This window comes from Opisthocomus hoazin, chromosome 6, assembly GCF_030867145.1.
Source record: "Opisthocomus hoazin isolate bOpiHoa1 chromosome 6, bOpiHoa1.hap1, whole genome shotgun sequence".
NCBI lineage: Eukaryota > Metazoa > Chordata > Aves > Opisthocomiformes > Opisthocomidae > Opisthocomus > Opisthocomus hoazin.
In genome coordinates, this window is record NC_134419.1 from 61,760,643 (window position 1) to 61,882,538 (window position 121,896).

The 121,896-nt window shown below is 38.9% G+C and overlaps 5 protein-coding genes across 10 annotated transcripts; 2 read left to right on the forward strand and 3 right to left on the reverse strand.

The window, feature by feature from the left end:
• Window positions 1-5,198: 5,198 nt before the first annotated feature.
• Window positions 5,199-36,352, reverse strand: LGI1 (leucine rich glioma inactivated 1). 4 transcript variants are annotated; one of them, XM_075423443.1, is made up of 9 exons: window positions 36,261-36,352; window positions 17,402-17,850; window positions 16,950-17,021; window positions 12,948-13,019; window positions 12,773-12,844; window positions 8,867-8,938; window positions 7,449-7,618; window positions 6,862-7,026; window positions 5,199-6,777 (listed from the first exon to the last, which is right to left on the reverse strand). In XM_075423443.1, the coding sequence occupies exons 2-9, from the start codon at window positions 17,590-17,592 to the stop codon at window positions 5,960-5,962; spliced, it is 1,632 nt and encodes a 543-aa protein (XP_075279558.1). In that variant the 5' UTR covers window positions 17,593-17,850; window positions 36,261-36,352; the 3' UTR covers window positions 5,199-5,959. The 4 variants fall into 4 exon arrangements, with proteins under 4 accessions (XP_075279558.1, XP_075279559.1, XP_075279560.1 ...); XM_075423444.1 differs by lacking the exon at window positions 12,773-12,844; XM_075423445.1 differs by lacking the exon at window positions 36,261-36,352 and having other exon boundaries at window positions 17,393-17,480.
• Window positions 36,353-36,816: 464 nt separating this feature from the next.
• On the forward strand, window positions 36,817-63,942 carry LOC104330478 (protein FRA10AC1 homolog). The gene is made up of 14 exons (XM_075423447.1): window positions 36,817-36,992; window positions 41,057-41,133; window positions 43,135-43,227; window positions 43,311-43,356; window positions 45,273-45,349; window positions 46,046-46,129; window positions 46,620-46,704; window positions 52,539-52,584; window positions 57,066-57,179; window positions 58,189-58,231; window positions 59,639-59,763; window positions 60,380-60,418; window positions 61,744-61,828; window positions 62,289-63,942. The coding sequence occupies exons 1-14, from the start codon at window positions 36,960-36,962 to the stop codon at window positions 62,329-62,331; spliced, it is 990 nt and encodes a 329-aa protein (XP_075279562.1). The 5' UTR covers window positions 36,817-36,959; the 3' UTR covers window positions 62,332-63,942.
• Window positions 63,943-65,460: 1,518 nt separating this feature from the next.
• PDE6C (phosphodiesterase 6C) lies at window positions 65,461-95,052 on the reverse strand. Of its 2 annotated transcripts, none has more exons than XM_075424191.1 (22): window positions 94,573-95,052; window positions 83,967-84,119; window positions 83,763-83,852; window positions 83,395-83,535; window positions 82,772-82,846; window positions 82,619-82,683; window positions 82,441-82,507; window positions 81,647-81,694; window positions 81,293-81,442; window positions 80,480-80,623; window positions 80,328-80,396; window positions 77,082-77,228; window positions 76,593-76,700; window positions 76,376-76,485; window positions 74,222-74,309; window positions 72,413-72,513; window positions 71,223-71,330; window positions 70,868-70,931; window positions 69,755-69,829; window positions 69,533-69,616; window positions 68,332-68,485; window positions 65,461-65,519 (listed from the first exon to the last, which is right to left on the reverse strand). In XM_075424191.1, the coding sequence occupies exons 1-22, from the start codon at window positions 95,050-95,052 to the stop codon at window positions 65,461-65,463; spliced, it is 2,580 nt and encodes an 859-aa protein (XP_075280306.1). The 2 variants fall into 2 exon arrangements, with proteins under 2 accessions (XP_075280306.1, XP_009933972.1); XM_009935670.2 differs by having other exon boundaries at window positions 65,461-65,531.
• Window positions 95,053-101,893: 6,841 nt separating this feature from the next.
• RBP4 (retinol binding protein 4) lies at window positions 101,894-110,763 on the forward strand. 2 transcript variants are annotated; one of them, XM_075423449.1, is made up of 6 exons: window positions 101,894-101,913; window positions 104,278-104,413; window positions 105,064-105,200; window positions 105,360-105,466; window positions 107,132-107,344; window positions 110,224-110,763. In XM_075423449.1, the coding sequence occupies exons 1-6, from the start codon at window positions 101,909-101,911 to the stop codon at window positions 110,235-110,237; spliced, it is 612 nt and encodes a 203-aa protein (XP_075279564.1). In that variant the 5' UTR covers window positions 101,894-101,908; the 3' UTR covers window positions 110,238-110,763. The 2 variants fall into 2 exon arrangements, with proteins under 2 accessions (XP_075279564.1, XP_009933973.2); XM_009935671.2 differs by lacking the exon at window positions 101,894-101,913 and adding an exon at window positions 104,009-104,104.
• A 48-nt stretch (window positions 110,764-110,811) lies between these two features.
• On the reverse strand, window positions 110,812-117,852 carry FFAR4 (free fatty acid receptor 4). Its single transcript, XM_075423448.1, has 3 exons — window positions 117,287-117,852; window positions 116,441-116,569; window positions 110,812-111,871 (listed from the first exon to the last, which is right to left on the reverse strand). Exons 1-3 carry the CDS (start codon window positions 117,821-117,823, stop codon window positions 111,464-111,466), a joined length of 1,074 nt encoding a protein of 357 aa, XP_075279563.1. The 5' UTR covers window positions 117,824-117,852; the 3' UTR covers window positions 110,812-111,463.
• Between the last annotated feature and the right edge of the window lie 4,044 nt (window positions 117,853-121,896).

Consider the following 121,896-nt stretch of genomic DNA (forward strand, 5'->3'; position numbering starts at 1 on the left):
ATTTTAAGTACTAATAGAAAAGAGAAATGCAATTTTAATGTAGTTTGTCCATGTTTGACTGTTTTCTGAATGCCAGGTTCTTGTTCTCAACAATGGCCTATTGCAATGAATGCCACAGTTTAATTTGGGGAGGGAAAGTATTTTGGTTCATGGCCTGCTGTTTGCTAAAGTGCCATCTTGTTCCACACCTTCAGTGAGCTTTACCACATTTCTCTGAGTCCTTAATAATTCTTCAGTGTGTTTTTTGAGAAGGCTACATTAGTACTGCATGCAATAGCTCAGATAAAGCGACAGCATTGGTTTGTTATAACATGTAGCATTGTATTCTCCCTACTATCCTGCACATGTTGTAACATTATTTGCTTTCTCCTGTAGCTGTATCTTGATCAGTGTCTTGCTGAGTTGTTCACAACAATGTCAAGTTGCCTTTCTTTACTGCTAATTTTAAACCTTGCGAGCATTGCTCTCCTGTGTATACTATTTTGTGTTTCTGGACCCTGAACTGCACTAGTCAGCCTGTCCCGTGTGTTTAGTTACCTACTTTCTCCTGCAATTTTACACTTCCATTTTCGATTGTCATTTCAGATACTCAACCAGATATAAATGTGGATCCTACTGGTCTGAAACTCCAGTAATTATCCCATGAACTTTTATAAAAATAGATACGATATTTGTTACATCCAGTTCTTTTGCACATAAATGGTTTTTAATGAAGAACTGTGTATTCTGAAGCTCTTTCAGCATTCTTGGATATTTACCATCTGGGCAGGTTGACAACTTGCTAACATACTGCTGTCGCTATCCCGGCCTTCGAACAGGAAGTGAGAATGGGTCAGAAAGTCCTTTTTCAATTGAAATAATTCAGTAGGAATCATAAAGTAAGGCTGAGTTGAAAACAACTTTTGCGAATTCAAAAATTGATTTGATGAATAAGAGATTGGGAACAGTAACATAATTATTGCCATCATCCACTCCAGCTTATTTGGAGAATAAATAAACAATTATGTGAATATAAATGTGCATATTTGGAGGCAAATATTGCTTTCTACTGTAGCCAATTTGAAGACAGAAGTATAACACTAGCATAACTAATTGGAGAAATTCGAAGTCTCAAAGCAGAAATACAACACCACTTCTGTATAGCACACTGGAGGTCTTTGTAGCTATAGTTGACTTCAGGAAAATTCCTGAATAGGGATAGGGTTAGGTTGGCCTCTGAGCGCTTTGTTTAAGTGAACTATAAACAGAGGCATGCCTTTAACACCAGCCACTAGAATTCAGAGTCATCGGCGATGAAGAAAAGTTGCCGTTAGCAGTAAGTCAGGCAGCACACCGCAGCTCGGTCTGGAGGAATCGAACTCCCCAAGACCTCCACATTTATCGGTTAGTTCCCGACCACAAGAACACATTTAGCCGTTCTAATCAATAGGAGTCTGAATCACAGCCTTACTACCTGGCTCAGGTCTCCAGATCAGCAAGCACGAGAGGCGGCGGCTTGCAGGCCTGTGGAAGGGAGCTGCAAGTGTTTGCGATGCTTGTTAACAAACCGGCGACGAAGCCTGCTGGGCGGCGGGGCAGGCGTTAACAGCCGAGCGTACTGCGTGCTTGGGTTTGCCTTTTCCACCTGCTGAACCTGAGCTGCTGTCCTGCCCCAGCAGGGCCCGGGCCCCTTCAGTGGGCGGTAGCCTGCTTGCCGCTCTGTTCGTGTCGCCGCTGTTGAGGCCGATGTAATGGGGAGGTGTCAAAAGGAAAAACTGCCACAAACTGAGATCATGGATGTAGCGCATGAAGTTTGTAAGCCTCTTGCTATATTTTCCAGGAACAAGGTGATCATCTGGATTTTCAGGGGACCCCACTGAGGAGGAACACATGGTGTGTTTCATGGTGGGGAAAATATTTCCTTGAGAGGGAAGACTCCCGGCCTCTTGAGACTTGCTGAGGGCTTATATTCTGTCCCTAGTTGTAACATTGTGGGCCTGCTGACTTCTCTGCTTTCTCTTGGTGCTATTACCAGTAGTGTTCATCAACAGTCTGAAGACTGTTTGTTACTTCTGTGGTTTAAATGTTCTTTATTTTCCACTGAATACTAACACAATATATTGTAATACTCATATACATAAATACAGCTATTAGACATTTAGCTAGAACATATCAAAGCATGTCACACATATTATTAACTATGCTAATCATTGTTTCCCACCCTCAAGTGTACTGTGAATGGCTGTTATCACCCCTTCAAATAAAGTTAAAAAAATAAAAACAAGATAATTAAGACAAGTTATAATTAAAATGCAACTCCAAACCAATAATACAATTTGTCACTATTTCCGTTTGGTTTGTTACCTTACAGAATGAGAATTTTCCTTACTGAATTCTTTTCTCAGTAGGAAGAGTGCATTTTGGAATAGTTTTTCAATGGAAAATAAGTAGAAACAAAAAACCTGCAAGTCCTGGACATTATAACAGAAAAAGAAAAAAAAGCTACACATGGTGTAATATAAGATATTCTGAACGGATTTTATATACCCCTTCCAGAGTAGAGAAGTGTATATTCTTTTATATTTGTGTTCCACTGAAAATATAATGAAGGAGTTGTAGGAATACAATACAATTCCATTAATAGTTTTTTCAGTCTTAGACATTTACATGACTAAGCAGCATCAAGGATCAGCAGTATCCATTAATAACTTCCAATACTGTCTTCTGTAATACTTTTAGTACTTTACAAACTCTGTCAGTCATAAACAAAACAATTGGGGAGTTCAGAAAATCCAGTACAACCACAGAAGACAACCAGTCAGCCGCAAGTAACATAGAGTTTGCTGAAAGAAATGGATTTTTTTAAACAACAATGAAAAGAAGTATCAATGTATATATGGTAAAAGGCTCTATTTTAGTTTTTGTCTGGGACTTCCACTAATACCAGAAGGAATCCTGAGGAGGACAGAACACGGCCTCATGCTCAGAGGAGCTGTTAAAATGCCCAGTCTCTGAAATGAGGAAGAGACAGCATAGGGAGCCACCTAACGAGCCTTTATGCTCTTCTATGTTAAGGATTATGAGTTCTGTTCTAAAAATACCCCAGTTCCTTATGTGGTGCAATGAAATGCTATACTTGCACAATAAGAAGTCAGCTGTAGTCCCTGCGAATCTCTCCCTGACACAAACTGACTAGAGAAAGGGACTTTCAAAAGACAACAGATTTAGATTCAGCATTTTACAGTGATTAGCCGACCTTCCAGAAATGACATAGGCATTAAGAACTTCCCAAATCATTAATGCTTGGCTACAGGTAAAATTTCCTGAAGGAACAACCAAATGATAACCCAGTTGCGTACTTCAGCAGATTAACCCTGCGCATTAATCCCTCACCACCCTCCACCGTATCGTGGCTAGTTTTACAGGTATTAAGAATGTAAAATTCTAGTAACTCACACCCTTGCAGGCTTTTAAACTCTTCCTTTAAATCAAGGAGTAACAGTGAATTCCTCTAAGTCCGTCGTATTATTTCAGAATAAGTTAACTCAGGAAAACAATCATAGCACTACTATAGCACTACTATAGCACAGGGCATGTACCTGGGTGGCTCTGAAATATAATTCCATGAAACACAACCTTCTCAAGGTACAATTGTGAGGGAATATATGAGGGAATATTGTTTTTAAAGAAATGCTGTTAGCAGATTAGCAAGGTTATCCAACCCCACTGAAGCTCCATCAGATGTCCCTAATATGTCCATAATGAGAAGGACACATAGCCATTACTTATATAATTTGATACAGAGTGTATGTAGGCAAGTGTAATGGGAGAAATCAGATCAAAATTAGTGCACATAATTCAACAGGGCCTTAAGTGAAAGACTGAAACAAAAGACAAGATGAAGTAGAAAACAGTTCATGATTTGCTGCTGGATTGGAGATCAGCTCATGACTTTCCACTTCATTCCTTTGCCATGCGAAGTGAATTGAAGAAGAGATGGACAAACTGCGTTGGCAATCACAGCTGTGCACCCAACATAGAGAAATAATAAGAGATAATTTGGCTTCATCTGGGATTTGAAATCATGCTCATATAAAAGTTAAACATTCATAAAGGAAACCTGTCAAGCAAGTGATGATTTATCAAGATGATTTTTGGAAATGTGTTTATCAAGAAAAAATTTGGAAGTTTCAACTGTGAAACATAGTTTAAAATCTTTCTAGTCACACAGTAAATACTTATGGAACAGGTAGATATTAAGCCAAATACTGACCAGAGCATAGGCAGCAATGGATAAGAAGGCATCAGAAAAATTAACTTATTAGAGTAGTATTGTTCACATGTGATTTTTTTCTTTTCATCTATTAATTTAGTATAAAAAATCTATATTCTTTATTACAGAAGCATACGTCTCTTTTTTTTTAATTGTTATTTTTCTATTGTAGATGCTCTCAGCAGCATCATAATGCTCTGCCATTTCTGGGGTCTCTGTGAGTACAGGGAGCAGCCAGCCTGCAGAATCAGCTTGTGTCATTAGCTGCTATGCATAGTGTGATCAGTCTTATTTGCCAATCAATGTCTGTGAATGTTAGAAATTATAGAAATGTGTATAAACATCTACAGTATTCATGTGTATATTTTAATGATGACTCTGGAGCACAAGGCTTGATAACTTCAAGAGACGTGCAAAGGTGTCTAAAATCAACTTGAACTTTCTTCCTGAGCTGCACCAAATGATCTTCAGCGCAGTACAGGTGTCTCACAAGTGATGCACTACAAGTATGTAAAGAAAAAGACTATTTCAACTTTGAGTTTGCAGTAGATTTTCATGCCAAATTCAGAATTGGCATAATTTAACAGATACAGGTAGCTTTCCTGGAGTTGCATAACGCTACACCAACTGAGTTTGTCCTGCCACATTCAAAGTTCTCTGAATTTCAGAAGTATCCATTACTAAACTTCATTGTAGGATAGTGGAAAAAAAAACAACTTCACATTCACTAGCTTCATTCAGAATAATGAATAAATTAATTGAAAATTACAGGGGAAAGACTTGACAGGGACCTACAGTATCCATGCAAGCAATGTGTAACAGTTCGGATATAGAGATGATGCCAGCTGAGAAATAAGCTGTGCTGCTAGCTTTCAGCACAGTAACAGCCCCACTGTTATACCAGAGATTCGGGTTTTGGTGCTGCAGCAGGAGGCAGAGAAAGACAGACCTTTACATCATCTTTTATTCTGTTGATTTCTTTGTAAGTTTTTAGAAAATCGGGTACTTCCAGCTATACAGAGTACAAAGCCCCGTCCTACAACTGGATCTATATAACTGAACCCTCCATCCTACAACCAGATCTATACAATTGCTTTTTTCTGGGTGGAGTCCTGTTTAAATCAGCAAAGCTTCACATAAATGCAAGGATATGTCCAGGTGATAATTTATAGGATTGGGGTTCAATGCTGTATTTTTATCAAGAACTTGTTATACGTAAAACTCACCTGATCTGTGATATTGTGCATCTCCCATGCAGTACGACACTGCATTGGGCAATATGCTTTCTCGGGTTTATTTTATATGTGTATAATATATACACAAATAAAGAGTATCACCTGAAAATAATATTTGGAATGTGAAAGACACAAAAAGTAAACATTTTATTTGGCAGTTGTTTCAAACAGGTGAATAAATAAATGGAAAAGTACATCTTAATATTCTTTATAGCAACAGATGCAGTTGCACACATATTTACATACTGTGGATGCAAAGAACAGTTAATTTAATTTCTTTTTTGTTAAAAAATGCAACTTCCAACATCACTAGACTTGACAATTAAAGATGAAGATACTAGTAATACTTTGCTCTAGCAATCTCAACTTTTAAAGGCATTCATTTGGAAGTAAGATAAGAGAGTCATCATGCATTTAGTTCATTTTGTCCACTTATGGTAGAAAGTCTGATGTAATCTCAGCATTATGAGTGTCATGCGCTTAAGTCAACTATGACATGTGTATAAATCAATGTAGTTCCCTTAAAACTTGAAGCAAAGAGAAAATCTCGTTTATCGATGGAGACATGTATGAAAGATCTTGGTGCCTGTACGTTTAATTCTTGAAACTTGACAAATTTTGCCTTTTCAGCATCCCAATAATAGACTTGAGTGAAAGAATAATCACTTCCAAGAATGGCATATTGATAATTATTTATCTGAAGCGGCTGGAACACCATTGACCCTCGGGATGGCATCCTTTGTAAATCCAGAAATGCTGAACCACCCCATTTCATTACTTTAGAGTCCCCAATAAATCTTGTTAAGCAAATGTATACATCCTCTTTCACTTTGAAATGTTTCACTGCATATGCATCTTCCATATCTTGGATATCAAAACGCTTAACAAATTCATTTGTTCCTTTGTTCCACTGATATATTACAGGTCTTTGGGAACTACTTGACAGAATTAAGTGTGGTTTGCCAGATATTTCAAGATACTCCACATCAGTATCTCTGTACCAGGCGTGCAGAGACTGATGGGAATAAAATCCATTCCCATTCCATTTGTAAACTGTGGTGAAACCAGCCTTTGAGCTGTCTGCAACAACAAAATACCAGTCTTCAGCAATCCTGAAAGTTTCAATGTCATTGGGTTTTCGGATTTTAAGGATTTCGATATCTTGAATTTTTATAAACTTATTAGCAAAAATATCTCTTTTATATATGTGGGAGCCTCCAAACAGCTGTGCGACAATGACATACAGCTGACTCTCAATAACTATGGGTTTACACACAACAGTTGAAGTACCTATAAAAAGAAAAGTAGAAGACAGGGTTAGCACCACTTTTTGGATCAGCTGCTGTAATGTTATTTTTCGAGCAGTGTTCATACCTGTAATGTTGTCGTAATTCCTGAACATCACTTCTACATGGTCCCATTCCAGAAAGATGCATTTTCCGGTAAAAGGCTGAGCAATAACCACGTGTTCATCATTCATATATGAGAATGTATCTACTGACAGAGATTGGTATGGCAGGGACTGATAAACTTCAAATTCTGCAAAAGTGCACACAACATATGGTAATTACTGAGATGCTTTCCATACTGTACTGAAAAAACATCTGCTTAACAGATACCAATCTATTACAAATTACAGTATTTCATCACTAGTCCAATTTTCCCGTTGATAAAGGAGCGCTGCAACTTGTTTTTCAATCTTTCTCAATTAAAAGAGGTGGTGTTTTATGTTCCAGTTTTCCAAATCCTTATAGAGCATATTAAAGTCTGAGCCAAAGCTGCAATAGAAGACCCCACTCCCAAGTGATCTGCATGTCAGACTTAACACCTGCACAGAATTTGTAATGATTTTAGTAGAAGTTCCATCCAGTATGCAGACCCTGCAAAAATGAACCCTAGAATAAAAATGTATATAGCTGTGACTTTAATGTAACAAGATTAAATAATTTGAAGCACATTACCTGTAATAATGCAGTCAAATTCTTTCGGAGAGAGACTATTGATTTTGCGCTTCTTATATTCTGGTGGGCTTTCACAGTAAATGTCTTCAACTGTGGCATTGGTGCTGCCCAGCCATTCCACTAACCACTTCAGTTTGCAGTCACAGTTGAATGCATTGCCTCTAAGATCTCTACAACAAATAAATCATGCATTGAAAGTAAGTAGTCAGCTGATGTATTCCTCCTTGCAGGGCAACAACAAACTGGGCTCTTGTTAAATACGTGCCCTCTTCTTTATTCTCAGTTGATGCCTTCCTGCCTTCATTTATCCTGACCTGTAGTTATGTCTGCATACCAGAACCCACACAGATTTAATTATATTAAGGTAATCCAGGAGAACTTGATGATTAGTAGGAAATTTTTGTTGATTTCTCCAAGTTTACGGGTACACAAAAGCCTACCAAACTGTTGGCCACATATTTCAGGAGGTTGTTTCTTTTGGACTACTCTTTCTCAATAAGAGCATTTAGATAAGAAAACCGGAATGAATATAACCTGATGGTCAGCCAGTCAGTATTTGCTGTCTCCTTTAGCCATACTCATTTAGGGCTTTAGGAGACACAAGCAAAGGAGCTCTGTTCAAGTCTTTTACAGCTGTCTTCAGTCAGATTTCAGATGGTGTGTACAGGAACAGGCAAGCGCCAGGACCAGACTGTGTAACCACCTGGCCATGATCAGTCATGCCAAGGAACGCTACCAGACGGACTGAGCATCTCCACAGCTTGCTGCTGCAGCTCTACACTAGGAATTCAGCCTACCTTCATAATACAGGGAGCAGGCAAAGGATGTTCTGCGCTCATTGTCCCAAATCAGGTGAACCAGAATTTGGTGTGTTGTAAACAGGACATATTTCAGTGAAGCAACTATAGGATTTATCTGTTTATCTACACTGTGGATTTTTACTGGTATCTAAGTTACATATTTAAATAAGTTCATGTTTTGGTTTGGTTGCAATTAGATTTACTATGGGATATGGTACTTACTAAGACACATGATTTTGTGATAAAAGATAGCCTTCTCAGAAATTATTTTCACGTAGAAATGTTACTCCATTAAATTTCTCCCACCCTCCCCTCCCCCTCCATGCTCTCTCATGCATCCCTAAGGATACTTCCTTCTTATTCACTCTTAATGAATGTGCAGCTCTCTTACATAACTACTAAAAATATTACTTGTCTTTATAACTGGTGGAATATTCAAAACTAAAGCAAATTATCCACAACAGTAGACAAAAACCAAGCCTACCCATATTGGGTAGTCTCTACCCAGTAAAAAGTTCCATTGCTGGCTCTCAGTTTGAATCGTTACTCAGAATGTCCTCTAAAATAATCTCTTTATATTTTTAGTATAATTAATAGATTAATTAATTGTTTTCTTACACATTTGTTAAAGAATCCAAGCCTTTGAATATGTCTTTCGGAAGTGATTGGAGATTATTATTTGCGAGACTCCTGTAAAAGAAGATACTTCAGTATGAGTGCTAGTTCATGAAATCACACATTTTTGCAAGGTGTAATACTGTGTGGCTTTTTCTTCCTTAAGGTGAGGAACCCTGGTATTCCCCAGCACTTAGTTCTAAAAGATTGCATTTATGAATAGTTCATTGACTTTGTGATTTTTTCTTCCACTAAAATGCCATGCCTCCTTCTGCCTTTTCGCTCTTTGGCAGCCTTGCAGCATTTACAATACTTCACTTAGCAGTGTAAAAAGTGCAGTCACCTCTGGCGTTTTGCCAACACCATTATTTTAAAACAATTAGTCATGATTTGATCTACTGATGTTTTCCTTATGAGCTACCAATGCATGGTGTTCACATTACTGCAATTTCCCCACTTTCTTGTATCTCTTCTGCAAGAAAAATCTCAATACTAGGTTTCATTCCATGGGACTTAAGGTTTAGCTCATAGTTTTTGGAAATATGCAGTAATAGACAAGAAATTGCTGATCAGCATGAATCGCTTTCCTGGAATGTGCGTGTGTGTGTGTACGTATGTGTGTATGACAACAGCAAAAAACTGCCATTAATTCCCAGTTTTTAATGTTGGGAAAACTCCTTTAAATTCAGTGAATATTCTAACTAGTAAAAGTGATGAGGAAACGTGAGCAGGCTTTGAACGAGCTATATATTACATTTCAGCGAGACATGGCTGTATGAGTCCACCAAAGGTCTGGCTTCTCTGAGATATCACTGAGAGCATGACAGGAAAAGCATAACAGTGTAGAGGATAGCTTACGCTTCTTTCGATTAACAAAATTATTTATTACTTATGAGAAGAAATGAAAATAGAAAGAAATCATTCTAGTTTAAGATCCCAGTCAGAATCTGTAGCTAGTAAGACTTAGAACCTCTTCTGTTTTCGCTTGTAAACATCAAAGTTATTTATTAATCACAATTTCTCTGGCCAAGCAAAGCCACTTAGGCATATGCCTAAATTCAAGAACAGGCCCAGACGTACTAGGTCTGCTGCCTCATTTAAAATTAAGTATTTTCCTTATCGGGAATAGTAAGATGCCGTTAGTCCATTCTGAGCTCACCACTTTCAGCGTACATCTGATTGTAACACTGTTTGGTATACGTATCACGTGCTTAATTTTATGCTCAAGAGCAATTCCTTAAAAGTCAGGTAACTCACACTTGCAAGCTGAGGCAGGCCTAATGCCCTATATATTCTTTATATATTATTATATAGCAAACTGTGTATGATGATGTACTTAGAAGTAGGAGTGGTTCACCACTGCCATGGGAATATGACTGACAGAAAAATTTAGACAAGGTTTACGCATTTGTCAATTTTTGGATTAAAATTATGCATTTTATATTCCACTGTTAAAAAAGCATACTTATATATTAGAAAACACTGGCTTTCCTAGATGGTGCTGTATATGGTATTTGGTTTATAATAAGAGAGTAAAGGTTGAATCAAACATGCAGTTAAACTTATGGTCGCAGTTCTGAAAGAAATGTAATCAAAATTATATATTGTGCATAGAAATTATTGTCCAATCCTAACTGTAAGTTTTTGACATTATATTAGCAAATTAGTTTAAAAAGTGCTATTTTTCTTTATTTTTTCTGTTCTTACATCTACTCTGAGGAGAAGAAAAATTGTGTTGCATAACAATAAATACTAGATGTCTCTGTTTTACAATGAGGACACACTATAATTATCAAAGTTAATTGCATTATAAAAGTACAAATGTTTGGATAGCTTACTGCATGGCAAAGGTTATGTTGTGAAAAGGAAGTGAACAGAATACATAGAACAAAGTTAATCGTCTCCTCTAACTTCATGCAACTCACTTGTATGCTTATTTACTATGATTCTTTTAAATATTTTTTATGTCTGCAAGTACTCTCCTGTTTCTTAAATGAGAAACGCCTCAGGGTGCCAAATGATTATTCTTAACATGCATGTGCAATTTTCCCCAAAGGGTGGGGAGTGGCTCTGCGAGCAGATGAAACTAGTCCCATTTTGTGGTTAATGGACCTGCCTTTGCAGTTATTTTCTGAAAATTTCTCATTGTCCTTATGAATAGCACTCCATGCACAATAGCAGCATGATGCACAAATCTAGGTCCCAAAATCGTGCGTGCAACCACATGCAAACAGCAGTGGCTCCTCAAATGTGGTTCTAGCTTTTGTATGTGTTTTCTCTTGCAAAACTGCTGAAGCATCCCCAGAAACCAACATAACAGGCAAGACAAAATGTTACTCTTGGACTGTACGCTCTGTGGAGAAGAAACTGTGCCTTCCTCTGTGTTAGAGAAGCAATTTGCTCACTGACAGCAACAGCTACTAAATAAGTAAATGAATATGATAAATAATGTAGTGGACCCATTTGTGAATATAAAGCTATTCATGTGCATAAATATTCTGAAGATAGGGTCCCAATTACCAGCCTTATCCAATTATCTGCCTTTATTAACAATGCTACAATTACCCCTATACCTCTAACATGGATTTTTATGGGATGTGCACAGCCTGTTTATATGCCTTTTTCCCTCTCCTCTCTCTTTCCTCCTCCTCAGACCTAGAGCCATTCTATCAGTAACTTTATCTACATGAGTAGTCACAGTAGGCTGGGTTTCAGCCAGCTGTCAGTCTTGTCTGTTCTGACCAAAAAAGGGAAGAGTAAAGTGGCTTATGGTACATTTACTATGCGGTGAAGGATGTGGTGAATTGCAATTCAACTATTATATTTATGTATTAACTATTTAAAATGGAACCTTTACTTTCTCTCTTGTGTCAAAATATACAACAGAAAAAGTTAAATGACCCTGTTTCAAAACCCTCTTGGAGGTTATTACATTAAGGCCAAAAGGACAGAGTCCACTCCCCTGCCTGTGGCAGACCCCCCAGGATATATGCTTCAGAATGCAAATGCTCAGAGCTGGGTATAAACCCATGTCAGGCACACCCCAGATGTTTTAGCCTCCTTCTCTTACAGTATTTTTGTATTTTTTGTTTTCTCACAGTACATACTCTGTTTTCAATAAATTTATTGCTTACTAAAATAAAATTATTGCTAAATATAAACTTGATGTAAGGTAAGAGACAAAAGCCTGTCTAAAAACTGTCTCGCTAGCTCAGAGCATGAGGATGCGACTCTTGTGTTTGCAGGGAAATGTTCCAGGTGTTTGTTGGCAGCGTGCATTTCACCTGCTGAGCACAGCGTGAGAAATGCCTCTGCCGGGGCGAGCATAGGAAGCGCTGCTCCTTGCCGCTGCATTGGCATCCAGAGCACCTTTGACTATTTTCCCTCCTTGGCTGGTGCAGCGAGGGGGCTGCAGCATGCCCGAGGCTCCAGGAACGGCTGCAGTCTTCTCCCGGATCCTGGGCAGACTGGGGTACGTGGGGAGAGGTGTGCGCCCACCCCTCAGCCTCTCATCACCGTGGCACCTCAGCGCTGACCACGGCTCCCACCTTCCTCACCTCCAAGTCCCAAACTGGGACTCGCCTTGTCAGTGCCAAGCTTCCCGACCCATCCTGCTTTCTCACCGCTCCCACATGCTCAGTTGGAAATCCCCAGTGCTCTGAACAGAGAAAGTCAGGGAGCTACTGCCAAACATGTTCTGCTTGGAAGCTGTTTGGGTCCCGGCCTTTTACGCATACCACAGTTTGGAATCTTTGGTGGAAACACAAGGTCAACGTTCTAAGGAAATTACTATTAATACTGCCTAAACAAATGCAAACCAGCTATATATCAAAATGCAAAATTAAACAACACAGTGGTTCAGTTACTATATGAAATACACCAAGCAATATATTCAACCACTTTACTTACAGGTGAATTAAAGATTTCAGTCCTCTGAAAGTATTTCTTGAAATTGACTTAATGCTGTTGTTCTCTATGAACCTGTAATGGGTCGTAAAGTTATTCTGGTCAAAGCAATGCCTGGAACTTGGAAGCCCACCCACTCTACTCAGTAATGCCAGGAAATATACTTTTGTCCACTCACAAATATTCTAGATGAGGAAGGCCCATGAAAGCATCGTCACTAATAACATCAAAAGTGTTGGATGTAAACAACCTGCATAAAAAGATGCAAAACAAAAGAACATCAGGTTATTAACATCTTTAGGAAATGGTTCAGCAAACCATGGTAGGCGACATCTCCACTGACTGGTTTCATGCTTTTTGCCTGTGTGAGCACTACGGGATCGTAAGGCTGATAGATTGCACCGCAGTCTGGTGCAAAGGGAAGGACGGAACAACTCGTTGAGTTGCCTGCTAGGGCCATCTGATAAAATTCCATTGACTTCTGTGGGATGTAAACGTGGGTTTATCATGCCAGTAAAACAATGGGATTGTACAAGTGCCACTGGAGACATACTTGGACAACAATGAAATGTTCAAGTACTACAGAGGTCTAAAGTGTGTTGAAGAACACTTACTTTGGATGACAACAGGGGAAGCATCCAGCTGGTTAGCCAGACATCAGGTTGAATTGGCACCACTGATAGACTGGAAAATCCCTTAACTTACGAGTTAAACTTGTGAGCATATTTGACCTGAAGGTACTGAGAAGTTACTGAGAAAAAAATGGAAAATCTCTTAATTTAGCCAGTGTTCAAATCAGAACTATTTTTAAGACCATATTATACCTGCTGGAGATAGCTTTTAGTGCGTGCATGTATTTTTCATCCATCTAGCAGTAAAAATACCAGCAACACATTTAATTTTATGTAATGTTGTAAGCATTAAAAGTGGAAGAGCATTGATTTTTCTAGCTTTAGTTATGCTCACCAGCCATGTCCGCATTTGCCCATTTTAATTCAGCTCTGGACTGCCACACCCTTAATATGGTGACACATTGTCAAGTACGATGAATTTTACCTTACCCCAGTGGAATACTAGATGCACATCTAAATTTTATTCAGTTTGACCTGATGGATAAGTAGATTTACACTCTGACATTTTTAGGCATTCAGGAATTCAAGATTTCCAAGTATGAATTAATATACTTAATGACTTAATCTGTTATTTTGAAGTTTGCATTAAGAATAAATTGCAGGTGATATATTTTCTCACTTGTCTACTGCAGACTATGCTTCTTCCACTTTAAATAAGTTCCTATATATGTATGAAAAGTCTAAGCAGGAAATTCTTCCTTTTTGTTAGAAACAATGAATACTTCTCTCTCTTAGAGGAAGTAAGTATTTTTGTAAAATCTCTGAACGAGAAGAGCAAGTTAGTAAATCTGCTGCCTGCAACTAATTTTACTTTTCTGATGTGGTTTCACTGGATAATTTTTCCTTTCCTGCACTCTACCCTCCTTGTAATTTAAAGAACAGGGTGGTATCTCTTTAAATAGTATATCTATTTTAGATATTGCCAGGCTCATGGCATGGGTCTTGCACTTGGTGAGCTCCTTTGCCTCCTATCTCGTACCTGCCCCCGATGGCTGTATCATCCATATTTGATGCACAAAGTGGCTTTTCTCCCACTCTCTGACCTCAAACACCAGATTTGCTTGATCTGTGTCCCACCAGCTAGCTATTTCTGGGGACAGAGGCTGCACTGTGGCTAGGGACTGTACTGTTTAGCAGGAACTGTACACTGCTAGCAGGTACGGATCCCGGTGCCATGATTACCTCCCTTCTTTCTGTGGGCTTTCATGTCATCAGTTTATAAGGGCACCCTCAGGACATTGCTTATACAAAGAGTTACAAGTGCTGGAGATGAGAGCAGGAGATTTTCTCGACCTTTGGGGAATGCTCCTGCTGGTACTTCCCCATTGCTGTGTAGGTCCTTCGTATGCTTGCTGTCACATGAAGAGCACAGAGCCTATCATCCATACTATTCGAGAAGAAAAGCTCTCCTGGCCTGGGACTTATGAGCAGTGTTTAGCACAATGAGACCATGACTTTTCCAGAGACCATTGCCGCTAAAGTAAAAATAGTAGTAAATAATAATGGAGGCAAATATATTCCACCCTTAGAAACGTGTGACTGGCATACTGGAGATACCAAGTTACATTTGGACTCTAAAAATGTAATGCTGGAGACTATTATGTAAAAATACGTATAGGTTTCTAAATCTTGCTATTGGCTAAATTAAACCTACCAATATAGCTATAATCATGCAAAGCTAAAACTTACTTTAATTTTTAATTAACCTGAGTTCTCCATATTCTTATTTCCCTTGCTATCTTCTGCCAAAGGTGAAAATTTTTCGTTCCCAGTTACAGACTGGAGCACTGGCCCCACAGATACAATCCTGCTTCTATGGTCCATGTTTAAGGAGTCATTTGCCTTAGATCAGCGGCCTGACTTTCCAAAGATGGCAAGCAGCTCAGCTATCATGTTAGAAATCTACCTGGAAAAGTGTTCAGCAGTATTTTTTAGAAATGCTAGGTAGCAGAAGTAAGTAATCTGTCGATTGTTTGCACCATTTTAACAGATCTCTCATCAGAGCCTGTAATGGAACAAAACCTGCTTTTCTGGGGTCAGAGCTTTTGTTGCAGCATTGATTAGCAGCAGCTTAGAATGTGCATTTCGGTGAAGCATACATCAGATCATGCAAATTATCACCATGACTAAAACGCCAAAAGCCATTGCCAGAGACACAGACCTCACTGTAATAACTCAAAATAAAAAGACTGTGTCTGTCCTACTCCACCCCACGCAATCCTGCTTCCCCTGGCAGTGGGATGGCTAAGTGTAGGTGGTGTATCGTAGCCAAGAGAGATGATGTCCTACTCACTCTCTTCAGGTACAAGCTCCACCAGTGCTGCTATTTCTTTTTTTTGCTTTCCTTTGAAAGGTCCCTTGCAGGAATTATGTGAAATGTGTCCCTTTTGTGATCCGTGACCACCCGGGAAAAGCTTCTCAGGAATAAAGCACCATGGAAAAGCATTTAGGTTTCCATAGTAACTGCATTTACCTATTTACCCTGTATCCAAAATTGTACAGTATGTCTGCACCTCCTTATCAGCTCCACTTGAGGTAGCAGAGTACAGCTAGGGTCAGGGCTTCAGCTGTTGGCACCCCAGCAGTTTGATCTAACAGCCGTAGGGCTCCAATACACCAACATTTCACTTCTGACCACATCTAGCATGCACGGGAAGTCAGTCTGGGACAGACGTCCGATCTGGATTTTGATCACATCGGGGAGTCTGTCATGCCGGATTTCTGAGACAAATCTGGGTGTGTGTCAGGCTGGCAGCAGATCCACTATAAACAGTTCAGTTCACACCCCCTCTGCCTCTGTATAGCTCGCAATTACATAATCGCGTGCCCACATTTCTAGGAAAGCCGGTAAAAATCCTATATAGAAATGCATCTAATATTTAAACAGCCCAAATTATTCTTTTCCTGCGTATACCTCATCGCAGCATTTCATTTTGAAATAACTGCTTAAATTTTTTAATTGGAAGAAAAGCTTCATTACTTTCGTAGTTTTTTCCAGAGAACGTGAAATAACAAATAAGGTCAAATCCAGGCGCTACGCAGGCAAAACTCCCACTGAAGTGACTAAACTTCCACAGAAGTCAATGGCAATTTTACATGAAAAGGGACTTCAGGACCTGCCCCACTGCAATGAAGGGCCTGATCTGAGGGGTTCTGAGCTCGCAGTCCATGGGAGTTGCAGCTTTATATTGGGATCAAGCCCCAGGACTGCAGAAAAGAAACATGAATAGTTGTTGCATGCCCAAGTCCCCACTGTAATGTTAATTAAAGTATAATGAAGACAGCGTACGTTCTGTCATGGAAAGCTTCAGCATGTAATCATTCAAAGTAACACTGACAACAGATAGGCTCGCAAAATACTAAGTAGATACACTTTGAAAAAATTAAACATGCACTATCTTTCAAATTGCTAAAAAGTCTTGTATTTTGTCACCTAATTAATCTTCTCTTGCTGTTTCTTATGAAATTCATACTGAGACCCTTTCTAAAATATTTATGGATACATATACATTTCATAACAAAAATCGTATCATATAAATATTTCTCACAGAAGCTGCAGAGATGGTGTGAGCAAAAAACTCCCTTCTGGGATTTTAGTAAAAGCAGATCTCACAAAGGATCTGGAAAGAAGAAAAAAACAACCTTATATTAATGTAGTCTCATATATCCATGGCTATAATACTGATCTGGTCATCACAGAGAAATTTATTTATATATGTAAAAAAAAAATAAAAACCAAAAAAATGAATGTTACAGGTTTCATGTAGTATAGAAGAAGGTATAAAATGGTATGTGTGCACATACACAGACAGACAGACAGATGAAAGAGATGTAAAAATCAGTATTCAAGGATGCAGCACAATTTTAACACATTAGCCGATGATTCTGAATGCTGGAGGTACTCCCTGCAGCAAGCATCCTTCCGTATGCACTGAAAACACCACACATCCTAGTTAATTTTAAATCATAAATTAAATAACCAAATGCTTACAGCCCTTACAGTGAGATAACATCAGGCGGCACGCTGCGAGGAATAGATCTGGCATTTTCACATAAAGCATTATCTTTGGTACAAGTACACCAGGCAGGACATTTTGGCTTCACTGGTTTCTTCCCTTCAGTCAGCAAAAGCACAGATAAAAGGCATAAGAAATAAGCAATTCTTCTAAGGGGTCTGCTGGCATTTCCCATTCTTTTGATCCGCTCTCGTTCCAGCCAGTTGAAAGAATATCCCAAAACATGAACGGGGTTCTTTATTCAGCCATTGGATGTCTTTCTATAAGTCCAGGTCAATATTTGTCTCTGCTTTCCCAACCCTTTTCTTTCTCTTTCACTCTGTTTTTGTAGACAGAAACCTGCAGCTGATCTGTATGTTTCCACTCACTCAGGCAACGTACTGCTCAGAGAAGAGACCTGCGAGGTGCTGTAAGATGGGGAAAATCCAACCGGCTGAAGGGGAAAAAAAAAAAAAAAAGAAAAGGAAAAAAAAAAGACTTGCATCACCACAAAAACACTGAGCACAACACAGCATTAGATCGCAAAGTGATGTAACTGAGAAATACACTGCTTTCTGTTTTCACAGGGAGGCCCTTTGCCTGTTACCAAAAATAGTACAGCATTCTGTTTTGCTGGTGGGTGGGTGAGTGGGTGTGGGGTGGAGTGTATGCGTGTGGGGGGAGAAATCAGTCATCTCCTACTGGATCCCTACAACCTCGTGAACCTTTGAGAATTATGCTTCACATATTGCAAGCAGCAGAACTAACGGCAGTATCCACAGGAAAATGAAATCGAGTGAAACCATCAAAAGCATTGCTGCGAAAGCTGTTAGATTAATTTTTATCCTTAGCCCTTATTGCACATATTTGTACCACTGAAAAACAAGCTGCCACACATGGAAAATATTACAATGTATGAGAGAATGCCTACAACTGTCATTCCTAAACAAAATATTTTCTCATGCAAAATAGACCCAACTGCTTTTTTTTTTTTTTGAAAAAGAACCCTTCTTATTTGTTACATGTTTTCTGAGTTGGTTAAATGAAGTTGATCAAGCACTGTTCAAAATGGACAACATTAGTTCAAGTTAAAAAATTTATTTGCTTGGATACTGGTTTGACCATTTTAGACAGAAAAAAAGAAAAATGTCATTTAAACACCAGCTATGTTAAACCTGTAGTTAAGAATGGACCTTCTTTGAAAAGTGACAGGGTAGCGACAGATCTTGATGGTAGTAACAAATCTCCACAATACTGCCTGGGGGCTGCCATTGAAATTAGTGCTAGGTACAGTACGAACACTCTGTAAGAAACAGTCCTCAGCCTGAAGACTTTACAGTAAACTACATTAAATATTTTATAGGGAACTTAAGCAGCACCTAAGCGTTGTTATATAAGTAATGGTAAGACAAAACTAAGGAATGCCAAATAGCTGGAAAGCCATATGGGACGATTTTATTTTTTCTGATACAGGATTGCTATTAGAAGAGTTCTGCAAACTTTTAATAGGTCTTGACACTTCCCCGTCAGACCAGCAGCGCTGTTTGCACCACACAGATCACAAAGCCTACTAGGGTCCACCCAACGGTACAGAAGTGTAACACAGCCATGCCCACTGTTGGCCTCTTCACGTAGGTGCTGTCTCCTCCCCAGGAGACACCTGTAAGCTGGAAGATGTCCCTTCACTCCTGGTTACTCCTGCTCTGATTCCACATGGCCACCTGGCTCTGGCCCATTGCTCCTGCTCCACAGGCCACGAAATCTCAAGACCAACACCAGGCCGTGTCTGTCTTCCTCAGGAACGATGCCAGCAAGGCCCAGTGCATACACACGTACAGGTGCCCAGCGGGAATTTCAGATGCTACACGTGGAACAGGGCAAAGGGGGACAACAGCCTGCTAAACTGCAAGAAACTCGGCGTACGGACACTAGGCAGGACCCCGACATTGCTGAGTCCTTGCCTGGGCGGTGGCTGAGGCCTGTCTCCCTGGGTTGAGAGGAGACCCCCGGAGCTCCCACCCCTTGGTGGGACTGGATCCTCCGGGCCACTGCAGATGGCCAGAAATGCCTGGAAAGCTTCCAGAGGCAGCAGGCCACCGGCGAGGGCCCTGCTGGGAGAGGGCTCTGGTGCTGGCGCATGGGCACGCACCCCGCCTGGCACCCGGGCCTGCGGAAGAGGGCAGCGCGCGCTGTCTCAGCTCCCTCGCTTTCTGCGGCATGGTTTTCTGAAAGCTCTTTATTAATTTAAGTGCAGGCCCGCCCATGCTTTTGCTCCTAAGGAAACCGTCCCTGTCAGCAGTCTCTCCTGAAGCAAGATTGACTTCAACTCGGAGTGACGCCGAGCTGCGTTATTTCTGAGCCCTTCCACCTTCTGTGAGAAAATGTAACAGAATTACAGTAACCAAAGCACCAAAACCATTATAAAGCAAATGTCGATGCCTTCCCCTGGGTGTAAAGGTTACTTCTTGCTCTGGAAAAGATCTAATGATACAACTGAGAAGGGAGCCGGATCTGTGGGACTTGCGTAAGCAGGGTACGCCGTCTTCTCCCCTCCGAGATGTCCAAAAGCACAGACTTTGGTGAGGCGAGAACAGAAAATTCTCTAACTTTTTGCTGAAAGAGGACTGTTGTTGTTTGTTTGTTTTTTCCTGGCAAAGCTACCCATTGCCATGGCAATATTTTGCCATTGATGGTGCAACCCCGTGTTTCATTTCCTTCGGCTCATTCACTGAAATCCACCATCAATTACTTAGGCATTTCTTTTCAGTTAATACTCCAGCCACATTATGAACCTCCTGAAAACTTTGCAGCGTAGCGGTTTTCCAGTAACAAAAGCACATTCTGCAGCAGGGCAGTAACCTGACTCCAGTTTCGTCCGTGCAGAGAACAGCCTGGAAGTTAGTTTTCTATTCCAAACTACATGCCAAAACAACCGCTTTTTCTAAAATTGCAAATATTATGAATATTTATGGAAGTTCTGTCAAAAGGGAGGCATAAATCACGTTTTCCAGGGCCATTTTGTGCCAAGCTCAGTATCTCATTTCTTCCCATGTAGTGGTTCCAAACCAAACTGGTTCAAGGGTTTTCAGTGGCGTAGCTTGTCTCCAGCCATCGCAACACTTGGCTCACCCTCTACCGAAGCCACCACTGTTTTCTGCCTAGCGGAGCGGGCGACGGCCTGCTGTGCCCACAGCCCAGCGCCTGCCTCTAGGTCCTCGCTAGCTTGCTCTCGCTGCCGTTTCAGGTACGGGTTAGGCACAATGTGATTCAAAACGCGTTTATTTTTCTTTCAGCGAGGTTTCAGCAGGAGTTGTGGCTCGTGCTATCCACTCTGCTTCCCGTCCTTTGACAACGTTTCAACTGAAAAATCTTCACCTTGCTGTGCAAGGGAGGTGCTCGCCAGCAGACATGTTCCAGCACAGGCAGGGACGTGCCGCGCTCCTGGCTGCCACCGCGGGCTCGGCTCTCTCGGGGTGCCGGTGCGAGGAGCAGCCCTCGCGGCCGGGAAGGCACGGCAGGAGGGCGGTGGGCGCCCCGGCTTCCCTTTGCCCTCCCTGCGCTCCACCAGTGCCCTCTCAGGATTTCTGCCCGCTTTGTAACAACGGAGGATGCTCCATTGCCGCACTGTGCAGAGTGGCTTGTAGTGGTTCCTGTGCTTAATTAACACGCTGTGGTATTTCGCTTCTTTAATGCTGAGCAGAGCTAAGTGAGAATTAGTGACTGATTATTTCCCACATACTTACTCAACACGGTAAGAATCAAATAGCCTGTTTCTTCCAGTGTATCCAAATTGTTTGGTAACAACAACTTTTTGTTATAATCAGCCATCTAATAACAAGCTTGGTGCAGGTAGATGATGGTCAGAATTAAAGATACCTTTGCTAGTTGTCATGGGAGGCATTCACCACCTAGCACTACTTCGGTTCTCTGGTCAGACTTGGCACGACCCTTGTGACTTGGTTTCTAGAGCACACACATGCATTCATTATTATTAATATTTACTAAAAATATATTTTTAGCAAGTATTCTCCAATAGTTGGTTAAAATGTGAACAATTCTATGAGTAAACCTGTTTGCTAAAATATCTGAGGAAAGCAAACACAAACGGTCAGAACACAGAGCCAGAAATTATTTTTAAAAATATTTGATACTTTTTTGAGGGATTAACTCTGCTCCACTGACTATATTTGCATATTTGCATTAGCCCAATATGTTTTCATTACCAACATATGACAAAATTTTAACAAGCTTCCTGTGGTTCCATGCTGACTACACTTCCCTTTGCAGCTACATATACTGTTACAGCTATCCTTTATTTCATCCTGCTTCTAGAAAATTGTGTTGCCTTTTCTATGCTCAGGATGAGCTGCCTGCACCTATGCGGCCTAATCCAAAATCCACTGATGGTGATGGCGACACTTCAGTGAACTTTACTGCGCTTGCTGTTAAGCCTGTAATATTATACCACGCTGAGGCACAAGAGCCCGAATCACACCCCTGTATTCATGAGTGCCCTAAAGAATGAAACATTGTCATTGCTATGTTACCACTGCGTCTGGAGCAGAAGGATTTTGAGATCAAAGGCTCCTACCAACATCTTACGAGTCCGAGTTTTTGCACTCCCAGTGCCACCCTGTTAACAAATTCTGCAGCAAATGGCAAATTTCAAGCAGCCGAGACCAAGGCTGTACTTTCAGTAAACAAAACGAAGTCTTGTGAATTCTAAACAGTTCTGAAAAGACTATGCTTCCTGATGGATCTGGCACCAAGAGCCATTGCCAGTAAGAGGCCTACTGCAGGTTAGGCATAATAAAACTCAAGATGCCTTTACAACAGCTCGTAGCACAGACTAGCTGGGGAATGCTCATAGGGCTGCCCAGAACTTTTTATTTGGAAAGTTCTTCTGACTTTGCCCTGTCCTGTCTATACTGGTCCGTATTACGGATATCTTTCTTTATTACTCCACAAGAGTTTCATTAAAAGCAGAACAACCAGGCCAGTCCCTGTGTCAAAAAGCTGAGGAAATGGCTACTTAATTGCTGCCAACTTTAGAGGAAAGAAAAACTTGGAGGGTGGTCTCCTTTCACTTGCATAAAGTAGCCCGTTCACACTGTGAAGTCAGCAGTGGAGTTTTTTCACGGTGGATTTAGAAGTGATCAACTCTGAAGAGAGTCAGGTCGTAGCTCTCATGGCCAAAATTGCCTGGCGATGCAGAACGCCTACTGCCCTGAGCATATCCTGGTGAGTGTGCCGGTGGCTCTAGGACTGCTTGCTGGCATAGCTACACCAGAATTTGACTAATGACAAAAAGCATGTCAGGAGAGATGTTTATCATTCTTTAAGAAAAACAGATGCGCAATGTGTTTCATCCAAATGACTTCCAACAATCTTTGTAATTCTTGATGCTTTATTTTCAACTGCAGGTTTTTAAATAGTAGAGACTATTAGAAATTACCTCAGAAGACACTTTAAAGCTATAGGATTTCCACTGCTTGTGATTTCTGAAAGGCTCTCTCAGGCTGGGAGGGACCTAGGGAGGATACCTCATCCAACTTCCTGGGTAACCAAGAGGGATAAAGGCTAAGAAGCTAAATACTAAGTATCCAAAGTTTTGATATCACATGACTTTTAAACCAGTATCACAAAATTTTAAGGACCTAATCCATCATCTTTGAACATCTGATATTGACAATACTGCTAATGTTAAATGTGTTTACACGTTCAGTGGGATAATGCTTCATTCCAGTCAGACCCTCTTTCAAGGCAGGCAGGGAAGTGCTGCAGCTCGGTAGCTTTACCTTATGTAAGTCAAGAAAAAGAACAGAACAAACTATCACACAGAAAAATCCATTACCTCCCCTTCAGGTCAGACATGGACATAACCTCAGCTACTGGACTGGCCCTTCACTATGAGAAAGAGCCCACAAACCCTATCGATCTTGTTTTGTATTGACCCCTAGTTTCCTCTGGGGTCGTCTATCCCTGCTCCTCCAAATGAGACTGGATGTCTGTATAAATCTCAGAGCTGGGATTCCTCAGCTCTTCCCTAGCTACTGCATTCTGGTTTCCAGCAGAGCAGGACCAGTTCACAGAATCACAGAATAGTAGCGGTTGGAAGGGACCTCTGTGGGTCATCTAGTCCAACCCTCCTGCCGAAGCAGGGAAAAGCAGTTGCTTTCTCAGATTTTGAAAAGGCTCGTAAGATTTGTTACAAAGCAGTATGCTTTGCAGCACACAATCCAGTAGCACAAAGTTAACTGCTCTGCTGAATACTACCTGCTTTTTCTCCAGACCTAAACAAATAGTTTCTGCTTTGTTTCTATTGTCTGTGTTGTACCTTGAAAATGCTGACAATGGATATTTAGAGATGGGGGGGAAATGAAAAGGGCAAGCACACACGCTCAAGAGAAAACGAGAGCCCTATTCAAAGATGCGTGAAGCTGAGCTACTTCATGGTTCACAGCAGGAACTGACACCACGCCTGACACAGAGGGAAGGTGTAAGAAAGGAAACAATAAAAAGACACCAGGTTTTCACTTGCTGTAGAAATCTGCACTTTCTCAATCATTCAAGAAAACTTTCAAGAAAATTTGCCAATAGTTAATTTATACTATAGGAAGATCAACATCTCATGTGCGCGAGGTTGGGAATGGGGACATTTTTCAGCCAGACAACATGCCCATCCACTTCAGTGGAATGAACACCAGACTCATCACCTAGTGTGCACCCTACTGTAAGATTAAAGTGCCCTCTATAGGAACCTCTCAGGGAGGAAAAGTCATCTTCAAATACACAAGTTACTTTTTTTGCCTTTTTTTTTTCTACAGAACCTGATCAGAAATTAAAAGAATTATACTACTGAGAAAATCTATGGTTAATTTATAACTAGAAGTGGTCTCCTGACTTCTGAAGAAACGGATGTGGTGATATCGAGAACGTAGTTCTGTGTAATGCTTTCCTTAATGGGATGGTTTCCCTCTTCCCCACTCTTCCATGGGCTCTTCGTTCTGCCCTCTTCCACAGCTCGCTACCCGTGTCTCTGTCTCTAATGCTATTCTATAAACTGGATTAAATAAATGATCTGGTAAAAGAACAACAACAAAAAAAACTCCACCCTAAATAAGCCCAAATCCTTCAATAACAAAACAAGAATTGCTAGAGCCAGAACAAGCAGCTGAGGACACAAGCGGGCAGGGAGTATTGGTTTTGCTGTTAGAGAAAACGTATAGGGAGCCGCAGGTTTGTGGGGCAGTTTCATATTACAAATGCCCACAAACATTTAAATGAACCGTAGGACAGAACTGGTGACTGGTGACCAGTTTGGACCAAACAGAACAAAATATGAACCTCACGAAATGCCCTAGTATTTATCTAGCATTATTTAAAAGTGACCATCTAACTGGAGGACAGACCCTCAAGAAGTGTATACAAAGAGACACTTGATAATTATGATATTCACTCTGCCAGCCCCTTGCACTATTTATTAATTTAGTAATTGTTCATAGGAGGTATCCTTCATGCCTATAGTAAAAACACAGAAGCATAGAAAACCCAGTCCAGTAAGAACCCTGTATCCGAAACAAAATGTCTCAGATTTTCTAGCATGAGCAAGTGCTTTCTGCAGACCCAAAACAACATACCACTGTCACTGTAGCTAAATGCCATTTAATTGGCAGCTAGAGAAGTCTATAATACATTTCTTCATGGAAAAATGTTTGAGCTCTTCCAGTTTGCCAAGATGCTAATTAAAAACAGACGGCATGTTATAAAATCCTTTCCTTGACCTGTGCTATCTTACATTGGCCTTCTGTACTTTTTTCATGGCATTGGCTCACTGCAGAATTATAAACTTCTATTTAATTTTCCTTGTCATTTTGCAGACAGAAAAAAAAGTAACTAAATGCTATTTATTTAAATGTACATAGGAAATTTATTTGTTACACAGCAGAGATAACAGGCTTTTGAGGGGAGAATCTTTACTCATTAAAAACAGAAGGTTTCTATGTCCTGAATAATTCACAATGAAAGAAATCTCAGTGCCACTGAAGTCACTGAAATAGTTCAAGTAAAAGCCTTGCTGGAGTGCCACTGACATAATGAATTGCACAATGAGAAGCATGTGCCTCATCAAACACATATTATTTTTTCATCATTGCTAATCAAAATGCTTTCCAAAGCTGGGATTTGGATCAGCGCTGAAACATTTTAAGGGTCATTGGTGATAGCTCCACAAGTGTGTTTTACTGACATTTTTATTGTTCTTAATAATTCAAGAAATTTGGAAAAATACCTTACTTCGGTAGGATTTAATCCCTTTTACCTCACGCAAATACCAGACCCGCCCGACACCCCACCCCACGCTCAGGTGGGCACACTGCCGCTGCGCAATGCCCAGGGCAGGTTCTCCGTCAGGTGAGATGCCACACCAAGCTGAACTCCCTGGTCCCTTTCCCTCGCGAACCACATCCCCCTGCGGAGGAGACTCTGGAGGGCTGAAGAAGTCCATCACGTCTGTTTGCTCACATGTCAACATGCTATTTACTCAGTACAGCTTTAAGAAAAGATACACTCTTTTGGCTGTTGGCTCTCTCCCTCTGCAGTGGGAGAGCAAAACCAACACAACGTTGTATCAAAGAACTGGCTGTAGTTTTTAATGTCGTTTTTGGCTCTCTAGCAAGAGAGAGATACATGTTTTACTTACGACTGCTCAGAGGCTAAAGCACTTTCCCTACCATGAGTATGGCAACCTTCACATTTTGAGCTTATAACGCTTCCTATATATCACTTTTCTAAGACAATAATCCAAATGCCATACAGATGACTTTCTTTCAGATATCAGTCATTTTAGGCATCTGCAAGTTTCCACTGATGCTGCCCTTGTGATTTAGGCAAAGAGTCATTAAAACTGGAGGGCCTAATTCCCAGCCTCTATGTAATACATCAGTAAGAAGTAATAAGCTCCTTCGTTAAGCAATATAGCTCCCCAGCTAAACAAATGGCACACACTACTGATTAAACAAAGGCGCATGTGGCTTCTTTTCCACAGCCTTTTTTAAAGCAAATGGATGAATATATGAGAGAAAGAGAGAAGTACACAAAAACAGGAGTGGGAACTCAGCGAGCCGTAGAAACATCACAGAAATGGAGATCTTGGACCCCAGGCATTGGAAAGGGGGTCCTGAGAATAGTCTCTAGACAACTTCTTGGAGCAAGTATTAGCTTAAAAGAGCTTGGAGCTGTAAATAGTCTCCTGCTGTTTAATTTGCTCTTCGCTAGGGGGAATGAATGTTGTATATTCTTCGCAAATAAAGACAGAATCAAAGATACCTGATTCCATTAACAATTTATTTTCCTAAACAGAACAATATGAAAGATAATGACTTTTTAGATAACTGCTCAGGTCAGAAGCCGTGATAATGCTCTACTCTATGTTTCTGACACTTCTGCCTCCCCTCAGGGAGGCATATCTCCCTTCATATACACATTAGATATATTAAGATCTCTCTCTCTCTCAAGAGCTATATATAGCTTCTATTCACAGGCGAGCACTACAACTACTTATTCATTCTTTTCATGCTTTACCTGCTGTTTTCAAGGCTGCCCTGATGCTAAAAATAGCTTCACATATTAGAGGAGTGTTGCTATAGATTCAGAATGGGTGATGTTAGGAAGATAGCTAAATCCCTCTTTGCCGGGGACATGGAGGATCCACATAGATGTGGCTGATGGGCAGCTGTACTACAGACATCTGTGACCCCGGCTGTGGTGCCCTGTCATAGAGACCCTCAGGCTCAGAGGTTGGGGTATTGTGTTGTTCTAAGACTGCACTTAACTGCAAATCAATACAAATAATGGATGTCACCATAAGTTTAAGGCTTTGTTTTTCATACTGTAGTGTTAGATCACAGTACAACAGTACCCTCGTATATTAATAGCACATTAGCTTCTTTTTAACTGGGAAAACAATTTAATATTCTGTTGTATGGGCGCATTTTTCTGCAGGCATTGATGTCTCTAAGTAAGCAAATATCAAAATGCTTCGCTAGTTGTTCTTACTACAGAGTTGAAAGGATGACAATTCATCATCTACTTGATTACTTTCAAGACAGCAATGAAACCACATAAAAAAATTGTACTACATAACGTTGTTTTGAACTTCTGGCAGTGTGTCCTCTGACAATGCTGACAAAGCTAATGATAATTTTGGAAGTTACCTCCCTGTCTACAATTTAATGGATAGTGCAAGTGAAAAACTGCTTATGCATAACTTCCCAACTCCTATGCCACATAAAACAGTGAAGTGTGCTACAGATAAGTGTTATTTGATTGTTAAGGTTATGAAACCTACATTTTCAAAATTTGTCTGGCAAAAATTTTGGAATCATAGGAAAGATTTTGTCAAGCTTGAACATGTGGAAGTTTTGAGGACTGTCTCTACAACATGGTTATCTCTATACTCTGAAATTAAAAGCCTCTTCAAATATTTTCCAGCTTTAGAAATCACTTTTCTACATTAAGAGAATATCACTGGTTGCATCCTTTCAGGATGATGAAGATCAGATTAATGTAGATAATCAAGTGTCTGAATAAGACTTTTCTTTCACAATGTAGTAAAATCCTTCCAAGCAGTAACAATCTGTTCGTGAATTCGAAGGCAAGATACATGACTTAAATGACAAGTTGCAAGAAAGAATGAATAGCAAAATATTGGTCATTAAAGTAACCCCTACCTAGAAACACAGGAATTATATTCCACAGTACACATAAGCTCTCAAACGTGTAATAAAACAGGTTCATTTCTGTATACAGAATACCTTAAACTTAGCTGCATTAACTTTTTAAAAAATTACGTTATTTTAGAAAATTACAATGAAAAATTAAAGCTTAACAGAAAATTGTATGAGAAAGATTATGCTTCAGGAGTCCCGTATTAGTAACTGAATTTAATGTTACATGTCCAAATAGCAGCCTTCCTAGTTCTTAAAACTTGTGGATGGATTATGACCATATCCAAGATAAATAAGGTAGTCAGAAGAATATTTTCATTTTGTTAGCAGACTCAGATTATAGAAACCTGCGAAATACTGACTCTGTTAAGGCTGACTTTCAACTAAAAGTTAGTTGTACAGGGAAAGAGTGGCATGGATTGACTAAAACAACATTATTAAAATATATTAAAACAGATTCTAATATAACTTTAAATAACACAATCCATCTTTTCAGAACTGTATATTTGAGGACAGAGTAATGCAAATTTGAGAGAAAATTCCATGATATGCTAAAGGAAATGTTTTTTCACTCAAATCTCACTTCATGTCCTAACCCTTATCTTTCCTGTGGTTATGTGGTTATTTCCATTCAAGAAATGCAGTCATCTAGCGATGTAACTTAACATTTTAACATATCACTCGCAAACTGAATGTGGTTTCAGCAAGTAGCAGGATCTCCCCCAAGGTACAAGCTGGAATATTTCTTTTTAAGCAGGATCTCCCCCCAAGGTACAAGCTGAAATATTTCTTTTTAATTGTTACAGATACTTTCCTCAGCAGCTTTTTGAGTCTGCCATTTGTACTTCAAGAGTTGTGGATATTGCACAGCTCAGTCTTGCTGGCTATAAGTAACTTAACTTGGTATTTGAAACTAAGGTAGCCTAATTGTTCCCTTCCCATTCCACTTAGGTGCCACAGAATGAAGAGTATCCTGGCAATACTCTAAACGGAAAGGTAGATAGTATTTCAGTACTTTATGTCTGAATGATATTGGTGATTAAGTAACACAAAATTGTGTTTAATTTGAAATATAATCCCTATTATTTCCAAAATCTGGCCATTGGTAGTATAGTTTTACTAATGAAAGGTCAGTTCTAGCAGAATGGCTAATGGTACTAATTAAATGAGGTCTCACAGTAGTACTCTATAAGCATGTTCATAAAAAAAAGTGAAATTGGAGTTTTTACTGATTCATCCTACTTCACTGCTCAGAGCAGCCTCTTTATATCCCTCTACCCTTCCATTTCCACTGAATAATCAGCTATTGATCACCTCAACCCAGATACCATCAGCCTCTACATGCAACTACTGTACGCCTTTACTACGTAAGTAATCCTACTGAAATCACAAGGTGGAATGAGGGTTGATTCTGTCCCCATTATTCCCTATTATGCCCTTTTACCTCATCTTTAAAAAATCTATCTGTGAGATTACAAACACTTGACTATGCCACTGTACATTGCAAATAATTTCTGCTATGACATAATTTCTTAGCTTTAGGACAACCAGTAGAAAACTCTGTGATGAACATGCCTGATCAGCTGCATAGTACAGTCTGCAGGACTGACCTTCGTGATTCCCAGATTAAGATCTCAACTTTTGGTTAAGCAACACATCTCTAAAAGCACAGGTGTTTTCTGGAACCTGCATGCAGGAATAAGACCTTATTTCTCTATTACATTATATCTTAGACTCGGACTCTGAGGCACCTTTCTTTTCCACGTTTTCTGTGCCACGTACATGAGCAGTGCTGAACTGCTTCTATGACTCACGATAGTGACCATCACTCACCTTTTTATATAGAAGACTTTAGGTTCCATACGTTCACCTGTAACTGATTTGTACCCTGCTCAATTCTCATCATAAGTGAATTATTCTGAAGATATATACATGGTAGTCATTATGCACAAAAATGTGTATCAAAGGGAATGCATATCTTTTCTACTATGATTTAAAAGTACACTGGACTGTAATTTTGCTCACATATTCTTTTTATTTGCACAAAACAAATCCAGTGGGAAACAATACAATTTAAAGAAAACAAGTACATTGCTTGTTTGTTGGTTGGTTGTTTTTTTTTATTTCCACTTTACTATATTTTCCTTGTCTCTTCCTTATTACTTTGTTTCATTTTTCCCTCATAACTCTGATCTCAAACTGTAAAAAACAGATTTCTCTTTTTCTTGGATTTATGTATTTGAATGCCATCAGTCGCTTTTCCCCATAACAGATCTAGACATAAAAATAGGATTAAACTTTCTTTGCTCTCTTAGGAAAATGTTCATACTCTGGGGAATTTAAGCATAATGCACTTCTTAAATCTCCTCAAATGAAAACTGGAACACACTGGAGGAGTTAATTTCTATATTCAATTTATTTCAACAGAGGTTGGTAAAACTAAAAAGTAGTATTTTGTGCATATTGATAATTACTTTTTAATTAAATTCTTGATAGGCTGAAGTCACTATACTTGTTTATGCATGCCTACTTGCATGTGTAATCTTTAGTAAGCTTTGTTCTCAGCAGAGCTGCCAGACTGAAAGCCCTAGACACCAAAATTACCTGCCACACAACAAACATGGCACTAGCAGTGACAGTTAAAGGACAATAGGCAGGATTCTACATAATATGTCTCTAGGGATTTATCAGGTAAAATTCTTTGCTTTTTGTCAAAACCGCCCCCCCCCAACTGTAGAGATGATATGGGTGGTTATTTCCATGAATTTTTTTTTGATGCAAGTCTGCTTTATTATTTCCAAAACTGAATCAGTCTTTATGGGGTCATACTGGCTTTATTTACAATACACATATTAACAAGGGCTTGCAGCTTAGTTTATTTTAATATTTTTTGAAGTTCACATAAATTTTAGGATCAAGGTTGTTACTATGAGCGTTCCCTTAATTGCAACAAAATGAATGAACATTCTGGTTTTCAAGCTACTATGATAAGATTCCTACAGAATTCTGTATTCATAGTCAAGACAACTAAAATAGATGTTAGAAATTAAAAGTTAGAAGTCTTTATTTATCTGTGATTCATTAGCATGTTAAGAGTGTAAGTAATATTACCACCAAATAAAGTGTTAAGCATGACTTAAACTAGCTCAGTCCATGATAATGAAGCAATTTCCCCATATTTTTCTTCTCGGAGATTTTCACATGAACTGAAAGTTTCAACTACATTTTTAATAAAAGCCTTTGGTATTTTTTTTCTCTTAGCACCAGAACAAGCTTAACCTGGAATTTGAGATGTCCACTGTCCTCTTCTTGAGCTTTGGATGTGTTTATAAAACTAATTCCCAAACTTTGGTCTCAAAGTGCTCTAGAGATGGCCAACAGAAGTGCTGCCTTCAGATAAAAGTCTGACACTGCACTAGGCAATAAATAGCTGTGGAGGTTTGGAGTGATTTGTTCATCCTAGAAGTACAAGAGTCTGGAATAAGAAAGGTCCATGGGTCAAATTCTACTTCACATGCTCTTCTAAAATTCCATCATCTGTTGGCTCTGCCCTTAGTTACACAGAACCAGGGCCAGACTGTCGAAAGAACCAAGTTTTCCAATTTGTGTATCATATTGGAAGCCTTAGTGTTCTGGTAATTCTGTCCCTACATGCTGTATTTGACATTGATTTCCAATGGTGTTAAATAGCAATAATGAAGAGGAAAATTTCCACCGATAATTGGAATTTAGGAAATTCTATACTCATATAATAGGATTAGATATCATATTATTATCTCTGTTTTATCCTATTAACAAATGCAATGCGATACAATGATTGTGGTTACTTGTAAAAAGATCTGGGATTTTGGAACAAGGGAGGAAACTGGTGAACAATCAGATGCTATTTTTTCAAAGGCACTTTTCTAACAATGATTACACACTGAAATGGTAATTGCAATTCCAAAACAGCATAAAACAACACAGCTGCTCTTGAAATAATGGACATAGCATGGGCTTGTCTATGATACTTTTTGTAACTGACTCTATACTGGAAAAAAAAATTAAATCCAGAAGTGCTTTCATTTAATAAATTACTTTATCAGCCAAACAAATAAAACTGCATTTGTCTTTTAGCACAGCAACATTGACATCTAGTGGCTAGTTAAACTCCACGTTTGATATCCTTTGTACAATAAAAAACGTGGAAAATACCATTTACCGAATTGGACCAAAAAAACCCCGCATTTCAACAGCCTGCTCTCTTTACATTACCTTTGGATGATTACAGAATGACACTAGTCTTTAATGACTAGGCTGGAGCAACTAGCCCCAGCGACAGGAACTTCTGAGTGTGAGCCACTGCCCCTCAGCACAGCCCCACTGGTTTTCCCTGTCTGTCAGGAGTCGTAGGCTTGGCAGTCAGCTGCCTGACTGAAGCGTATACCTTGCTTGGGGCTTGTCGGGAGGCATAGTGCATCCCTAAAGTTGGACACAGGTACATCTAAAAGAAGAAGAACTACACTTACTGAATGTGACATTACTGGCATATGTGAATGTCCATTTTTAGCTCTACTTGCTTTTCTACAAATTACTAGGAGACTTCAGATAGAAGGAGATGAAAATCAGGAACATGACAGATGCCACGAGACTGTTCGTACTATGAAGACATGAAAATAAATGATTTGGCAACTTACTTCATAGGCATGTAGAAGACAGGAAGGTGCCAATATCAAATAATGTTAGAAAGTCTGATTTCCTCATTTTTCAACAAAATAACTAGCTTAATGGAGAAAGATTACATGGGATAAATCTCAGTTTTACTAGCGTTCTTGATGGTTCCACATCACTTTCTCATAATCAAACTCAAATGTAGTCACACATGTACTCTGCAAACAGCTCTTATAATTAATATGGTTGTCAGTGACCACCTTGCCCTCACGCTCCGTACCACTGATAGCTGCCTCTTCTGGCCTGCTGTGAAAGCCGCCTGATTTGCTTCACTAAAAATTGAACCATTTTTTTAATTGGCTAACTAAACTAATTTTGACTGAACAAATCAGAGGCTGTTGAGTTTAACCAACTTTACCAGAAGATCTTAAAAGGCAATTATCTCCTGCAGTAAGGCTGAGGTATTTCTTCCTAACTGAATATTGATAAGAGCTAAACAGCTATGCTTAGTGTTTCTTAGAAATATAGAGAGAAATCCAAGTCTGAAGAAGAGCAATAAAACATGTAAGAGTTCTCAAAAATGTCACCTATATGGAGAGGCTGAAGTACTTTCATGTCTTTAGCTTCAAAAAGGGAAGACTGTGGGCATGTGTGTCTTCCAGTATTTAAAGATCTGTTATTCAAATGATGATTAGTTATTGCTTTCTGTACCAAGTAGTGTAGGGCATTAAGAAATTACCTCAAGCAGCCACAAAGAAGATTTATCTTGGATATTAGGAAAAAACTCCTATATACCTAAGAGGTTAATAGATTAAGCTATTTATGCTATGAAATCTCCTATACTTAAGGAACAGCTCAATAAGTATGTCAGGTATGATTCTTTGAATTCTGCATCTTCATGATTTAATACCTTCTTTTGGTACATAGGTACATACACATTGATAAAAGTACCCCCCATAAAAATATGAAGGAATTAAATAAATAAATGAACAGGTTACCTAAGCAAACATAACGCTACCCCCAAATGAAAGAGGTCTGTCCTGAACACACATCCCAGATGTGAACATGCACCTTTTACTCTCTGGTACAAATTACATGAGCCAATATGTATTCATAGATCTTTTGATGTCAGCAACAGTTTTAGCATCCACTTAATGAATCTGGATGACTATGAAGTGACAAATTCAATCAAATAATTTTTGCCTAGTTTTTTTGCATACTAAGGCTATCTCCATGGTCTACATAATATGATCTGAGATTACATAGGTGACTGGAAGAAAGACAGCATGAAGGTAAATACAGAGAAGCTGATGAACCTGGGGATTATTTCAGAATCGTGGTTGTTACCTTGTAGTATTAAGGATATCTCTTGGAAGAATTTATTCAGGAAGAATTTTCCATTTCTTCTTCCCAAAACTTTCTATGGAATTGCTACATTAAGTCAACACAAAACTGAGTGATTAAAGCTGAGTAAAGAGTATGCCGATGATTTGAAAACTTGGGAGAGAAAAAATTTACTTCCTGAGGGTTTTAAAACTATGTCTGACGCTAGCTTTCTGGATACACTAGATCTCATACTTGGCTCATTTCTAGATTTAGGGCAGGAGCAAAGTAAGAACTGCAGTGATGTTGTCTCCTTTGTGGGCCATGAAGTTCAGGGCTACTGTAAGAGAGTAATTTCACGTTACTGCTAAACTGATCTAAGAGAGCTGCTGCTGAAAGGGCCACCCTTGTTTCTCACCTCCCCATTCCCTCCTGTCCCATCCCTCCATCCTTAACCTTTTTGTGCACCACCACTGTTACTCATCGGACACCACAGCAGGATAGTCAGAGGAGCTAGACTGGCAGAAAATTAACTACTGCAGTTCAGCCGAAGTGGTCATGAGCACTAGTGCCAGTTCAAGAAGAGGAATGCTCTCTTCAGCAGCAGCTAACCCATAGATCGATTAACCTGCAATGGAAAACCGTGCTCCTCACGTTTGGCTGTACAATCACTGAAGTCCAGCCTAAAATCGTAGGACCTTCTGCCCTGCAAAGCGTTATGCCCACCTCTTCTTCTTTGTATCTTTCTGTATCTTTCAGTCCTGTGGCACTCAGATAACATAAATGTCCTTTTTGGTGTCTCAGCATATTGATGCTAGACTTAAACTATGGAGGTACTCCCATAGGATCAAACTATAATCCATACACCAAGGGCTAAGGACAGGTCCAGTTTCAACTCCCAATTTATTTAGGAGGCATTTCTGATCCGCTTCCCCAGCTGTAGCTTACTGTAGCCCTTCTATAAAAAGCAGTCAGGTTATGTTTGAAAGCAATAGTCAGACATCAGAAAAGCATCACATAGTAAAATGAAGTTATCTAGCTGCTATCCCAGAAAAGCTGTTTATAAAATAATCAGCATCTACAACAGTTGCTATAGTTGGACCTACTGCAGAATTTTCCTCTGTCCCAGAAAGTTTATTTTTTCTGTATGGAGGCTTTTGTGGACACAGCACAATGCCAAGAGACTCAACAATTGTAAATGTTCCCTCTACCTTTCCCACTTTTCTTCAAAGTGCATAATCAATGATACCTTGGCCCAGTCTCCAGAATCATGTCAGGATTCATTCACACTAAAGCAGCCTGCTATTTCCGTAAGAGAGGAACAACAAAAAGATGCCTGCTATTACAGCTTCGTGTGTATACATTATTTATTTTGAGATATTTAAATTATTAATTAGGATAATTCCATTTTTGCAACAGAATCTCTGCCCTTTAGAGGAAATGGGGCACATTCAGTAGGACTTCAGCAGAATACCACGTACACTCGAGTAAGCATATTGCTACTCAGTTCCTTTCCCCGGGACCCTTCAGCATCACCTTTACATCCCTTCAGGGCAATAATAACGAGTGACACAAATACTAGGTCAGGAGAAAAAATACTTTTGCTTTTAGAACTGAGATTCGGTAGCCAAGGAGGTACACTGTCAGCTATGGCGGGTGACTGCCTTACTGCACAACAGCAACTAGCTATAACTTGTATTTTACAACTTGCATATTACACTGACAGTAGTAGTATTGAAATTTTGAAAATTTCCTTGTATCTGTGTTTTAAGACTCCAGGAATCAACAACATGGCTGGAAACTCTGACACAGTCCAGAAGAAAAGATCTGTGATGGATTAAAGCATTTCAGACCTCGGTGGTCAAAAGGCTGGTTCAGGTACCGTGATGGGAAGCAGTCTCAACTCCTTGACAGCTACCTGCTGTATCTGCTGACTCAATGCCGGAGACCGGTATTTCCCGGCTAGCTCATGAGCAAAGAGTTTTCGTTCATAAAGCTCCTTTCTCTGCCGCAGCCCACAGGCTCCCCAACTCTGATCACCCGGCTGCCGCGGGTCCTCACAGAGAAACTGGGTCACGCACGGCCTTTGCTTCTTCTAACCGCCAGATGCGATCGGAAAGGAGAGAAATCGCTAAAACACGTGGAAATCAATGTTCCGCATTACCTTGCCGAGGCTGCCCGGGCGTTCGCGCGGCTCTGAAGGAGGTCCGTGCAGCGGCGAGGGCAGCACCCGCCTGCCGCCGAGCACCCCGCCGGGGCCCTCCCTCCGTCCCTCAGGGGCCTCCTCCAGCGCGACCCCCGCCCCCCCGAGGGACCTCTTCCGCCGGGCCCTGCCGCCTGCAGCCGGCTCTGAGCCGTTACGGCCCCCCCCGCTCAGCTCCCTCAACGGGGATTCCCGCCCCGAAAGCGCCGGTGCGGGGGCGAGGCGGGACGGGGAGAAGAGGGGCTGGCTGAGGGCTCCCCGGGAACCACTGCGGCCGCGTCCTACCTTCCCAGAGGCGGAGACCGCCGCAGCCGGGGCCGCGCACCGGGTTCCCGGGCGGGGAGGCTCCCCTCGCCCCTTAACATGATGAGCGGCTTTCCCCTCCCCTCCGCTGCCGGCGCGGCGCGGCGCGGCTCGGCTCGCCCTCCCCCGCCCGCCGGCGCCCCGCCGCCCTCCGCGGGCTCCCCGCGCCCCTCCGCCCTCCGCCCGCCCGCCGCGGCGGCAGGCAGCCCCCGGCGCGGCCCCGCTCCGCCTCTGCCCCCGGTTTCCGGGAGGGGCCCGCGGGAGCCGCGCAGCGGCCGGCGAGCAGGGCCGGGCGGCGGAGGAGGAGGAGGAGGAGGAGGCGGCCCTCGCCCGCGTTCCCAGCCGGCAGCCGCCGCCATGGTGCCCAGCCAGCTGCGCCTCTCCGCGGCCGTGAGTGGGGCCCGGGAGGGAGGGACGGGCGGAGGGAGGGGGCCCGGCAGGGGCGGGCGGTGGACAGGCCTCGGCGGAGGGGCCGAGCCGTGCCTGTGCGGGGAAGGGGCCGAGCCGCCCTCCCCGAGCGGCGGGCGGGCAGCCGGGGGGCCGCGGCCTGTGCCCCGCGGCCGTCCGAGGGCCGCGCCGGTGGCGGCGGGGGGGCTTGCGGGCCGCAGCAGGCCGGGACAGGGCCGGGCGGCTTTCGGGGCGTGAGAACGGCTTCGGAAGCCATGTCGGGGCCCCGCGGGCCGCCTTTCGGTGTGGCTTTGCTCCTTGGAGCCCCACAAAGCTCTAACCCTCGCCATTGCGGCCTGCCGTTACCTGCCCTTTACTCCTGCTTCTCCTTGTATAGTTTTAGAACTTTAATAAAGGGGAAGTATCTTGTGGGTGTCTTTTTGCTTCGTTAGGGTGTCTTCGTTTTTAATACGTTCACTGTACCGTGTATGCAAATACTTGTAATTGGTTTTACAAGGAAGAGTAGGTTTGAAGCTAGGTGTACTCACTCTCAGGTTTTTTCCCCCCAGGTGGGGGTTGCGCAGCATCAAAGATGTCATCCAGGTGGGAAGGAAGCCTGCTGACCCCCGGCATGGCACCCTTTTTCTAGCAAGGATGCTCCTCAAGCCCTGTCCTAGATCCTGTGCTCTCTTCAGGCCCTTCCAGCATAGTTTGGTTGTACCAGAATGAGCACTTGGATCTTTTTTGGGCTGCGTCCACGCTGTGAGCAGAGATGAGCGCAGCCCTGTGTGCTGGGCAGATAAAGCGAGGGGTGGGAGGGACGCTGGTGAGGCGGGTAGCGAGATTAGGGCTGAGGTCAGGAGCCACCAGTTCGGGTTTTGTGTGTGGGATTGTTTGTGCGTTTTGTTTTTTTTTCCAAACTGTCTTTCTGTTCAGCTGCATGTTGTGATGAGGAGTCAATGCATGATGTGTCCATTTCGCTGTGTGCGTTTACCCCAGTGGAGAGGGCTAAAGGAGGTGCCTTTTCTGGGTGTGCCTCCTGCAGGTGCAGTGCTGGGGAGTCCACAGTGACCTGTGTTGACATCAGCAGATGACATCTCCTCTCTCTGCTGTCAGTTGCGTCCAGCGTTCGTACACTTGCTGTGTTTAAACTGCCATTTTTTAGGAGCCCTACATTTGTGGGCTTGGTTCTGTCTCCAATTGTTCCACTACTAATTAATCCAGTGTTGGGATTACTTAAATGTCAGTGATTTAGATGTATCCCAAAGCATGTTGGTACTTGATCTAGTTTTGTGGTTTGGGGAAAAAAAAGCTCAAAGTTGGTGTGACAGACAAAACACACCGTACTGTTTAAGTTACGTAGCTTTCAGGTTCATGTTTTGATAGAATGTTTGGTATTTATCTTACTAATTTACTAAAAGCATCTGAGTTTCTGACTAATTCCATCAAAGCAAAGATTATATGAAAGGCTTTATCAAATAGTGAAAGTAGTTATTTTATTTTTTCTTGGCAATTTCCAAGGGGAGAAATCAGTCTTGAAATTTCACTGCATTAAGCAAGAGTCTGTTTACACTGTCCTTCCAAAACGGAAGGATCCAGTTATGGATGAGATTCTTTGATGGAGTTCATTTTTACATTTTACCTAAAAGTCAGGTTATCTTGGTGTCATCCGAAGGCATCAGGTCAGTGATTGTTCAGCCCGGTCTCCACCAATGCCGTCCAACATGGCCGGAGCTACTGATATCAAATGTCAAACCCCACTTCTAGTACAGTACCTGTCCATCCCGCTGTTGCCTTCGAAGAAGGATTCACCTAGAAGTGTCAGGACATGAGTCATGGGTTGTTTTCTTTTTCACCCTGAGTTTATTTTTGAGCAATTGTAGTGATTCAGAGGAATGGCTGGAGCTCTGAAGAGTTTTGTTGTCAGAAGAGCAGACTCTCAGGACCCAGTCCTTAGCCATGCCGGCCCTTATATTCAGTCACAGCTTTCCAAAAGGCTGAGAGCCCTGCAGTGTGACTCTCTTGGAGCAGCCTTTTTTGAAGCTTTTTTTTTTTTTTTTTCCTATTAATTCCCGGAATCAGTTGGGAGCTGATTACTGAGCACATCTACTTCTTTCCTGGGGCCCATCATCCAAGGGCAACCACTTTGGGAAAACCTCCTTTTATTTGAGATTTTCTCGTCTTGCCTGTTTTTGTACTTCGTCTGTCTCGTGTTGACTTTTGTGCACATTGTGTTGGCTGGAACTTTCTCTGCTTTCGAGTGTGAAGGAAGCCCTCAGTGTTCATCTGGGAAGCATTACTTTTGCTTTTGAAAACATTCCTGGATTACCATGATACTTGTAAAGTTTAGAGGCCAAGTGTAACGTATTTGCTGCACACTGGTATTGAGCCTTTTTTAGAGACCACGTAAGCTTCATTAATAACAGTGGTGACAGGCTTGCTATTAGAACCACGTCAGCTGGGAGACCTGCATCTGAACTGGGAATTGTCGTGGGACTGTGCTGGGAGGGCTTCGCACCATTGCTGCTCTTTTGCACCCAGTGCATGAGGCCCACTTAGACCAGATGCTGCAGACATCTGCTGCACTTTTTTTTGGTAACTGATCATTTTTGTGTCTCCTGGCACAAAAATCGATCCTTGACCATCAGTGTGTAAAGTTAGTGTTTTACATACTCTGCACAACACAGACCAGTTGTTGGTGTCAGTAGAGGATACGGTTGACTCTCTCCAACATGGCATTTTTGGGACACATTTGCATCCAGAGAAGGCACCTCATCAAAATCATCTGGAAGAGATGTGTCTTTTTGCAGATTTTGTTTTTCTCTGATTTTTGTCTGAGGAGGAATATGGTTGTAGGTAATGTGGGAATCAGCAGCAGTGAATCAAATACACTGGTTTTCTAACCCAGTTTCTTTTCTCATCCACAGTCTGAATTACCAAGATACTTAGGAAGCATGTATTGAACCTTTCCTCTTGCAGATGTGTAATAACCACCCGTCTTGGTGGTTTCAGCTCAGTTGTGTAAATATTCCATTTGTGTAAATGCTTTTTTGGTGTCAATGCTGGTTTACACAGTTCCCAGCTCTGGCTGTTCTCTTCCTGTGCTGCCCCTCCAGCTGGCTGGTATAGCTGGTTGGGGGACTCTGGATGGAAACTTACCGGGGTTAAAATGATCTTTTTTTGGATGGGATCATCTGTAATTTGGGTGAGTTGTTTGATCTGGTTCATGTGTAGTTTCACAACTGAGCAACTGGAAGGGAGGTACAAGAGTAGGACTGAGGGAGAGGAGATGGAATCTACTGAAGCCATTACTTCTGCTGAAACAACTGGACATGTAACTGTGCCTTGAAAAATGGAGGTGAAGGACCTGGGTATCAGTCAGTGCTTGATTGTTTAATTGCATTAAGATACGGGATATTTTGGTTTTCTTATATGCATTAGTTTGACCTAGGAGTCCCAAAGTGTGTGGACAAGATTTCATTTCATGATAGAAATGTGCTGATTAGATGGTACATTTTTGCAGGCATATTTTTATTCTGTATTTTAGGTATCATTTCAATAAGCTTTCCAGCTACCAATGTAAGATTTAATGATCTAAAGTGCTGTACCACAGCTCAAGAAAGCTTTGTTCTCATCTTTCTTTGTTTATAGTGTGGGCGCATCAATTGCTGTCCCCCAGCCTTCTGAAGGAATAGTTCCTGGGGAAAATACTCACCTTTTTCTTGTATAAGTGAGATTGTTTGAAAGTAAAGAACAAAGATGTTCATCATCCTTTTGGTTATTTGCATCTATGTGAAGATTAAATACGGGGACATCTGCATATAAATTATTTATAAACCAATCTTTTGACATACTAATGATGTCTGTCTGCCTTGTGTTAGTTGGAATATGGTCTGCATTGTCTGTTGAGTTTGGTTTGGTTTAGACATGTGAGAATGCACTCGCTTGCTTGCTTTCTGTCTTTCTCAGTTTTATTTATGCATGGTGGACAGTACTGTTTTCTAGTTACGCCATGTCCATATTGCATTAGCAGGTATATTGACTGCATTGTCGTTTATTATTTTCAGGCACGTGGCCATGGAGGCTATGATTCTGATTTTAGCGATGAGGAGAATGGGGAGAAGTCTGTGCAAAAGACTAAAAGGTAATGTAATACAGAATTCACACTTCGTATTATGTATTTTGTGCAAACGGCCTATTACTGTGTATAGAAGATTATGCGGTGGTACGTGAAGTCTGGTGTTGAAATGGTTTTTGAAAAATCAGTCACTTTGGTTCCTGCAACTCCTCGTGTCAAGCTTGCCAAAGCATGCAGTCTCCCGGGGGCAGCTGATTATGATCCATTCTGCCATGTCCATCTGGTGTCTATATGCCCCTCAGTTCTTGGAGCAGAGTGTTTCATTTTTCCGAGCATTAGTATTAACTGCTGGGGTTTGGCTGCGCTGTTCACTTCACTGTGACCCATCAGGACACGTGGAACTTCTGAAACAGCGAGGCAAAAAAGGCCAAGTGGTGGCAGGCTTTGTAGATGTAAAACACCTGCTTGGAGGAAGTGAAAAACTGATGCTTCTTGTTTATTACTTAGTTTGTGAGGAGACCTGGGAGTTGGTGAATTGTGTTGTACTCAGTCCTTGAAATTTAACTGCATGTCTCTTATTTGAGATCACCTTTGCCATTCTTTCAGTGGTTCGTACGATTAGTGACCTTGAATTGTGTAGTCTGATCTCATTATTAAGATTTTTATTTTATTTATGGTTTTTTTTTTTTGCTTTGGCACCATAGTCCTTCAACACTTTCTGCACTGTACTGAACATTTTGCCTATGTTTTATATATATTTTTCTTACCTTTTTCTGTCTCTTCCTTGGTCTGTTATTGGACTTTATTTAAGAGGGCTTTCTGGAAACTTTCGTAGGACTCTTGCATATTTTCCTTGGTAGTAACATTGAAAGAATGGGATTTGTAGTGTCTGCATTCTGGGAAGAAAATTTGTGTTTTAATCATTGGAATAATAGCAGGCATTGTGGTGTTCCATTTATTTTATAAATGTAGCTGTTCTCCATTAAAACAGTGACTGGTTTTGTTTAGTTTTCATTTTCTTTTAAAGGCCATTACTCATTATGCCATTCCAATTTCTAGGTGGAATATTAGCTAACCATCAGGAGCCTTTCAAAAATACCATCATTACCCTTGTTCTGGCACACTGCTGCTGATTCCCCGTAGGGCTCTAATGGGGGTTTACTGTATATGTATATATCCTTTTCTTGCTGTGTGATGATACTTATTTTCACTTAAGGGAAAGAATAGTCTCAAGTTTTCTCCATATTGCTGTTGTATGGAGTCTCCTTATGGGAATTTTGTGCCTACAGATTCTTTTGAGCAAATGATACGCTTAGTTTCTAGAGTCCTATATTCCATAGCTTGAAACATAAATTCCCTGGCTCACTTTCTACAGGTTTCTGACTTCCATGCTTTCTGCCAGCTAGTAATTATGGAAAAATCTTTTATTCACCTCTATTGAGAAATGAAACTAACTAAATATACCTTTTACTAGCTACAATACATCACTTTATATTTAACTTTTTATTACTTCGTTGAATTCTGAAAGTATTTGTAGCTGCCCACTGACAAGTACAGTTCACAATGCAGTACTTCAGTGTTAAATTGGCGATTCTTGTGATTGCACTAAGAGAGGCAGAGCTGTTTAATGAGGTGTGGCATGAAAGGATGGGGTAGGGTTACTAGCAGTCACTCTTAGCAGTGAACACACTGTCCTTCCTGTTCCTGCTTGGCTGTGTAGCTGAGATTTATAGAGGGCTTTAAATGTAGAGTGAAACTGAGGAATCTTCAGTGTTTTTTCATTGTGGTTCTATAGTGCTAATATTGAAAAAAAATGAATGTTACAAATTTATCTTCTAAGCTATTTTCTTTAAATGCTAACTGTAAGCAAATGCCTTTCCAATTTTGTTCTGCAAATGAAGTAAAGTCTAAGCTGATGTTTGTTCAGAAGTTTGGTTTTATTGGTGTAGAAACTAGCAATATAACAGTTTTTGTTATTCAAGTTAGTGCAGAGTTTGGCGTATGGAAATTTTATTGCTTATGAAAAGTTCTAGACTAACTTTTCTTCCTTTTCCCCCCTACCTTTAGTATAAAGGAAGATGGCCTTCTGATAAAGCCATTCCAAAAAGTGAAACAAGGCAGTGTTGTTCACAGACAATTCGCAGCTGAAGAATGGGACAGGTATCTTTTATCTGTTGCTTTTGTGAGGCATTTTTCCTGTGATGTAAAGATAGCTTTCACTCAAACACATTTGTTATTAACAGGGAAGAAGCAAGAAAAAGAAGATTTCACTTAATAGCGATGGACGCCGTATCCTTCTGTTTTGTTTTTCTTGAAGTTTGAAGATGGGACACAGTATATGGTGAAACACTGGGATTTCTCAGTTATCACAGCAGTTGCCAGTGCAGCACCGGATACTGAGTAGTTCTTCAAATTAGCTTCTTTTTGTTGCCAAGATGTCTTTGTGAACGCTTCTACTCAGTAGAAGCATTTCCAGATTCTTCCTGTATGCTCATTTGTTCTGTTTGGGACAAAATTATTATACAGTGACATTTATTTAGACTGGCACAAAGACATTTGCACTTTCAGTTGAGTTTATAGGAAACATAATTCTGCATAAGGCTGCTATTATCTGTGGACAAATACATCTCTACTGGCAATTTAAGAATGTATTAGTTAAATCAAAAGTGTATTCAAAACAGCCTTATGTCCAGTAATGCCTTCTGCAGGTGCTCTAATGTAAGCCTATTTAGTAGCATGTGCAGTTTTATTTTATTTTTTTAATCTCTTAATCATATTTCATGCATAATTTGTAACTACTTTTATAACTACTACCTTCTTTAGTTTACAACCTTTCTCCTTTTATTTAGTTTTCACCTGAGGTAGTCATTACATGTTTTGACTGAGTGCATCTGAAATACCAGCACTTGCTTGTTTGTTTAAATAGCTGTTCTTAAGCAGTAACGATTAATGAATAGGAAAGTAAAAACTAATGAAATATGGAAGCACTGACTTAAATCTGGAAACTCCAGTAAACAGAAAGTAACTTCTCCTAACCTGCTTAGAATTTGACCAGGCACTATATCAACCATCATATGCCTGTAAAGGGGGCATATGTTGATCAGTCCCACTGACGTTGTAAACTGTCATTCGCCACAAAAAAGCCCATATATTCTTGAATGACTACTAAACTCATTGTGTAGAGACTTGTATGAGTTTCTGCTAATATTTTTGAGTGGTTCCTATTTAGAACCTTTACTGTTATGCAGCCTTAATGCCCAGTCACTCAAATGGCAGCACAAAATAGTATGTTGTGTTAAATGTTTTTAGTTTAACTTAAGCCTTCTGGACTTGCTTCTATATTCCTTCTGTATGTGGTGGAAAGAAAGAAAAAGACAAATACTGAGGTTAACTTAACTTTTTGGGGGCCTTTGGAAAATAAAATGTTTTCTCAATAAAATTCTAATGCATGTCAAAAGAGTGGGTTGATACAAATTGCTAACACTGAGGCAGTAGTTGCCAGGATATGTACCAGGAGATAGTGTATTTCCTAATTTGCTGCTTCAGAAACACTATACAAGTTATTTGAAAATATTTTTAAGTAGCTGTGTATAATGTTTTGTCTGTGAAGAGGCTTATTTTCTGCATAAGTAATTACATATTTTTGCTTAAATTATGATACAAAATGTGTTTCAAGTCATGTCTCCGGGGCCGAATTGTTCTAAAAAAAGCATTACATATTTTCCCGTGATTTTAATCTCCAAAGCAAAGCAGTTAACTTTTATTTGTATGTTGATGGTAAAAGGTAATAAATTGTTCCATTTTAGTAGCCAGACTATTTTTATAAAACAAAAATACAAAAAAGTTTAAACCAAAACTCCAGTACTAAGAAGCTGTTGTCTAAATTACAACTGAAAAAGTGAACCCAGTTTCTGTGTATATGCATACAGAGCATCTTTGAGAAAGGAAGGCAGTTTTAGAAAGGTTTGGCAGCTAAATGAGGTTTTAAAGATGAAATTGCCTTTAATTCTTGTATTTGGAAAGTAGCTTTTATAAGCAGTTATTAAGAAAAATTGCTAATTAATTCCTTTCTGGAAATTACTGAGCTGTTTTTGAGAAAAGAACTTATTTCTGTTAAGTATATAAAAAGTTTTTGTCATTTTTTTAGTTTTAAACTGCAGTAAGATAAAAGAAGTTCTGAAACAATCCTTAATTGCTTTATTCAGTATGAAAGACATAAAAAGTTGGTGAATGACTACATTTTATACTATGGTGGCAAAATAGAGGATTTCCGACGTTCTGGGTAAGAACCATTACAGTCTTTCCCCTCATGCCCCCAAAGATCCCCTGTTAATGTAAAGCCATTAAATATATATTATAGCTCTGGGGGGAGAGGGGGATGTAGCTGTGTATCAAATTAGTAATTCTTTTGGTCTCAAATAGTAACTACAGTCATTATAGATATCTAAACCACAGAACTGCACTGTTTCATTTTGCACCGTTATTTTTATATTATATAAAAACTTAACCATGAGATGAATTATTCTCGTTGTGTTACGTAAAAGGAAAGATGACAGGTGAGCATTAATTGAGGGTACACTGAGAAATAGCTGGCAGTCCCTTCAAAGTAACAATCTGAAATACTTCCGAAATGTGCAGAACTGCTGTCCATTGTCCAGAATAATGATAACTTTCTTTAGAGCTATCTGTAACTGCCTTCTAACATTACTGTCTTCAATAAACAGTATTTTAAAAAGTATTTTCAGACAGGGTCAAGTCATCTACAGTTTCAGTGGCCATTTTCCACTGTGAATTTTTCATTTGGGAAAAGGTATGCCAGGGAATACATTTTTTGAAAGTTTTATTCCATATCAATATATTCCATTATGCGGTGAGGTGGAGATTACAGCTGTGAAATACTGATGTTTACCAAATTATTATTTGACTGACTTTTCATTTTAATGTTACATTGTGTTAAAAAAAATGTGTCCTTTTATAGAGCAAATGACAAGACGGATCTTGATGTTATTAGAGAAAACCATAGATTCCTGTGGAATGAAGATGATGAAGCAGACATGAATTGGTACCTGGAACTATTACAGAATATGTTATTTTTAGATCACTTGTGCTAAATTTGTGATGCCCCCTACTAATTAAGAAGTACTGTGCATACTTAGTGATCATTTTTTAATCTTTAATGCATTTAGAAATGAAAGACCTCTAGGAGGTCTTTTATATCTTAGTATTTCTCAGCGGCATAATGAATCGATGACAGAACTAAGAAATATTTGTGCATTCTCTGAGATCCAAATGACTGTCCTGAAAACTCTGAAGGAAGCCTAGTTTGAAAAAGTGTAGTTTCATTTGTGCTGTAGATATATTTTAGATTTATTTTTCCAGTTTTATGGAAATTACCCGTTGGCTCAATGAGCGTATTTCTGTTACACTGCTAGCTTTGCAACTTGGGTTCTTCAGATGAAACAACATGTCTTTGTCTTGCGAATGTCGTTACAATGTAGAATGAATTGTAACATGTTCTATATTTAATAAAAAAATAATACTTTTTGTTATAGGGAGAAGAGGCTTGCAAAGAAGTATTACGATAAATTGTTCAAAGAATACTGTATAGCAGATCTTGGTAGATACAAAGAGAATAAGGTACATTTATTATTGTAAATCGTCTCGGGTTTAAAGTATGTTCTTTTTCAAAAATTGCCTTATGTTCGTGGATGTGTTGTGAAACCAGAATGTTAGTACCCCTTCCCTAGAAGGACAGTTGTGAGAACTTGTCAAGTTATTTAATAAGCAGCAGCAGTTTGAATCCAAGCATTGTCACTGCCCCAGAAATGTGCTTCTGTGGGAACAGGAGCATTTCTGTTGGTTGTTTTTTTATGAAGAGGTACATTGTGTGTAAGAAAGGCAGAAAATGCAGAGAGGTTAAGGAGAGAAGGCTAGAGAGGTTAGCCTGGAGAGAAGCACTAGATGAAGCCTAAAAAAACACTGGAAATGTTACTTTTTTTTTTTTTTTTAAAAAAAAAAAAAACAGCAAGTCTAGAAAGAGAGAGTTTTGTACTTGAATGCTGGCAGAAACAGTTTTGGAAATGACTGTTCTAAAGCAACTTCTTTCGCTAGTTGTTCTTTTCTGTTTATAGAAACAGGATTTGTATGTTCTTTGTAAATAAATAGAATTTCTTAAGAGAAACAGCCCAATTCTAGCACTGTTTTTTCTTCTTAACCAGGACAGCCTTTGTCGTGTCCAATTTTTTGGCTGACTAACCTCTTAGTCAAAACAATATGTGAATTTTTTATTGTGATTTTGCAAAGAGCGTTGCTGAACTCATATGTGTCTGAGTGTTGTTAGAACATAGTAACAACCCAGCCCTGCAAACAGTGTCTATATAAAGTTCTTTGAGACTATTTACAGTATTGAAAATTACATTCACTGGTAAATATTTGCAAGGACTGGGCTTCAACTCTTAATATTAGGCAGAAAAGAAGACGATCTTCTAAAAAAAATTGGAACAGAAAAATGCAAAAATTAACAAAAAGTAAAATGCTGAAGATGTCTTTCTTTTTATTTTTGAGTAAATTGTATTTTATTTTCATATAGCTGTTTCATATCCCTCAACCTCTGCCCCCCCCCACCAATTTTTCCATTGAGCATGCTTACAGATTTTGTTTCTTTCGCTGCTGTGCCAAGTTTCCACATGTTTGCTGTCTTTTGTGGGAAAATGTTCTGCCCCAGTTTCCTTTTTGTGTGTGTGTGTTGTGTGAACAGTGTTTCCCTGTCAGACTTCAAACGTGGCTGTCCTGACTTTGAGGTCACTCCGCATTCCTGTTTATGCTCACAGGTCATTACCTATATTTTTGGAATTGTCATGTCAGCATAACTCTGCTGTGTCATGTAATTTGTTCTCTTATATTAGGTTATGCTTTCTGTTCTCAAATACACTCTGACCATGTGAGACTACTTTCTTAGAAATTCTTAGAAAAATAGAAAAAAAAGGTGTTTTTCTCAATTACTGATTTATCCGTGCCCATGCTTGGTACAGAAGGATGTCAAAGCAGGTTTTTTTCTTGGAAGTCAGAAATAGGCTGCTGGTCCCATTCACACCAATGGCATGCAGTCTATGCTTTCAGATTTTTCCTGCCTTGATTCTTTTTCTGCATTTCCAGAAACTGGAAGTTGAGTATCTTTAGCCCCTTGTGCCTTCTGTTTTGCAGTGCTGGTGCTATGAGAGGTGTAGGGTGGGTAACAAGCTTCTCAGCTGGCCAGCCTTTCATATGATAGTTGTTGATGCTTTATCTTCATATAAGAAAGAGATTTTTTACAATGAGAACATTCATTTGCTGGAACTACCTCCCCAGTGACATGGTAGAGTCCCCATCACTAGAGGTTGTCAAGATGCGATTGCACAGGGTGCTAGATCATCTCATCTAGGCTCCCTTTCCCATGAAAGTTTGGACCAGATGATCTTTTGAGGTCCCTTCCAACCTGGACCATTCTGTGATTCTATGGCTCTGTATCCTGCTAGGTGGTATCAAAGTAAAGTTGGAGATCAGTTTTCCGTGAGGTTTTATATATATGTGTATATATACATATAGCATAGATTGAGACTTGCAATACATAGTCATCTGTCTTCACAACTGTAATTTTTTGGCTGCTAGCCAAAATCTTCTAGCCAACCAATTCTTCTAAAGACCTCTGCATAGAGATTGTAGCTCAGGTCTCATTTATAACTTTTCTTCTCGGAAGAAACACTGTTTTGCTAGGTACTGGATAATGATAAGGACCAGTTTCATGGGAGGGGCTCTCCTGAGGTCTGAAAAGTAAGCGGAACACGTCGAAGACTGAAGCTCAAAAGAAAACAGCAAGAAGCCCCAAGACATATGAACCCCCACAGCCACAGCTGTGCTCCGGTTTCTGGTCCAGACTGTTTCACTCACAGATGTGCATGCATATGCATATACGCATATGCACATGCAGAGATGTCTGGGACTCCTCTGGTCCCATAGCAGAGCCCCCTGTGCTCTCATCCTTGGAGATACACAGGTGCTCTCCCACCCGGAGCTGGCTGGTGGAGAGCCACTCACTGTCCTTGCTCCCAGGCCACTTCACATAGCTGATGGCTAGGCTGGCTTGGTCTTTGCTGGCACTCACACACTCACGTGCACACCTGCACTCGCCTGGCTTGCTGGCACTGCAGGCAGATGGGACCCTGTGACCCACAGTCCCACTTTTCTTTGTGTAGTTAGGACATACAATCTTTTCCGTCTCTTTTAATGAGAAATGCCAAGGTGACCCTCTGGTATGAGACTGCTTAGAGACACTGGAAGAGTGTGCACTGACAGCTCTTGGTTGTGATGTATCTGTTACTCCTTACATTTTCCCTAGATGAGAATTTTTTAGGTCAAAGTTGTCTTTGAACCTTCAGCGCATCTTGTTTGCAAGATATGAGGCTGATAAATGACGGTCTGTACTGTCAGATAGTTGAGTTCTGTTGTCAGTTTTGCAATGCAGCAAGGGAGAGTGCTCTGCATGTGAGTTTCACTTTGATGCACGTTGGACTAGAAATGTTCTCTTCTCTTTGTTTTCTTACTTTCCTAAAAAGGTTCGTATTTGCTATCTGTACTTTGTTTTGTAGCTTAACAGATTGGAAATGTCTCCTGTTTGCTAAGAAGTGAAATCTGTCTGACACCTGGTCATTAAACAGAATACATTTTATTCTTTTGTTTTTATTTGCAGATAATTTTCAGATTTCTAGGCCAACTTGTCTTCCACTTGGTAATGTTAATGTTTGCTTTTGTCATTGTTTTGCAGCATGGAGACTTTCGTCTGAAAAATATTTAAAATACCTAATGGTATTTTTCCACAGTGTTGTCTACATTCATACATTTCTTTTTTTCTGAGAGATGACTGTGGACATGTTAGTTGTTGCTGCAGCCAGTGCGTATCACACAAACAGTCCGTATTTAATTTAGGAATTTCGTTGTGTGTGGATATTAAACACTATTTCACATTTTTAAAACTGTAATTTTTTATGAAGTTAGCCATTTGATACTCTTTTAAAGCACCTGTTTTGGAGTTCTTCTACTTGAACTTGGTCTACCTTGTAGAAATAGCTCATTTAGGATCTTGTTGAACTCGTTTAACAAAGGTGAGGCAGAATAAATGCTGTCTGCTGACCATGCTTTCGCGTTCCGTAATATTGCAGGCCGACTATTGAAGAATCTACCCTAATTTTTAGTTTTCCTACATAGTTTAATCTGTTCCTGATATTTTAGCTTAGAGCAATTAAATTACATTTACTTTTTATTTTATGTTTACCTTAGCCATGGTCGCTCTCTGTCATTTACTACTAGTTGGTGGAAGAATGATCGGCAAAAATTAACGTGGATGAGGACAACTTTTGTCCTAGATGTACTACAGGTGGTTCTGCCTCCCTCCTTTCTTTTGTTTTGCCTGTTTTTCTTGATATCACTACAGAAATGCTCTGCAAGGATATAATCTGATTTATATCTTATTGAGTCAAGCTCAGACTGTGAGGGAAAATTTGTATAAAAGTGTACTTCAGCAGCAAAAGCGAGCATAGATAACTTGCTGATTGGTGAAGTAGATGTACTATGAAAAAGCATACATGCAGACAAGGTTGATTTTTTTTTTTTTTTAACTTTTCATTGCCAGCAGCAGACACTTGCAAAATTCGTGACAAAATACTGTTGAAGTTTAATCATAAACTTACAGTATTTTTCAGTTGCATCATAAACTTTTCAGAATCAGAATACCCTGTAAAACAGCAAATATCCTTTAAAAGAGCAAAACCAGTTACCATCACTCTGTGGATCCACTGGTTTCCATTATGAATTCTATATTTACAGATGTATTTTACATTCTCTTTTCACTGAACAGTTCAGCACAGTTCTTGGTTTTTAAAATTGATGAATTTTTGTTTGAAGCATGAGTGGTGTAATGGTACTTTAGACCACACTGCACATTTTTAGAGTAGGCCAAACACAGCCTGATCCAGCCTTAGCAAACTGTCATCGTACACAGTATGACAACAGAACCTGATCTTCTCCTGTGATTTTTTTTTTTTTTTAACCAGTGAAACCAGTAGGTGTGAAAACATTGTTTATGTTGTAATACCAGTTTGAAAATTAGTGGCAAATATTTTGCTGGTGTACAAATTTTTTGTTTTCTTAGACATCTTCTATGTAATATATTGACTTGGGGAAAATCAGTGCCAACAAAACATTTGGCTACTGATGTTTTTCTGCTCATTTTTTTCAGCTTTGTTATTAAAATGCAAAGCATTTGTATGAGAGTATGGCACATTCTTAAAAGCCAAAACTTCTGTTTCCCTGTGTTTTCTGATGTTCTCTGAACCACGTACCACTTCATGTATGAGAACTCCATGCTGTTGTCCTTCAGATAAAGAATTATTATGATTTATTAAAAAAAAATCAACAACATTAAAGACCCCGCACAGCAACAGATACCTGTACTTCTGTACACTGTTTAAAATTAGATGAAAACCATTGAAAATCAGTCTGGTATATTACAGAGTTTATGCCACTGCATCTACAAAATGCGTGTTTGTGTGGGTTCAGTCTGTGAGTGCACCAAGAAAAGTTTCATATTCCAAAGGGTGCTTTGGAACTCATATGCCAAAGATGGGCTTTATACCCTTCTGGTTTTGTAACCCTTCTTCCCCGTCTTCCTTCCACATCTTCTAACATGAAGTTCAGATTCTTCTGCGCTTTGCTTATAGAGCAGCAATTTTATCTTGTTGTTGTCCTGCGTTCATGAATTTTAAATAAAAATATGATAGCCCTTTTTGAAGAAGTTGTGTGCCTCTTGAGTTTTATCCCCTCTTTCTACTTGTTAGTGAAAATAAAATTGTTTTTCCCAGGCTGTTCTCACTCTTTTCCATCTTAAGTCTTTTCGCTAGGCTACTTGCCGTTTTGAGAGGATGAAGCAGATTCTACTGGAAAACAAAAATAATGCATGGGTTATCTACATGTGAAGTTTCTAGGCAATGTACAGAGAAATACAACTTAGTTGTTCGACTGTTTTTTTTTGTCTTAGTCTTTAGGATGTAAGAGTTGATCCATTGGTACGGGCTAGTATGACTTTTCAGTATTCCAGTGGTCTTCTCAGTTTTTAGTGTGGACAAAATTGCAATGAAGTATGTAGTAAAGTCAGTCTGCCTTAATTTCCTATTTGTTCTTCTGCCTGCTGTGAAGCCTTCTAGGAAGTTGCTGCTCAGTACTGAACAGCATCTACTGGAATTTGAATTGCATATGTAAATTGGAATCCCACTGGCGGGCAGAGGCTAAGAGATATTTTAATTAACAGGGAAATAAATTAAATTTACTAAGCAGAATTGAATGGATGAACCATGTGCAAGACATCAATCAACTGAAATTAGTCTTTACATTACTGAATACGTTGACTGTTCACAACTTAATTGTGGTTCTTATCTTGACAGTTTGGATTTAGATGGCGACACGAGAAAGAAGTAATTTCAGGAAAAGGTAATGCTCTCCTCCTTTTTATATTATGTTTCTCCTTAATGCTTTTCTTGCTGCTTTTTGACATAATTTTCTTAGACAGTATTTAACAATACCGATAACTTGATCAGATAATAATGGACAATAAATTGACCTAACTTCTAACTTTGCTGTTTTATGCCACATAGCTCTAGAGTGCACACTGATCTGCATATATGAAAACTAAGAGAATATGTGGTTTGTTTTCACAAGATTGGATTTGTAATGACCACCAACATAATGCATTTGATAATGTAGAATTTCACGGATATGTTCTTTTAGCTGCTTTTCTCCAGTAGTTCTAATTTACCTCATTAGTCTTTGATACCTTTAACTGAAATATTTCAATACTTCTTCTCAGGGAACAATTTTCTTGAGAGTTTCTCCAATGCTATTTGCAAAATGTTAACTTTTTAATTGAAGTTCCATGTCTGATGTCTGGTTTAGGCTAAATAGCTTTTCAAAGCTTCAGTGGGAATCAGTAGGAATGGTTGTCATGTCTCGCGATCCTGTTTCTAAATCCGTACCTTATTCTGGCTGCTGCTGTGTGTGAGTTCTTACTGATGCGATACTGGGACTTGCGCAGTGGTCCCTATTCCATGGCCAAGGCACAGGGACTTTTTCAAGTAGCTGAACAAGCGAGAAAATGGTGTGAGTGTATTGCTATTCCTGTGGGTAGATCTTCCTACACATGTATGGTTTTCAGAAGTCATGCATGCACACTCAAGAAAATTGCATGGAGTGATATGTTGATCAGAACAGCTCTTTAAACGGCTCTATTTATTATAATATATTACAAGAAGTTAGAAATACACTTTTTTTTTTTTTTAAAAAAAAAGGTTATATTTCACAGGAGAAGGTGTGAACATTAATGATGGGGGGGTTTTTGAACTGTAAAGGTTAAAGCTCCTGAAGGTAGTTGTAGTTATATGTTGCATTCAGCACTACAGATTATATTAACGGATAGTTACACTTTATATTGTTACATGCTTTATGGAATATTTAAAAAAAATTAAAATTAAATGAGAATTGAGTAATTTATGAACAATTATGTCTTCATGGGGAAAAATAATTGTAATTTTAATATCTGGTACTCCAGATTTAAAAATGTGGGAGAAAGTGCAGAATTACATGTTTTAAGCTTTTTAGTGAAATCCTGATGGAAAGCGTACAAATAAAGACTTAAGAAATAGTACCTTTCACCACTAAGGGGCGCAAGAATTCAGCCTTCTCTCGTGTATTAGACGCTCATTTCAAGCACTGTTTCATATAGCCATTTAAAAGAAGGCATGAATCTTTAATGCCTTTCTTTTGCTACTTTTAAGTATAAATCAGTAGTATTTAATTAAATGTAATAAAGCATTAATACCTATGTGTCTGATAGTTCACACGAAAAAAAGGAGAGCGTGTGCTTATTTTAGCTGTGACAATAACAGCAATGGCGAGAACCATTGGACCGTGGTGTGGTTTGGGGTATCTTGAGAAGGGAGCATAGGAATGGGTTACTCACGTTTGGGTGCTTTGTTTTCGAGGTCCGTCTTTGTGAGGTCATGGAGAAGAAGGGTTAGGACAAGTGAAAGGAGAGGTGTCGCCTATATTACTCATTGTAAATGCTAGGATTATTCCTTTCTCTTCTTTTCTTTCCCACTCCAGTCTTCTGCCATAGGTGTTTTGAAAGTAGGTCGTATTGGAGATTGCTGTTGTATCTTCTTAAATTTAAAGTGTAACCTTAATGGCAGTAAATGGTGTAATATGTTGCCAGTTTCAATAAATGGTTCCACAACATGGTCATTGTCTTAATTAAAATCTTTAGGTAGAAGCCCTAGTTTAAATTTTGTAAATCAGTGAATAGTAGGCAGATGAGTTAGTTGGTCTGAAAACAAATCCTTAAAATCTTTTAAACTATTTAAAAAATACATTTGACATGCATTCCCAAGTACTTTTTCTCTACTTTCAAAGCAAGAATAGTAAGGTATAGGATAAAATTTTAAAATAAAAGGTATTCTAGGCAAAAGGCAATAGTGCTAAAAGTTTTCTGTAGGAAAATAGGTAGCAAGTTCATTGGGTAGAGGTGAAATAGGACTTCTTCAGCAATAAGCAGAAAGAGCAAAGCTGAACGTGTGGGTATATTTGCTGTTTTCTACTTATTTGTATTTGTAGATTAAGTAGTAAAATACTCAAACCTGACACATAATTTGGCAAAATAGAGTTTAATACCTGCAAATCGATCTAGTCTCTGTTTTTTTCATAGTTTCATTGAACTAACATTTCACTGTTTTAGCATAGTAGTATCTTTCTTAGCCTATTTTATATATACATAAATAGACGTATTATATGCTTTACCTTATTTAAACAAATGTTCTTCCAAATACATTTCCATTAATTTTTTTCCAAGTAATTTCCTCCATGGAAAATAGGTAGATTATCAATACCTGGGTAGTGCACCATGTATCCATGTACCAGTCTGATACATCTGAATTCTGATCAAAATGCATTAAAGTCTGTCTTTCGGCTCTTTAGGTTTCCTTAGTAATTTTCAGTACTTTGTTTAGCTTGTAGTACTTACACTTTCTGCCTATTCAGCTCTTCTGCAAGAAGCAGAAGGTGCTAATGGTTTTTGAAAGCACACATTTAACAGCCAGATTATAGGAGTTACAATTCTGAAAATGAAGGCAGTAACTTCCCTGCAGCTTGCAGCAAGGTGACAAGACTTCAGATAGAAATGGAATTTTGGACATAGATTTTTCTTGCTGGTGAAATTAGGTAACTGTCCACTCAGCACACTGGTTTCTATGTCTTTGTTTCTTGGACATCTAACTATCGGAAAAGTCATGTTTCAAGTACTGAGTAATCTGGTCCATAGTTCCCTTTGATTTGGGTTCCCAATATACATGATGGGGATTGTAATGATCTCTTACTTTGCAAAAATATGGTTTTTAATGCTTTTATGACATTTAGGTATACTAGAGTGATAAACACTACTAAAAAAGCCCTCAGAAAGAGTGGAATTCTGTATTCAAGTCAGGATTTGAATATGTGTGAAAGGGGGGTGAGAGAAGCCTGGCTGTCTATATGTGTGTATGGCATGGAGCAGGGATCTACTGGAAAAAAACCCACCATGATTTCAAATATTGAGGTGATCATAAGTGTGAGTAAATGTGTAAGGGCACAGAATTATGGTGCTTTACACAGTCAAAATCTGGTTTACCTAAGAATTGCCTTAGCAATTTGAAGAAATTGTTCCAGCTATGTTTTGTTTTGAACATACAGCTTCACAGCCAAAATGTAGAATATCCAAAATGGCTTTTACATACTGTAAAGAGCAGCTAATCATAAATAAAACTGATGTATCTCTCTTTCTCTCTGCCTATTTTTCTGGGTTTATTTGGGGATTTTTTTTCAGAAGATGTGAAGTAAACAGAGTCTGGTTAAGTTCCAGGAAGTTTTATATAGTACAAATTTTTCCTTGTAGATTTTTACTTCTTTGTAACAGTTATAAATTATTCCTGATGACACAGGGTACTGATAGCCATAACTTTCATAGGGTTAAACATATTTAATTTGTAATTTTTTTTTTTTTGTGGAAGTCCTGGGATTTTTTGGTTGAAGTGTTAGCACTGCAGGTGGTTTTACATTGCAGAACTGAAGTATCTGAGGACACTGCCAATCCATTGGTTAACAGCTTAAGCAGAATGTTCTGAGGTTAATCGTTCACCAGCACTCCTGCTTGTGATCCTGTTAATACACATCCTTACCACCAGCTCTGCATACAAATCAGTCTTCTGCAAAGGGAATATATGTATCTTTATTACTGCAATACTGGGAACACAGTCGCATAAACATTGATTATGTGCAAATTGTTTTGAAATTAGTGTTGTTTTTAACATAGTAAACCCAAGGAAGCTTTTAAAGCTGCTATATAGTTTCTCATAGAATTGGATTTGCTTTTGTTAAAAGAAAAGTGTTTATGGAAAGTCATTCGAATACAAATTGTATGACCAGTATATCAGGTAAACTATTAAGGTAATAAGAATATGGGCATCTTAATTTTGTACGTACATGATACTTTGAATAGTTTGATATCATTACAGATGTATGTCTAAATTGCACCTCCTGATCCATCAGCCTCTGTTAAATAAGTAATCATTTAAGACGTAGAATGTATCCTAGTGACATGCAGAGTTCAGTATTAGGCTTATTATTTCATAACATAGGCCTGCATCTATACATTGTAAAACACAGTTCAAGTTATGTCCTTTCTTTGCAAATATGCAAAGTATGGTTGATTGCTTTGGCATTAGCTGTTACTGTTTCCTTAATCGAGATGTTACTTTTAGATTTGGGCTTTTTTATTTGAAAGAATTGGAAAACTAATAGCAAAAACTGAGCAAAACTGGAGGTGACAACCCCAGACCTATGCTTGTTAATCATTGAACCATGGTTTTCTGTTTTTGACCTCTTTAAAGGCCAGTTTTCCTGTGGAAATAAGCACTGTGATGAGAAAGAAGGTCTGAAGAGCTGGGAGGTGAATTTCGGTTACGTTGAACATGGTGAAAAGAGGAATGCACTTGTGAAATTGAGTAAGTCAGCCGTTTAAGGATACGTACACTTAGAAGAAGTATCTTGTGCTTTTAAAGCTATGAAGTGAGACCCAATGATAATGATATTAGGTCATGGAAAATGGAAAATGCTGAATAGGAGATAATTTTGCTAAATTAATTACAGGTAGTATGATGGTCTTGATTTAGAGAGGTCGACTTTTATCATATATGACAAAGTTGTTACAGGGTGAGCACTTCATGCTGTAGAATTGGTGGTGTCATAACATTAGAATAACTGATCATAAGCTGTTTTCTATACAAGCATGTCCAGTTTTAACAGACAATACTGCATTGCAAGGAGGGTTTCATCATTACCATTGCTTAATCAGTTATGTGGCTTAGGAGTTCTTAGCACTTGGGACCAGGCAACTTCTTGCACACTTCCAGCTCTACCAATTTTATTTTTAACGCTTATGTTTTCTTTCAAAAATTCTAACTTTAATTAATCACTTCCTTTTCCTGTCTTGGCTCTTGAGTGGGATTTTATTATTTAATGTGGTGTACATTTTGATATGTTCATCAGATAATTAAACTTATCACAGTTTACACAGCTATGTGGTGTAAAACAAGCTAATAGTGTTTTTTCTTTTGTGCGCAAGGCACTGAATCTGGCAGCACTTGGTCTCTGGCAAAGCTTCAAGAGACTTGCAGCTCTTCAGTATAATTGTAGAACAGTTTGATCTGTCCACAAAGATCTATAAAATGGGATGTCTGTAAGTGACAAGCACTGATACTTTTTTATGAATAATTTCCAGTGCTAAACCTGTGATCTCTGTCCAGTTTAGTACAATCTGGGTTTGTACTGAAGACTTTTATTGTGGTATTTTTGTCAACCCTGGCTGCAATTACACTGTAACTTCTGTTATGAAGGAAAAGCTACTGAAATTGGAATATAGTGTTCTGCCTAGTTTTATGTATGTATTACTAAGTTTTGTTAATTATGCTTATCAAATACATGGATGTAATGTTCTCATTCTCTCTTGTTCAGGACTATGTCCAGAATGTTCCTACAAACTAAACTTTCATCACCGGTAATGAATTATTTTGAAAATATGGGGGCTGAATTACTGATAGATTACAGTTATGATGAACAACAAATAGGGGGAAAACTTCAGCTAGATGATTAGGAACTACATTTATGCTGAAATAGATTCTGTTCTGGAGTTCCTATAAAGTTGCTGGCGTGACACTGTTGAGAGTTAGACATTGTTGTGCTAATGAAAGTACAAAATCCCTCAAACTGGAAGAATCCCATCCCCACCCCCACAAAAGCTTCCTTTGCTTAATTTCAGCCAAGTGATTATTTTTCTTTTCTGAAGGTTTATGCAAAACAGTCTTTTTGATTTTCCCTCTTGCTGTGTTTAAGAGCTGAAATGCTTTTCCTTTTCTTAAAAATAGTGGTTATATCTGTGAGCCAAAGGACTGTGCATTGAATTTTTATTTCTTTTTTTATTGTTATTTATAATCTTACAGATACCAAATTTCTATGATTTTCTGAATCTCGATGTGGCATTAACTTAGTTGCACAGCTCAGTGATGAAGCCGTACAATTACCTGAAAAGCATATGAAAGGGAAACCTTTGAGCTAGGAAATGAGGATTTCTTTTTTAAAGTAACACAAATCAAATGTGCATCTAGATGGATATATCCAAGATAGTTCATTGATCCATTTCAAAAGTTAGTTCATATTCAGTTTCATTAAGGCACTGTGTAGGCACATATTAAGAAGGAGTATTAACTCAGTGAGATTAGTTTGATTTGTCTTGCTTCTTTTTGGAACTAAAATTGTAAAACCACTCGAATTCAGAATAATCATGGTCAAACATTTTTTCTTTGTCAACTGCAGTATAATACTTACTTTGAAACAATTTTAGTGACTTCTTTGTGCAAAGAAACAGGAAAAGTTAGCCTATGTTCATACAATAAGCCTGTGAGTAATGCTGAAAAGAAAATACATGGGTGGTTGGAAATACATGGGTGGTTAGTCTGCAGCAGGTTTTTAGGCTTAAGATTCTTCTACCTCAGGTTTTGTCACTATCAAATATGAAAATGTATTTTAAAACCTTTATTAACTGTGTTTTTCTCATCACACATACAGAATTGTTTGCTAAAAGAAAAAATAAGATTTCAATATAAATAATAATTTGGCATGTTATAAAGTTATTTTCTGTATTTAATCTTTGATTGCCAATTCATTGATTTTGTTGCCTGTATCAATGTCATTTTAGCAGCTTTAGCGTTTCCTGTCCTTTGTCTTTAGCTGTAGAGCTCTAGTGTTTCTATAACACTTTTCATTTTAACTAAATTCATTTTTTCATTTCAACTAGTGATAGGTTTCAGAAAAAATGAGAACTGTTTGACTGACTGAAATGTTTAAGATTTACTGTTGCTTGAGGAGTATGTATAACAGAGAAGGTGTACGTTCATTTTTCTTAAAGGAGGAAAGAAGTCAAAGCACACAAGAAAAGAAGCATAGACGTACCGAACTCTAAAGAGCCAAAAATGAAGAAGACAAAATTATCTTGTTCAGCAAAAAAGAAGTCAAAAAAAAAGACCCATAAAGGTAAATTAAAATTTAAGACCTTTGATTTTTTTAAATATTCAGGTAAGTTAATTGAATCTTAGTTTTGCTGTAGCTACATATGTATAGATATAGATATGTAATTATGTATAAATATGGGTATATAACTTTCCTGACTGTGTAACTCAGGTAGTCAAAAAGATACATTTCTTACGTAAATTTCCTAGGTGCACAGAGAAGATAAATTTGGATAAAAAAGGAGGTAAATTTCTTACATTTTACAGAGAGGGAGAGCCTTTTGAAAAATGCATTGCAAAGAAAATTTGTCCAAGAATTGGACATTGCATACCGTAAAGGGCTGTGAAGTATTTAATTCCTTGAGGCTTTGGGGTTGAAAGCCTTTTGGAAATGTTAGATAACCTTTTTACACCACAGATTTTGGGATAACGTATTTGAGCTCAAACTGATGACCTTTGAACTCATGCAAACAAAATCTTACTTCAGTGTTTGCTTGCTTTCTGTGAATGTATGGTGTGTGCGTGCATGTGCACATGTTTATGTGTAATATATTGTGATAGAAATAGCTTTGTAAACAGTTTTAAGATAACAGATAAAATGAAGATAAGTTTACTATTTTTTAAATGATGTTTCTTTCCAGATCAGGTTTCTTCAGAAGAGTCAGATAGTTCTGATAAAGGTAACGTATTTGAATATCTTCTGTATTTTATGTTTTTGTAGTAAGTTATATTATTTCATGGTCATTTGTGATTGGTCTTAGTTTTACTCGTTGGCAGTTTTGATATTTTAAAAGACGGTAAGAATGCTGTGTGAAAACAAGCAGAGATATGAAGGGTCAAAATAATTACTTACAAATTCTTGGAGAAAAACTTAAGAGATTTTTTAGAAGGAAATCTTTTAAGTAAGGAATAAAAATGTGGGCAGAAAACATAATGGAAATAATCAGAAAAAGAAGGGGTCAGGTTATTCCATATAAGAGTAGAGGGTTCAAAAATACGTACATTGTTAATAATTACATGGGTCCAGGTATGCAAATATATGCTGTGTTACGTGTGCTGTGTAAAGAAAGTAGTTTTGCTATATAAGAACTACTCCATTTCCTTTCAGGGGATGATACTATTATGTATTCTACTCAGAAAAGTAATAGATTTTAAGTAAATCCTAGGCTTTAACTGAAGTCTTTTCCAGCTACCACCTGTAGTACCTTGGAGACCTACTTCTTGTGGGTGGAATCAGTCTCCGTGAGCCCTTAGGCACTGGTTGTCTCTCTATCTCAGTCCCCAGTTTCCTTTTTGATGAAACAAGCCCCATCTCCTGGTCATGCCAATTCTTGCTGCAGACTGTCTAGAAGGGACTGAGTGTTTCCACTGATTGCTCTGCTGTGCTGTACGTTTTTAGGAATATCCTCAGCACCTACGTTTTCCCAGCGAAATACAGGAAGACCTGAAGCAGTCTCAGACCATGCCCTAAGTCTCTGTTTTGTCAGGAAAGCTCTGTTGGAAGATTGGGGTTTTTTAGGTCAGGGCATATTTCTGGTAACAACATTTTTTTTTGGTTTTCACCCCTTCTGTATACTTACACGAAACTGTTATGCAGTAATCCATGTTTTCTGACATGGTAATTTACAACTGATAAAAGTTGTCATTCAAATAGAAGTAGCATAATTGATTCATTTAATATAATGAATTGAAACTGTGTTGTAATTCTGTACTTGTGATTATAAACTCTGAATTTTAGGAATTTTAGGAATTTGCTGCTGTTGTGTCAAGATCAGTGTTTTGACATGATTGTTGTTATGTTGGGCCAAAAAATTAGTTCGTGATATCTAAGAGTATTTTTGGTGCTGTATTGAATAATATCAGAAATGATTTTGTTTTTACTTTGTGCAAAGTAAAGTGTTCTTTTTATTCTCGTGGTTACAATTAAACATTGCTCCTAGCATTATGCCATCTAAATTAAAATAAATTATTTTAAAATTTATTTCATAAGCACTTTATTTAACAGATTCAGATAACAGCGATGCACAAGATGGCCCTTCAGATGCTGACTTTTGGAAAGGTCCTCTACAAGAAGCAGATGAAAAATCACGGTTAGTTTGATCTAGTGAACTTGTAGCTAGTAAAACAGACTGTGTCCATTCAGAACTGAAAAGGGAGAGGTTTTTTCCTGAGTGTTTTACTGAATATTCTGACATTTAGAATTATGTCAGATCTCCTTCCATGTGGTGAACCTAAGTATGTTTTTTTAAAGAGGAGACATACACAAGACTGGGGGAGAAACACATGTAAAGCCATGCCACTGCTGTCTTACCCCCTACCATACCATTAACGATCTTAGAGACAAATCGTAACAGTCAGCTCACTGCCGTTGCACAGAAGGGGGGAAACGTGAAAGTTATTGGAATATATTAAGTCAAAATGGTCTATACGAGCTACAAATTCTAATCAGAAGTCTGCTGAATCTTTTTCATACAAAGATTATCTCCTAGGTACAGATCCAAAGCAGAACTGCCTTTGACTTTTTTGTGTGTGTTGGGTTTTTTTTGACAGGGAGGAGGAGTTTGATGAGTATTTTCAAGACTTGTTTCTCTGAAACTTCATATTGATGGAGGCTGATTTTCTTCATGAATTGTCAAGATAGAAGTCTGGAAACCCAGTCATAATTGGAGACCGGAGACCTCTTCCTGCCAGCATACTTTTTCTGCAGTCACTCATATGGACCACCTCAGTAGGTTATCTTTGTAGAAGGCTTCAGGTCTAAAAAGTTTCTTTTTCTTGTGGTGGGCTGTATACCCATGAAATAAGAGAAGTAATTGTTTCAGTTCAGTGCAAAAGATATATGGCACCCAAACTTAAAGCGGGAAGGATGTAAACAGAGAAGAATATAGTTCATTGACATTATATTAAGGAAGTTGGCTTTTATCCCAAACTTCAGTTATTGTCAGATTTGTGAAAAGGGACATTTTGGAAGATTCTGTTATTAGTTTAAAGCCATACACTTTAATATATTCATATTTCTAATTTATTAAACAAGGAGTTAATAGCCTTAAATGTATTGGTCACGTAGACTTTAATATTTGGGTATTAGTCTCTGTAAGTATTTTCAAATGCTGTTGGAGAATTTCAGTTTTTATAAAATATGTATTTTGCTTGAATTGAGTAAACCATATCTGAAATGTCTCCCCTAGTCCTTAGAAAAGTTTAGTTCATTGTGACTTTATTTTAGATTTTAGTTAGAATATGATGTGACTGATAATTCCACTTATAAAAATCTGGTTGATTGGTGAAATTTTTGATGTAAAAAATAAAGTCTGTGCTTTCTACTTGACGTGTACATGTGACTTGTATGTTATCTGTGGTTTCTGATCTCCTTAACATTGATTGGATGTTAATCCTTCTTTAAAGTGTAATCCTAAATATATAAGTAAGGAATGTATATTGCTTGAGAAACTTACTGGATTCATCTTCCTCTTCAAATTACATCACAACTTTAAACATTCTTTATTTTATGTTTCCAAAGAAACAGTTGTCACATGAACAGTTACAGTGGCTATTTTCTTTGTCGGATGAAAATTACTTTGGATATAAAGGACAAACTTTTTTTAATTAAATGTTCATGTTAATCTGAGCAAAGTTAACGTTGTATAAAATATATTTTTGAGAAGTACTTCCCACTGTAGATATATTTATAGAAAGTATTTATACTAAATATTTGATGTGGAAAATGTAACAGCAGAGATGGTTGCGGTGTATATATGAACATTTTACATGCATTCATATGAAGAAGTTGAGAACTCTATTTACAACTATCACTTAACATAATTACATTTGAAACAGTTTGTACTTACATAATAGATGACAGTACAAGGACGTACTTAGGGTGTCCTTGAGTGAGAAATAAATGTAGCCTTGCATGAAGGCTTCTTTAGATAAGAAGGTGGATTTAAAGGTTAATTCTCTGTCAACTTGCAAGCTTGGTTGAGAGTCAAATCCAATCTGCAGCAATCTGCTTACATGTATGCAACTTGCCCGAGGGGGCTTTTGTCGAATGTGTCACTGTATTTGTTGTTTGAAGTATTGTGTATGATATGTTCTGGATAACTAACTCCTCTTTGGGTCTTCAAAGTACTGTTATGAAATGGTACAGTATACATAGTAAATACATCATTTAATACAATTTGAATAAAATTACATTATTAAACAACCTTGAAATAGCTTTGTTTAGTACCTGCATTTAATACAGAAAAGAATACATGATACCCAGTTTTATGTGATAACTAAGTTTGCCTAAAATATGTGGCCTGTTTGTAAGTAAGGATGTAATAAGTGGGATGTCTTTTGTGGATTCCTTTAATTTGGGGGGATAGCTGTACGCAGTATCTGTATTCATAGAGCATTCATAGAAAGGTATATAATATGGCAAATCACTCTTCTCGTTTCTCTGTGGATTCTGAGGGTGCTTCAGAGGAAAAAAGAAAAGTATGGGTCTGCTTTCTTTAAAGGGGGAAGAGACGTGACAGGATGAAGTCTGCATGTCAGACGTGTCAAATGCAATTCCTGCAACAAACATCCATCTCCGCTTAGATTTGGAGCTTGTTCTAGCGAACACTCAGACCAGTGCGTAGTGCACTAGCTGTTTTCCTTCCGTCATCTGCAGGAGGAGCTGGCTTCATGAGACCTGAGTAGAAGGCATGGAGTGGAGTCATTCTTCAAGAACAGAAGGTTTTGCTAGGGAGATTGTTGTTGATGAAGACCTAATTTATGTGCAGTCTTTCTGCTTAGTTTCAGAAAGGGAGGTAATGTGAATTCTGGTGTGCTCTACTTCTGCTGTCCTCTGCCTCCCAAGATTAAGTTGGTGCCAGTTCATTGGTTTTCAAATACTTTCATTTACTGCATTTTAGAAAAGGTGCGTTAGGAGTACATGAGCCTTCTAAAATGCCTTTGAATGTAGATCCTGCTGTCGATGTATAGGTGTCTTGGTGAACTCGTATGCAAAGTATGATGTTTATGGTCTGCCTTTTTAGATTTTTACGATAAAAGGTGGTCAGTTTAGGAACTGTGGGCAGAGCCATTTGCACATGGGCAAAAGAGTGTTTTTTCGGAGCTATGGCTACCATGTACAGATTTATCCTTGGCAGTTCAGAAAATATACTGTGTACCGTGGACCTGCTTTTAATAATTATGAGCCAGGGAATTGTGTTGAGTATTCTTAAAGTGAAGGAGATGTTTACTCTGGAACTTTTTATGGTACTGAGAATGAAGGAAGAGGACAATTCCAGATTAAGGAAAGACGCATAATATAAAAATCTAAATATGTAAGTTAGAAAAATCACAATTTTTCATTTGAATTGTACATGTTAGATTCCATTCAGTAATTTCATATAAGATCTGTCAAAATAATTTATATTTTTTCTGGACAATATGCAGAAGTTACATATTTTAATAAAATTGCTATATGTAAATTGAGTGACGTGAAAAAATATCTGGAGTAGAGCACACAGTTAACTCATTTTGCACCATTATTTTTCTTTTAATTTTCCAGTTTTTATTTGTACCTTTTTTTTACCCCGTTAAAAATTATTTCCAACGAATGGCAAGTGTTTAAGAGGATTGTTAAGAGATCATTCTAGACTATTCTATGCGAAGCAGAAATCCAGTGGGGCTCACTGAAGTTCCTTCTAGATGTCTTTTCTGTAGCAGAAGCAGTGTTTGAGAGAAAGAATTACAAAATTATACATGTTTTGGATTTTCCATCCTCTCCACTTCCGCCACCACCTCCAGCTGCATTTTCAGCTAAAAAACAGAGAAGGAAAGTAAAGTGAGTATTTTCTGTTAATTGTAGCTGCTCTAATGTCTTGTTAAAAAGGTGTTGCTTTTGTGATACACATATAATGTGTGTTTGACCTTCTGAAAATTGAACATGAACTACTTGTCTGGGAAAATGGAATAAGAAGCAGTAACACATGGTATATATACATACATGTATATAGTGTAGCAGCTGATACCAACATTTCTCAAAGGACCAAACACACACTGAACCACTCTTACTGGAAAGTTTCAGTAGTTAAATACACATACCTCTGGCCCACACATACAAAACTGAGGTATGCCAGCCATGCAAAAGAAACAAACTCTTGGATCAATATAATCTGTGAATCTTTTGGAAGCAGATGATACAAAAACTTTAATTTGACCTAATTGTATAAGCCTTTATCAAACCCTGCATGAATCCCTTTGTAGTTACCAATTGAGAGAGAGACACTTTCCAAGTTTATTTATAACGACTGATTCTGTTACTGTCTCTCTCAAATGATTCCACAGATGTTCATTGGTCATAGTTAAGATTCTTTCAATATAATGAACTGCGTTTCCAGGTTCACTTAAGGTAAGATACTAATATTAGAATTAAAACTTACATTTGAAAGCTGTGGATCACCATGTTACTAGGTCATTTTCGACCCTTTCCACCTGCATTGAAACATGTCACATAATCAGTGTCCTACCCTCTGTAATTTGTGGATATAATTAACACTATGTTGCTACCTATGTATTTTATTTTCTTAGTTTAATACTGCATTCTGTTTTAGTTTCTGTTCTGAACTTTCCACTGTAGTGGTTCAGCAAATATGTTTATTTTGTTTTCTGCCTACCGAATAAGTATGAATAACCAGGTCAGTGTGATCTAGAGAAACCACCGTGGTTCAGCATGTATCAAATTGTTTTGTATGAACTGACTTAAACTTGTATATTTACATCGCCTTGATTTGACAGTGTCAGATCTGTTCTTCACAGATGTGCATGGCCTCATTCCAGTGCACATTTAAAAAGATGCAAAATAATTCACTTACATTTAGTGATACCAGCTGTGATATGCAAAGGTCAGATCCTTAGCTCCTGCAAATCAGTCTGTCTATGTTTGCCTGTGTAAGCTTCCTTCTAGGAAAATACTTCTTTCCTTAAGTTAGTGTTTAAGTGATTCCAAAATACCAGTGATGTAAGATGTCCTAACTTCAAGTAGGAGTAGAAATACAGGAGTCTTCCTAAATATATAATTTATTTTTTATTTTAAAAACCTTATGCTTAAGGGCATAGGATCAGACTGTAGTAACTATAATTTTGCCAAGAAAGCAAATGTATAAGGAGATCTGTGTGTAGGTTCTGGGTTGTTTTGTTTTGTTTTGCTGGTATTTCTGTGAAGTTCAGATGCTTACATTCCAGTGTAAGGAAAGAGGACTTTATTCATACTCACAACCAGGTAGTTCTCAGCAATAAATTGATCTTAAATAAGATTATATGATTAATTGCAAAAAAGTGTCTTTCAAAATAAATTTGGAAAACAGTGGGTGGGCATAATTTTGGTGAAAGTGTGTTTAAGTGGTATCACAGTGTGAGTAGGCCAAAATATTTCTTGTAATTTTATTACAATAATAATATTTGACTCAATTTGTTAAATTTCTCATTGAAAAGTCTGCTTTTATTAAGCCATGTAGCTTTACAGTACTTTTTTTAACCACTTTGCAACAACTTTTTTTTATTTTAGCTTAGTATTATTTATTTTAGGAGCTAATAACTCTCTAGTTCCACTTCACACTCTGACAATAACTTGATGTGTTACCTGGGGTAGCCTCTCTTTTGCATGAAGTGTGAAAAATACTCACCTATTTCCCACAGACACTGATTAACAAATAAATTATTCAGTACTGTTTTATATTTTGAAGATGTGAAACACATACATAGAGTAAACGAATTTTTCTTCTTGAAACTAGCTGACAATAATTCTGTAGTAATCGTGTTTTTGTTTTAATCTCTGAACCTTTTCAGTTATCTCGGCTGATTTTCAGAGCTGTTGGCCTGCTGTTCCACACGCAATACAGGATAGAAATGACTGACTCATTTCACTCTTACACTTGAGTGACACGTTCTCAGTTTCTATAAAATCAGATTCTCTTGCAGGTTATCATACACAGAGCCATACTTTCACTGTTAGGACTTGGGCTGTTGTAGGAAGATTAGTGTTAAATTTGTAATACGAGAGAGTGCATTTCAGCCAAGAAACTGATGGTAGGGAACTAGAGCCAAAAGCTTTATCTTAAATTTGGAAAAGAAGTGGGGATTTGCACTGCTTTTTTATGTTCTTCCAAATGCACACTATCCATTCCCATCTCTTTTCCTCACACTTTTCATTTTCAACTTTAGTACCTGAATACATTTGGGGCTGATGCCACACAGAATTTTGATACATCTCTAGTATTTCAGGTGATTGCAGCATTCACAAAGAAGTATTTAATTGCATTGTTTTAAGTCTTAAGACAAAAGAAATTTTACATTCACTTCACTTTTGTGATGGTCATATTTTCTATAATTCTGCAGTATAGAAAATGAGGTCAGTGTACTGGATTTGTGTAATCTTTAAAGGTTACTCCTCTTCCAGGTAAAGATAAAGCTAATTTGGCTAATTCAGAACTTGCATACTATTAGTTTAAAATTTAATAGAATATTGCACAAGTGCATTGCGTGTGTGAATTTGAGAGCGAGAGAATGTGTTGACTGCCTTACAAATATATATAAATGAAAACCTTAGAAGTTACCTAACCTTTTTTGGCAGCCTCCTCTTCTTCCTTTTTCTTTTGTTCCTCAATAACTTTCATCTTCTCTTCATATTCATCAGCTCGTGTTTTCCATTCAACCCTGTTGTTTTGAAGGCCATCAAACATAGGTGTAATTTCCTTGTGAAACCTCGAGAATTCCTATACAGATAATTTAAATTAGCAAATTAGAAATTTTTAAACACTGACAATTTGTGAAGTCTGAATTTGTGGAAATACTGCTGCTTTGCAGAGAAAACAGTAAGTTTCTTTTTTCTATTAAATCTTTCAGTATGTGTGCTAGATTAATCAATATTTCATTTGATTTCACATTTTTTCCAAGCATTTGTTCCATCTCTGGTAGTGGATTTTCTGTAGAAGAGAAAAAATTTTATAAGAAGTAGTGTGAGTACCTGCTGGTGCACTTTTGAATCCATGTACCTGGCCATGCAGTGGTGGCATATTATTGGAAATACTGTGTCAGGATAATAATGTCCTACTGTGCACAGTCAGTTAGAAAAGATCTGAATTGTATGCTACACATTTTAGTGTCTGCCATAATCCCGTATCTGATAGTCTGATTCATATAGTACAATTGTAACTATGATAGATGGTATTTTATTATATGATTTTCAGTATTGGGGTATAATAAATAAGTCTAGTATCCTCCAGTGTATTCCAAGCAGAGGAGAATGTATCTGAAGATGTTAAAATACTACATGTCACTTTTCTGCATGACATTTTGCGATAATATTAAAAGCTAGACAGGGATTAATAATGTTGGCATTTCAGTGCCTTACAGAAGATGTAGAATATCTGTATTTCCAGGATATTGTAAGTTTCCTATTCTCTTTGCTATGTCATTAACTGCTTTCTGTAGCCACGCACATGTTGTATACTTATGTTAAATGAGACTCTAGAATAGGACTGGGCTTTCTAACAGTATTTCAAGGTAGTAACAAAACCTCAGCTGCCCTCAAGTTTCACTGAGATCTTCATTTTTTATGAATTTGCTTGACATCTCAGGCATTTGCTTTGTGGGAACAATTCTTCCATGTAACAGAAGACTGAAAAATTGTGTCAGTTGTGATAGTTGTTTATCCTGTGATCAAGAGTCCTGCTGCTGTCTAGAATTTTTTAACTGCAACATTTTGTCACTAATTGTGCCATCAGAACTGCTGCAGTGGGAAAACAAAAATATATTCTTACCTTATACACAAATGTGCATACAAAATCTATGAAGCCAACTTGGAGCTTAGGTAGTTCATCTCCTTTATTTCTGTCCATCATAGGCTAGAACAGAATAGCAGTAATATCAATTATGTAGATATCATGCTTTTTGGTATAATTACCTAGTAAGCATCATGGATCTATTCAATGTTTTAGTAACAGTTAATATTGCTTAACACAGTTAAATTATTTAGTACTTACAATTGGTTGTTGCTGTAGCACAGTTCTTTCCAGGTCACCTTGCTCCCAGAATTCGTTTGCAACCATGAGGGCAACCTGAATAATCACAAGTCAGTGGAAGTGTCAGCATAAAGCAATAAATTTAAATAAATAAAAAAAAAGAACAAGGCTTGCCTGAAAATGTGAAAATGTTGATTCATCAAGAACTGGCATATGACTGTTGACTACTTAACTATTATCACTAACTTCGACAAAGAGAGGACGTATTTATTGCTAGCTGCATTATTCCTGAGAAGTTTAAAAAGTTCTCCAGAAATACAGAGTTTTGGTCAAAGACAATAGAATTCCACTCTTTCATCCCTGTAGAGATAGTCAAGCACTTCTTTCAAAGATTACAGCCGCTTTCTGGTGTGCTTAGGGCTTTTTCAAGCAAATCATCTCTACCAATATTCTGGAGCATGCTGAGTAAATGCTGATTATTGTCAACAGGAATATGGCAACATTAGCAACATAACAGAATCTCCTAATACCTGTAATGTGTATTACTTAGAGGGCTCCACAAGCATCTGGCAGTTGTATTTTGATTATGTGTTGTTAAAACCTATTCCTGTAAGGCTAAGTGATGAGTTTCAGCGTGATGGTCAGTAACTACTGAAGTACTGGAAGTACTTCTGTACAAAGCAGTGTCACACTGTATTACAGAATTATTTTTACTGTGTTTAAACTAATTTGAAATGGCACCAAGATCTACAGAATAGACACAATTAATTCAAATCATACTGTTGTTAAATCTGTACCGTAAAAATACCTGAAAAACAGTGAAATTTGGATAGCACAAAAATAAGTGAGTGATATTTAAGGGTTGCTAGAACAGCTGACAGAACCAGGGATGCCAGTTTTAGCTGAAGGACAAGCAGAGAATGGTGGAACAACTGTAGAGTGGTTGGGGAGAGGTGTCATGGAACCCCTACACTCACAGTGGCAGAAAAATAGAGGTTTTCTGGAAACATGGTTGGGTGTAGATACTTAAATATCTATAAAATTATAGTAAGTAATTTTTTTTAAATGATCATGCACCAAATAGGCAGTAAAACAGATAGCAAATGCAGTATTGGCTGTTTGAAAAGTGCCTACCTTACTTTGCACTTCCCAAGGCTTGGTTATAGCAGACAGGTCACATCCAGTCATCATCATAGCCCTTTGAAAACATGAACCAAACCAGGAATAGAGTTAGGATGATGAGAGAAAGAAGAAAAAAAAAAAAAAAAAAAAAAAAGGAAAAAAAGGCCTAGATTTCTTAAGGAATTTAGATACCCAAGATGCACATTTTGAGAAGACTGTAGACATCTATTTCTAACTTCAAATCATGGTTATGCTCACCATCCAACATTAACAGTAAGACTTAATTTACACGTTTAGGTGCCCAAATTCTTTCCAAATCTGGTCCTAGATAACTGATTGAATAAAGAGTAAAATATTAACCACCTACATGATGACTTCTTTTTTGGTTGGGTCGATAGATATATATTTGATTGCCTCCTCTTCTGTTTCCATTTTTTCAATTGCATCCACAATCTTTTGAAACATAGTTCTTTTCCTGTTAAAACATACCAATAAACCATATATAGTTCCTGCTTTAGAAATTAAATAAAAAACAATATTTCTGATATTTATACTTTTTCAAAGTAGTATCCTAGTCATAGTAGTACCAATGTGACACCTTCCTGTTGAACTCAAACTTTTCAGGTAATGTAGCACATTTAGATTTTGCTATATAGCACTGACAAAGAAACAAATAACCAATTTCCTGACATTCTTGGTTTTTTAGTATTACATTTGTTACTTCCTCTAACAGAATGAATTGGGAAGAGTGAAGCAAATATTAAAAAATATTCTTCCACTCCCTCCCCTCAAAAATCCAAAGAAGCACTGAGACCTGAGAAGAACTTTGAAAAACATAAATGTGTCTTGCTATTGCTTAATATATCTTTTAATTTATATTTACAATGAATGAAATAATGGAATTACTGTACCCTAAAATTTAATAACTGCTGTTGAAGAACTTACTAAATTGTTTCCTGTCTGCCGGCTTTAAATTGTCCCAGTCATAAGACATTTGGACCAAAACAAAAAGCTCCATATATCTTTAAGGAAAATATCCATTGTAAAAGCACATGAAGTTAGTAACTTAGAAACAGAATGGATGATTTATATTTGGAATCTTTGGCATATTTAGCACTGGGATCAGTTGATGTCTGCAGTTTTGTTTTTAAACCGGCATCTTGATTTCCATGTCATGAGCATACTCCTGTTTAGTATGAGTAACTGTAGTATGGTACACTGAATATCACACGTGCACACAAACTTACGATTTGGCTACAGAATCCACACTTCTAAAATACAGTGTTTGCTGTAACTAAAAGCATATTTGAATGATCTACTAAGTGTGTACTAAGTATTGTATACATTTATGTGTTCTCTAATTTGAAAGCTTATAATGAATCTAAGAATGTCTCAGGTTTTTGTGGGACTTAGACTTAATGACAATTTTAAATATAGCTCTGCATTCTGCATATAAACACCTCTGTACTCTGCATATAAACAACAAAAACTACAGTCATAAATTGTATAGGATGGACAATGTTTTCAGTAGGAAGTTATACAGAACTTAGTACTTACTTGAAATACAAAGCCAAGTCAGTTGCTATTATTGCAACTTCAAATAAGTGTAGAACAGTTTCATACTGGCGCTTATTTAGGTTCTGGAAGATGTTTAAACTCTGCAAGATGGAAAATTTACGAATTCAGTTCCTTTTATAACACTGTCTTTGGTTTGTACTATACAGGTTGTCTCAGAATAGTATAATGAAACTGGCTAACTACAGTCCCTAAACTAAAATAATGCTACAAGTGAAAAATTATTCAGTTGGTAAAGATGGCCCTGATTCACGGCTAATAAATGGCTCCATAGCTGTGTGAGTGGCAGCTAAGTCTAAGACACCGCCCACGGAGGCTGCACAAATAACGAACGCCACAGTGACTCAACCCGTTGCAAGTCCTGCTGCTGCCATATATAAATGAGAACGAAAGAAAACCACCCGTTTCCCACGTAATTAGTAAAGAAATGGCAGTTCTTCATAATTTCTTTACAGTTCACATTCCATAAACCTAATTTTCCTAGACTTCTTCAAGGTTCACAGTAGACGCTTTTTTCTTCTGTTAGCCTGGGTCAGCACAATTTGCCTGCAGTGCTATTGGGGACCTAGTATAGTAAGTGCAATGGCCTTTTCCTCATGCAAATGGAATGAGAGCTTTCACACCCAGCATTTTTCTAAGTGTTCTGGTTTTTCTTCCTTCTTTAACTGAGGGGTCAATACCTGTGAGAACAGGGGGAGCAGTGATGCTGCTGTTGAGAGCCTCCAGAGGATCGTGAGGACTGCTCCAGCAGAGAGCAGGGACTAGTCCCTGCCATCTCACATTTGAAAAAGTACATTGCCGTCAATAAAGGCAAAGGTGGTTTCTGGGGGCTTTTTAAATCATAAATGGGGGTGTTTTATGATCATTGTGCTACTGGTTAGTGTAAGGATTTATTCTGTGGCCTCATGAGGTCAGGAAATAAGACCATCACAGGGATTAGAAAGTGAAAAATGAGGGTGGAAGTGGGTGCCTGCCATGCTGCTGCAAACAAGTGGGGTGGAAGGGGCACATGTTCAAGCCTTGCCTGTTAAATCTCTTCTTTCTCTGCAAAATATGTAGTAAAGAATTGTAAATATTCTCTTCCCTTGTAGCCAGGACAGAGGCAGGCACCACTGAGGGACGGATGGCCGATCCCAGCCAGAGGAGCAGGGCTCCGCAGGGCAGAGGGCCCTGGGGGCTGCACCGCCGCCATTTTGTTGAGCCTGAGGAGACTGTGGTGGGGAGCCTCAGCTCTGCGGCTGCTGCGAAAGGGCAGCTGCGGGCACCTGCCTAACTCAGGGAAGGTCAGTAATGGGAGCTGCAGCAGAGCCTCATGATACCACCTTCTCTGGTTTAGCAAGGTAAGGTGTGTGGGGGTCTGGCGTGGGAGTAAGGGGGCCCTCCATAAACAGCTCTATCCCTTTGCTCCTCAGCTGCCAGAGCCAGCGGCTGAACTTGGACCTCCTGAACCAGGGGCAGCATTTTTATTACAACATTTTGTATGTATGTTTTGTATTATCTGCTCTGGTTTCAATATCAACTGTTTTGTGAAAGTGGAAAAATCCTGAGGAGCGTGAGTAAGGCCCAGAGGAAAAGCTTCTCTATCCTGAGTGACTCTGTTTCTGGCGGAATTACTGATGTTTTTCTAGAAGTGGACAATGCATAAGAATTTGGCTAAAACTTCTGAATTTTAGCATAGTTTCTTAATCTTCACCTAGAGGAATGAATGAGACACGGTGAAATTTGGAACCTCATAACTTAATTGGATCTTTTGTGATGATCGGTGCGAGCAGAAGGTTCATGCAGACATACCTCATCTTGCAGTAGGGTTTTACTGTACTCTAGGTGATGCCTTTCTAAAATGGAAGAGCCGTGAAGTTTTGCCAGCGGAGCAGCTGACCTGTTGAAAAAGAAGTAATTCTTTATAATATTTTGAAGGCAATATTTTTTATTCAGGATTCAGATTTTTAGGATTAAAATGCTTATGATCTGCATGTTCAATAGTTTATTCTATACATCTTAACCATTGGTATGATGCAGAGCAAAAAAAAATACTTGCTTGCCTTCACTCTTGTGACTGAGTAATGATGGAAATTAGAGAGTATTGGGTGTGCAGTGCCCACTAATGTCAAAGGCAATGTTAAATGCTTCAAAACTTAAAAACCCTGTTTTTTAAAGCATGCCTCTATTTTGCCTTGCACATTCAGTTTTGCTGTTTGTTTAATTTACATACCTGCATGCCTTAAAAATGGCCTTTATGTGTCTTTTAGTATTTATTGTGTGGCACAACTTTTGAGCTTTCGTCTGTCTGTAATGACTGTGGGCCACGTCCCCTGTGATTCTAACTTACTGTAACTAAGTTAAATCTAAAGTAACAGTATAATGGAGTTTAATTCCTCCAACGCCCTTGGGCTCCTCCCCTCCCCCAAAATCACTGGTTTATGGACTACGCAAGTTCTGACAGCTCAGGTGTGTTCAGTCTTATCACAGAACTCAAAGCATTCCTCTGGCCTTGAGCTAAGCTTCAAGTAGAGGAAATTCAGCACCAGATATAGTAGTGGGAGGAAGGGGGAAGTGTCCTCTCTATGTGGGCTCCAGGTGGTTCTGCATGTTTGGAAGTGTATTTTCTTCCTTTCTTCGCTTGGCTAATGATTCCGTTCCTTGGATAACTGAAGGCGGATTGCTACATGCTACCTGAGTTTTCTGAGTTGTGATTGGGGCTGTCGTGGTAAAGCCTGATAACTTTTATAAATAGCTTTACTGTGTGTGACCTCGCGTAGAGGGCTTTCAGCTAGGGAAGACCACAGCAGGAAGATTTAAAACCTCCCTTAAACTTATTTGGATGAGAGGCAGTCCGCTGAATAATAATCAGTGTCTGTCATTCTCTCTCTCCTACGTCACCTGGAGAATCCCTGAGAATAATCAGAAAATCCCCTTACGTCACTGCTCCAGCTTGCAGGCTGAAACGCCTCTCCTGGGAGGAGTGTGTATGCAGGGTCAGGGAGGGAGGATGAATCATTCTGGAGATACAGTCGGTGGGAAACTGTACTCAGAAAATTATGGTTATAATCTTGTACATGTGACATTCTGAAAAATATGTGTCCTGGCTAGCACATACAAACAAGCCCTAACAGATCACATAAATGACTAAATGGTAGATTCTTCACTCTTGAGGAGAAGAGTGGGTCTCACCATGATATGTAAGGTTGTAATAAGAAGGTAAGTTTAAAACAGAATGGATTAATATTGTTTTATTTTATAACAAGCATCTGCTAATTAATATTGTTTCATAACAGATGGGAAAAATCACAAAGAGATCCTTTAGAATATTTTCTCAAAACAAAAAGGAGCATGAATTGAAAAGCTTAACCTCATGATGTGTAACTTACTGGCATGTGGACCCAGCGGCAGAACACAAGCTCTTTAGCTCAGAATCCTGTATAACACGAGGAGATTACACCTCAGGAAAGGACCTACATCAGTCAGTAAACTGAGGAGGGGGGAACAACGGAGCTAGTCAAATCAGACAGTAGAAAACAGAATAAGATGCATCTTAAATTCTGTCTCCCTCTAAACTGGCCCTTGTCTATGCCACGTCCTGAAGCCAGAGAAGTGCTTATGCCCTGTCTTGAAGAAAAGTAATCCAGTTAGGGATTTTTATTTACTTTTCTCATTTCTTTGTGGTCTCATGTGCATGAGGCTCTGCTACAATCCAAGCATTGCAAGAGCTTAGAGTCTCTTAAAAATGAATTGCAGCTCCAGGAGATTCTTCTAAGATTCTGCTTTTGCATTTTGTCTTTGTGTTTCAGCTGTCATGACAAATGCTCTGAGGCAGAAATCTGCCGTAAGATAAATGTTCATTCATGCTAGATGAATACGGAATATATACCTTATATTTTTGCAAGTTTTGACACATCTTTTTCATTTGCCACTAAAAATACTACATATCTGAGCATTTGTACTTACTTCATCTGATACAAGTTATTGGTCCCTCTGTGATCAATGTCATGGCAGAAAGCAGCAGCAACCATGGCAAAGGCTTCTAGATCAGTATAGTATTTCTTTATTTTACCTGTCTGTAGAAGAAAACAGACAATTCTGAGTGTGTACCTTCCTGAATTTTCCAGTAGTAACTGAAAGGATAACTAAATAATGAATGTAAGGTTAATATTAGCAGCATTACCATCAGCAGAGTAAACATTGTTTGTCCCACGTTGAATCCATGTCGCCAGTTATGGTAAGTGATATCTCGATAACCCTTCCTGACTGTGTACATCCATCTTGTAAGGACCTATTATGAACAAAAGTGATTAAGATTGTGCTGTTAATTGAAACAAAATGATGGAATTCCTATAAAATTACTGGAATAGACTATGAAATTACTGTAATATTGTGCAAGTTCTATGAAAATAATTGCTTTTCATTGAATTAAACATGGAAACAGCAAATTGTCCTTGTGTAAACGCTTGTTGATTAATTCCTTCCATAGCTCACACAATTTCAGGGTTAGTTTTAAGACTTTATGACAAATATGTAAATGTTTAATTAAGAGTGGAAGGTTGTTATCCACCCATAATATTTTAGTATTGCCTACTTCTACATTAAAGTATCTACAGTCAGCTATTTTTCTTCTATCTTAAAATAAATATAAACAAGACAAAATAAATCAGACCTCAGCTGGGACTTTGAATTTTTCAACAACATTTATCTCAAAGAACAGTCGTATTCCACAAGTTATCAGGCCATGCTCTGTAACGGGAAAGTCACTGAAGCGGAATTCATACAGTTCTAAATCTTTTGGATCAGGTAATTCTTCTTTCTGTTAGGAAAAGTCAAACACACAAGGGTTTTTCTGGTAAGAACAAAGTTGGAAAAACTTTTTTATTTTCTTTTCTGACTTTAGTAGAAACGTTGCCTAAGGGCAGTATGCTTACTGTATCTTCAAAGGCCTCAGGTTTCAGCTCAAACTAATGTGTAATAAGCTATGAAACACAATCCTGATACTGCTGGCTTTCTTTTCAGTGAGGATAGGTAAAAGTCTTGGCCAGACAGTGTTACTTCCTGCTCTGAATTACAACACAATTGGTTGCGACCATCTCAACATTTCCATAGTTCAGAAACCTCAGGCCTTGGAATTTCTCCTTCCTGGTATGAAATCATGTGATTTCATGACCACTCAGCCTGGTCTCAAGGCTGCAGTTCATCTTTTTCACAACCAAAATTATGCTTGTTAAACATTGTTCTTCCCTTTTGGATCTTATAAATAATGACGAATACAGTGACCAAAACCAACCTGTCTAGAAGAAAATATTTTTTACTTTTATGGTAGAAGAAAGTATAACAACAGCATTTTTCTTAATAACAGAAGGTTTGCTGGCATGCCTTCCTACCCATAACCCTGTCTTCTCTTGGAGACACTATATGCAAGCAAAGACATTTCTGTGTTTTTCAACCTCTGGAGTGCTGGTGGTTTGTTTCTGCTCTGCAACCAACTGTCAAAATTAGTCTGTCTTACCTTGTCTCTGTGACAGTCTCTCTTTGTCTGTGATAGCCTATACATACTTAATAGACAGACCTGTAAGTTTGATTTAGCACATGCAAAGAGGACTGGAAAATCCTACAAGATCAGATGTAAAAATTAAAAAAATCTTATTTGTGTTCTTGTTTGTCTGCTTGCAGTAGATTCTAGACTGCTTGGTGTTTGAATGATCTCAGTATATGCATAAAGTAGAAGTTGTTACAATGCTTTAAATGCACAAAACATGCAGTATTCATGGTTGTTACGGCTTACTTCAAATCCCTTGGAGTCATTTACTTTCTAGTGCTGTAGCTGATGGTGATTCTGCCCTAGTCATTGCCTTTCTGTAGTTTTCAGCAGTCTGTTCTGAACAATCCTGACCACTGATGAAAATGAGGGATCATTCCAGAAGCAGTGGACTGTGTAAGGGCATAATCTTCTCCCCATGTATAAATTTCATTAGAAGCTGTCTGGATGCCATTCAGGGATTTTTCTCTGAAGTGCAGATACAGAGCTGAGCCCAGCTCTTCCTTGTACTAAAGAAACTCCATAAAACCTATACTAAGTTCTAAAATGCAGAGGATATGAAGGTTAAGAAGCCTGTATTAAATTTAAATTGCCTATTCTGTATACATTATATAGATTCACATTGAATAGCCCAACTGGTAATAGCGATATTAGTGAACTGTTCTATAACACTTTATCTGTATATCCCAAAGCCTAAGAAGAGTGGTATTATATTTTAAAGGATGCATCCCAATCCAAACAAGAATTAATTCAGCGAAGTCTGATGCAACAAAAAAAGTAGATTATATGATCACAATTACTTCCTTCCTCCATAATAGTCTCTAAATTATCTCCATTTTATGGATAAGGAAAAAGATGACTGAATGTACGCATATGTTTCAACAAATAAGGCTGAACATCCGTGCAAAGGTACTTCCTTCTCCCTGGGATTTTCTTTTATATCTACTCTGATCTGAGGTCAAGGACAAGGAAACCTGGAGCAGTTGTGTTTTAAGACCCATTACTTTGTGAATCATCAGATCTAGAAACACCTGCTTTATCCCATTAGCTATCTGGGATTCCAGGTCTTATAATAGGATAAAGCATTTGCATGTAGCCTTGGCAGTGCGGAAGTTACAGACCTTTGAATTTTTGACCCCACAATGTTGAGAAAACTTATTTTAATTGCTTTTAATAATTCATACCAGTATTATGTTTTTATGTTTGGAGCCTGTACCATAATTATCACTTGTTGCTCTACCAGTGGAGAGATTTTATAATAGTTATATATTAATTTTTGAAATTTTTCATGCAGCTAAATTAAATTTACTTTTAAAGTTATGTGAAGCTACACACGGTCGGTTGATATTCTTTGGTTTCACAACTTGCAAGCTGTGTGAGCATCTGTTTTGTGGGAGCCAGTAAAACCTTAACATCTTTGTATTCTGGCATGCACGTGTACATAGCTAAAAATAGTTTACTGAGATGTTTTCCCTATGGCTATGTCTACATTAGCAAACGTGGTGCAATAAGAGGAAATATGTGAAGTGGTTGGTGCTGGACATCAACAGGTTTGTGTATATTTGACCTGTTATCTTCAGCCTAGCTCTGTTTTGATCCATTAACAGAGGGAGTTCATTCAATGTTTTCCTGGAGCACATCTTTGACTTTTTTTGTTTCAGATATAGTAAGCCAGTGCATGTGCTCCAGGACTGCTGCACAAGAAAAAATGAAGTGCACTAAGTGAGAACAAACAGGCATTTTCCTCCAAAAAGGCACTTCTTTTCAAGACTGAAATACGAAGGCAGTCAGAGGACTGCACAGTCTGGAAAAGAAAGTTACTCATTTTTGGTTTAGCAGTAGCAGCATTTTAACTGATTAGGTCAAATCTGTATTGTCACTGTGAAGTCACTAATCACTGTCTTCGGACTTCTCTCCCTAAGGAAATGCAGGAAAATTAATCTGAAGGTAGGTTAGTTCCACTGGACGCTCCTGCATGTGTTCTCTTACTCAGAATGAAAATGACCTTACATCAATGTCCTTTCTTTTATCTTCAAAATCAAATAAATTTGATTATAGGTATAGCACTATCCACACAGATATTTAAAGAAGTTAAAAACTGTAAATGTTAATTCGTGTAAATGTTTCTATATAACCCCGACTATCCAAGTCTGTTGACACTGATTTGGGATAGAATGTTTCCCTGTAGGTAACAGTGGCGTCTGCACGTAGAACGACTGAAGACATATAAATCAACTCCATCTAACTTGTGGAACTGATAGCTAAAATCAATTGTATTAATCATGATTTGGCTATACACAACTTTTTCTATAATGAGGATGCATGACTATCTGACGTAAACACACTACTAGAGTCTTCAGTTTAATGACTTACCAAAATCCTGATCAGATCCTTTTCATCACATTCTTCTAAACTATTTACATTTAATTTCTCCTTGTATTTCTAAAAAAGAAAATGAGTAATAAATTCAGTTTTTGTGTAGCAAATATCCTACTTTAATTTTGTGACTGTGGACAGAAACTTACCAGTATAGATTCAACTTCAGAAGGGGTCGCCTTTGTCTGGTACATAAGCATTTCTTGAGCAATGTCTTTCCTGTTTTCAAGCTTGTTCATTTTGTCGTAAGTGTCAGTATTTAAAACAGACCACCCAAGGAACTGTGTGAGAGTCTGGAACAAAGCCAAGCAAGGTGGGGGTGATACCATGACAATAAAATTAAACTGACAATTTGAACTTACTTTTCTTAAACTGCAGTTTATGGTAGTGCCCTTTGAAAAGCAATGTATACTCTACTTGTTAGAGTCCTTTACCTTCCATGAACAGGTTCTGTTAGCACCTCACAGCTTTCAATGGCATTGTTTGTCTCAACCTAGTAAGTAAGTTCGCATATTCCCATTTGGAATGCAGGACTTCGAGGTTTATGAAGCTTAAGTTAGCTGAATGGACTTGGATACACTGGGTAGCACCTTATCTTGCCCAAATGCATGTGACCATGAACGCTATGGGAACTCCCATGATCACAGGCATGATATCCATTGGCAAGCAGCATGCTGTACCTGCTTACCCACTGCAAATTAGGAGATGCTGACCGTCACTAAAATTATATCTGACTTTTGTTTGTTATTGGAATGTGAATGATCTCTCATAAATTTTCAGGTTTATAAAGGGAAATAAAATTTATGATTCTTATGAAACTGTATAGTGAAGAAGATAGACATTTGGTTAGATATTAATACAGCCTATTTGAAAAATTTTAGACATTTTAAAATGACTTTTTACAATAATATTTTTATTAACACCATATGGCTCCTTAAAGCCTCTGATCCTATTAAGCTTACTTCAATGATCTGTTCATCATACTCGTCAAAAGGTTTTCCATCTTTCCTATTGTAAAATGTTGCAACTCCCACAATTTCTTCTTTTTTGTTGACAATAGGCAATGACAGGACATTTTTGATAACCCATCCAGTCTCATCCACTGGTCCTTTCTGTAGGAAAGCCAAAGAACAGGAAATGTTTTATATTTCTTTGAAAGCAGTAATACAGCTATTGATACAGGCAATGTAATACTAAGACTCCTGCATCACAAACAAAGGAGAAATTATTTATGTAATCAACTGTAAAACTAATTGGTGGAAAGTATTAGCATATTTTTCTACAATATCTGTAATTATTAACATTATTTCAATTACCTGAAATGTGAAATATTCATCTGCTGGTGCATTCATCATGTTACAAATCTGCAGCATTAAGAAAAGGAGATGTTATTTAAATGGAATATAATGTGCACCAAGACTTGGCCTGATATTTTTAAAAGGCATATTTAGTTTCTTAGCTAACAACAATGAGCACCCTAGCTAGCTACAGAAATTAAAACTCTTCCTATTAAATTAGATGTGGTTATTCTAACAGATGTCATTCTGGAGTGCTCATCACAAAATCCCTCATGCATGATGTCTCACAATGCATAAGCATAATGACTAAGAAAATAACTTCCAGTTTAAAATGGCATGGGGATTTATAGAAAAAAATAACTGAGTACTAAGGGTTCTGTCCTTATTGCTATTAAAAATGACGTAGGATTACTAATAACTGTCATACATCACAACTTTGAGTTACGTATATTGTCTATGCAAAAGAGAGAAGAAAAAAAGAAAATTTTAAAACTGTGTACATGATGATTTTCTTACTTTGACATTTTGTTGTGAGACTTAGCACACCTGGAAAGTGACATCAGACACACATTATTCCTCCAATGTCACCACAATCAGAGGGAAATTTTCCTGATGTTTTGGCTGTTTGTTCTGAGGGCTTGTCTCCATCCAGACTACTGATTCACGTGGTTTCACTGGGAACCAATGACCCTGGAAGCAGCATGGTATTTTTGTATAGGTTTTTGATCATGGGGAGGTTTGGGGGGTGTTTGTTCAGTCAGAAGAACAGCATGATCTAAAACTTCTAGTTTTTACTTTTGCTGTGAACTTACAAATCCATTTTCAGCAACATATGTTGGCAATCCACTGACAAGACACCAGTGATCTGGTGGAGGTGACCTTTAGAGAGAGAATGAAATTAAATTATTTCTACAATACAGACATGTTATTATTCTATCTCAGTAATATATCTAATTACCACACCTTTGCAGATTGCCAATGAGTACTCACGGAATTACTTTGATTTCCTCTTTTCCATGTAAAATATAGTCAATAATCTTATAAAAGTTGACTTCCTAAGTAAAAAGAGAAAAACATGTAGGTGACCTGTACAACCTCAATGTCAAAATTAAGATTAATAAAAAGCAAAATTAATATTCTCACTCGTCCATCAGGTGTCTTGGGGCCTTTGTAAGGCTCTGCCTCCCCCAGCCGGATTGGCCACTCATCATAGAACTCCTGAGAAAATGATACACAGGGTTTAGCAAAAGGGAAAAAAAAATCAGTTCTGTGTTCATAGCTAACATGACGTTTGTGGATAGCAATTTTGTTTCTCCTTCTCCATAGCTGTGCTATGGTCACATTTCAGACAATATTAAGAAAACATTTTAAAATATATTCCAGGCAAGACTTGTTTGCCAGTAAATTGCAGGCTAATCTGAAGCTTATCTCTGGATGGAGGCAGGTGTTTATAAAGCAATAATCAGATCTGCACTTCTCTCTTCTACCCTTTCTCACATAGAATTATTAGTATGAAAAATTCTTTCAGAATTATCCTTTGTGTTTATCATAGTTGTATCCTTTGCCATGCTTTTATTTTGCACATCATTTTGGTAACACAGTTATATTTTATATCAATTACCCCAAAGGGTTAGAAAGCATGGTAACTTTGTGTCTTGGAGAGACATGCACTAGAAATACGCAGAACAAATTAGTTAGAAGGATGGATTTTATAACTTAAAGTTAGGAGTAGGATATTTCTAGCCAGTAGGCAAAATGATTGTTACCTTTTCTTTAGTCATGTCCAGCAGTCCAACAGAGTATCTTTCACAATTCAAATACATTCGAATAGTATACAGTGCTTTGTGAAACTGCCGTTCTATATCTGTTAGCTCTTCAAATACTTTGTTGGCAGACCACAAAAGCATCTATTTGCAACAAAAGAGAAAGAAGGTAAGTGTTCACAGCAGTAAGAAAACATAGACATATGAATCCTAGGCATTCCAGAATGAAACAATAAGGTGCATTACTATTATCAAATAAAAAAAAATAGATACTATCCCTACTTCTATAAGCTTGGAAGAATATAAAATAGTGGGAATAGTAATGGTTTCACACAAAAATTAATTATTATCATTAACAAATTCTTCTATACCTGACTTCTTCGGGATTCAATATTGTAGAGATATGCCATATGGTGATTTTTTAGGACCAAAGATATAAAATTGAGGTATTTTTTAAAGACCTAAAAATGATAAAGAGGAAAATTAAGACAGAACTATCAAATCAAGAGGTAGATTCACTCAAGCTACTTGTTGAACTAACAACTGTACTCTTGTGTGACATTTGAGGTTATTACCTCTTCATCCTCTTTTGAGAACTCAGTGGCATTTAATTTGTTGAGTGCCATCACAACAGCAAGCACCTCTTTACCCTGCATAATTGGGATTGCCAACATATTGATTGTCGTATAACCAGTTTTTTTGTCCAGAAAGTCAGAAAAATGGTTGTTCTGAAAGAAAAGAGAAGGAAAAAACCCCACAAATCAAACACATAACAATTAGTTACCATGCCAAGAGCAAATGATAATTTCATTTGAATATTTATGTTTGCAGTGCTATGAGCACAATTTCACAGTGCAATAGTTTTATACTATCAAAAAACCATTATCGTTATTTAACCCAATCTTCCAGAGTTATGTGTACAAGATTAATTTAGGCATTGGTTATTAATATAGCTTCTGAAACAGAGTTCAGTGCAGGTTTTTATTAGAGTGATGAGGAATCTGAGGAATTAAAAATAAGGGGAAATCTAGGATAAAGGAGACAGTAATATGACACCTTGGCTACCTGAGAATCTAATACATATGGCTTGCATGTAAGAGAATTGTGTCATAGCTATGTTAATATTTATTATTATTTATTTGTTTAGATAAAATTCATGATACTGTCCCATCACACAATGTTTAAAACTACCATATGCCCTGGAATGTATATGGCTAAAAATGGTTCTGGCAGAGAGGCATCCCCAGCAGGTAAGCCTCTGGCTGAGCCATTTCTTGTTCCTTCTTGTCTGACAGACTGCCGTTCCTGCAGCTCCCAGTCCAACTTACTGGTCTTCTGGTGAATGGGAGGGTGTAGGATCAGGGGGATCAGGACACAGAGCTGCTTTCATTGGGTGTGTGATCCTGTGGGAGTGAGACCGCGTGACTGGTGAATAAGCCACAACTAACTATCCCACCAATTTTATCCTTGAAACTGAGTGCTGAGGAGGGCTTAGTAAAAGCTGTTATTTTCATTCATTTATGTAAAAACTACTGGGAAACTGGTTCATGTTTCATGGAAAATTGTTTCATTTCCTCATGTCAAAGAAATTCGTGGTGATTTCTTTGAAAAGCTGTAGTGTGCTTTTTAATTTAAAAAAGGGATTTAAAATTTGTCAGGAAAATCTGTTTGTCAAGGGTTGTTGTGTTTTGTGATGTTCTTATGATAATACATCTAAACGAGCTGAGTTGAGTTGGGGGACTGAAATCTGTCAATATGCACATTCTGAGAAGTGACATGGTTCTACTAACCAGCTAAAATAGCCAGACTTTGTTTTCTCTGAGCTTTATCCATCCCCTAGCATCTGCTGCTTCTAACAAGTCAGTGCTCAAATTTCTTCAGAGAGATGAGCACCCATCCATCCTGGTCTACAGTAAATGGCAGATTCTTCCTGAATTTCCTTTAATGGGTCTGCTTCTGATTTCTCAAGGTGATGCGCGGTTGGTGCTAAATGAGGATCTACGAGGTGGTGAGCAGCTTGGTAACCAGGAAAGGTCAGACTACATTATAACACCATGGATAGGAATGGCAGCTGGCCAGAGGGAGGCCAAAGGAGTCCTGTTTTAAGGACATCCACCCGGAACCAAGTTTCCCAAACCTTACCAACCCCCTACTGTCAGCAAATACTCGTGAACCCACTTATAAAGTGACTGATTTGTTACTGCATGTCTACCCACAGAACTGATAAATATTACTGTTATTAATTACTGTATTAGCTTAGGCTAGATTTGCGTGGTGGATCTCAAGGTCTTTTCCTTGCTGATGAGCTGGAGAAGGTTGCAGGACGCCACATAATGGAATTTCTGCTTTCATAATTTATACACAAAGCTACTTAAACAAACAAACAGACAAACATTTTCTAGGTTGTAAAATCAAGTATGAAAAGGCTAGGATGTGCCAGAACTAAAATTGTTTGTCTACTATTCAGATATTTCCTCTTAATTTATTATTTCCCCTCTTCCCTCTTTAAAAATTGTTTCTGGTATATGTTGTTTTTATAGCATATACAACCCTGAGAAGGTAGACTGGATTTTATTATGTGTTCAGAATGTTAGAGTTTATTTTTCCCTTTAGTTCTTCATAGTCTTTCGACAGCCCATCTTTTACATTTGCATTTTAGATTTCCATCTAGGACTGCATTTCTGTGAAAGGCATTAAATGTGTGGAATTAACTCTGAAATATCTTTTCTGTATTTACTGACTGGGCACTCTTACAGAGAATTGATTCTCTTAAGAATAGCCTGTGTCATCCCCGTAAGTCACCTTGAGAAGAATAGAAGTAACCAGTATGTTTTCTCTGTAGTTCAAAGTATCAGGCTGTGTTTGGGTCCCTGGCAGGTGTAGCCAGTTCTGAATACATCGTCCAGGTGAAGAGGGGATGTTTTCTCTATTTCTGTCAAACTATCCCTGAGTTGTTGTTTTCTGTTTTTCTTGGAGGAAAGTATAGGGGTATCTCACTTAACAGACATCCAGGGAAAATACCAGTCAATCTGCCTCTTTTATGTAAGCATCAAATACTGTCCTGTAGTCTGCTAAACAAGTATGTTATTACATGGAAATATTTTATTTTCTCTGAGATGTGTTACCTACTGACACAACCATCCTGTTTTGGGGTGTGTTTTGGGGCTTCAGTAACAGTTTCTGAATCTCTGTCTGTTTTAGCCATTCAAAATCAAGTAAATCAGATAGAGAATTTGACCCTATTTTGTAGTCTCTCTGTCTCATCAAGAGCATAATGAACAGGCCCAAGTTCCTGATTTTAGCTCATTGTGTGCTGCTATGAGGGAATAAATAAAAATTTCACACACTCCTGGATTTCTGAATACTTAAAAGGAACCTGTATACATCAAGTGAGCTGAACCAGCAGGACACAGCTGCGGAATCTTTATTTGTTTAGTAACTCCAGACTGAAGGTACAAGCAGTGGTGTTCAGAAGTGTTCAGAAGAAGCACTTTGGTCATACAATTTTTGCAGATGATAGGAAAATTTTAAAGAACGCAAGTCTGTGTTAAGTTCAGTAACCACAGCCATCCCGAGTTGTGCCCAGACAGTGCAATGCAGAGATATAAATACCTCATAACACATTGGCGGCATTCCCATAGCATATACAGAGATTCCTATCACACATGATTTGCATATACAAGCAAAAATTTGTGCTTAGATTTAGGCTCTTCATTATTGAATATTTTGCACATAATTGCTAGGAGTTTTGAAGCCTTTATTTCCAATGAAGGTTTTAAAATATTTTCTCTTGAGAACATAAGCTGCTTTTGTTTTCAAAGAAAATAACTTTTCACACTGTCTGGAAAATCACGTTCATAGACAAATAAGCCAGAAATACGTTCTCCAGTACCAGAGCCAGAAGAACATCTTGCTGCTCCCATGAATATACGAATGTGGACATTTAGTCTGTTTGAGCTTGATCTTATGAATTCAACCATCTTTTAGAGCAATGTTGTGAACTTTCAGCTCTCAGTTAAATCATAAAATAGGCTTAAAAAAAAATGAGGGAAAGGTGATCTGTTGATAACTCCCTAATTGTAATACATCTGCAAGTATTTTCTACTAGCTCCATTCAAAGCTAAGATACTTAGCCATTTACTGTACAATGATCAGTTCTGTAAAAATATCCTAAGATGTGCAACATGTCCTGCACTAAGTTAGCACCAGCATACAGGAGTGGAAAATCAGGGCGCCTCTTTATGTTCATCTTTCTGTTATACGTGATAGAAGGTAACTGGAGAGGGGTTTGGAAGGCTACTATAGATCTAGCTTATACACTTGAAATTAGTACCTAATTCATGTTTCTTGATTCTCTAAACCATGACACCAGTTTTATCTCACTGTAAGTTATCAACACTACTACACATAATTATTATAAACTTCTTACCAATGAAATAAGAATATAATGCTCTATGTTGAAATCATTTGGCCTCAGCTTTTCAATTCCTTTAAGTTTTATGAGCGTAATTTCCATCTCATAGCTAGCAGTGGAATTTACAAAATAAGAAGTCACTCTTGTGAAAACAATGTAATTACACCTCCATGAAAGGGAAAAATAAGGCCATTCTTTCTAAAAATATTTTTTTTTTCCTCACATGACAGTTACAAATAAACTTGCTTACTGACACCATACCACATCTGATTCTGAATTGTAGCTATACAACTGTAAGTTCATGTCTCTAATAAGGTAAAATAAATATAAATGAGAAAAACTTACTCTCCTGGAAACCACAGACATTTTGAGAAGAAAGTTAATTTTTAAAAGACTACATAAGCAGATAATATTTCATGATTGTGTAGTTTGTTTTTTTTTTTAAAGTGTTACTTTATTGTTTCTGAAAAGTTCTTATTGATGGACTGCCCAGAAGAAGGAACCATCTCGCGTCTCTCTTCTTTCATGGCTCTCCCTGCAGATCTCAGTTCCTTTCTTGGGAGTGGTATGTTCTTCTATGTTTCGTTTTACTTGTTTTTAAAGACCTTATTTCTTTCATGATGAATCCTCCTTCATTGCTTAGTTTTCGATATCCCACAATTCTTTAATCAAACTACGCAAAAGAGCTCTGCAAAAATTTCTAACCTTTCACAGGCTTTATTCTATGTCAAGCTTAAAAAACGATGAAGATCACCATTCCAATGTTCATTGACCCATCCTACAGCATTTGACAAAGGAGGTACACCTCCCAATATCATAATGTTATCTCAGGATTTGCTACACTGTGCTCCAGAACACCGAGCTAAGCCTTGAGCATTTCTGATTGGATTAATGACAAAATGCAGCCTGAAGCAAGTGAGTTTGACACTATTGGAAACTCCAGGTCAAAGTCTGCAGTGTAAATTATTTGTGCAGTATAAATTTGATCAGAAAGTGCAGAAGCTATTGTAAGTAATGGGAGAGTGTAACCCGTGTTAATTTAATTTCCATTGCACATGCAGAAGTATGTAATTTCTGCAAATGCAGGAAAGACAGAGAAATGATGAAGTGTGAAGAGCAACACAAAACAAAAATGTGAGGGAACTAGGATCCCTCTTCTCTCTTTGGCTAGTCAGGGTAAAGATGCTCTGGTTCATTTGAGGTAATAGGAACAGGAGCTCAGAGTCATTAGCACCAAGGCTTCTCACATCTCCAGTATACTTGATTATTCCTAATTGCTTTTAATTTGTCACACCCTCAGCATCTTCATTATACATGTGGTTTGAAATGTTAGGAAGTGAGACTTTCCTATTAACTTTTCTTCCTTAACTGGGGGCCTCGCTAGGAAGCAGCATGATGTAATTTTGTTCATGTCCCACAGATCACATTTACACCTTGGTTTTCACATCACCATCACTCCCATTCAAAAAACTCTTACTGTTCTTTCCTTCTTGTGTCAACTATGAGTGACATGTTAGTATCTGCTGTGCAGCCCACCTCTCCATTTTGAGTTTGGCGAAGTGCACCAAATATCACAGTTGAAGAGAAGTCATAAGACTTAATCCTGCAGCTGAGGTGGTACTGCCAAAGAAGCAGGTGCCTATTTTCCTCCACCTCTTTCCTCTTATGAAGCACAGAGGAAGCATGACTTTCTGGGACCCCTTGCAGTTATGACTACTTTGCTCATGTTGGGCTGGGGGTTCTGGGTTGCATAGATAAGCTCAGACTGGTCAAAATACTTCATCCTTTGGATGTGTGATGACCGGAGTGTGTCTGGAGCACCACTGGAACAGGAACCACAGGAACCACTGACATCAGCAGCTGGTGTCACACTCTCATAATTATCACACATTTCTTTCCATCATCTTTACATGTTTCTGTTTTTCTTTCTGGTAGCCCTGCAGTATTTTCTCCTCTTCCTGGTATTTTTTTTCTCCCACTGATAATCCTGCACTGGTTCATATCTCTCAAACAAAATTTTTACCACTGTGTAGGTGGTATTGGTGTGCTACTTTTCTTCATCTCTTATTTCTTCTTGTCCTAATTTCAACTTACAAATTTTTTTTTTCATAATGATATAATTGAGTACAAATGGAAAATAAAAAGCACCTACCATGAGCTATGAAAATGTCATCAGTCTGATTCAAAACCAAAACCAATTAGCAAAATGAGTTGGTCATTCATTAAGCCGTACTCAAAAAATCACGTATTGTCAGGGATGTAAAGCAACTACATTTTGACATGTAGCATACCAACATTGCAGAACAAATTGATTTTGGTCTCTTCAAGATCACTGGAATTTTGCAATTGAATCAAGTAGAAAATAATATACATTTAACAGCATTTGGGGGTTAAAACTTTTCAGTCATTTGATTGGAATATCTGCTTGTTAATTGCCATATGTAATGGCTATTTGGCAACTTTTTGAAATGGAATTTGTATTATATTGCTTTAATATCTTTTTCATATAAAAGAAGAAAATTAGGCTAAAAGGGAACTTTTAATTTTAATATTTATTGTTAATTTCTTCTTTAATTTTGGGAGCTTTCCTCTTTTAACACAAGTTAATTCAAGAAAAGAATTAAAGGTTTGGGTTTTTCTTCTGGAAGGCACGATTAATAGAAATTTGTTCCTGTGTTAAAATATTTTCTTGTAAGTTGACTGAATCTTTGTCTTTATAACAGCTTGGAACACATTTCCATTTATGAAAATCTGGTTTTTATTATCAGGATGATAAGATAAAATGGAGGAGCAGACATTAACATTTACAATGCAAGTTCTTCCCAGGTAAGAGGCTACCTCTCCATTTTTTCCCCATTTTTAGTTTATCTCGGTATTGTTTCTGTCAATTCTTATTACTTTCCAGACATTCAGGAAGGCAGTACTTCTGTAGCGTTGTGTATCTTTGCTCTCACTTCTGCTCATCTTAACAACTCTGTTTCTCAAGAACTTCCCTCTAAAATTACTTTAACAATCTTACTCTGGCTTTTGAAGCTTTTTTAACATACTCTGCCTTGTTAATACATTGGATATTTGGGTTTCTTCTCCAAGATCACATTACAGAATCACAGAATGTTAGGGGTTGGAAGGGACCTCTGTGGGTCATCTAGTCCAACCCTCCTGCCGAAGCAGGGTCACCTACAGCAGGCTGCACAGGACCTTGTCCAGGCGGGTCTTGAATATCTCCAGAGAAGGAGACTCCACAACCTCCCTGGGCAGCCTGTTCCAGTGCTCCGTCACCCTCAGAGGGAAGAAGTTCTTCCTCATGTTCAGACGGAACTTCCTGTGCTTCTGTTTCTCTCTCGGCGCTTTTTGCCGCCTCACCGCTGCGGTTTTGCCACTGGAGAAAGGGTCCTTCGGCGCGAGCCTCTGCTCCAGAGCCCTTCACCTTCAGTAGCTTCAGTAGCTTTGTTAGGGGACTAGCAGAACATGAGTTGAGAACTGAGACATCTTATTAGCAAGTGACTGCCCTGCTTCCAGCTCCACCACAAAGTGACTCCATTCTTTCCATTTTCAGGACAACTAGTTGTGCCATTGACCATCTTGCTCTCTCCCATGCTTTCCCACTGCTTCATATTTTTGACATGGATGTGCCTGATTCCAGCAATGTCTTCTTGCCCTAGGAGGGAGTCTAAGACCACCAGCTGGTCCCAGGACCACTGCTGTGTGTTACCAGAGCAACTGTTTATACACAGCAGCTGGGCAACAGTTCGGTGTCCAGGTCTCCTCACTGCTAGATGCGAGTTTGAACCACTGAGCTGCAAAACCATGCTTCCCTTCGCTATTTTCTCCCCCCTCTTAAAATAATCTTTATTTTACAATTTGGTGTAGATTCAAGAAGATGGATCGAGTGTCTTTTCTTCCTCGCTCCAGGTTCAGACAGCCTGAAGTCTGGGGACCTGCACATTCCCATGAATTTGAAACTCCTGTCACTTCAGACAGGCCTGTAATTAAAGTCTCTCCCACCTTTGCATTAAAGAGACATAGAGCTCCCTGAAAAAAGGACTCATGCAAAGTGAAGCTGAATCAGTTTATAAAGGGATGATACAAGTGCTTGCAACTTGAAGATGTATTTAAGTTGTTTTGTATCTTAGGTTTCCAGTGGTTAAATTAGTGCCACAATGATCACTGCTCTGGCTGTTTAATCTGAAGAAGCACCAGAATCTCTCCACACTCTGTTGTTTCTTCACTTCACTTCACTTCACTGGGGGTAGTAGGTTCCAGTGCAGGACCTCTAAAAATGAGGGCTTGTTATTTCAGCATCAGAACATTTCATTCCCTTTATGGATCTAATCCAAAAGCCTTCACCTTTTGAAGCATTTTTTCACCATTTATATAATTTTATACTCTACTATAACCAGGAATATTATTTCTTGAATTTACAAGCCTCAGTTAAATCTTTGTCTTCAAATATCTCTGAATTAAAAGGAATAATGCAATAATTTAAATACGCGATGGATTAAAGCACATATATATGGTCTTTATTATGGATTCTTAAAGGCTGAGAATGTGAGATTTTGATTCCCCAGAAGACATGCTCCTTTTTTAACTTTTCTTACTTTTATTTTGAAATAATGCCTTAACAAAAGATGTAAGGTAATTCTACTTTTCTTTATCATGTTGTCCATGTTATCAGTTAATATTTAAAGAATACTAGTGGACATACCAGCTTTTATGCAGTCTATTATTTTACTTTGGAATACTTCAGTCACATGCTCTGCCAGAGCCTGGGAATAATGTGAGGCAAATTATTAGGGTAGTGGTCCTGCCTGGCCTCGTATTTCTCACTACTATTAAATACTGGATTAAACACTGTTATCTCTTGCATTCAACAGGTCCATAATCTTGTGGGGGAAGACTGTTCTGGCTACTAAGTTAATTACGGAAGGTCTGTATCTTTTCGTCTGCTTTTCTTTTCTGAAGCATTAGTCAGGATGAGGAGCTTCCTCACGTTTATTGGTGCCTTTCCAGGTTGAAGAAGGAGATAATCCCTAAAGAACTGGCTACAAGGCACTGAAAGTGGAGTCTTATGTTTTTCCAATGATTTATTGCCGTTTTGATCTTTTATTATATTCACTCTCGTTATAGAGCGGTGGTGACTTAGGCATGAAAATGTCTCACTGTAGGTTTGTCAATGTTGTCATGTACTTAAGACTTAAATCTGTGCTGTTTGGATATGGATTGTGTCAACAATAGAAAGTGGTTAGATATCTTTAAAGTACTGTAGCCATCTAGAATTATTCATTGTGCATTTTGTATTCTGACAAGGCAGTAGCGGCAAAATTCCTTTGCAAACACAGAAACATGTGGGCAGTCCTGCTCTAGGCACCTCTCACATAATATTAAGGAGCAGTGCGGTGTCCGATAGAAGGCACATCTTTCTTCATCCTCCTGATCTTTTCTCATGTAATCAGCCTTATGAATTTAGAAGGATTATCCTCCAGTCTCCCCATGTGGTGGTAAGCGGCAGTAAGTCAGATGTTTCTTGTCAGAACAGCAGTCACTGAAGAAAACATCTTAGTGGTCGGTTAAAAATCGACCGATTTGTTTTCTCAAATCAGTCATTCTTCTGTTTGTTCCTGTGGTTCCTACTTACATCTGAGCTGGTTTACTATATATTGGAATGTTTTTTTCACATGTATATACATTTTCATTTGTTTCTGAGCTTTAAAAGCAGTCCATTATTTCTTTATGCCTGCCAACTTTTAATGTGATAAAATACATTACTTTTTATTTACATCCTGGAAGACATGGATAATTGCAGTGTATAAAGATTTTTAGTATTTACATTGAGCTTAGGACACTGAGGTGGTTTCCATCTCTAAAATGTCCCAGAAATTTAAATTGACTGCAAAGGAAATATACTGAGGAGCCAGACTGTGATCTTGTATGATTATCTTAACACCATTTGATTATGCTGAGTTTTTCCACATAAGACTAAAAAGAGATGAAGATGTCACCATTTGATAATATAAAGTTAGCTGTTTTTAAAGAAATCTACAACAATGAAAGCATATTTATGTTTCTCTGTGTTTTGCAGAGCAGTTTCTGAAGTTCTTATTAATGCATGTTTAATTTCTCTTAGGTCACTCATTATTTTAATTAACATTTGTAATAACCCTTATCAGCACCATAACTAAAGAGGGTGATTCTGTGCAAATTCAACAGGAACTTTGAAAATGTCAGAGCAGCTCTAACTCCATAATCTTTTCCTATACATGGTTCTGAACAAAAGCCCTGGATCTGGACATACTCAAAATTTGGAGCCATTTTAAATTCAAAGACAGACTTGAAGCTGAACATGTATGTTGACATCATCTGCATCTGGCTTCGTTCACCTACTTATAGGCAAGCATCCTCACTACAAAAGCTGCAAATGAATTATACTGAGGTGCATGTATGGCAGCACAGAATGATAAGACAGAACACTGGCAAGCCCATACTGGAAAACAGAATACTTACTGGTCTCTATTAATCTAATATTCTTCTCCCTTATTATAGTAAATTACATTACAACTATTGTACAAGGATACTGGAAACACCTCCCTAGGCTACATAATGTGGTTCTAATGGATTTTAAGTAAACTCTGCTGCTGCTTTTCTCATGCTTTTGGTCTGGATTTCTGTCTCTGCGATGTTTTTGAAGAATGACTCTGTACCACAAGCCCTGTGCAGGAAGCCGAGTATACAAATGCACAGAAACCCATTCCCCAAGAGAAGCCACTTACCTTTTTCACATCAGGTATATTAAAAAACTTCTTGGTATGAGCAACCCATCCCGCTATCCCGATGTCTAGAGGAAAAACAGTCTCATTGTCTGGATTCACCAAATTCTCCTCATAGCTGGAAGTTGGAGTGACGTTGAGAAGCCTGGTGGCTACCTCTGGAATACCATTTCGGGAACGATAAATAAACATACTACACCGATCAGCTGCCAGCAGCTGTGCCAGCCTCTGCAGGGCCTTGTGCACTATCTTTTCCATAGTTCCTCCTTCATCCTGGATTTCTGTTAGCAGCTCAAAAAGTATGTTACACTCCTCCAGACGGGACATGTCTTTGAAGCTGACTCCTTCCTTCACATCTCCAGGGCTCACTGTAAAGATACTTCCCAGCACTTCTGCCCTCATTTTTCGGTCAAAATACTCCTTGGCAAACTGGGGGTTGTTCTCCAAGTATTTTTCAACGGCATCTTTATTTACCTCAACCATTTTTGCTGGATTGTTCTTAGGATTTCTTTTAGAACTGCATCACCATCAAAGCAGGAGTGGTAGCAAGAAGTGGTAGCTTGATACTAGTAAGAAAACGGTACTTTATACATGTTGTATAGCTCACAGGCATAGTACATTCATCTTCTGTGGCTTCCAAGCCTTCTGAAACTCTGGAGATATGACAGAAGGCACTGGCTTAGCATCTTCTTAGTGTGAGATCTTGGAGACTGCTAATTAAAGAGATGTCAGGACACTAAACCCCTGAGCATTCTTAGCTCATAAATCCTAAGGGAATCATTTTAGCATTTTGAACTAACAAATCAGTTCTTAGACCTTATAAAATTGTCTGATGTGTAGATATGTATACCTGTATGTTGTCTCCTTCATGAATATATATATTGTGCTACACACACTGAAGTTCCTACTGAAACGTTTTATGAGGAATTCCACTGAAATACTTAGCCCACATTATACACATGCACAGATGTACACACATGTATTTATGAGAGGTACGTAAGGAGAGAAAAACAGAATGTTACAGAGGAAACTTTAAAACTTCATAATTTAGTTTTCCTCAAAATAATCAGGAGATGATTGAAATTGGATTACTAAAACTAAATAATTATGAAGCTATACATGCATAAAATGGGTCAGATCTGAAAGACCTTACAAAAGTCTGAGCTTGCTCAAGTGATTTACCTAGGTAAAGACAGAGTAAAATAATTAGAATTTGACTCAGCACAGCCAGATATGACTTATATGTAACTTTTTTTCAAAAATAAATAGTCTAAGGGAAAAAGTAAAATCAGAAAATCACTTGAATTCAAATTGAGTTCAGGAGATGGTATAATTTTTACTCTAGAAGCATAAATAACTAAACAGGGTCCTGCAATTAATGCAGTTTTCTTTATGCCTTCTTCAGAAAAAGTGGGAGATCTCTGCTCTCTTAAATAGCAGGAAAATAGTAATAACTGCCACATAATGGGCAAAGAGGGAATCTTAAGTCCAGTTGGGGCTTTATAATGTGTTTGAAATTTCCTACCATTGGAAGTTCAGCATTACTCACATGAATGGAAAAGAACTGATGAAAACTGCGTTGAATTTTAGGAGCAAACACCCCAGGGCTACGTGAGTGAGCAGGCTGAGTTTGAGTGCCAACTATGACAGCAAATTATCTGTGTTTATTGAAATAGAGCTGAACTTCAGCACAGTAGGAGGGCCTGCAATACAATTCATCTTACTTCTATTTATGGCTTCTGTATTGATCAGCAACCAGAGAGATTCTTGGTATAAGGAAAATAGACAATATACCCTTTGGCAATTCTTAAACGTTGTCAAAGTACAACTTTATCTGTCTGCCAGAGGCCACGGTGTGTCAACATCCATTTTTATCAACAGATCTGAAAGAATCAACATGGGCAACTGACACTGATCCTCTTGTGCACCAAGAACAGGTCAGCGATTGGTCTGTAATAGCAGCTAACCCAGTACATTAGTTTTCCCTCTGACTGTGGCATGAAACGCTGTGTAAGACACTAATTTTTGCCAGTCTGCAGTTGCCATAAAGATTTGAAAACACGTACGAAAATCAGCACAGTATGGATACATTCTGGTCTGGTTCCTTCTCTCTGGCTGGGTTACTTAATCCTAGCAGCCTGGGGGCAGCACAGGACCCTCGCTGGTGGGTGTATGAGATTTCAGGATCTTCTTTAGAGGTGTGAACTGGTGATACTAATTTTGTGACGGGACTGTGCAACTGCAGCACGGCAAGACGTTCTCACCATTGCACGCATGTATGGTTCACAAGAAAACAGCAGAAAAAATGCACATATATCTTAGTCTTTGAATATGTTTTTTTCACAATTTCATCAATATATATAAAAGCAATAGGGACATGAAAATAATTTTATATGTATTTACCCATAGAGTTAAATTATTTCTTTTCATCTGTCGTCTTCCTAATTTGTAGCTCAATACTTTTCATGCTGCTCTTTAAAAAAGAGGATGTTGAAGAGCACCAGTGAAATTGTGTGAAGGAGTAGCAACATGTTTTTGCATTACTTGTTCAGTCATATTTTCTTACTGACTTTAGAACATTCTACATAGTAGTTTTTTTGAAGTAGAAAGGGTCTGCATATGATCTGCCTCATGCCCAGCTAAAACATTCTAGAAAATTTTCTTCTGTATAAGATTTACACATTCATCTTTATCACATATGAGAAACTATCTTTACAAACTTTAGTTGTTCTTTAAATTGTGATTACATTATTTCTATGAAACAGAGTATCCTGTCACTCTCTGGAGGGAGAGTAAGCGAAGAAAGGCAACCTGATAGATTTACACTGATTTCTTTGGGGCTGGAGGCGTTGGTGGGTTAACATTTTTGTAAACTAGCAATTTTATTATTATGTGTTTTTATTATTATGTATTTTTTTCATTATACAAGACCACCTAAAATGCTCATCATGGTTCCACCAAATCTCCCTCATGCCCAGCTGTTTTTACAAATGATACATTACACTATTTGTACTTTGAGATAACAAATAAAGATCATATTCTAATTAGGCACTATTGTAAGGTGATATATCTTTATTTGTAACAAAATATTTCAGATGTAGCTGGGTTGTCCCATAATAATTCTTAAATCATCAAACAATTTTTTTTAGTCCTAATTTAGGTTCACTCTTACAGTTGCACTCTTGCTCTGTAAAGTGTTTATGAAATGACATGGAAAGAAGTATGAGAAACCAATAGACGTTCTTTATGAAGCTTCTGTTTTGAAGACAGTTAAGTTGGCTTTTTTTCAACAGCTGCTATACCAGTTGTGTTATGTTTCATTATGTGCACATATTGATTGACCATGAATAATTAAAGCAAATCAAGAAGCTGAAGTGATTTAATAGAAATTAAAATGTAGTTTGGTACATCAATGTAACTTACATTTATGGAATTCCTCACATTAGAGTTAGGAAAATACAGTGTATTTGTATTGACGCTTTTTTGTTTTTCTTATATTAGTATTTTAATAAATTTTGTAAATTAGACAATTTAAAGATTTCAGAGCACTAGCGTCATAATGGATTTTAAAGTTTCTGTGCTTCAATAAGACATTTATTTTCTGTTCTACCTCCTTTACTCTCATTTTCCACACTGTTGAACATTTCGTCTTTATTAATGCAAATTCCCATTTGTATTTAGGTTTATTAGAAGAAACTAAAATTAAAATAAAATATTTCACATTTCTGGCACTTTCAAACATGATTTTGCTATCATCTTTCCTAGCAATTGTTTGATAAGATCATCTATTAAGATAATAGATTTTAATGTAGGATCCATTATATGCATGGAGGTTTAACATTGGAGAGTAACCTCGCGCAGTTATTTTCACTGCACTTTTAAAGGCAAAAATAATATGCATTTGGCTTTGATTCTTTTCCATGCTGAGGTAGTTTGATTTAAAAACATGATGAGCAGGTGCTATATTTTTCAAATTGTTTTAATTTCAGAAAATATCAGAAATACATGGGCTTTGTGATTTTAATACACATGATGTCATTTGCCTTTGATGCTCATAGTTAATACAGAAATCAAACTATTTATGGAGTAGTTCTTAGTAGTGGACCATTCCTGAGCCCTTGTGATACATGGAAACTCCTAAGCAGGATAACTGACAGACGTGGTTATTTAAATAGATTCAAGCAGCACGTAAATGTCAAAGGCATTTATAAGGTTTCCCAGTTCAGCTCAGTGTTTGTGTCTGAGCATCTCTGTCCATCTTGAGAGCTGTTAATGTGGTTCATTCAGTTAAAGTTTTCTGAAGAAACAGATCAGATGTGTTTATTTCAATTGCATGGCTTTTGATGTGGATAATTTTGTGGCCACTGTCTGGACATTGGAGATACATACGTATAATCCAAGAAATTAATATTCAGAAATATTATTGATTTTTTTCTAAATGATTAGGTTTTGAGAATGGATTCTGTATGTATTTACAACAGGTACTGTGTGCCCCTAACACAGCCAGGTTTTGTCACTGAAATGTTTTGGTGTCACTGATCTGGTATGTTTTGGGGACCTTCATAAACAACCTCCACTGTCATGTTTATTTAAAAATAATTTTCTGTCCCTTTTTATTACAAATGTAACCTTAAAAATGCAAACACTGAAGATAGTAAGTTGGCTGCTTTTTTCATACAGCTGCAAATTTTCATGGTCCCTTAAAACTACGAATGGTTAGCTCTGGGGGTTCATGAAATAAGTAGTCAACAGAGATTTTAGCTTCTAGGGAGAGTTCCTGAAGTAAATGGCCAGTCTAGCATGAAGGAGTTAACGTGGGTTGCTGGATGCACTGTAGCTTTGACCATGAGCATGGGTTTCTTGGTAGCTTGGCATCAATTTTATAATACAGACTAAGCAAAGGACAGAAGCTCATCCACATTTGCTCCCTGGTGATCTTAGGTTACCTTACCATTTTTTTTTGCTGAGAATGTTACTAAGCACCACTGAGAAGGGTCTGACTTTGTCGTCTTCATACTATCCTGCCAGATATTTATACACTTGATAAGATCCTCCCGAGCTCTTTTCAGGCTAAACAGTCCCAGCTCTCTCAGCCTCTCCTTTTGTCAGATTCTCTTATTGCTCACTGATCGTCATGGCTTTTTGCTGGACTTGCTGAGGTATGTCCCTATCTTTCATGACTCATAGCTTAAAGCTCTCTTCACCAGGCTGGCCAGCCTGTTGACAAACTTTACATCTTTGTTTCAAGTTGTTTCTATTTTAGTAATACATCTAGAAAAAACATTTCAATTCAGAACCACAATCCTCACAAAGGTTTGCTAAAGAGAATAAAGATACCATTTTAAACTAGGTTTGTTTAAATACTGTTTATGAAGAGTTTGATGTAAATTTACTTCTTAAGCAGAATGTCACGTCATTAAATTACAGAAACAGGTAGCACACAAACTGGCATGGTGCAAAAGCCAATCTTTTGAGTTCCATCCTGTCCTTGACCTCTGTACTCAGACTGCCACCAAGGGGAACAGTTGTGATGGTGACAGTGTACATAGTTGTCCCTTACAAAGTACACAGAGCTCCTTGGCTCAGCTCATAGGCATTTGTTGTCACTTGTAATAAGAGTTTAATTCACCAGGGCAGTGGCTACACTTCGATTCACTGCTCTGTGCACACAGCAGTCTTTCATTCCCCCGCAAAATCTGCCTCTAAGTTTAATGGATACCCATGTCTGTGAATAGCACTCTATAAATAAATAACCATAAGAAGACAGCAAAAAGTCTTTCAATCTATATGCAGTCTGGCTAGAAATTGATACTCCATTTCCTATTAACAGTTCTTTGTGCCAGATTTCTCCTAGGAGCTTGACTTATTCTTGTGACCACAAATAAAATTCTAGTTCTTTTAATATTTAAAGCTTCAATGTTGCAGTGTTAAAAATGTTTTAAATAGTAATTTGACTCTCATTTCTTCCTTTTTATTATAAAGTAATAAATGAAACTAAAATAACTCCTACAATGAAAGCTTTTTTCTGCCATTTCCTTTGAAAATCTGACATTTTTCTGTGTATTTTCGGTTGCTATTCCTAATTGAAAATATTGCAGAATTTTAAAGGCTATTAATGTAAAAAATACTTCAAACACAGAATCACTGCCGGAAGTTAGCCCCTTTTTTGGCCTCTCAGTAAAATTCAAAACATGCTGCCAGCTTCCAACATTGAAATGGGAAGTCATATATGAAATCTATTAAGCTCTGTGTTGAACTTAGCACAAGTTTTGTAAATGTATGTTTTACATTAGAGGTTATTTGTATGTTTATGTGTTATCTAATATTTTAATAATTCTTTTAAATGTTGTTGTCTGAGCTGTCCCAGCACCCCAAAATCTTTTGATGCCATTGACTTGATCTATGCACATTGCTCTCAGAATCATTTGAAATCCTGGCCCAAATTCTGTTCCTTTCTATTTGCATGAGAAGTACAAGTCTGCAAGGGGTATATCCAGGTTCCAAAGATCTGAATGAGGACCACTTGCTGGCACCATTTCTCAACCGAATGCATAGCCCAAGTCAACCCAAATGATGATTAACTGAGACAAAGTTTACACTGTTTATGAGTTTACATAGTTGTGCTAGCATAGCTGCATCTGTTAGGACTGAGAAAAAATTCACCCTTGAATTGCCGTAATCATGCTAGTCTGCCAGCAACCTTCTATCACTCCTCTAATACACTCCTGAGCTAGACGTAACTGACAACAGAGGAGGCTTTTTTGCCTAACAATTTTGTCTCATTGAACCAAAGAAATGCTTTAGCATTGTGAAAGGACTTCATTAATATAGACTGTTGTCTCAGATAGGCAGAGTTGGAAGTATAGCTAAACCAGAAGAGGCATAGAGCCAGACTTTTACTATATAACCTTCAAACTGTACTGACTTGCTCAGGTCCTCTTCTGCAATTGTTGACATCTGACTGGGAAATACTGGTGTGACTCCACTGTAGTCATGCTCCCACAAATCCACAATGATAACAGCTGAAAAGAAGAGTTTTCTCAGGTGTTGCCTAGAGTTTGTAGAGATCCCAGACTTGAGGGGTTGAATGAATTAGAAGTTATGATTATGAAGTCACTGCCAGGCATCTCCACCAGATATCAGTTGCCAAACATTACAGAGATCAATGGAGGCACACAATTAAACCATTGCTGTGCCATGGCTAATAATTAATTTAAGAGACTGTTATGGTTCTTGCACATATTTAGAACCGATCTTATTAAAAATTATTAACAGAAGTGTATTTTTGTTTCAGTGAAACCTGGATTGGTCTCCTGTCTGTAAAACTGCTGAGGACAACATGCAGTAAGTATAACAGGACTACAGACCTAGAATTTCAGAGGTAGTCAAATGTCATCAGGTTTTGATTCATCTGGATGAGTGTCTGTAGGCTCCTTTGAAAACCTCTGCCATAGAATTTTCATGGATAATTATGTTATTGACAAAATTTTATAAGAATAGTTTTGATCCTGAAAAAGCCTCTCTGGGAATATAAAGCAGCATACAGATTTTTGAGGAGGACAAGCTTAGGAGAAATAATAATATTTCACAAACTGCTAGAGAATAAAGAAATAATTGCTTACTTTGGTATTAAAGAAAGTAATAGATTTAAAGTTTATAAATTAAGCTATAATCCATCTTCTTACTATCAGTCATGTCAGACAGTGAACAAAGAAAATCCATGTTGATTCTGATCTTGTAACTATGATGAATTCATATATTAAGACTAGCGACAGTTTTGTAAAAGTTTTGTAAAAATGCACATGTTAACTGACATCACCATTACCAGGGCTGGAGCAAGGTTCTAAAATCCACCAGCGGGATATAGATTGCTGTTTCTCTTCAGTCCCTGTGGGAATTGGCAAACTTGAAAATCTTGGTTTAAAAATGGAAATGTTGGCTTATTGGAAGACTACTGTTGAAAGTTTCAGGACAATTAATATGCATCAACCTCTCTGACTACCTATGTTAAATATGTTCTTTACTCCAAATAGAAGCTTAATATTAAACATAATGAAATTTTTGGTGTCTGAGGTTATCCAGGGAATCAAAGACTTCAGAGCAGACTTGGAACAGTCCTGAGAATTTGATGTTTGAGAAAGTGAACAAAAACATACTCTCTGTGCAAAAAGGTTCCAACACAAAGCAGAAAAGGAAGAATGACAGATAAATCAAACAGGCTGTCCCACAGTTTGCATTACATATGAAAAAGATTGTAAAGGGCAGCAACAGCAAAAAGTTTAATAATTTTATGAATACATGGAAGGAATAGAAAGCTGAAGTAAATTTCTGGGAAAAGCCATGCCGAATAAATTGTTTTGATTCTGTACATCAGCTACTATTGAAGTATTTTTTATACTACATTTGTATCTCCATATTTAAATTATATTTTTGCTTAATTCTTAACGTAATGAACACAGACCTTTCAACTAACAGGCCTCTGCCTTTATTCTTTCAAAACTGGGAGATGAAAAATGTAGGTGAGTTAGTTCTCTTGGTAACAATCATTCCTATCGTGCTCTGGTTACATGTCTAGAAAATAATTAACAGGTTTTCTCTAATGCTTCCTAAAGATGTTGAAACTATAGAATAAATATTGACTGAGAGGCAGCAAAACTTGCCGGGACAGGAGAAAATAATAATGGTTTATATAACTGAAAACAGTTTGCTAAAAACAGAACAGGAATTCTGTAAGCTCTGATTTAAAATTGATGTCAAAAGGGCCAGATGTGGTGCATGCATGCACACATACGTGCTGCCACCTTTACTGTACCACACAGAAGTGCTCTGTTGCCTTCCTGAAGATTTGCAGTGCCCCAATTCTTGTCCCTGGGAGATGATCATGAGATGGTTTAGCACCCAAGCCAGCCATTGGGAAGCAAGAAGAAACCAGTCATGGCAACCTGAAGAGGTTCTGGCATGACCAGGCTTTCAGAAACATTAGCAGAAACTTGCAAATCTGATGTTTACCACCATTTATCAGAGGAAGAGAGGAAAGGAATTTGGGGAAGAGGTGGAAGAAACAAGTCTGCACCTTGTAACTGGGCTGAGCACATTGGGTAAGCAGGACTTTGGACTGCAGTGCATAAAATCAGAGAGGAGGTGGAGGCAGCTTACTCTGTCCCCGTGCAAAGATGGAGTGCCTGTCTTTTCCTTTGTTCTCCCCACACATATGCACAGCAGCCTTTCCCCCATATGTGAGCTCTGCTTTTGGGTTAGGAAAACCAGAGACAGGCATTTGCTCCTAGCGCCTGCTTGGCTGCAGGTCAGGGTCAAAGACCACCTGAGCCCATAGGTGTTATGCAAGAGGCTGTTGTGAAGGGCCCCCAGCCTGCAGCATGCATCACCCCGCCTCCCTACTCCCCTTCCAATGCTGGCTTTGTACCTCAGGGGTTTGCGAAAGCACCAGGACTATATAAAGCACTCCCTGTCTGGGGGCCCTGTCACTGTCGTCAACATTTGGGCTCTCAGGAGGCTACAGGAACCGGCACTGTCTGTAAGGGACCCTGCTGTGGTGGGCTGGGGACAACCGGGTGCCTTGCCTGCACATGCATCAGGGAAAGCTGCACAATGCCCTGGGGACCTGTCAGGGCAGCCTTCCTCGCTTTCCTGCTTGTGTGACAGAGCCTGTTTCTGATGCTGTTCTCTGTCTGTTTGCTGTTCCTGCAGGGACGGGATGGCCCATGCGGAGAGAGCTCTGCCCTGGCTGCTGCTGCTGGCACTGGCCTTGCTGGGCAGCAGCACTGCGGAGCGGGACTGCCGAGTAAGCAGCTTCAAAGTCAAGGAAAACTTCGACAAGACCAGGGTAAATCTTTCTCTCCTGGATCTGTGATGTCTTGCCTGACTCCTCTTCCCAGTCTACAAAATCTGGCATTCAGTAGCACCAGTGTGTTCACATTTTCACTCAAAGTCACAGGCTGCAATACTGAGAAACAGCAGAAGTGTGTGATGTTGCCCACACCTCCACAGATGCTGGATCCTGATGCATTTGCAGAAGGAATACTGCAGAAACCGAGGTTTAGCAGGCTTGTCTCAAACTGTATGGTCTAAACAGAAAAGGAGTGTAGTGATTTGGTTGTTTCTATGAAAAATTAATACTCTGGTGTTTTCAGACATCATTGCAACGAAAAAACATCTATACATAGATCTGTCAAGATCTGCCAGTTGTTATCCTCTTCCCACCAAATTTTGTATTCCAAATACTGGACAACTGCAGATACAAGTAAGATACTAAAAAATGTCAGTTCTTTCACAAACCCTGGCTGCACTCGGACGTATGTGTGGGTTTATGCTGTTGGAACAGCTAGATTTGTTTCTTAGGTACAACTTTGAGGCATGGTGTCAAAGATCTGCACGTCCTCTTCTCTGTCACCACCCCTAGTTTGTAATAGACGTCTGTCTGTAATGTTTTCCATACTTTTAGGTCTAACTTCAGCCTTTCTTATTTCTTTGCAGTACAGTGGCACCTGGTATGCCATGGCAAAAAAAGATCCTGAGGGGCTGTTTCTGCAGGACAACGTGGTAGCCCAGTTCACCGTAGGTGAGAATGGACAAATGAGTGCCACTGCAAAGGGCAGAGTCAGACTCTTCAAGTAAGTTGTTTGCAATCTTCCTCTTGTTCCAATGCACTAAGCTTCTGCTTCGCTTACTGGTGCTCTAATCCTACCTGCTGTTTCCATGCTAGTCGCACGGTCACACTGAATCTGTGCTGTTAGGTTTGAATATGATGTTTTCTTTCTCTCTGGCTACAGTAACTGGGATGTCTGTGCTGACATGATTGGCTCCTTCACTGACACAGAGGATCCTGCCAAGTTCAAGATGAAGTACTGGGGTGTTGCCTCTTTCCTGCAGAAAGGAAGTGAGTACTTGGCTATACAAAATGCAGAACTACTTGGGAGCCTGGTTATGCTGTATGTTCATTCCAGGGAGAGAATAGGTAGTGTTGGATTTCTTAAACACACTTAAAACACACAATAACTATCATACAGGAAAGCCTGAATGTGAACAAGGTAATCACTGGTTTTTATATGGAACAGCTGGTTGGCCTTCCTTAAACAAGTGAAGACCAGGCCTTTGTATATCTTTGTATTTCTTTTGTTTGTTACCCAACAATATAATCAAAGGTCACTGTTTGGAAAGAAATGAAAGGCGGATGAAGTATTTTAGGTCTTGTTTTAGTTCAGAACTCAGTTACCGGATGCTTCTGTTCTCTCTGAAAAGCCTAACATCAGGCTGGATTGAGCAGGGAAGAGGATTTTGCAATTGTTATTTTGCTTGGTCTCGTGTCTGCAAATGTAGAGATTTATCTCTTTTAAGAAACAAATCTGATCCAGTATATATATATATGCATATTTTCCTGTCATCTGTCACACGCTATGCAAAATTAGTTTATTGAGCCAAGTAGAGGTTCAGACACTTGTAGCTTGAGACATTTCCATGGATTGTTTCCAAAAGAAGCAGGCAGAATTTGGAAGTGATTGGAGCTCCATTCTCTCCAAAAACACAGTTACAAAGAATGCTTTGGATGCCAATTGTTCTTGAATTGTTGCCGAATCTCCTCACAGCATGCTGCTGAATCATGTTTTCATGGATACTGTGGATTGCTGGATGACCCCAGACTCTACCTTTCTAAAACTGTGGTCCCCACGCACGGGAGAGATGGAGAAGAGAATGTACCCTTTTGCTTTCACCAGCACAGACATAGTGCAAGGGGGAATCATTTGCTCCAGGAGAGGAAGGTGCAGAGATGACACTTTTTACTGCAAACACCTAGGTTCACTTCTGTTAGCACAGGGTGTCTGTGTGACCAGATATTTATCAGATTAACTAGCTACATAGTTAAGAATTCTCTGAAATTCTAACTGTGTTTTGAGAAGAGGGTTTATGATAGACCTTGTAGCAAATACACTTCTAATACGCATGGAAACTGCTTGATAATATTTTTCCTCAAATACAGTTTAGGTAACATCCCTGGTAGGAAAACAGTTATGGTCTTGAGTAATCTGGAGCATGACTAGCATGACCAAGAACACTTTATCTTCTCTGTTTGTTTTTTTAACTATTTTCTGTCTGACTGTTCCCCTTTTTTGATAAAATAAGAAAACTCTCTCTGTACTTCATGGTAATACAGGGTTCTTTTCTGTGTTTATTGCTGCATTTTATAATGATGTTCAGGCATGGATTTACAAGACATTTATTAGCATTTCTTCATGCTGCTCTTGTTCTGTGCCCATGTTAGCAGAGAAGCAGTGGTGCCAACCATTTCCTCTTCTCTCTATCACTGTCTCTCATAAATATGCTTATTTTCTTTTTTTAAAAAAAAAACCTCTCCCCAAAAGATGGAATTAAATACTGGACACAGGAATAAACTGGACAGGAATAAACTAAGAGCTAATCTGTTATCATTTAGACCGATCTTCATCATATTATTTTCTTTACAGAGTTATGGCAGCAATCCCTCCAGATTTACTAGATTTTACTGGTGTTTCTAATACCTTTGCTTCTTTGCTATGGTTTCTTCCAGATGATGATCACTGGGTAGTGGACACAGATTATGATACATACGCTCTTCATTACTCCTGCCGCCAGCTAAATGACGATGGCACTTGTGCTGATAGCTATTCCTTCGTGTTCTCCCGGGACCCCAAGGGATTGCCCCCAGAGGCACAGAAAATTGTCAGACAAAGGCAGATAGAGCTCTGCTTGGACAGAAAATACAGAGTTATCGTTCATAATGGTAAGAACATTTTTTTCTGTAGAATTTTGTTTCAGGGTTTAATGACTAAAGCACTGGGATTCTCATGCTCATTAAATAGCAAATGCATGAATTCTTTTACTTTGTGGCTGTAGTATTACCTTTGGAAAACTGGAGCTTGCAGTAAGTTATTTCCAACTTTTACTCCATTACTTGAAGGAGAGCTAAGGTGTATAGCTTTTTATGCGGCGTATCACATCAGCTGAAACAATAATTAGAGGGAGTTGTAAAACAATTAAATCAATGTAATATGAGTAAACATAGTAAGGATAAACTTCCGAGTTGCTGTAAAAGGAAATTGTGTCTCTTTAATCAGATCTCTTTGTCTTTCTCAACAAAATAGTTGCTGAAGAGAATAGAATGTGTTTTCAAAAACTTCTTTGAAAAATTCTCCATAAAAGGCTTTCAGGAAAATCAGAAATCTTGGAAAGGATGTCTTAAAGCAGACCATTTCTCACAGGTCCTCATGCCAACTGTTTCAGAAAGCGTTACGGAAGAGGGACATATCCCTCATTCTGGAAGTGTGACCCTATCTTGAGTCATATAGTCAGGCTAAGCTTGCAACACAGGGAAGGTTACAGATCAGCTCACCTGTGCTCAAGTATATTTGAAAAGGCCAAATGGCAATTTATGCTACTTTAATCAGTGATCTAAAAGAACATATAATATACTTAGTCATAAAGATTACACCCAGAGTAGGGAATAGTAAGAATCAAGAAGACAGATCAGAAAATTTAGGGCAGGTGAAATACTAGTGTACCCATCCCTACCCCTGCCCCTGCGTTTCTGGAAGACACAGTATCTAGAGAAGACTTAGCTGAATGTGAACTCCCAACGTAATGCTGTGGCCAAAAAAGTTAATGTGATTCTTGGATGCATAAGCCAAGGATGCAAAAGATTAGTTTACAGACTCATATGAGACCGTTGTGCTTGGCATAGGTCTGCTTGCTATGTCACATTTGATGGTAATTGTAACTGGAAAAGGTACCGATAATGAATTAGAAGTTTCAAAGAAAAGCAGAGAAAATGATAGAAGGTTGTAAAATGTGCCTTCTCGTGAGTGCTTCAAAGACCTTGATCTTTTCTCATCAGAAAGAGGTTAAAGGCTGACCTGAGCAAAGTCTGTGCTTGCCCGCACAAGCAATGGGAATTGGCTAATAAAGGATTTACAAACGCAGAAATAATAAATTAAAATGGATGGAACTTTAAACTGGATGCATTCAGAGCAGAAATAAATAGCCATTTGTTTAACTCCAAAGGTCATTAACCTTTGGAACAGTTTACCAAGAGCTGTTGTATGTTCTTCATCACTGAAATCTGCAAATCAAGATTAAAGGCTTTTCTAAATGGCATGTTAGAATAAACTGGGATTGACTGAAGGAACTTTTGTGTGTTATAAAGAAAGTCAGAACAGATAAGCACAATCAGCTCTTGTGGCTCTGTTACCTGTTCATCTGACCTATAAACAGAGAGTAATATATTGCCATGTTGAAAAGTAGGTATGTGATAACAGGGTGCCTGTAAGATCTGCTAAGGTGGGTGATATTTAGGATACTGATTATTGACCTGGAAAAAGTGCCTGACAGCAATGAAAATAAAAATTTTGTCTTGAATGAGAATACGGAGACAACATAATAGACAGTTGAGATTTAAGGCAGTCAAGACTAAGAGACATCACAAACGCAAATGAAGTTGGCTTTTGTGAATTATATGTATGATTGTATAAAGGGTAGGACAGAAAGGAAACAATGTCGTTATATAAATTGATGATACTTTCTTGTTTTGAATGCTGCAGTCACTGCTCTTCAAATGAAGTACAGCAAGAATAAAAATTTCTGAAGATGAGAAAACAAAATAATAAGATGAGGGATGTTTTAGTATTAAATCCAAGATAGACTGTAGATATACAGCTGTTGTGCTGTGACTTTACGGTGTGTGTGTTATGGTGGTTCCTTGCATTTCTGTCAAACCCAGAGAAAGTACTATCCCACTGTAAAATACTCCGACTATGTCTTGAAGCTAATTCTTTTCCACAGGTTTTTCATTAGCTTTTTAAATGAATACTGTACTCGAATTTAGTTCCCCAGAAAAACCAATAGATGTACAAAACTTACCATGATGGAAAAAAGAACAAATCTAAAATATCTGTCTTTGTATACTGTCTCTTTAAGGCAAAAGAGAAGCCTAGGAAATTACGAGGGTTTTGGTTGTAACTTACATTGCATTTCTGATAGTAGCTCCTTTCCAGATATGGATCAGGCTATGATACACTTAGTATCTCAGAGTAATAGCTCAAGTTGCTTTAAGTTATGCAATGTGAGTGTGGATATCACTGTGCGACTGCTTGTAAATACAGTATGACGTCATGTTAGTAGATTTGAGAGCTGAATCTGCTGTTAGCATTTGCCAGAACAAAAATTGTGAATTAAGTAGTGGTATCTTCCTTCAGCTAAGTTACTATTGCCATTAGAAGTTTTGGAAGTCAGGAGACCCTTATTTTGTTGAAAAACATTCTTAAATTAATAGTTTTTAAAAGGCAAATAATTTGAAGCTTGTTAAAGTAAATAAATAGCTCTTCTATCACTCATCTGTCCAGTACCTTGTTTGCCAAAGTATTAAAATGCTTAGGACAGGTGTAACAGATTGGATGAATTCCTGTTTTGTTCCAAGTTGAAAATTCTTTGGAATTATAAACTGCAGAGTAAGGTACTGTCATTATCATCACAAGTAACAGACTGCTGGACTCAAGAGCATTTTAAAGAAATTAGATATGTATGCACTTCAAATTTGGTGAAAGTTTGTGTATTTTAATTTTGTCTAGTGTTGATGAAAAATGAAATTTTGGGTTTTGTGTGTTTCAGGATTTTGCTCTTAAGGAGATCCAAAACTATGGAAAGAAACCATGTAACAGCACCATGGATGTAAAGCTAACACATTGATCAGGTGTTCTCTTGAAAACCTTTAAACAGCTTCATTTAGATTTTGAGTATATTTATCTGAGCTGTGTAGCTCACCTCGTTAATAAACCAATGAAACATTTTAATAAACTTGGATTACAAGGGACACAAATTGTTTGTATGCACATCTGTACCTATGTAGACATTGGTTTTATTAGTAAACCGTTATCTTAATGCACTATTTTGAATTGGTGACAGATGGCAATAATTAAGAATGTACTCTTGCTTTTTTTTAGTTGTTTCAATTCCTGACTAAAACAGTTTTAATTGAAAAAAACAAAATATATGTATTTGCTTTCTAAAACTTTTAATTTCTTTTCAAATACAATGTCATCTTTTTTCTAGGAAATACTGGAAATCGTTCCCAATAGCATTATAGAAAGGAGGAAGGAATTTCAGTAACCCTATATATCACTGATTAAAGTTTATTATATGACTATTGAAGACATAAAAAATCCGCATCTTTTTTAAACAACTATGCGTCTGTTTTAAAGAACACAACAAGTAAATATTTATTTATTATTTATAAATTAACAGGCATTATGTCCATATTTTTAATCTGAGATGGAACCAAATATGTCATTCACTTGGTGATAATACATGTTTAACATCTTGTTTCCTACCTGAAATAGGTTAGTCTGCCCAAACCTATGTTCAGGCAGTCAGTTAAAATGGGTTAAAAAGAAAGAGCAGATACTTTCTGAGGATGTGCATTTTTACTAGAAAGTTGATCTCTCTTACTTAGTAGAAAATAGAGTAAAAACAGATCAGGTGCCCTCTTGACATAGATTCGCTATAACTTCATTAAAGTTAATGACATTTATGCCAACTGAAGATGTATCCTCATAGAAATTAATTGATCTAGTAAGAATTTATTTCAACTCTTTTACATTCACCAAGTTCACTGCCATATTTGATTTATTTCAATGTAACTGGAGAATTCAATCCATTGGATTAAACTGTCCAAATCTTGCTGAGGCAAAGCAGTGAAGTCAAGAAAATTTTACCTGAAGGAATTAAAAATACAGATTTAGCACTTTTTTTTCCTTCTCTGGCATTTAATACTATAACATAGTGACCTATTCAACCTGGGATAGTGTAGACATTAACATCCGAAGTGTGGCACAGCTCAGACTTCAAATAATTATTCGGTAATGAAAGACAAATTTGGTTGTTCATGGTTACTTCTTCTTGCAGTGGTTTCTGTACCAGCCCCATGTCTTACAGGGTTCCCTGTACAACAGAGAAGAATTTCCTGACATTTACGTCTGAAATGGGCAACATTATACAAAATTGGATTGACAGCAGAGTTGGCAAAAGTGAATAACACTATCCAGAAGAAAACTGATGGCAAAATATTTAAATCATTATTGAAGTTCTGGACTAAAATTAAAAGAATAATTATGATAATTGGGCTCCACATGATAAAGAAAGAAATCATCAACACAAAGAGGGCTCGGAATAGTTTATAGTCTTGCTGGGAAACACGTAGCTGATGATTTTCTGAGTAGGCTAAGCCAGCAGTTAAACTCCTTCTTGATGCTTTTGTAATCTGCAGTAAAAGAGAAGAAAGTAACTTATATTGAAACCTAGAAAAACTATTAACACATTTTTACAGGTGCAAAAGTAAATCTTGGCACATGATGTTTCTGTTTTGAAAACTGACTACAAAAAAGGCATTGCAGAATTCAATTTTTACTTTTTGTCAGTGATTCAATTTGAAACATTCTCACTTCAGTAGCTTTTTATTTTTCCTCTCAGCTGTGAACTCAACTCAATCTTAGTCAAGCTGATTGTTCTCCTCAGGGCTCTCTACCAGCCATAAGTACTTTTCAGCATAAAACAGAGTCATAATTACTCATGAAATCCCATTAACTTAAAAATATGACCTCATTTGTTCTATCTAAATAAACCCATTGATTTTTTTTTTCATAAATGTAGACTAGACTGGAACATAGTTAACAATCCTACTGATGTGCAGGAAGGAATGCAATCCAGTTCTCTTACAGCCATGTTGAAGTTCAACAAGGGCAAGTGTAGGGTCCTGCACCTGGGAAGGAACAACGCCATGCACCAGTACAGGCTCGAGATGGACCTGCTGGAGAGAAGCTCTGTGAAGGGGAATCTGGGAGTGCTGGTGGATGACAGGTTAACCACGAGCCAGCAGTGTGCCCTGGCTGCCAAGAAGGCCAATGGGATCCTGGGGTGCATTAAGAAGAGTGGGGCCAGCAGGTCGAGGGAGGTTCTCCTCCCCCTCTACTCTGCCCTAGTGAGACCTCATCTGGAGTACTGTGTCCAGTTCTGGGCTCCCCAGTTCAAAAGAGATGAGGAACTACTGGAGAGAGTCCAGTGGAGGGCTACGAGGATGATTAGGAGACTGGAGCATCTCTCCTACGAGGAAAGGCTGAGGGAGCTGGGCTTGCTTAGCCTAGAAGGCCGAGAAGGGACCTTATAAAGGCCTATAAATATCTTAAGGGTGGGTGTCAAGAGGGTGGGGCTAGACTCTTTTCAGTGGTGCCCAGCAACAGGACAACAGCCAACGGGCACAAACTGAAGCATAAGAAGTTCCATCTGAACACGAGGAAGAACTTCTTCCCTCTGAGGGTGATGGAGCATCAGCCTGCCCAGAGGGGTTGTGGAGTCTCCTTCTCTGGAGATATTCAAAACCCTCCTGGACAAGGTCTTGTGCAGCCTGCTCTAGGTGACCCTGCTTTGGCATGGGGTTGGACTAGATGACCCTCAGAGGTCCCTTCCAACCTCTACCATTCTGTGATTCTGTGATAAGGTAGGTATTAGAAGGAGCATGAATTTATTACAGTAACTAAATCATGATACATTTTAAATTTGAATGGGATTTTATGTGAAGCTTTGTGTAGACTTTTAGTTTTTCAGTCAGTAATAAGAAGTGCTTTCTATGAACTAACCTGAAATCTTACAGACCCTTTTCTCACTATGAAAATCTGTGTCTTGTAAAAGTACTGTCTGATGTAATAAACTAAACTAAGGGTAGTTTGGGAATCTAGTATTCATGGATGTGAACCATCTGTCATTAGGCAGAATATTGAATCCCAGTGACTTGCAGAAAACTCTAAATCTCATGTTCTATATCCCTGTCTTCACTGAGGTTGGCATAGCACAATAAGTCTATTACATTCACATATCTGATGCAAATAAAAGAAAATTGAAATATTTAGCAAACAAACATCTAGGCTAAATAACTGAGATGCTGTTTTACCCCCTGCATGGGTAAAGAAGGGGTGTTTTCAAATGCCTGGATCAATTCAGTGTCTAAGTAGGAAAGTCAAAAGGCATAAGGCTCTTCCTGCTACTTGTATGTGTGACATTTCCCTTTAGCAATAGCTACAGGAAGGATAACACTAATACTAGCAATACTTAATAGCTTTCTCGTTCAGGTAAGGAAGAAAATGGTTATATATACATTGAGTAATTTGTCTTTCTTTCTGCAGTTTTCTGAATTTGTCACAGAGGCAGATGGCCTAGAAAAAATATTCATTAAGAGCCTAGGTATCTACCAAAGATTTCAACAGAATGTAGGTGTATAAATCAAACCCTGTGATCCAAAAATGGGCTTCTTGGCAGCTGCTGAGCCTGAGAAGGGGACAGCCTCACTAACTGCTTCCCTGATTCAAAAAGGGCAGAGAATTCTGATGTTTTGAACATGTAAAACTATTCCAGCCTGATGATCTTCTGCTATACCCATTTGGAACCCAGAAACTGGGCTAACTCCTCCAAACAATCCGATCCAAGAGTTGTTCTCAGAGAGCACCTAGCCTGCCTTAGTAAGAATGAAGGTTTCATAAAATACAAAGGACTAACATCCACTTCTAATATAAAAGTGGGAAAACCAAGCTCTGGACCCTCCTCAGCCTCCACTGTTCAAAATGTCTACAGAATGTTCTCATCAGATACCTTTGTATCTGCCCCATGTAAGTACCCTCCATCTTTCCTGCTGGAGCGGCACAGCCTAGAACTAAGCATGCAAAAATCACCAAGACTGCAGTCAATAAGACACAGCTGCATCTTAAGGAAGTGCTCGACTGAAATGAGGTGGCAGGGATATGTTTTGGATCCCTTTTTGGTCTGCCTGGTATAAGGAATCTAGGTACCTATAGAGGGCATCTGGACCACACTCCAAGAACCAGCAACTTAGAAGTCATGTATATATAAATATGTAACTTCCAGAACACGAACTTCTTTACTAGTTACAGCCTTTTATATACGTCTTGCCTGAGAGGGTGAACAGTGCAAAAACAAATTACTTCATTACAAATCATGGCTTCTAATCTGTCATTTTTGCCAGGCTTCTGGGAAGTGTTACCTAAAAATAATACTCAGTTTCAGATGAAATTGTAAAGAATACATTTGTAGCGTATATTTGTTAACAACTGTGAGGTCTTGTATCTGTAGTGAATCATCATCCTGATAGATGCTGTATTACTTGAATATATGAATGTTTTGAACTGCTTCCAGTAACACTGAGCATTGCACTCTGTGTTCACTGTCATCACTGAGTGTTCTCACAGAGTGAGAGTGAATCTGCTCTTGGGAATGACTCAGGGATTAAGACACTCTCCAGCTGAGTTCTGGTTGCTTTCTGTGTGAGAGAGAAGATTTAATTAGAACAGATGGGATCCTGCTATGGGCCTCGTTCCTTTTTCAGCTCAGGAAAAATGGTAACGCATCTTGGCCACCTGTGTTACCAAGCTGGAAAAGAAATGTGAGCGTGGCAGCATGGGGCTGTCTTGTAATGCAGTATTCCAAACACCTTCTCGGGCTTCTAGCTCCCTACATGCCACTGCGTTTTCCAGATTTGCCTGTTGCAATCTGGATTCTGCAAGGACAAGAGGAACCCCATTCCTGTCCTGGTCTCTGACCAAGGACTGTGGAATTCCTCGGCCTGCAGATTTCTGCGGTTCGTTCCAAAGGCTCAGCCTGCCCACTGGCTTACTGTCTGTTCTTTGCCTACAGCAAATACGAGGTTGCACAAGGCAAGTGTTTTACTTCACTAGAAGAGGTTTACCTCCAGGTTATAATGAGCTTACGGAACGTACAGAAACTAAGAGCTGATGATTTTGACTATGAGTTTAAGCCTGATCAATAGGCAAGTACATGTAGAGCCCAGATTCTAGGTCCTAGGATCATGGAAACACCTACATGCAGCTCTGGTGCATCTACCCACAGCTCCTTGGTGCTCAGCAGTTTGTCAGTTACTTCCCTGCTCAATAATCTGTGTATTTTGTGGTTCCTTTCCAAGGAACCAATTTTCCTTACACATAGTATGAGAAGTTTGATTACCTAATACAAGAATCAAGAATCGTTTGGGGGCAGTTGCTAAAAACTAGGCATTGCAGCACCTACTTTGAAGATTTCTAGCTCTTTCTCACTCTGTTTTTGGAAAAGGAATGGGTAAGAACTCAGATGTTTTAAAAAGAATTTTGGTAACTAATATCATGCTTGCTAGAATATATATTAAAACTCTGTGGTGCAAGGTGTCTTGCCCTACATTTCAGCAGGTAAAAAACATCCACTCAGAAAGAAAGTAGCAGCAGAGTGTTTAATTTATAATTTTTGTCTGCAAAGTTTGAAATTGTGGAGGAGTAAGTATATTCTAACGAGATGTGTGTACTAAAAATACATGCAGAAAATGAGCAGATCTAAAAGGGGATGGATTTTTTATAGTGCTGCCTCTCTTTGCTTTGTTACAAATCTGTTGTGACTGGAGCTTAGGCTCAAGGAACGCAAAATCTAGTTTTCAGTTACTTGAAATGCTTGACTCTCAGCATTTAGGAGATAGACAGTCTTTAAATATGAACAGCACATAAATAGAGCAGTGTACTAAATATTGTATCTAAATGAAGACAAACTTTGTGTTGGGCTGCTGGTAATGCGCTGTTCAAGCATGTTCTTAGTTGAAACGCACAGGCTGTTACGAACAGGTTGAAGTGCTTCATTTTACATCACACGCTTACCGCTTACTGAGCAAATGATGTCTACTCCCTTTAGGTGTACTTGTACTCAGCAACAACGTGCTGATGCCTAGCGAGTTACGGTTTACTTCCCTTTCTTCCATAACTTTCCAAAATTTAAAGGAAAAACATACCTGTAAGATTTTGGAATAACTGATGACAATGACTAATCCTGGTATTAGAAAGAAAACAACGGCAAAGGTCACATCCCAAACGATTTCTCCTGCAATGCTGGGCCAAACCAAGGTGCAAATCTGAATCTCCTGTTTACACAGAATAAAGAAGAAAATTAACATTGTACTGTTATTTTTACTACAAAGTTGTCTTTATCTTCCTCTGTGCCTGCAGAGAAAATGGCTGCAGAATGAACCAAGTCTGTGAAAACTTTCTACTCAGAGCGGTCAAGTACTTCCACACAACTACGAATAGATGTATCGTCCACAATCCAGATATTACCATAAATTTCATATCAAATGCTAACATCAACTTTGGAACTGAAACTTACAGACCTGAGACTTGGCCATGTGTTCCGACTGTCGCGCTGGGTGTGCTTCTGCGCACATGTGGAAACACCAGGCAGACAAACCCGAGCACGGGCAGCTGGCACAGGGGCTACCACGGGCGCCGGGCAGCTGCTCGGCTCTGCCGGGACGCGCTCCCTCGGCAAGGGGGAAGGAAGGCTGCCGCGAAGGGGGATTCCCGCCCGCACCGGGGAACGCAGAAACAATCCTAGCCGACCGAACAGGAGAGCGGGGCGGGAGCGGACGGCGGGCGCGGGGCTCCCGGGCTGCCCTGCCGGGGGCGGCTCCGGCCGCTCCCCCGGGCCCGGCCGCGGCGCCTGCCCGGCACGTAGCGCGCCGCCCGCTCCCCCGAGGCGGCCGAGCCTCCCGCGCCGCCCGCCCCACCCGGCTCCGGCCGCAGCCCGCCGCTCCGGCCCGGCCCGGCCCGGCCCCGGCCGCCCTGGCGGCGCCGGCCCTCACCTCGCCGCCGGCGGCGGGCAGCCGCAGCACGGTGAAGAAGCAGCAGAGCGGGAGGGTGGCGAGGGGGGCGAAGCCCCAGATGAGGAGCAGGGCGGCGGCCAGCGCCTTGCGGCGGCGGAAGGCGGCGCGGCGCAGCCGGGCGATGCTGACGACGCGCTCCAGGCTGACGGCCGCCAGCGAGAGGATGACGACGGTGCCGCTGAGGCTCATCACGTAGAAGAGCATGTGGCAGACGGCGTCGCCCAGCACCCAGGACTCGGTCCAGCGCACCACGGCGATGAAGGGGATGGCGGTGATGAAGAGCAGGTCGGCACAGAAGAGGTTGAGGACGAGGCAGTTGGCGGTGGACAGCCCGTGCCGCTGCCGCTGCACCAGCAGGCAGATGCCCCAGAGGTTTCCCGCCAAGGCCAGCAGGAAGATGGCAGCCAGGGCGGATGACTCGCCGATACGCAGGGCCGTCACGTTGTGGCCCCTGAAGTCTGAGAAGAAGGGGAAGTAGGTCGTGTTCCCCCCTGGCACGGCCCTGGACCCCGGCATGAGGGTGGCCAGCGGGCATGCGGGACCCACCGCGGGCGGCAGCGCCAGCCCTAGGGGAAGGGCTGCGCTCCCAACCACCACGGTGGCACCCGCACTGCCCTCCCAGCATGGGGCAGGCGGCTGGCCGCCATCCCTCTCCCTCCTTTTCCTCCTGCCCGTGCCGCCGAGGGCTCGGCCGTGCCAGCCGGGCGGTTTATGGCCCTCGCGGCGGAGTGGAACAAGGAAGTGGGAGGGTAAACACGGCGCAGCTCACACAAAGGCGAGGCTGCCGTGTGTGGGGAGGCTGCGAGGGGCTTGGGCAAGCGGGGCTGCCCGACACCTCCCTGGCGAGGGCCGGGTCAGCGCCCTGGCACCTCCACGCTGAGAGGCCCGGGCCTGGCCACCTGCTGTGGGGCCGGCCGTGGTCTGCCTGGCTCTGCAGGCGGGCCCCTGGGGCGCCGGTGACCAGCGAGGCTGCCCGGGCTGCTCCCCTCGGCGGGGACGTGTGCCGGGCTTCGGGCAGAGGGATGGCTGTCAGACCGCTCCAAGAGCTCTGCTCGGCAGACCGGGATAACCAGCGCTGCTCTAAGGTAAAAACAGACGGATTTAACCATCGCCTCGTGTCTTGATAGGGGAGTTTGGAAACGGCAGCCCTCTGCATTGCTTGTGCTGACTGTGGTCCGGTGTGGAGGACAAGTGTCACTGTCTTGATTTTTGAATCTGTTTACTCAGTTGATCCAGAGTCATACTCCCCTGTGCTGAGTTCTTGCTGAAGAAGCCTGGTAAACTGAGACATACCTAGCAAATCCCATCTTTTCTCTGGACTTCAGTTCCTGAAAGCAGTTGATCAAAGTGTAAATGCAAATTGGCCTTTCCGCTTATGCTGTTCATTCCAGGTGATTTAGAAATGGACTGGGAGTGAAGCGCATAAATCGTCACAGACGAGCAGATAATGTCTCATAAAAGAAGATAAAATGTTTTCATAAAGTGTGTAAACAGTCGTATAACGTTCAAATTCATTTGACTCGGTGCCAGTGTAGGTGCTGAAGGGTGCAGTGACAGGCTTGGCCATATGGAGCTACACCTTTTGATCAGGTGAGAGTTACTCCAAACCGGTGTGCTGGTGGGACCGGGCGACCGGGTGGTGCTTCCGTGCTACCCTGGGTGTGACCCTGCCATCAACCGCTTACGCAATGGCATTAGTGGGGATTCCAGATTAGTGGGGATTCCAGAAACTCGTTCCCTCTGAGGGACGATCTCCTAATGAGGAACGACAAGAGTGAGATCTTGCCTGGACCACTTCCCACATACTTTGCCAGGGCAGAATTTACGTTGATGTTAATTAGCATGTTTTCTCCTGAGCTATGAGTGGTTCTAACTATCTATGCTGTCTCATCAAACAGAGTTTGCAGGGCAGCTTAAACAGGTGGATGAGATGCTTCTACTAATTCTGCTGATTTCTTTGACTGTATGAAATGTGGGCAGATTTGCTGTTAAGTGGGTGGCTGCTGTGAACTATGAACTCAGATGAAGACAATAAGAGAACTTGCAAAGATGATTATTTTGGCAGCCAGCAATACAAGTGTCTGGCAAGTGTCTCAAAACACATATTTTATTCTACATCGTTTGCTGGGAGAAAAAAGTGTGCACCCGTACTGCAAAACTTTCAGCAAAGTTAATAGAACTACTGAGGATGATTATTCATATTTATGATCAAAGCTTTACATGTCTAGCCATAATTTATGCTGGCTTTGCTATAGGCTCCTTCTGTAAAATTCTTAGCAATTCTTGAAATATAGCAAATACCTTCTAATTGCCACAACCTTACAGGTCTGGGACTTTATACAAGCTGACGAACTCGCCCCAAAGTTCTGGGCAGCTGGCGGCAGCGGTGATGTGGTCAGCTCTGAACAGAGGCTGGGATTTGGGAAAGCACCATCGTCAGAAGACTGGTTGTACCTGTGTGAAAACTTGGAAGGCATTAATAGGATGGGTGGGAGGCAGCTGGAAATGGTAGCACAGATAAATGCAAATTGTGTTATGAATGAAATCTTTAGCCCCTTTGGCATTAGTGGAAAATTAAATCAGAAACTGGTCCTGTCGGTTCAGGATAAAGTAAACACATGTGAAACAGAATGGGGTGAGGAAAATAGGAAGAGAAACATCCAAAGCAGCATTATTGAAGAAATGAAGGTATTTTCAGTCAGGGAAGAAAGGAAGACCACAGAGGAGCAGAAGGTTTGAAAAAGAGGTGATGTGTGGAAGTATCTGGATAGACCCTTGATCTCCTTTGGAAAGGGTCACCTTTAGCTTTGGTCCTTAGGTGTGAATGAGAACCTTACTTACTTGGCACAAGCCTGTTGTTTGCTTATCAAAGCAAAATGCTGCTTTTAGTGCTCTGTTAGTGAGCAAGCTCCACAGTGACTTGTGTACAAAATCCCGTACCTGGGGACAGCAGAGGTGTGAAGAGACATGCACATTTCCATGGGCTTTAATCAAATGAATGGGAGCTTCTTGCAGGAACAAAAACAGTCTGATTATTCCTGGGTCTAATGGATCCATTATCTAAAAAAATAGTTTTCTTTTCCCTCCCATGAAGTACAAAAGCTATACTTGCTGTTAGGTAGCTACAACCAGCACAATGTGAAACCGAAGGAAGGGAGGACTCATAACCTCGGTAGAGCTGCTCTGGCGTTGCTGGGACAGGTGGATGCTCTGTGGGGTACGTGCTCCGCATGTACTGATGACAAGGAAGTGGTTAACAGAACGCTTGGAAACCTGTTTACGGTTGCTTTTGTGCTCAGAAGTGGTGAAACATGGACACAACTCAGATTTCATTGTTCTAGGTTAAATGAAAATTGCGGGGACCTCTGCGGAGCTGGTTAGCTGGCCTAGCGGGGGAGAATCTTGTGTCCTGTTTTGCGTTTTTTTCGCCCTGAATGAAAGCCTGAGTTTTCGCCTTCTCTGGGGCAGATAAGGGCTGTGTTACCTGGTACCGTAAGTCAAGCTCTGTTTTTCAGATTGTTCCCCTGACAACCATGAACTGTCAGGACAGATGGGGATAGTTCAGCTTATTTACTTCTTTGGCGTAAAAAATATTCCCAGAGAGAGTGACCTCTTGGGCTGGGTCACTCTGGGAGACGGGCATTCTTGTTCAATTTGGACATGACCTAGTAAAGGTTTTTGCCTTATTTATGCATCCTCTTATATGTAGATTGGCATTTAAGTCTTTAGGTCTATTTCCATGCACCTGTATCACAATGAGTAAATAGTACTGACTTCTGTAACAGATGTATTGCGTATTTCATGTTTGCTAAGTGATGTAACTTCATTGCATTAGAAATGTTGACTCTTTGTCTTCACAGAAGAGGTTCCAAGCTTGTAGGTGACTCAGGCTGTCTGTATAACAAGGGTTTTAGCATAAGTTGCAACCAAGATTAGCTTTCTATTTTCATTTTTGCTTATACATACCATACTGCAGCTATTCTGCTTCTAGACACTATTAATTCTGTGCTTACAAGAAGTTAGGCCATTGTAAGTTTTGTTTCAAATACAAATCTATTTTGATTTATTTTGCTTTAGGAGGTTTTCTAACTGCTCACCCATTGTATACTTTCGTATCAGTGAGATGAAGCATTTACACCAATGTCCAAGGGACAATTCTAAACATGTAATAGAAATATAAATGCATCTATTTGTCTTCATAGAGTAGCAGGCTCACCCACTCCAGTGTCCACTGAAAACAGTAGATGCTTCTATGGATCTGTGTGAGCATGTCAACAGCTGGTCCCTGTTTCTTCTTGGGAGTCAGCAAGTCACTGTTTCTTCTGGGGACTCTCATTTTCCTGTGGTCCGTATCTGTCAGAAGCCAGCATGCTTGCTGGGCTATGTGCCAGTGGCACTGTAGTTTCAAGCTGTAGCAGCAGCATTACTGACCAATGCCTCAGTCAAAAGCAGAGCTGCTGATAATACTCTCAGTAAATGTGCTTTCTAATAAGAGCTGGACCAGGTTTTTGTCATCAAGACCACCAGAAATGTTGCCAACGGGAACACTGAACAATTTCCTCATGACTTGCAGTAAGGGAGGGATTTCT

What these genes read in the sequence shown, in the direction of transcription:
- FFAR4 (XM_075423448.1), bottom strand. Translation starts at nt 117,823, where the DNA reads ATGCCGGGGTCCAGGGCCGTGCCAGGGGGGAACACGACCTACTTCCCC. An exon ending in TGCCCGCCGCCGGCGGCGAG is followed by an intron (nt 116,570 to 117,286) that starts GTGAGGGCCGGC and finishes CTGTGTAAACAG; the next exon opens with GAGATTCAGATTTGCACCTT. An exon ending in GTTATTCCAAAATCTTACAG is followed by an intron (nt 111,872 to 116,440) that starts GTATGTTTTTCC and finishes CTTTTACTGCAG; the next exon opens with ATTACAAAAGCATCAAGAAG.
- RBP4 (XM_075423449.1), top strand. An exon ending in GGCAGAGTCAGACTCTTCAA is followed by an intron (nt 105,201 to 105,359) that starts GTAAGTTGTTTG and finishes CTCTGGCTACAG; the next exon opens with TAACTGGGATGTCTGTGCTG. An exon ending in CTCTTTCCTGCAGAAAGGAA is followed by an intron (nt 105,467 to 107,131) that starts GTGAGTACTTGG and finishes GGTTTCTTCCAG; the next exon opens with ATGATGATCACTGGGTAGTG.
- PDE6C (XM_009935670.2), bottom strand. Translation starts at nt 95,052, where the DNA reads ATGGTTGAGGTAAATAAAGATGCCGTTGAAAAATACTTGGAGAACAAC. An exon ending in ATATACCTGATGTGAAAAAG is followed by an intron (nt 84,120 to 94,572) that starts GTAAGTGGCTTC and finishes CTTTTCTTTCAG; the next exon opens with AACAACCATTTTTCTGACTT. An exon ending in CCAAGACACCTGATGGACGA is followed by an intron (nt 82,684 to 82,771) that starts GTGAGAATATTA and finishes CTTTTTACTTAG; the next exon opens with GAAGTCAACTTTTATAAGAT.
- LGI1 (XM_075423443.1), bottom strand. Translation starts at nt 17,592, where the DNA reads ATGGGAAATGCCAGCAGACCCCTTAGAAGAATTGCTTATTTCTTATGC. An exon ending in CTTCCTCATCTAGAATATTT is followed by an intron (nt 12,845 to 12,947) that starts GTGAGTGGACAA and finishes GACCCATTACAG; the next exon opens with GTTCATAGAGAACAACAGCA. An exon ending in TTGGATTCTTTAACAAATGT is followed by an intron (nt 7,619 to 8,866) that starts GTAAGAAAACAA and finishes TATTTGTTGTAG; the next exon opens with AGATCTTAGAGGCAATGCAT.
- LOC104330478 (XM_075423447.1), top strand. Translation starts at nt 36,960, where the DNA reads ATGGTGCCCAGCCAGCTGCGCCTCTCCGCGGCC. An exon ending in TCTGTGCAAAAGACTAAAAG is followed by an intron (nt 41,134 to 43,134) that starts GTAATGTAATAC and finishes CCCTACCTTTAG; the next exon opens with TATAAAGGAAGATGGCCTTC. An exon ending in AAAAAAAAAGACCCATAAAG is followed by an intron (nt 59,764 to 60,379) that starts GTAAATTAAAAT and finishes GTTTCTTTCCAG; the next exon opens with ATCAGGTTTCTTCAGAAGAG.